Source organism: Bufo bufo, chromosome 10 (genome assembly GCF_905171765.1).
Source record: "Bufo bufo chromosome 10, aBufBuf1.1, whole genome shotgun sequence".
In the NCBI taxonomy this organism is placed as follows: domain Eukaryota; kingdom Metazoa; phylum Chordata; class Amphibia; order Anura; family Bufonidae; genus Bufo; species Bufo bufo.
Window position 1 is genome coordinate 35,092,334 of NC_053398.1, and position 106,418 is coordinate 35,198,751.

General features: G+C 47.3%; 2 protein-coding genes and 1 long non-coding RNA gene across 6 annotated transcripts; 1 reads left to right on the plus strand and 2 right to left on the minus strand.

Annotated features, from left to right (window-relative positions):
* Positions 1-18,239: 18,239 nt before the first annotated feature.
* DDB1 (damage specific DNA binding protein 1) lies at positions 18,240-76,087 on the minus strand. The gene is made up of 26 exons (XM_040410580.1): positions 75,878-76,087; positions 65,155-65,303; positions 64,509-64,625; positions 60,979-61,315; positions 54,073-54,170; positions 52,581-52,739; positions 51,948-52,031; positions 44,354-44,470; positions 44,169-44,271; positions 41,802-41,877; positions 41,605-41,713; positions 40,174-40,352; positions 39,723-39,886; positions 39,524-39,631; positions 39,241-39,448; positions 36,625-36,720; positions 36,403-36,514; positions 34,900-35,023; positions 34,380-34,544; positions 32,296-32,390; positions 30,876-31,046; positions 28,268-28,377; positions 27,456-27,625; positions 27,280-27,382; positions 18,966-19,089; positions 18,240-18,881 (listed from the first exon to the last, which is right to left on the minus strand). Exons 1-26 carry the CDS (start codon positions 75,936-75,938, stop codon positions 18,798-18,800), a joined length of 3,423 nt encoding a protein of 1,140 aa, XP_040266514.1. The 5' UTR covers positions 75,939-76,087; the 3' UTR covers positions 18,240-18,797.
* A 300-nt stretch (positions 76,088-76,387) lies between these two features.
* On the plus strand, positions 76,388-104,834 carry TKFC (triokinase and FMN cyclase). Of its 4 annotated transcripts, none has more exons than XM_040410582.1 (19): positions 76,388-76,537; positions 80,542-80,705; positions 82,819-82,857; positions 82,942-83,131; positions 85,655-85,765; positions 88,055-88,236; positions 96,316-96,394; positions 96,793-96,882; positions 97,014-97,048; positions 98,159-98,243; positions 99,550-99,639; positions 99,711-99,827; positions 99,930-100,046; positions 100,929-101,066; positions 101,276-101,382; positions 102,311-102,414; positions 104,150-104,183; positions 104,260-104,349; positions 104,435-104,834. In XM_040410582.1, exons 3-19 carry the CDS (start codon positions 82,852-82,854, stop codon positions 104,591-104,593), a joined length of 1,734 nt encoding a protein of 577 aa, XP_040266516.1. In that variant the 5' UTR covers positions 76,388-76,537; positions 80,542-80,705; positions 82,819-82,851; the 3' UTR covers positions 104,594-104,834. The 4 variants fall into 4 exon arrangements, with proteins under 4 accessions (XP_040266516.1, XP_040266517.1, XP_040266515.1 ...); XM_040410583.1 differs by lacking the exon at positions 76,388-76,537 and adding an exon at positions 76,599-76,617 and having other exon boundaries at positions 80,558-80,705; XM_040410581.1 differs by lacking the exon at positions 76,388-76,537 and having other exon boundaries at positions 80,447-80,705.
* On the minus strand, positions 85,222-85,737 carry LOC120981096. The gene is made up of 2 exons (XR_005774622.1): positions 85,623-85,737; positions 85,222-85,290 (listed from the first exon to the last, which is right to left on the minus strand). It is a non-coding gene; the product is annotated as an uncharacterized LOC120981096 (long non-coding RNA).
* Positions 104,835-106,418: the final 1,584 nt, after the last annotated feature.

Consider the following 106,418-nt stretch of genomic DNA (forward strand, 5'->3'; position numbering starts at 1 on the left):
TAAGTCTTGGGTAACCCCTTTAATGGGTGTATTCGCACATCAGTGGTTTTCCATGGCCATGGGTCTGTGGTGACATCACAGAAGCATGCCATATTTTTTGCCTGTGATTACCGATCCCTCACGCACATTATGTTCTATAGGTCTGTGAAAGCTACGGACACAACACTGATGTTCACGGACCATTGGTAGTAGATTCTCTGGAAACAAATTTTCAGCCTAGCAGTAAATGTGGAATACGCAGGACACATGGACCAAACATGGATCCTTCACGGATAAACCTCTGACCGTCTTGCAGATATTGCTGCACGATCTGAGCTTATGTTGCAGAAGGTCCACCACACTCCCACCACCTTTCTTTGACTGTTGGTATGATGTTCCTCTTGGTGGAATGCGTTGTCATCTTAACACCAGATGTCACAAGCCACATGTCTTCCAAACAGTTCCACCTTTGACTCATCATTACACAGTATATTATCACAAAAGTCTTTGGGGTCATCTAGATATATTTTTTGGGCTAGCACAAGAACCACCTTTGTGTCTTTAGTCAGCAGTAGTTAGTTCTTTACATGTTTGGGTTCTTTTGTGGAGGTGCTCTTGTTGAAATTTTGGTAGGCCGGCCACTCCTGAGAAGGTTCACCACTGTCCAAAGTTTTCTGCATTTGTGGATGATGGCTCTCACATTGATTTGATGGGAGTCCCAGAGCCTTTCCAGTAGGGTTCAATTATTTTGCTTTGCACCTGAACTTGAATCCTGCTAGGGCAGGAGCACATGTGGCGGTTGTGAAGCAGCTGAGCCGGCTGTAATGAAACTAAACCAATACCAACCAACTCATTTAGGTCCTAATTAGTTTAATTAGAGCCTGCTGCAACTCCGACAGCCACACAGTACTCAACCTCAGGGTGGCCGAGTCGTAGCCGCGTCATCTAAGATACCTGCACGATTGCGGGTGAATGCACATAAAATCCACACAAATTTCTGTGCAGATTTATGTGTGGGTTATCTGCAACAAAATACTAAATTTCCAACAGCGGTTTTGGGCATAGATCTCACCCTTTTGCCTCTTTCAGACGAGTGAGTACCACGCATCGGACTCGCAGTGTGAGTATGTGGCAGCAACCGTCCTGACCTCCCAGCACTGACTGGGTTGAATAGCATTATATTGATTTATGATGCTATATAACCCTTAAAGTTCTGGAATGTATTGGATAACACTGACAAAATGGATCATAAATCAATATAATGCTATGTGATCCCGTCAGTGCTGAGAGGTCAGGACAGGTACTGCCGCATACCCTCGCTCGTCTGAAAGGGGCCTTTATTGGAAAAGGGGGAAATCCGCAGCTACAATTGCAAACACAATTGACATGCTGCAGATTTGGAAATCCGCACTACAAGTCAATTTCTACACGGAAAACACATGTATTTCACACAGTGTACAGGTGGCCTCAGAAGGTGCTGTTTTTGAGGCTTTCTAGCCTGTTTCATAGGTTCTATTTAAAGGAGCTGCCCAGTTTTTAGTAAGGACATTTTTTATGCGGTCAGTGTTTGATCAATGATTTCCATCAGTGATTGTGAGCCAAAACCAGTAGTGGAGCCTCCACAGACATAAGGTTTAAGGGTCCACTCACACATAAGTGTGTGTTTTGCGGATCCACAAAACACAGACCGCGGCAATGTGCGTTCCGCATTTTGCAGACCGCACATTGCCGGCACTAAGAGAATATGCCTATTCTTGTCCGCTATTGCGGACAAGAATAGGACATGTTCTATTTTTTTCAGGATCAGAATTGCGGACCCGGAAGTGCGGGTCTGCAATTCCGGATCGGGGACGCAATTCCGTTCCCCAAATGTATGGGTCCGCAATTCCGTTCCCCAAAATGCGGAATGGAATTGCGGATGTGTGAATGGACCCTAAGGGAAATATTCACACCTGCTTTTGGATCGCAATCACTGAAAATCATTGAATAAACACTGTGTGAAAGGGGCCTAAGGGCACAATGACACTTGTCGCAGGCAGGGGCATCACAATGTACCGGTGATCCCATAGAAATTAATAGGGTTGAAGAACGAGTCACACATGTGCCGCGTCAGTGAATCCCCAAAAAATCCAGCCATGTAGACATACCCTTAAGGCCCAATGTCTGGAGGACCAAAGGTCCAAAGTCAGTCCGAGGGACAAGGCAGGCAGCCCAAGGTTAGTATGGAGATCAGGCAGTGAAGGGTCAAATCCAGAGACAGGCAGAAGTCAGCAGACAGGACAGTGAAGAATACTGTATCACGCCTTTGCAGGAAACTGGACAAATAAAACTTATTTCCATTCCATCCACCATGACGGCCACAATGAGATGACCCTTGACTTCTGTAGGGGCAGGAATACACAGAGTTTAAATTGCCCCCACCCCTCCTCCCCCTCAGTGTTTTTCCTGCCCCTACGGGGTTAGCACACAGAGAGGGTCCTCGCAGTGAGGAGGTGAAGATTAGCAAAAGAAGTTCTATAGAAGTTACCTTCATCCCCTGCTGCCTTCCCGCGGCATGGGCTAAGGCTGGGCAGCAGTGGGCAATGTGAGGACATTGATGAGGATACCTCTAGACGAGTACTCGAGGAAGAACTTTCCACAGCGGGTGAAATTGTAGAGGATGATAAAAAATACTTTTTTTCCCTCAGATGAAATGGAAGATTTAGGCTCCATTAAACGTGTTTTGCGGATCCGCAAAACACGGAAAGCAGCAATGTGCGTTCCGCATTTTGCGGACCGCACATTGCCGGTACTAATAGAATATGCCTGTTCTTGTCCACAATTACGGACAAGAATAGGACATGTTCTATTTTTTGGCGAAACGGAAGTGTGGACCCGGAAGTGCTGCCCCATAGAAATGAATGGGTTGCGGACGTGTGAATGGAGCTTTACTGAAAGCATTTAGATCTACCATGGGCATAGAGGATACTCCCAAACCTCGTACGGTACAGGATGAGATGTTCGGGGGTTTACGTACTAAAAGAACCAAAGTATTCTCCATTAATGAGAATATCAAAGAGATGATATTGGATGAGTGGATTGCTCCTGAAAAAAGACTAGGGGTGTCCAAAGAATTCAGGAACAGACTACTATTTGATCAGGCTGAATGTAAAATCTTTGATGAGATACCTAAAATTGATATTCAAGTGGAAAAGGTAGTCAAAAAGACAGCCCTACCATTTGAAGATGTGTCACAACTTAACGATCCAATGGAGCGCAAAGCAGATTCTTTATTAAGGAAAGCTTGGGAGGCATCTATGTTTGGTGTAAAAACCAACATTGCGGCTACATCCGTGGCGAGAGCTATGTACTTCTGGTTGTCAGAGTTAGAGGATCACCTAAAGAACAAAACTCCCAGAGAAGATATCATAAATTCCATACCGTTATTAAAATCAGCAGCGGCCTTTTTGTCAGATGCCTTTGGCAGAATCGGTACGTTTTGCCGCGAGAGATGCAGCCCATTCCAATGCAGCTAGAAGAGCTTTAAGGATGAAGGCATGGTCGGGGGATAAAACCTCCAAATCTAAACTATGCTCTATCGTCTTCTCGGGGGAGTTTGGTTTTAGCCCAGTGTTAGATAAAATACTGGAGAAAGAGGCTGATAAAAAGAAAGGGTTTCCGGAGATAAAAGAAACCAAAAAGAGGCCCTTTCATCAATTTGCTTTACAATCCAGGTCTTACAGAGGTAAGGGTAAAACGGGTGGCTGGAGCTACCCAAAAGGTGGAAGGGGTAAAGGATTCATTCTTAATCCCCCAAAATAAACAGAACAATAGACAATGACACCAAAGTGGGAGGCAGGTTGAAGTGTTTTCTAAACCAGTGGAATCGAGTTACGTCAAATCCATGGGCATTAAACATCATAGCCCAGGGATACAGAATAGAATTCTCTTCAACATCTCCAGAAAAATTCTCAGTTACCACCCAAAACAGAAGTATAAGGGAAAAAAATTTGGCAGGGTACTCAGGACTTACTCAGATCAGGAGTAGTCATAGAGGTGCCAGACTCCGAAAAGGTGAAGGAGTTCTACTCAGGCCTCTTTCTAGTCAAAAAGCCCGACAACACATTCCGCACAATAATAAATCTAAAGCCTTTAAACATATCTATAGTATACAGAAGATTCAAGATGGAGTCAATCGCATCTACGATTCCGCTGATTCCAAAGGGTGCCTTTATGACGTCAGTGGATCTACAGGACGCCTACTATCACATACCGATTCATCAGGCCTTCCAGAGATATCTAAGGTTTTCAATAAGAGATCCTGGTGGACTTCTCCATCACTTCCAGTACGTAGCCCTCCCTTTTGGTATCTTATCGGCTCCCAGAACATTTACCAAGCTAGTGGTGGAAATGATCGCTTTTCTGCGCAGGAAGGGAACCAATATCATCCCTTACCTAGACGATTTCCTAATAATTGGCAATTCAAAAGAAGAAACCTCCAGGACTACAGAAGAAGTTATAAGTACCCTTTCAGGTTTAGGATGGGTGATAAATCGTAAAAAATCTATTCTCACCCCATCTACAAAAATAAGGTTCCTGGGCGTAGAGTTAGATTCTGTATCCCAAACAACCTATCTACCCCAGGACAAAGTAAGAACTCTCAGAAACAAGATAAGTTGCTTTCAAAAATCTCACAGGGGTTCCATTCGGGGGGCAATGAGCCTGTTTGGGAACTTAACCGCATGCATAAACTCAGTTCCATGGAGTCAGGCCCATACAAGAATCATGCAGTCATGGATCTTGAAAAAATGGGACAGGAGGCACACATCCCTAGACAGGATGATACAGGTACCGTCAACAGTCAAAATAGATCTAGACTGGTGGAAGGAAGAGGAAAATCTGCTCCAGGGTATAGAATGGCTCAGAATCCCAGAAGCTCAGGTCATAACAGATGCCAGCAATTCAGGCTGGGGTGCAAAAGGTAGGCAACCCGTTTTTCCAGGGAGACTGTCCAAACAGCATAAGAGAAAGATCCTCAAATTTCAGAGAACTGAATGCAGTCCTTATGACGCTCACAGAAGCAGTAGACCTATTAAAAAACAGGCATCTGAAAGTCCTCTCTGACAATATCACTACAGTGGCGTACCTGAAACACCAGGGGGGCATGAGGTCCGATTCGCTGGGGGAAGTAGCAAAAACAATATTTTCCTGGGCAGAAACAAACGTTCTCTCCTTAACAGCAGTCCATCTAGAAGGGTCAGAGAACCTAGAGGTGGACTTCCTAAGCCGAAGGTAAATAGATCCAGGAGAATGGACATTAAACCGCGACATATTTCACGAGATCACTGCCAGGTGGGGACTACAAGAGACAGACCTGTTTGCCTCCGACACTTCTGTTCAATAAATCCAAGAGCTAGACCATGGGCAATAGATGCTTTATCAATAAGATGGGAGTGGGACCTAATCTATGCGTTTCCACCCTTTCCGCTGATTCCTCTCTTACTACAGAAATAAACAACAATAATCTTAGTAGCTCGCCACTGACCAAAGAGAAGCTGGTTCTCAATCCTGAGACAGTGGGCATTAGAGGAACCTTGGAAAATACCCTTCAGGGAAAACATGCTCTATCAGGGCCCAATACACCACCCAAACCCCCAGATCTACAATTTGGCGGTCTGGACCCTGAGAGTGAATCACTCAGAAGACAAGGCCTTTCAGACAGAGCAATCCTTACCCTTAAGGCTAGCAGGAAGAGAATCACATCAGCTATTTATCTTAAAGTCTGGAAAAGATTTTGCAGTTGGCTAGGGGAGGATCATCCGAACACTTCTTCTCCGCCGATTAATAAGATACTAGACTTTCTGCAAAATGGGCTAGAATTGAGCAGAACACAGATGGATAAGGAGATTTATTAGAGCGGCCTCTAGGTTAAGACCAACCTTAAAATCTAGGATTCCTCAGTGGGACCTTAATACAGTATTAGAGGGGCTAACTAGCCCCCCCTTTTCTCCCTTATCTGAGATCTCTATTAAACATCTGTCCTTCAAGGCTTTTCTGATAGCCATCACTTCTGCTAGACGTCTAAGTGAGATCCAGGCCCTCTCCTGTAGAGAACCATATCTTAGAGTTTTTGAGGATCGAATTGTGCTAAGACTAGATCCTGGTTTTCTCCCCAAGGTGGTTTCAAATTTTCATCGTGAACAAGAGATAGTATTACCATCTGTCACCAGCTACCCAGGAAAGGAGATAGAAGAGAAGATGCAACTCCTGGATGTTAGAAACACCATACTACTGTATCTAGATGCAGCAAAAAATTTCAGGAAAGATGACAACCTCCTAATCCAGTTTGGTGGCCGAAATAAGGGGAATTTTTTTTTTACAAAGCTTCGATAGCTAGGTGGATCAGATCTACTATAGAATGTTGCTACTCTCTTCAGAACAAACCTTGTCCGGGAGGTATAAAAGCCCATTCTACCAGGGCTGCTGCCTCTTCTTGGCCAGAAAGAGCTGGGGTGTCACTAGACCAAATCTGCAGAGCGGCTACCTGGTTAAGTCTCAACACCTTCGTAAAACATTATCGCCTTAAATCTTTCCGCCTCCACAGATTTAGCTTTTGGCCAAAAGATTCTGCAGGCGGCTTCCCACCTTATTTAAAATATTTGTTAGTTGTCATTGTGGCCGTCATGGTGGATGGAATGGAAAACCGTAATTAATCTTACCGGTAATTCCGTTTCCTTGAATCCACCATGACGGCCCATATATTCCCTTCCCCATAAAAAAAAAAAAAATATATATATATATATATACACTGCTCAAAAAAATAAAGGGAACACTTAAACAACACAATGTAACTCCAAGTCAATCACACTTCTGTGAAATCAAACGGTCCACTTAGGAAGCAACACTGAGTGACAATCAATTTCACATGCTGTTGTGCAAATGGGATCGAGAACAGGTGGAAATTATAGGCAATTAGAAAGACACCCCCAATAAAGGAGTGGTTCTGCAGGTGGTGACCACAGACCACTTCTCAGTTCCTATGCTTCCTGGCTGATGTTTTGGTCACTTTTGAATGCTGGCAGTGCTTTCACTCTAGTGGTAGCATGAGACGGAGTCTACAACCCACACAAGTGGCTCAGGTAGTGCAGCTTATCCAGGATGGCACATCGATGCGAGCTGTGGCAAGAAGGTTTGCTGTGTATGTCAGCGTAGTGTCCAGAGCATGGAGGCGCTACCAGGAGACAGGCCAGTACATCAGGAGACGTGGAGAAGGCCGTAGTGCAAGGAGGAACAGGAGGAGCACTGCCAGAGCCCTGCAAAATGACCTCCAGCAGGCCACAAATGTGCATGTGTCTGCTCAAACGGTCAGAAACAGACTCCATGAGGGTGATATGAGGGCCAGACATCCACAGGTGGGGGTTGTGCTTACAGCCCAACACCGTGCAGGACGTTTGGCATTTGCCAGAGAACACCAAGATTGGCAAATTTGCCACTGGCGCCCTGTGCTCTTCACAGATGAAAGCAGGTTCACACTGAGCACATGTGACAGACGTGACAGAGTCTGGAGACGCCGTGGAGAACGTTCTGCTGCCTGCAACATCCTCCAGCATGACCGGTTTGGCATTGGGTCAGTAATGGTGTGGGGTGGCATTTCTTTGGAGGGCCGCACAGCCCTCCATGTGCTCGCCAGAGGTAGCCTGACTGCCATTAGGTACCGAGATGAGATCCTCAGACCCCTTGTGAGACCATATGCTGGTGCGGTTGGCCCTGGGTTCCTCCTAATGCAAGACAATGCTAGACCTCATGTGGCTGGAGTGTGTCAGCAGTTCCTGCAAGACGAAGGCATTCATGCTATGGACTGGCCCGCCCGTTCCCCAGACCTGAATCCAGATGAGCACATCTGGGACATCATGTCTCGCTCTATCCACCAACGTCACGTTGCACCACAGACTGTCCAGGAGTTGGCAGATGCTTTAGTCCAGGTCTGGGAAGAGATCCCTCAGGAGACCGTCCGCCACCTCATCAGGAGCATGCACAGGCGTTGTAGGGAGGTCATACAGGCACGTGGAGGCCACACACACTACTGAGCCTCATTTTGACTTGTTTTAAGGACATTACATCAAAGTTGGATCAGCCTGTAGTGTGTTTTTCCACTTTAATTTTGAGTGTGACTCCAAATCCAGACCTCCATGGGTTGAAAAATTTGATTTCCATTTTTTTATTTTTGTGTGATTTTGTTGTCAGCACATTCAACTATGTAAAGAACAAAGTATTTCAGAAGAATATTTAATTAATTCAGATCTAGGATGTGTTATTTTTGTGTTCCTTTTATTTTTCTGAGCAATGTATATATATATATATATATATATATATATATATTTATATATACACACACACACATGTATAGATTAGCAGTTTTTATATATATATATGGAAAAATTCTTTATATATATATATATTTATATTATCCAATCTAGGTCTCTTTTTGGGTATGAAGTAATTAATATTCAAAGGGGACACACCCAATATTGCTCACCTACTGGGTAATTTGTAAAAGCACTGAGGGGGAGGGCAATTTGAACTCTCTCTGTGTATTCCTGCCCCAACAGAGGTAAAGGGTCATCTCTCATTGTGGCCGTCATGGTATATTCAAGGAAACTGAATTACCGGTAAGACTAATTACGGTTTTCTCAGGTACCCGCTCACAGGGGAAGGTGCATTAAATACCCGGGGCCAGACAAGGTGCGTTGGCATTTTAAGACGCAGAGAAAGTGCGTGCACGTGCCCTATGCACAGAGGCAGGCCTCAACTTGCATGGAGTGGACGGTATGGCGCTTCCTGGAGGCCGTGCCTGCCGGAAAGAAGAAGAGGGATGCCAGACTGCCGGGAAACCAGAGCAGGGGGACAGATGAGTGTTTCGGCAGGAGGAAGATGGCAGCGGATACAGACAAGCGAGTTGTCTTTGGGGGGCATGATTTCCTGGCCTGAATGCCCTGTGAAAAATGAGCATTGTTATAGCCCTTGGCAGTTACCTCCACCCTGAGGTGCACCTAGCCTTTCTGCTGTCTGAGGCAAAAACTGAAACAGCACCCCCCCCAATGCCAATTTCTTAACCTAAACCCTTTGCCACAATGAAAGCGCTCATTGCCCATGGCCCTTCTGCTGCCCAGTCTTGCCCCTTCCTGGTGCTGCCTGAGGCAATCGCATCACCTGGCCTCATTGGTGGTGCACCCCTACCTCAGGTGTGATGATGTTCTCACTGCCTGGCCCTGTCAATCAAAGTAGAGGGTGCAGCAGTTGCAGAAAGAGCTGAGCCTCAAGGTGTAATGGTAACGCCCCCGTTGCTCCTTGAGGATAATTTGCATATAATAAAACACCGTTTTTCTCAGCAATGCGTGCACATATGAACATGGGACCAACACAGATGCCTTCAGCTGCCAAGCGCACATGTAACAGGTCAGCCAGTGTCTGTTCACGGTTTAGCTCCATTCAAATTGAAAAACCACGGCTGCTTCTGCTGCAAAACAAGAGGCGGATTTTGCTTTTGTAAAATGGTGAAATCCACTGACATTGCAAAGGGTAAAATCAGCAGCAGAAATCTGCAACATAAATTGACATGTAGCGGGTTTGAACATGTGGCTGTACCCTAATAGAGATAAAAGTGCCTCGTTGTTTCTGATAAGTCTTGCTCGCTGTAAATCATGTCACCTTTTTCCATATTTATATTTGTTGGAAAACGTGGCGCATGGGCATTATGTCAGAGTTATCCAATACATTCCAGAACTGTAAGGGTTACATAGCATCATAAATCAATATCATGCTATGCGAGCCCGGCAGTGCTGGGAGGTCAGGACGGGAGCTGCCGCATACTCAGGCCAGCGAGTCTGGAGCGTATAACTCACTCGTGTGAAATGGGCCAAAATTTGGAAAATAATTTGGAATGTATTTACGTATTCAGCCGATTCTGAGACTGGCACATTGTATTTTAACGTCAGTCTCAAGTTTTACCTTTATTTATAAAAATCCCAAATTTACTGAAAATTTGGAACAATTCCATTTTCTAAATCTGAATTGCTCTGCTTCTAAGACAGATAGTGTTATCTCATAAAATAGTTAATTAACCCTTTCAGTACCGGGCCACTTTTCACCTTAAATCCCAGGCTGATTTTTGCAAATCTGACATGTCAGTTTATTTGGTAATAACTTTGGAACACTTTTACTTATCCAAGCCACTCTGAGATTGTTTTGTCGTGACACATTGTACTTCATGACAGCTGTAAATTTAAATCGATATATTTCACCTTTATTTATAAAATAATCCAAAATTTACCCAAAATTTTGAACAATTCACAATTTTTAAATTTGAATGTCTCTACTTTTAAGACAGATAGTAATACCTCATAAAATGGTTATCAATCAACATTCCCCATATGTCTGCTTTATGTTGGCATAATTTTGTAAATGTCATTTTATTTTGTTAGGATGTTAGATGTTTTCCAGTATTGAGTTCCGTCACAGGAGCTCAATACCGGAAAAAAACTGATCAGTTTAATCCTAATGCATTCTGAATGGAGCGCATTCCGTTCAGTATGCATCAGTTCAGTCCCTGTTAAGTTTTTTGGACTGAGAAAATACCGCAGCATGAAGTGTATAAGTGCCGGATCTGGCATTAAAGGGAACCTGTCATGTGGATATTTGATTATAATCTAACTAATTATATACAATCATTAACTACTAAAAAGTACCTTAGATGTATTCACTTACTGGTGTGACAGATGGTTATCTCATAATATACACACAAAGATGCCACATGCCGCATGCTAATGAGCTGATTTGAGTCCAGCGTGATGTCAGTGAGTCCAGCGTTTTTTTAAAATTCAGAGCTATAGCCACTCCCCTGCCCACCTGCTGCTGATTCATATGGAAAATAACTGTCAATCAGCAGCAGGTAGGCGGGGAGAGTCAGGAGCTCATGAATATTCATGACTCATCATTATGAGCTGGAGCTTTTCAATACCAGATGTTGGCAGATTGACTGGGTCAATTAAAGAAAGTGACCCAGCATTTTGCTAAGAGAATCAGTCACTTATTTATGTTGCCCTTAGTTAGGACACCATAAAACTGGTGACAAGTTCCCTTTAAGCGTTTCGGCAAAACGGATCCGGCTGCATGCGCAGACCTTTAAAAATGCAAAAAATAATTATACCGGATCCGTTTTTTCAGATGACACCAGAAAGACGGATCCGGTATTTCAATGCATTTGTCAGACGGACCCGCATCCGGATCAGTCTGACAAATGCCATCAGTTTGCCTGTCGGAATCCTCTGCCGCAAGTGTGAAAGTACCCTTAGAAGTTTCGAAGCCAATTTTCAACAAAATGTCCAAAACCATTTTTTTAAGCACCAATTCAGTTATAAAGTGATTTTGAGGGGGCTTACGTAATGGAAACTACCCATAAATTACCCTATTTTAGAAACTACACCTCTCAAATTATTCAAAACTGATGTTACAAACTTGAGGTGTTCCACAAGAATTAAAGGAAAATGGAGGTGAAATTTCAAAAGTTCACTTTTTTGGTAGATTTTTTGTGTTAATCATTTTTTTCTTGCAACACAGCAAGGGTTAACAGCAAAATAAACCTCAGTATATATTACTCTGATTCTGCAGTTTACAGAAATACCCCATATGTGGTGTAAAACTGCTCTATGGGCACGTGGGAGTGATCATAAGGAAAGGAGCGCCATATGGATTTTGGAGGCAGATTTCGCTAGAATGGTTTTTAGGCACCATTTTTGTAATTGAAGAGACCCTGACGTAGCCCTACAGTGGAAAGCCTCAAAAAGTGACCCCCTTTTGGAAACTACACCCCTTAAATAATATATTAAGGGAGGTACTGAGCACTTTGACCCCCTAAGTGTTTTACAGAATTTGGAAACACTTGGCTGTAAAAATGAAAAGTTTCCTTTCTTCCAATAAAATTTTGCTTTAGCCCCAAATTTTTTATTTTCACGAGGGGTAACAGGAGAAAAAGCACCCCATAATTTGTTACCCATTTTCTCCTGAATATGGCAACACTCCATATGTGGTGTTAAACTGCTGTTGGGGCACATGGCAGGACTCAGAACAAAAGGAGCGCCATATGGCTTTTGCAGAGCAGATTTTGATGGATAGGTTTATGGGTGTCATTGGTTTTTATTTTTTGAATGATTGTCTTATGCGGGGGCTCATTTTTTGCAGGATGAGATGACTGGTACCATTTTGGGGTACATAAGACTTTTTGATCACTTGGTATTACACATTTTGTGAAGCAAGGAGACCAGAAAGTGGCTTTTTTGACAGTTTTTTTTATTTTTTTAACAGCGTTCACCTGACGGGGTGGATCATGTGATATTTTTATAGAGTCGGTCGATACGGACGCGGCGATACCTAATATGTCTACTTTTCTTTTTTTTCCCTATTTTCTACTATTTTTTATTTATTTTATTTTGGGAATAGGACGCTTTTTTTTTTTTACTTGAAACTTTTAATTTTTTCTTGTAAAACTTTATTTGTGTAACTTCTTTCTTCACTTTCTTTTTATGTCCCAATCTGGGACTTCAACTTTTGGGTGTCTGATCCCCTTTACAATACTTCTATTGTAATGCATTGGCTGTAAGTGTATTACTCACTGTAATACACTTACAGCTTTCTGCCTGTGAGATCCAGGGGGCTGGATCTGGCAGGCTGTCTGACAGGCTGTCACGGAAGGCAGCCACGATGCCTAAGGAAGGCATCGGGCTGCCTTCCCTGCCATCTGGTCCCCGTCACAGCAGCCTGGGGACCCGATGGACACCTGGCAGGATACCGCACGTGCTGCGATAAACGTTGACCGCGGCAGTGCAAGGGTTAATGCGCCGGCATCAGTGTTTTCACCGATTCATACAGCAGGGGTCCGGCTATCAGTGACTGCTGGACCCCTGCAGCTGATTAAGCGGGTGCAGCTCCTGCGCACGCCCAATAAGAGCGTCGTAGCTGTATGGCGCTGGGATTTCTGTCCCAGTTTCCAGCGCCATACATGTACGGCGCTGGTATCCTACGGGTTAACATTCACCATATGCCTACTTTATGTTGGCGGAAAAAAAAAGGGAAACAATGCAGCAGCACTCTGCAAATCAGACAAAGTACAACAATGCTTACAAAAATTATGGTGCTAATACTACGCTTATTTATAAAAGCGAGATGCTTGGACAATGCATTTTGTACAAAATCATCTAAGTCCGTCTGCCAAACGTCAAGGCGATCTCTGTTACACGGGTGACAGAGATCGCCTTGACGTTTGGCATACGGGCTTAGATGATTTTGTACAAAATGCATTGACCAAGCATCTCGCTTTTCTAAATAAGCGTAGTATTAGCACCATAATTTTTGTAAGCATTGTTGTACTTTGTCTGATTTGCAGAGTGCTGCCGCATTGTCTCTTTTTTTTCCTCTAGGACTTTGCCATGGCGGCGTGCACCTGCGCACTGGGAGGTGCTGACTGACCCCCCCTTTTTTTGCTACTTTATGTTGGCATCATTTTGTAAATATCCCTTTATTTTTTAGGACATCAGAAAGCTTAGAATTTCAAAAGCATTTTTTAAAATTTACAGGAAAATGCGCAATTCTGGCTTTTTAAAGGACCAATTCAGTTATGAAGTCACTTTGTGGGGGCTTACATAATAGAAACCAACCATAAATGACCCAGTTTTAGAAACTACACCTCAAATTACTCAAAACTGTTTTTAGAAACTTTGTTAACCCTTGAAGTGTTCCATAGGAATTAAAGCAAAATTGAGGTGAAATTTTATATATTTTTTTTGCAGCTTTTCCATTTTAATCATTTCTTCCTGTAACACAGCAAAACAAACCTCAATATTTATTAGCCTAATTCTGCAGTTTACAGAAACAACCCATGTGTGTTCATAAACTGCTGTATGGGCACATGGCAGGGCGCAGAAGGGAAGGAGCGCAATATGGTTTTTAGAGAGCAGATTTTACCGAAATGGTTTTTGGGTGCCGTGCCACATTTAAAGCCTATTTTGGACACTATACAAGGATTTTTTCAAAGGAGTATAGTGAGGACTTTGATACAACAGCCATTTCATAGAATATAGAAACACTTCACTGTGAAAATTGAAACATTTATTTTCCAATAAAATATTGCTTTATCACTAACCTTTTCATTTTCACAAGGGGTAACAGGAGAAAAAGCACCCCGCAATTTGTTACTCATTTTCTCCTGTATACAGTAACACCCCGTATGTTCTGGTAAACTGCTGTACGGTCACACCGCAGGACTTGGAACAAGTGCCATTTGGCTTTTGGAAGACATTTTGCTGGAATGTTTTTTTGGGGCGCCATGTCACATTTGAAGACAGAGGTCATGATTAAGAACCATCTGGTTCGAAACATGTAGACCGCATTGGGGCTTGTATTTTGAAGGTTCCGTTACCGCTTACATTTTGGATTGTGGAATAAACACCGTCAAGCAAAGATACGAGGTGCTGGATTTTCTTTTACTTCACATTTCAAGACACCCTGAGGTACCCTTACAGTATAAACCCTCAAAAAGTGACCTTATTTGGGAAACTACACTCCCAGGGAATTTTTCAAGGGTCGTAATGAGCATTTTGACCCCACAAGTGTTGGGTCATCTGTTTTTAGAAACACCCTATATGTGGACCTAATCTTTTGCCTCAGGAGTAAAAGAGCACCATGCACATTTTTAGGCCCAATGTGGTGATTAACACTGCTTGTGCTGACAACTGTAGACCCCTTAGAAGTGACCCTATTTTGGAAACTATACCCCTCATGGTTTTAAGGGGCTGAGTGAGCATTTTGACACCCCATGTATTTTGCAGAAATCAATGCAGACTGTGCAAAGTAAAAAATTTCCAATCTGTTGTTCCCAGCTAGTGCCATCTGAGACACATCACGCCCTTTAAACTGTTAGGCAGGTTCTGCTGGGTATTGAAATGACAGAAATGTGAGTGTAAGGGTACAGAAGGGAAGGACCACCTTTTGGCTTTGACAGCATGGATTTTGATAATTTATGGATTTTCTATGTGTGGGGGCTTATTTTTTGTGGGATCAGTTGCCATTGGTTCTACTTTTGGTAGAGTCAACCTTGTGATCACTTTTTATTTTGCTTTTTGGGAAGCAGGGTGAAAAAAAAAAAAAAAAATAGTCAGCAATTCTGCCATTCCTATTTGGGTTACTGTGCACCGTGCGGGAAAAAATTATGTTACCTTTATTCTGCCTGTCAGTACAATTACAGAGATACTAATTTTATGTATTTTTATCTTAAACTATTGCTACTTTTACACAAAGCATTTTTGGAAGAAAATGCTCCATTTTCTGAGAGCCATATGTTTTTTTATTTTTGGACGACGGTCTAGCATGAGGGCTCTTTTTTACAGGATGAGTTGGATTTTTATTGGTACAATTTTGGGGTACATATGACTTTTTGATCACTTGATATTATGATTGTTGTGAGGCAAGATGATCAAAAATGACTGTTCTGACACTATTACTTTCTTTTCTAGCATTCATCTGAGGGGATAGATCACGTGCTATTTTTTATAGAGCGGGTCATTAAAGGGGTTGTTTCACTTTAGCAAGTGGCATTTATCATGTAGAGAAAGTTAATACAAGGCACTTACTTAATGTATTGTGATTGTCCATATTGCCTCCTTTGCTGGCTTCATTCATTTTATCATACACTTCTCATTTCCATGGATACGACCACCCTGAAATCCAGCAGTGGTGGTCATGCTTTCATACTATAGGAAAAAGTGATGTCTTGATAGAGCACCTCATGATTGTATTGCGGGGAGCCGATGGGATGAGAGGGAGAGCCCTCTTCCTCTGTAAACCCCTTAGGCCGAGTTCACACGAACGTGTGTGACCCGTGCCTGTGCTGAGGCCCGCTATTTGCACGGTCGCCGGCCGTAGGTCAGCCGCATCGGATCGCGGACCCATTCACTTTAATGGGTCCGCGATCCGCCCGTTCCGCTAAAAGATAGGACATGTTCTATCTTTTTGCGGAACGGAAATACGGGAAGTAACCCCACGGAAGCACTCCGTAGTGCTTCCGAGGGGTCCCGTCCCGTGCGGCCGTTCCGCGATTCCGGATTTGCAGACCCATTGAAGTGAATGGGTCCGCATCCGTGATGCGGAATGCACACGGAACTGTGGCCGTGTATTGCGGCCCGCGATTTCGTTCGTGTGAACTTAGCCTTAGATGGTGCAGTCAGCATTAACCACGGCATCTAGGGGCTTAATCCATCACCATCAGAATTTTCTGCGATGACGGCACATACAGCAGGGCCCCTGCCACTGATCAAGCGAGCACAGCTTCTGTCCAGAATTTCCTGCCAGCCGTGCCGTATATGTATGGCAAAGGTTCAGAAGGGATTAAATAATATATTTAATCCGGAAAACTGATTTAACAGATTTTTTTTCACTAAAAAATGGGAACAGATCCTAGTACAACGAAGAGGAACATCTCTCTAGAAAATGTTTGAGAAGCTTCCATTGTTTTGCATTAGTACTTTTTCCCGCTTTTGAGCAAAAAAAAAGGCGAGTGGATTTTCCTAATATGAAAACCACCCCTTAATGACCAGGCCTGAAAAAGCGTCTTAACCAGCTAAATTCTTTTTTTTTTTTTTTTTTTCTGCCTTTCAACAGCCATAACTTTCCTTTTCCATTGATGTGGCTGTATGAGGCCTTGTTTTATACAGGAGAAATTGTATGAATGTGTAAGTCATATTATTTTTTTTTTTTTTTGTGTTTTTCTTATTTTCAGGACCCAGCAGCCGACCTTAAAGAGGTATACCCATCTGAAACACTGATGGCATATCCCTAGGATCTGCCGTCAATACCAAAAAGGTGTGGGTCCCACATGTGGGACCTCTGAAGTGAACAGATAGCACACTGCACAGTCACCCTCCGCTCACTGCTGCCAGCCGAGCATGCTTACTCAGCTGTTTTCAGAACTCCCATAGGATAAATGGAGAGCATGCTGCACATGTGCGCCCCTTTACTTCACTGTTCTCTAGATAGGAGTGGGTCCCAGATGTGGGATCTGCACATATCTGACCATTGATGGCATATCCTTGGGATTGTAATAAGACTATTGTCTCAGAGCTTTTTTTACTTACACCAGGTATAGTGGTCTAGAAAGCTTCCAGCGCAAACAGACATTCTTTAGGCTGTTATTTACCCGAAGACTGCCCTTTTAGCCTTCGTCAGGTTGGCATGTGCCAGCATGCATTTCTTTTAACTGTATACTATAGTGATCCACTGCGAGAAAAAAATAATAATAAGTATATACCCTTGGTTTCTACGGACCACGTACGCCACAAATAGTATACAGTGCAGAAATTAGAGAATCACACATGACTAACCAATGCAATTTTCTTCTGTGGGCAACTTTACCTAGGCCCATCAGGAAGAAAATAGAGATATCATATTACCACACCTATTACTATCATGAGGATCGCACTGAAGAGAACATCTTCCCCTCACAGCAGCAGTAAACTGACACTGGGATATTACTAGGGATGAGCGAATCAACTTCTGATGAAACGTCTGAAGTCGATTTGCATAAAACCTTGCTCTAATAATGTACGGAGCAGGCGCTCCGTACGGTATTAGAATGTATCGTCTCCGATGAGCCGAAGTCAAGACTTCGCGCAATAACTTCAGAAATTAATTTGTACTGTAAAAAAACATTTCCCGAACTCGGGTTCAGTTCCACTCGGGGGAGTGGTTTAGTAGAAAGTAGGTGGAGCTTTTCAGCAAGGGGTCAGGCCTAAGATGCACAATTTTGCATAAATCTGTTGCAGGTCTCGACAGCCGGTCTAAGATTACTGCATCCAAAGGATTAGTGAATCTGGGCCTCATTCTTTTTCCTTATACCAGTGTTTCCCAACTAGTGTGCCTCCAGCTGTTGCAAAACTACAACTCCCAGCATGCCCGCACAACCAAAGGCTGTCCGGGCATGCTGGGAGTTGTAGTTTTGCAACAGCTGGAGGCACACTGGTTGGGAAACACTGCCTTATACACTCGATAAAAGCAATAAGGAATCCAATTTTTTTTTAGAACCAATCCCAAATTGTGTGCCCCACTGATCAGCACACATACAGTCATAAGAACAAGCAGTGACAGACATGCAAAATATTCTTTAAAGAAACAGATAAAACACATACACCTATTCAGATACTCTTACACAGTCTCAAGTAAAACACACCGAGGGAAAGTTCATTTCCAGTCTGATTTATTTCCTAAAATTTTGGAAAATAACCTCCCCCTTTTACTCTTTTTGTAAAGAGAAGACTGGAAGGGAGGGACACTGCACCATTAGGCAAAAACTAGCACGTGAAACACCCCACAGTTGCTGCAGATGACGTCACATGCCCCATTTCCTGCACAGGTTATGATGTCACTGCTCAACCTTGCTATGCAGAAAGTCCATAGGGATGACCCTACTTTTCACGACGTAATATATATGAAAAAATACATACAATATAGAATAACAGCAATATGAATGGAGCAAAGGAGCTGGGCAGGGAGCAACCTGTACAACCACTCTTTTTTTTCCCTACTGATGGCAGGAGGCTTTCATTGCACTGACCACCTCTGGAAGCAAAGTTGTAGGTGCCACTAGGGCAGCAAAGCGAGGTATCCCCTCCCTAGACACTGGCTGGATGCATACAAGCTTATCTTGCAGTCATTCAGGCCCATGGGAGGCTGCTCCCACAATGCTCGGAGGATACTGGGGAAGCCTAAGGGGTATACATGATCGAGAAGGACATTAATCAGTGAATCCTTGTTAGCTCTTCCACAATCTTTATCAGGTCATCAACTGTGGTCTCTCTCTTCATCCCGCTGCCGTCGTCAATCTGCAAAATAACGGCTTGTGTTTAGGAGATACCGAAACCCGAGATCTGCATGAGAACACTAGAGTAGAACGGACTTGTCCTCACCTGTAGATTTGCTACCACCTCCTGCATCTTTGACCGACTGATGTCCAAAAAGCTCTCAATAAGGTCTCCATCTATGAACCCGGTTGCAGCTTCAGTCTTTCTCTCTGTATGGAATGACCTCCAAGTAACAAGGTATGTTAAGAAAAGGTATTGCAAATGTAAAAATGAATCCAATGGTCACCTTGGACCCCTCACAAGTTCAGTACAATATTTATAAGGATTATCCATCAGTGTTACTATTAAAAAAGGTTTACTCTCCCCATGTCGGTGGTAAGGATGCACGCACATGTACGTCAAAAGTACACGTCAGGAGGATTTTCCCAACATATAGTGTATTTTTTACTTTATAAGACGAATGGCAGTGTGTCTTATAAAGCGAATACGAATGAGCACTTCCATTATGGAAGTGCTCATATTATGCAGGAGGCACAGAGATTGGAGAGTGTAGGGCTGCTCGCTCTGGCTGTACTCGCTGCTCCCTGGTCTTCCGATCCCTGCGCTGAACTGTGTCCCGACTGCGTGTACAGTCGTGGCCAAAAGTTTTGAGAATTACATAAATATTGGAAATTGGAAAAGTTGCTGCTTAAGTTTTTAGAATAGCAATTTGCATATACTCCAGAATGTTATGAAGAGTGATTAGATGAATTGCATAGTCCTTCTTTGCCATGAAAATTAACTTAATCCCAAAAAAAACTTTCCACTACATTTCATTGCTGTCATTAAAGGACCAGCTGAGATCATTTCAGTAATCGTCTTGTTAACTCAGGTGAGAATGTTGACGAGCACAAGGCTGGAGATCATTATGTCAGGCTGATTGGGTTAAAATGGCAGACTTGACATGTTAAAAGGAGGGTGATGCTTGAAATCATTGTTCTTCCATTGTTAACCATGGTGACCTGCAAAAAAACGCGTGCAGCCATCATTGCGTTGCATAAAAATGGCTTCACAGGCAAGGATATTGTGGCTACTAAGATTGCACCTCAATCAACAATTTATAGGATCATCAAGAACTTCAAGGAAAGAGGTTCAATTCTTGTTAAGAAGGCTTCAGGGCGTCCAAGAAAGTACAGCAAGCGCCAGGATCGTCTCCTAAAGAGGATTCAGCTGCGGGATCGGAGTGCCACCAGTGCAGAGCTTGCTCAGGAATGGCAGCAGGCAAGTGTGAGCGCATCTGCACGCACAGTGAGGCGAAGACTTTTGGAAGATGGCCTGGTGTCAAGAAGGGCAGCAAAGAAGCCACTTCTCTCCAAAAAAAACATCAGGGACAGATTGATCTTCTGCAGAAAGTTTGGTGAATGGACTGCTGAGGACTGGGGCAAAGTCATATTCTCCGATGAAGCCTCTTTCCGATTGTTTGGGGCATCTGGAAAAAGCCTTGTCCAGAGAAGAAAAGGTGAGCGCTACCATCAGTCCTGTGTCATGCCAACAGTAAAGCATCCTGAAACCATTCATGTGTGGGGTTGCTTCTCATCCAAGGGAGTGGGCTCACTCACAATTTTGCCCAAAAACACAGCCATGAATAAAGAATGGTACCAAAACACCCTCCAACAGCAACTTCTTCCAACAATCCAACAACAGTTTGGGGAAGAACAATGCATTTTCCAGCACGATGGAGCACCGTGCCATAAGGCAAAAGTGATAACTAAGTGGCTCGGGGACCAAAACGTTGACATTTTGGGTCCATGGCCTGGAAACTCCCCAGATCTTAATCCCATTGAGAACTTGTGGTCAATCCTCAAGAGGCGGGTGGACAAACAAAACCCACTAATTCTGACAAACTCCAAGAAGTGATTATGAAAGAATGGGTTGCTATCAGTCAGGAATTGGCCCAGAAGTTGATTGAGAGCATGCCCAGTCGAATTGCAGAGGTCCTGAAAAAGAAGGGCCAACACTGCAAATACTGACTCTTTGCATAAATGTCATGTAATTGTCGATAAAAGCCTTTGAAACGTATGAAGTGCGTGTAATTATATTTCACTACATCACAGAAACAACTGAAACAAAGATCTAAAAAATGGATTTTTTGTACTCACCGTAAAATCCTTTTCTCGTAGTAGGCATTGGGGGACACAGCACCATGGGTATATGCCCAGCTGCCACTAGGAGGCTGACACTAGAAACAAAAAAGTGTTGGCTCCGCCCAGGTGGGCTATACCCCTCTGCAAGAGCCGAGATACACCAGTCGGTACAAAAGCAGTAGGAACGCCATACACCTGAACAAACAGAAAACTGAACGCCAACAAGTCTTCAACTGGGGAAACCCAACGACCACAAATCGCCGGGACCACAACAAGAAGAAACTCAGTAAGAAAATGGGAGGGATCTGTGTCCCCCAATGCCTACTACGAGAAAAGGATTTTACGGTGAGTACAAAAAATCCATTTTTCTCGTGCATGGCATTGGGGGACACAGCACCATGGGACGTCCCAAAGCAGTCCCTGAGGGAGGGAAGAAGAACGCCATGTCGCCAATCTAAAGCACAGCTGCTTGCAGAACCTTGCGCCCCAGGCTAGCGTCAGCGGAAGCCAGAGAATGAATGTGATAAAACTTAGAGAAAGTGTGAACTGACGCCCAGGTGGCGGCCCGGCAGACCTGGGAAGCAGATGCCTGATGACGCACCGCCCAGGAAGCCCCAACTGCCCTAGTCGAATGAGCGGTCAACCTGGAAGGGGGAGCACGGCCCTTTGCGATATAGGCCTCCTTGACAGCCGACCGAACCCAGCGAGAGATGGTAGCCTTGGAGGCAGGCAAACCCCTACGAGGACCCGCCGGGACCACGAAAAGGGAATCCGAACGACGGAAAGGTTCCGTGAGGCGAAGGTACAGGCGAAGGGCCCGAACAACGTCAAGGCAATGGAGGGATTTCTCCCTAGGGTGAGAAGGATTAGGGCAGAAAGAGGGAAGGACGATCTCTTCATTGATATGAAACGAGGAGACCACCTTTGGAAGAAAAGAGGGAACGGGACGCAACACCACCTTGTCCTGATGGAAAACCAGGAAAGGCGAACGGCAAGAAAGCGCCGCCAGTTCGGAAACCCGGCGGATGGAGGTGACTGCCACTAAGAAGGCCACCTTGAACGAGACAAACGACAGAGAGATCTCTGCCAAAGGCTCGAAGGGAGAAGACTGAAGGGCGCCAAGGACGAGATTCAGGTCCCACGGCTCCACTGGAAAACGAAAGGGGGGGGCTCGGCGAGCGACACCCTGTAGGAAAGTCCTAACCTGAGCCCGCGAGGCCACAGGACGTTGGAAAAGGACTGAGAGGGCCGAAATCTGTCCTCTGAGAGAAGCTAGGCGAAGACCCTTCTCAAAACCGGCCTGAAGGAAGGCCAGAACGTTAGGGACGGAGAAATGAAGAGGGCGGAAGCGCCCAGACTCGCACCAGGCAAAATACGCTCTCCAGGTCCGGTAGTAAATACGGGCTGACTGGGGTTTGCGAGCGTGAAGCATCGTCTGAATGACAGAATCCGAGAGGCCACGGGACTTCAAGACCGCGGTCTCAACGGCCACGCCGTCAAACGAAGCTGAAGTAAATTCGGGTGGTACAGAGGACCCTGAGAAAGGAGATCGTGGCGCAGAGGAAGTCGCCACGGAGCGTCGGCGAGCAGAAACACTAGATCTGCGTACCACGCCCTGCGGGGCCAATCCGGAGCCACCAGGATTGCCGAAACCCGGGCTGCCTTGAGACGCTTGAGCACTCGGGGCAGGAGGGGAATGGGGGGGAACAGGTACAGAAGGTTGAACTGAGACCAAGGCAGAACTAGGGCGTCTACCGCGAAAGCCTGAGGGTCTCTGGACCGCGCGACATAGCGCGGAATCCTGTGGTTGAGACGTGACGCGAAAAGATCCACGTCCGGAGTTCCCCATCGGTGACAAAGTTGGAGGAACACCTCTGGGTGAAGAGACCATTCGCCCGGGTCGACTAGCTGACGACTGAGGAAGTCTGCCGCCCAATTGTCGACCCCGGGAATGTGCACCGCGGAAAGGACGGGAACGTGGAGTTCCGCCCAGCGCAGGATATGGGAGGCTTCCTGCAAGGCCATCACGCTCCTGGTGCCCCCTTGGTGGTTCAGATAAGCCACGGCGGTGGAATTGTCTGTTTGAACCCGGACCGGGAGACCGCGAAGACGTGGGGTCCAGTGAGACAGTGCCAGGAAAATTGCCCTGAGCTCGAGTACATTTATCTGCAGGGAGGACTCCTGAGCAGACCAAAGACCCTGGACTGTGAGAGAGTCGAGGACAGCTCCCCAACCCAAGAGGCTGGCGTCCGTCGTGACCACCCGCCAACTGGGGGGAAGAAAGGAACGGCCCAGGGACACCGTCCGAGGAAGAAGCCACCAGGAGAGGTCCTGGCGAAGCTGGAGAGGGAGACGAACCAGGCGATCGAGACCTGCCTGGGACTTGTCCCACCTGGATAGAAGAAACAACTGAAGGTCCCGGGAGTGGAATTGGGAATAGGGAATGGCTTCGAAGGAAGCCACCATCCTCCCCAGGACGCGCATACACGTCCTGATAGTCAGGGTGGACGGGCCGCGGAGAAGCGTCACCCCCGCCTGAAGGGAGGCAATCTTTTCTGGGGGGAGAAACACCCGCCCGAGGCGAGTGTCGAAAATCATGCCCAGGAAGGGCATCCTCTGGCATGGGACGAGGGAGGACTTGGAGTGGTTGACGAGCCACCCGAACTGGGAAAGAGCTGAGAGGGTGATGTGCAGGCTGGACAGGTTGTCCTCCAACGACGGGGCCCGAATCAGAAGATCGTCTAGGTAAGGTATCAAGGCGACCCCCCTGGCACGAAGAAGGGCCATGAGAGGCGCCAACACCTTGGTGAAGACCCTCGGAGCAGAGGCCAGGCCGAAGGGCAGGGCTACGAATTGGAAATGAAGAGAACCTACCGCGAAGCGAAGGAACCTTTGGTGGGAGAGGGCAATGGGGACGTGGAGATAGGCGTCCTGAATGTCTATGGACGACAGGAACTCGTCCGACTCCAAGGAGGCGATCACCGACCGGAGGGATTCCATACGAAAGTGACGGACCCGGACAAAGCGGTTCAGCGCCTTCAGGTCCAGGATAGGACGGAGCGAACCGTCCTTTTTGGGAACCGTGAACAGATTCGAATAGAACCCCCGAAAGCGTTCTGACTCTGGAACCGGAACGATGACCCCTAGAGAGCGAAGGGAACGAATGGCCTGAAAAAAATCTTCTGCCCCGGAGGGGGACCTGGGGGGCGACGTCAGGAAGAACCGTCCCGGCGGAAGATCGGAAAATTCGATCCTGTATCCGGAGGAGACTACCTCCAGAACCCAAGCGTCTTCTACACTTGCTTGCCAGACGTCCTGAAAGGCGAGCAGACGCCCTCCCACCTTGACGGAGTCATGCGGAAGGAGGTTTAGTGGACTGGGGGCGAGCAGGTTTGGGCTTGGCATGCCAGGAGGGCTTGGTCTTAAAGGAAGGCCTGGAGGCCTTCTTGTCAGATCGGGCAGGGGGGGCCCGAAAGGACCGAAAGGACTGCGCCCGAGAGGACGACCCAGGAAAGCGACGGCGGCGAGGCTGATTCTGGGGAAGAAGAGAGCTCTTACCGCCAGTGGCCTCCGAGATGAGCTCCTCCAAACGCTTCCCAAAGAGCTTCCCGCCGAGAAAGGGAAGGGAAATCAGAGCCTTCTTGGAGGCGGCATCTGCCGCCCAAGAACGAAGCCAGATGGTGCGGCGGATGGCCACAGAGTTAGCGGCCGCACTGCCGGATCGGCGGGCCGATTCCATAGAGGCATCGCAAAGAAATTTGGACGCCTGATAAATTTGAGAGGCAAGCACTGCCAGTTCCCCTTGATCAGAGTCTGGGGGTAAAGCGCGAACAAGCTGTTTTGCCCAGATAGCGCAGGCCTTAGCCACCCAGGAGGCGGCAAACGCAGGACGGATGGCAGCACCCGCTGCGATGAAAACAGACTTGGCCAAAGAGTCGACCCGTTTGTCAGCGGGATCCGACAAGGAAGCCGCGTCAGCCAGGGGAAGGGTAGTAGCCTTCGCCAGGCGAGCAACCTGAGGGTCTACCTGAGGAGGAACCGTCCAAGTATTGACAGATTCCTCAGAAAAAGGATAGGGGACGTCAGAGGCCTTGGTAAGATGAAGGCGCCGATCAGGATGACGCCACTCTTTAGCCAGAAGTGCGTCCAGATCCTCGTGATTCGGGAAGACCACAGTGGAACGCCTAGTCCGGCGGAAGGACACCGACTCCAGGGAGGAGGAGGAGGGTACGTCCTGCACATGGAGCGCGTCACGGACGGCTTTGATGAGGTCCTGAATGGCCGCAGACATCGCCGAGCACCGCTCTGATTCAGAATCAGAAACGGAGGAGTCCCCAGGAACGGCGGAAGCGGCTGAAGAAGAAATTTCGCCCGACTCAGACCTAACCGGGGAGTGATCCGGGGTAGCTGAGGAAGAATGGGACCCAGCCGAGGCTGTGCGAGGTCGCTTGCCGGACCTCGTACCAGAGCGGGAACGGACATCCCCGGCGGGGGGGGTCCCTGCCCGAGGCGGCCGCAATCTGAGCGGGCAGACGGTCCAAGGACTGCGCTAGGGATTGGGAGAGGCTGGCAAGGTTACCTATGGCCTGGGACAGGGTAGCAGCCCATTCCGGAAGGACCGACAAAGAGGGGGCCGCAGGGGCGGACTGGGTGGGCCTGGGGGGAAGGCACTGCACGCAGAGAGAGGAAGACTGACCGCATGGGAACTTCCTATTACATACGGAACAGGCGTAATGAGTGGAAATAGCGGCAGGGGGAGAGGGGGCCCGACCAGAAGAAGACATGAGGGCGATGGAGGAGCCTGCAAAGCAAAAAAGAGTCAGCCAGAGGCTGCCTACCAGACCCAAGGTGCTGTGTCCCACAGAAGCACGTCCAGAGAGCCGAGGCGCAGGAGAAGCAAGATGCGACAGCTGCAGGCAGGACAGGAACCGGTAGTCAAGAAAGACACGCCCCCCCCAGCAGCCCGCGCTGGTGCTGGATTGGTTGGAAAAAACGCGGCTCCCAGGGCACCGCCCACAAAGGGGAGGGAGGAGAAAAAAGCCCGGGAAGGCAGAAGGCGGAGACGAAGCTCCGCCCCACGTGACCTGCGGCCTAGGCTGGAGAAAAGCCGGGGCCTCGAGTAGAAAAATGCTGCCGGAAACGGACGCCCGCGATCGCGGTAACGCCCGGAGGCAGCAGCAGAAGCGGGGACGCAGCACAGATTCTCTGGGAGTGCGGGGGCCCCGAAGGCCAGGAGTTAGCCGGAAGAAACCCGCAGGTACGGGAAGGAGCCGAAAGAATCGGCCGTCTTAAAGGGCCAGGCCCTAGAAACGAGGGTGCCCCAAGGAAGTTTTCCCCCGCAAAAAGAATGCCCAGGCAAGCGTGCAGTGCCCCCAAGAGCCATCAGCCTCCCTAAACTAAAAAGGGGGCCAGGACAAGAGGTGGTTGTGGTGGGTGGAGGGGGTGGGGGTGGGGTACCGCCATACTCACCTTCCGACGTTTTCAGGCGCAGCAATAGCCACCCCCTCGGCGGACTCAACACGGGAGCCGTGGGTCCGCCGGAATTCCGCTGCGGAAGCAGATAGTGGGGACTGGGTGGCTGCCGGGTACCTGAGTACGCGCCCGCAGGGGGGCAACTAAAGTGGAACACGATGGAGCCACCCCTGCGTCCTGAAGAAACCTGTACAAAAAAGGAGAAAAAAATAGAATAAAATAAAAAATAAAATTAGCAGGATGACCTGCAAAACAGGTCATGTCTGCCTCCTACGGACACTAGAACTAGACTGGTGTATCTCGGCTCTTGCAGAGGGGTATAGCCCACCTGGGCGGAGCCAACACTTTTTTGTTTCTAGTGTCAGCCTCCTAGTGGCAGCTGGGCATATACCCATGGTGCTGTGTCCCCCAATGCCATGCACGAGAAAGCAGTTTAGCAGCAAACTTTGTGAAAACTAATATTTGTGTCATTCTCAAAACTTTTGGCCACGACTGTAGCGTCAAGACATAGTGCACGTAGACGTGTACTATGAAGACGACCAATCTGAATCAGACCTCCAATCTGAATCAGATCTGATGTCTCATACAGATTGGGGGGAGGGGTCTGATCTGAGGTTTAATAAAAATTGAGAATCTGATCAGAGGTCTGATACAGACTGGGGATCTGATCTGAGATTTGTTGGAAAATATCTTTTTCTGGTCTTCCTCTTCTAAAACATAAGTGTGTCTTATACTCAGGTGCGTCTTATATAGCGCAAAATACTAAAATGTACTGGAGGCACAGCCATCTGGGTGACGATCAGTCACCATAACAGAAAGGATATAAAGAGTGCTCAATCTTGCCAACGCTCTTGATAACTTTGTTGAGTCTGTTCTGAACATCAAGTAGGAGATTGTACCAGCTCTCAGACACGGATGTCACCAGACCTGAGATACAAGGAGGTCAGCCTCAGTGGATGATGACGACAACTGTGAAATTAGCATCGACTTCTATACCTACCAATCATCCCATTAACTGTGCCAAAGAGCACCGAGCCTTGTGTAGGAGGAGAGGTCTCCCCAAGGTTCTGCATGACCAGCGAGCCATGGCAGAAAACATTAACAAACTCCCCTAAGTGGAAGAGTCCTACTTCTTGTAAGTGTTGTCTTTCCTCATCTGTAGTGGCGGCGCTGGGAATGAAAACACAGAAATTATTTTTGCAAGAATCTGATTATTATGTACATCTAAGGGTACTTTCACACTAGCATTATTCTTTTCCAGTATTGAGTTCCGTCCTACGGGCTCAATACCGGAAAAGAACTGATCAGTTTTATCCCCATGCATTCTGAATGGAGCGCAATCCGTTCAGGATGCATCAGGATGTCTTCAGTTCAATCTTTTTGACTTTTCAGGACGGAGATAGCACTGCAGCATGCTACGGTTTTATCTCCGGCCAAAAACCCGGAACACTTGCTGGAATGCCGGATCTGGCATTTTTTCCCATTGAAATGCATTAATGCCGAGTGTATCGGAAAAACCGATACGGCATTGTGGTCTGCGCATGTTCAGACCGCAAAAAAAAAAAAATGCCGGATCCGTTTTTTTCCGGATGACACGGTAGAGACGGATCCGGCATTTCAATGCATTTGTCATACAGATCAGGATCCTGACCAGTCTGACAAATGCCATCAGTTTGCATACGTTTTGACGGATCCGGCAGGCAGTTCTGGCGATGGAATCCTCTGCCGCAAGTGTGAAAGTGCCCTAATCCAGAGGTGAAGTCCATAGATTTTTCTCATAGTAACAACAGGCAGGACACCATATCTTTTTACCTGTCTTTTTGGCATACAAATAAGTTAAATGCATTTTCTGCTCCTAAGAAGTTATCATCGTCCAGTATCTCCACTGCGCTCATCCAGTTAGGGTTAAAATCCCGGGCAATCTGTATGAATCAAAGAACAAAGATGTAATACCAATGTACACAACATATGGATAGATGCAGGTTAGGTTGGGCGCATGAAAGGTTCTACATTTCTTAATCAAACCCAGTTCTTACATACATCAGACTACTTACCAGTATGCCCATCTTATTACATGAGGACACAGTGCTAGGATATGCTGTTCCTTTATGACTGGTGAGGTCTGACCGCTGTCCTGAGGATAAGAGGGCGCAGTGTTGGTGTCACACAGTGTCCCCAATCTAAGTTCTCCAGGCATAGAATTCCTCCTGGCCATCCGGCTGTTCAGGGGACTGCACTCGGCCACATCGCTTCCAATGGACCCGTGCAGCAGTACACTGTGGTCCCCTTGTTCTCAGGATCAGTGGGGTTTCAGAGATCAGACTTCTACCAATCAAAAGGTGATGGCATATCCTAGAGATGTGCCACTACTTTATAAGATGGGAAACCCATTTAAGCAATACATTTTACATAAAAGATCAACACATAAAAACAGAGTGTGTTCCCTGCCAGACCTGTGGAGGAAAGGATATCTACTGGCTCATGTGCTGCTTGAGGTACATGCCACCACTGCAGCCAGTCACTGGCTGCAGAGACACATGTGACCCCAGTTCATTTGGGAAACTGACAAGTAGGGTACCAGAGAACTGAGGACTCCAGCCCAGTGCCAGGGAGTGGGTAGGAATCCTTTACTGTACAGGTGGGGAATGGGAAGGGGGTGGATGGTGACTGGGAGACATTGATTATGACCCCCTACGCCCGAAAATTTTAGGCTTTTGAATGCCACTGCGCCTAATTTTAGAGTAAAAATCTGGAGTAGATTTCCATCTAGACACAGACTGCCGGAGGATGCACCTAATTTATGATGAAGCCTGCACCTCGTCATAAAGCCCATCCTCTGGTAGTGAAGGAGATATAAAAAAAAGGCGTAAAAAACAGGTCTTTGATAAATGATCCTCATTTTGTAGATTTACAAAGCTAAATGCTTTGTGCCAAAAAGCTGGCGCACTCATTTATTATGTTCTAGACAGTGTCAGTATCTCGTCTGACAAGCGGGTGTGGCATAGCAAAAAAGATGCGCCAACAAGCAAAATATGAGCAAGACAACCAATAGGTGATGTAAAGTTAGATAAAGGTGTCTAACAATGGACTAAATTTATCATCCGACATGAGCCACTTTGAGAAGTGTGCTGCATCCCTAGACTGGCTAGTCTTAAGTTTACAGTGTCTAAATATTAGACAGGATTAATAAATCTGCCCCATAAAATACCATCCTCACTGGCACCTATGAGACTGCGGATAAGTAATGAAAGAGCACAGGCCGAGAGTGCCGACTAAAGGGGCACAGCAGCTGCAAGTATTGGGGCGGTAACATGAACTCCACCAAGCACGTGGAACACTTTTATATAAGAACTAGCTGAAGGATCCGTATATTTAATCTATTTCATTTAATGTTTGTGTGTCTCATTACAAGATATCAACACTATCCAGTATAACAGTGGCACCTACAGCACCCTACCCCCAAAACAGTGACCTCCACCCCCCACAGTGCCCTGTCCCTTAAAATTGGGGATCTACAGCACCCCGCCCCCAAAACAGTGACCTTCACAGCCCCCCACTCCTTAACACTGACCCCCCTGCCCCCCCCCCCCCCACAGTGCCCCGTCCCTTAAAATTGGACCTCCACAGCAGCCCACCCCCTTAACTTTGACCTTTACAGCAGCCTTCCCCTTTAACGGTGACTTTCACAGCATACCACCCCCTTGACAGTAACCTCCACAGGGGCGTGTCCTTTTGAACAGCTCGCTGTAAGACAGCAGCACTGTACTGTCTGAGTGTGAGCTGCAGGGAGAAAGTCACCATCCCTCCCATTGATAGAAGTTGATTTTTACCTTCATTTTTTCAATCTCAGTCGGCTAAAGAGTGAGTGGGGGCGTGGCCTAACCAGATCGGGGGCGTGGCTTAGTGGGGTTTTAAGTCTTTTGAGGGTGGACACATTGTGGCAGGGGGCGTGTCTGGGCTCCTTCCTGCAAGAGTGACGCCCCTCTGGGCACCTTACTGGCTCATTTGCATACCAAATAAACTGGATTTTCAAAGGATAAAAAACATATATTGCTGGAACAAAGGCACATCTGGAAATAAGGTACTAAGTGCTATTAGGCCATGGCTTTACTTCAATAGCGATTATCCTGGTGACAGATTTCCTTTAAAGCTCCCCTACAGCAGTGAAGATAAATGGCTGGGTTGTTATGGAAACCAGGAGTAAAACTGTATGTGGAGGCTGGAGGACCTGCAAGCTTCTATTGGCTGATAAGGGTCATGTGACCAAGCTTTTATTGGGTAATGCATTTTTTTGGGAATCTCTCAGGAACAGTACGTCCTAGAGAGCCGAGGCCTGATCTAAAACCTTACCGACTTACCGCTTTATACATTAGATGAATGATTTACTGGACGTGTGATTCACGGTTCCCAGATCTCTTACCTCCTCAAAGTTTCCCTCCATTGGTTTGTAAGCCAGCAGCAGCACTGAACGCATCAAGTCTCCCACCAGGATAAAATCCCCCTTGGTTTTCAAATATAAAGCCATGATATTGTTGTAATGGTTGCATTCAGTGCGCAGCTCCTTCTCTGTTGTCCATTCATAAAGACGGACCTATGTAAAAAGAAAAGTCACTGTTTCATGTATACGAACAATAGTACATGATATTAAAGGGAACCCATCAACTTTAGTGAGGGACAGCATAAAATTGTGACAGACACACTGATTTGAGGTGTTAATATTAAAGAGGCACTTCCACAAAAATCTTTATTGTCTGACCTGCTAGAAGGGTACATGGTGTAAACTGTAGTGAAGGTAATCTTCTTGCCAGAGACTGTATATGTGAGTTATCCTCTCCCTTCTGATCCTCAGCTGCGTCATGTGACCAACACTCTGATCTCCAACTGACACAAGACAGGAAGTCTGTTACTTCTCTATTCATTCCTTTGTGACTGACATTCAGGCTCCTATAGGAATACATAGGCTTCCTGTCCACATATAAGATGCTGTGTTATTTGGAAAGTCAGAGTGCTGGTCACATGACACAGCTGAGGATCAGAAGGGAGGTTATAACTCACAAATACAGTGACTGGTAAGATTACCTTCCCTACAGTTTACATGATGTACCTTTCTAACAGGTCAGAGAATTAAAAATTTTTTCATGGGAGTGCTTCTTTAAGTGGTTGCCAAGAACCTGCTCTATAATAATCCCACTCCGGTCCTAAAAAAGAGGGACGGCTGCCAGAGAACAGTGACGGCTAGGCCCCATGTACCCGGCCTTAGTGCCGCCGGGACCGCAAGATAGAACATGTCCTATCATTTGTGGAGCAGAGGCACGGACCTGGAAGCCCTCCAAAACACACGGAAGCCCTTCCATGAGATTCCAAGTCTGTGCCTTAGCTCTACAAAACATAGGACATGACCTATCTTTTGCCGTATCTTGTGGATTGCAGACCCATTGAAGGAAATGGGTCCGCACCGCCATGTGAAGTTCAAACAGCCAGTGCCCGCGATTTGCGGTCTGTAACATGGGCATGGCAACACTACGGCCGTGTGAATGGGCCCTTATTAACTAGCTCCTGCTCTCCTCACCCACCTGCTGAAGATTGGTAGTTATCTCTTCTACTAGAAAACCACTAATCAGCAGGTGGACGGGGAGAGCAGGAGCTCATGAATAATGGTGACTCTTCTCAGGTGGCTTTGACTCTTCTCTGCTATGGGCTGCGCTGACTATACAGAAAGTTCTCAGCAACCACTTAATATCAGCTCATGGGTGACAGACCTCGGAAATAAGTGCATCTGTCCTCAGTGATGACAGTCTCCCTTTACATTTGGGATACCCATGTACTCATCTAAATCTTACCGTGCTGTTGATACTGGCCAGTAGCTTTCCATTGAATTCAACCATAGAGTACACAGCTCCCTTTACCTCTTTCTCTGCAACAGTTTGCAACTTCCCTGTAGAGACAAGCAGTTGTATTAGTTTAGGGCTGCAAATTCCCAAAATAGCTTTCGCTATCCTTTCCAGAGCCATTATTTCATTTTTGGAGCCTATAATACAATATGACTCACTTGCACACTAGCAATTTGGCAAAACTGACCCATTTTACTGCAGTTAGCAGTTTCAAATGTGCCATCATGCGGCCATAACATTAAGTGGACCTGCCACTTCTCTTGACTGGTTCACCTGTTTGCCTGTTTTAATGGGCTTGTCAAAGGGTCCATACAGAGTCTGGCACTGATTTGACAGTGTCAGGGCTAGTTCACACGAACGTGTGTGACCCGTGGCCGTATTGCGGCACGCAAATCGCGGGCCGCAATACACGGCCACAGTTCCGTGTGCATTCCGCATCACGGATGCGGACCCATTCACTTCAATGGGTCCACAAATCCGGAATCGCGGAACGGCAGCACGGGACGGGACACCTCGGAAGCACTATGGAGTGCTTCCGTGGGGTTACGTCCCGTACTTCCGTTCCGCAAAGTGTGCATTGCAGCGGGCCGCAGCACAGGCACAGGTCACACACGTTCGTGTGAACTCGGCCTCAGGGTGTGGAAGGACCCCCCCCCCCCACCTGGTAACACCCAGGTCAATTTATTTAGAAAATTTCTAGGAGGAATAGCAAAGGAACAACACAACACACAAGCCCATTTTATAAAGTGCTGAGTCCAGCTTCAAAAACTCCAGGAGACTGTCCGTCTTCAGCACAAGAAGTTGCAGCTAGCCATACAGTTAAATGAGACATTGGCAGACCAAGTAATAGGTGGCCGGGCCGAATTCACCAGAGTGGGGGCTGCTCTTTATCAGCCCTCTAATGTGGCTAAGGGCTCATGCACACGAGCGTATTTTATTTCCGAGTCCGTTCAGTTTTTTTTTCGGACCGTATGCGGAACCATTGCTTTCAATTGGTGCGCAAAAAAAAAATAAAAAATAAGTTACTCCATGTGCATTTCGTTTCCGTATGTCCTTTCCGCAAAAAAACATGTCCTATTACTGTCCGCATTACGGACAAGGATAGGACTGTTCTATTAGGGGCCAGCTGTTCCGTTCCGCAAAATACGGAATGCACACGGTCATGTGTATTTTTTTGCGGATCCGTGTTTTGCGGACCGCAAAATATATACGGTCATGTGCATGGGCCCTAAGGCCTCTTTCACAAGACCGTGTTTTTTTTCCGTTTGCGGGCCGTTTTTTTCCGCTTCGTATACGGAACCATTCATTTCAATGGCTCCGTATACATTCCATTTCAGTATTTCCGTTCCATTGAAAGATAGAACATGTCCTATTATTGCCCGCAAATCACGTTCTGTGGCTCCATTCAAGTCAATGGCTCCGCAAAAAAAAAAAAAAAAAAAACGGAACACATACGGAATGTACTCCGTATGCATTCCGTTCCGTTGAAAGATAGAACATGTCCTATTATTGCCCACAAATCACATTCCGTGGCTCCATTCAAGTAAAAAAATAAAAATACGGAACACATACGGAATGTTCTCCGTATGTCTTTCGTATCCGTTCCGTTTTTGGAGAACCAGCCATTAAAAAAAATCTTATGCTCAGCCCAATTTTTTCTATGTAATTACTGTATACTGTATATGCCATACGGAAAAACGGACCGAAAAAAAAAAAAATGGAACAACGAATCCGTGAAAAACGGACCGCAAAATACTAGAAAAAAGCCATACGGTCGTGTGAAAGATGCCTAATAAAGAGGGATCCCAGGTGGGAACCCCTCTCCCCCGTGGTCTAATATAGCACATGGAAAATAGTTGTCTTGCCCCATTAAAGATCCAATGAGAACAGGACACACCAAGGAACAAGTAAACGACTCCATTAGAGGACTGCAAATCATATAATTCTTTAAAAAAAAAAATAATAATTCAATCGAAAAGCTCTTAAATCAATCATTCGCCCATTCACATACAGAAGCATTTGCCTTTTCTCACCATCAGAATACTGGAAAACCACTATCCTTCCTTGCTTTGGTTCGGCCTCATCTGGGTACACCATGGCAGTTCCAACTATGAAATAAGTGCTTGGATCCTTTCCCAGCTTACACGACACTAAGCTGAGGGTGTACTCGTTCTGCAAGAACTGGTGAGTGTGCAGGACTAAAAAGAAAAATGAACAAAACAAGAATAAGCCTCTTTGACAAACAACTGGGTCAGGCTTTCCTTAAAGGGATATTCCCATCTCCGAACCAGCTGCTCCTCCTGCCTGAATGCAGCAGTCAGAGGCGGTTGGGAGAGCACAAACAGCCAAGTGGACTGTGCTATGCCGTTTCCGTTACTCCCATTCAATTGTATAGAATAGCACAGCCTGCTCGGCTATTTCTGCTGTCCTGACCTCTCTGGCCGCCGCACCCAGGTCTGTTCTAGATATAGGTGCGGGTCCTAGAGGTGGCCCCCCATCTATCAGATATTTATGGCATGTGCCCTTTTCCTTTAAATTGGTTTCATTCACTACCTTCAAATGTGTGTTGATCTATGATGAGAAGGTTATGGACCTCTATTTCTTCTCCAAATGAGGTTTCATGGGGCGATGTGCTTCCTGAAAACAGCTTACTACTGCTCACACTTGAAGAGAGGGCCTGAAAGAACGGAAGACATGATGGAAGGCGGCACTGGAAATCCAATGGCAGACTTTTCATGTGGAAACATTATACTCTACACCTCTTAAAGGGGTTGTGCCACAAAAAATATTCTACATTTTTCAAACCAGCACCAGGATCCGAATACTTTTGTAATTGCATGCAATTAAAAATGTAGTGTAGCCACTGAGTTATTCAATAAAATTAATCTGTACAGCGCCACCTGCTGTTAATTTGTTTCTTATTTCTTTGTCCAGCTCACTGAGATGGTCGCACATGCTCAGTTTCATCCTTCAACTGCTTCCTGAGCTGTGATAGGGAGAGCTGAGACACGCCCCTGAGCTGTGATAGGGAGAGCTGAGACACGCCCCCTGATGTGCAGTAGAAAAGACACTCCCTTGAGCTGTCAGCTTGATATAAATCTAGCAGAGCAATGAATGGAGAGATCTCTGGATCCATATGATGTACAGGGCTGGTTCTAGCTTTGTTAGAAAGGTATTGACATGCACTGTATGATGTCTGATTTTTTACATTAGTCATGGGATAACCTCTAATATTCTCAGGAGTTTGCCAGTGTAATTAGTCAGTAGGTAGTCTTTCAGACCCCCTAATGACCCAACAATGCAAGAAATGAACTTGCTACATGGCACCTGATAAAGTTTGGGCAGAGGTGAACACAGGGCATCTCCACTCACTTTTGGAAATCAGCACTATCACCTCTGTCAGAAATACCAGATTTGCCAGGGAAAATATAAGATATACAATATAAGATATAAGAAAAGATATACAATAATTCAATACACTTTCTGCATCAATTCTTCACATTATTAAGATCTCTAGTTGCTGGTATTCAGTAGGAACCCTCATTACTTTCAGAAGATAAAAACCTGTACTGATTATGTGATGGACACAGCACAGCTCATCTCTGAATGACTAAGGGTACGTTCACATCTGCTGAATCACAGACCTTCGCATCTGGGATAACCAGATAGTGCTACTCATTTCCAGACCCCATAGACTATAATGGGATACAGTCGCTTTTTGGCGAAATGCCGGCTTTCGGACGGACAAAAAAAAATTGCATACAATGTGTTTTGTCCAGGCAAAGGCCAGCAATTATGCCAGAAAGTGGATGCATCCTTGCCAGACTCCATTATTGTCTAAGGGGTCCAGCGGTGCACAGCCGGATACAGGATGCCACAGATGTGAACGTACCCTAACTGAATAATATCTGAATAACAGCAAGCAGAGATCTTGAAAACAAATTGATAAGAAAAGGTATTGTAGAACTTTCCATCATGCATCCTGCAATACACCCCGGTATCTAATCCTCCCTGTGAAAACAATCTTCTCCGGCCATTAGATACAATAACACTGACCTGGGTACTGGCACTAGGTCGGAGCGGAGAGCTGCTTCCACTAGCATCTTGCACCTCGGTTCGGCTGGAGAGCACTCCGAAGCCCTGAGATACCTCCTGATAGCAAATCTTCCTGTAATAAACAAGACAATGAAAATCCAGGAGTATGAATATGTATACCATTTATCAGTCACAATGAGAAATGAATAAGTCAAGTCAACTGCTTCCTAACTGCAAACCCACCTGGGAGACTCAAACAGTGGGACCGTCCGGATATGAAGCTTTTGTATTTCATCAATCGTTCCAATGGTAAGGGTGCTGTTATTTGCTAGAGCCAAACTGTAAATGAGAGAAGTGGTTAAAGGGGTTATTCCATGAATCATTTATATTCCAAAAGTCCTGAAAGGTTGGCTCTGGACAGAATCAATCTCCTTCCCCCCCTGGCAGCTTCTTACTTCCCCTGCAGAATGAGTCTTCTCTGCTACACTGCCATGCTGCCGCAGAGGCTCTGCTCTTTCCCTGACAAGCCATTTATATCTGCTGTGAACAGAGTTTCACTATGCAGTGACCAGGCTGAGGGACAGTGGCTGAGCGTGTGTGACCAGCAGCACAAAGAAGATGTAGAGGTAAATATGCTATACACTCTGAACATCAGGTGGCGACATACTATGTAAGTAAATGTCAAACTGTTCATTGGATCATTTTTAAACACCATGGAAATGGAAAAATTGTATTTTTGTACTTTCCGCAAAAATATAGGAGACCGTCAGGATCCCAAGGACAAGAGCCTGGGAAAAAAGCCCAAGAAAGAACAAGGGGAAACACCCGGTTCCTCCCGAGGTGGGATAGGGAGCAAGGCAGATGTCCTGCACAAGAACCAAGAGTTGAACAAGTGCAAACTAAAGAGCCTGAGGAAGGATCTGGAAAAAAAACAGGGCTCCTCCTAAAGAAACAGAAGAGTAGCACAGCAATGCCTGTTGGGAACAACCTAGCGCTCTGCATATGGAAGGATGCTCCAGGAGAAGAATCCATAAGAGGACAGACCCAACAAGAAAATTAGACTATGAAGGTACCTGGCAGGAGAAAAATGCGTGAAAAAAGGACAGAGCAGTCCTTAACCAAGGAGAAAACTTCCTGGAAACAAACTAAAAGACCCTGTGGGCCGCCCCTCGGCAATGGAACCTGGCCTGGAAGTAAAGGAACCTGACCAGAAAGAGGACCCGGCAAGGAAAAAACTAACTTGTCTCAGACCAAAAACAGAGACTAGAATCGAGTATCTGAAAAACTAACAAAATATTGCTATAAATGTAAGACCAGAGATATCCCTGGCCACATGAAGTCTCAGGGAAAAGAGAACCAGTCGCAGGCCCTGGTAATACAAGCGGAGACACACGTCTGAGAGATATTGGAGTAGAAGGGAGAGGACTTCAAACAGCCTAAGGAGGAACAGTTCTCAAAACGAGAGAAAGTTGCATCCCAAAAGTGACCAATACGATCCAAATTGCAAACTGTAGCATTAAACTCCCAGATGATACCCGGTACTTGACCTGGGCAGACGGGAAGAGTCCATGGGGACACGGGAGGGAGAAAAAAAAAAAAAGACGGGCCCAAAGAAACAGCTGTCATACAGAGCATGTGCGGTCAGAGATGCCACGAGTAGCTTCCCCAGAGGGAACCAGCCAGCTAGATGGTCTAAGAATCATTGGGGCAGGGACTCCAAGCAGGATTACCCAGTCAGAGGCTCAAGTAGGACAATAATAGCCAGATTATCAAGGGAAAATTGAAATGTATCCATCCTCCAATAATCGCCATTCATCCATATATCAGAAGAGGATGCAGAATTCGTTAGGGGAAGCTGGGAGATACTACACTGACAGTAGAAACCAGCTACCAGCAGAGCACAATGAAACCCCCAAGGAAGGGGGAAGAAACTGATAGGTGCAGAAAACAGCAAGGCCCAAGGGGACGGCACCACTGTCATGTAGCACCACTAATCCGCGAATCTAAGGGCGTACAAAGAACGTCCGGACTAGGGCGTTTCATTTTGTAATGAAAAAAAAATAAAATGTAAAATTTTTGCAGACTTTGCTTACACCCGAGCCTCAGTGATGTGAAGACGCGGCCTAGGCGAGAAAGAAGACGGGGCCTCGATTAATGAGGTGACCGGAAAAAGTGCGTCGTCAGCGGACTGGAACCACGGGAAACCGGGGGGCCTCCGGAACGAAAAAAAAAAACAGGTGAGGGGGCTCCTGAGGAGCGCCTGCAGGGGGTGCAACTAAAGTGGTAATCCTTGATGGAGCCCCATCCTGCAGCAGGCAGAGACCTGCAGAAGAAGGGAAAAAAGAATAGAAATAAAAAGGAAAAGCAGCATGACCTGCAAACAGAGCAGGTCATGTCTGCCTCCTACAGACACTAGACTAAAATTGATTAACCTAGTGGCTGTAGAGAGGGTACAGCCCACCTGGGCGGAGTCAACCTTTTGATATCTAGTGTCGCCTCCTAGTGGTAGCTGGGCCTATACACATGGTGCTGTGTCCCCCAATGACATTAACGAGAAATATGCTTTTTATGATCTACTGAAAAAATACAACATTTCATGATGCAGCAAGCCCCTTTATCATACCAACAGGAACAATATAAGGAATAAAAAAAGTGTTCCTATACTACAGACCAGGGGTAGGCAACCTCCAGCACTGCATCTGTTGCAAAACTACAACTCCCACCATGCATACTTGTTCTGCTCTTCTCAGAACTCCCATAGAAATGAACGGAGCATGCTGGGAACTGTAGTTTCACAAGAGCTGGAGTGGCGAAGATCGCTGACCCCTGCTATAGACCGAACTAAAAGGCATGACTTGCCTATCAGGATAACCTTCAGAGTTCAGGGGGCACATATAGTTGACCTCCTTCAGGTTAACGTTGGAGAAGACCAGCTTATGGTTGCTGCTGTAGATGACTGTGGGCCGGTCCGAACAAGCAAATACATTCGTGGTGGACAGAGAGCGGAAAGTCCTCAGAACAGTGGGCTGTGTCCCCAGGGTCACCTTCTTTCTGTCACTTAGAAGACCTAAGAAGCGCGAGAGAGCAAGTCAATGTATGCCCACAAGCGTAGAACCACCTGTATTACATAGCTATCACTTACCTGTTTCTGTGTTGAGGCTAAAATAGAAGAGAGCGCCATCCCCCAGTGCACACAGCAGGTAGTGACTGTTCTCGAATGACGTCATAAGGATGGACCTTGGGATAATCTCTGAAGAAGTAAATTAAAAATGAAATATTATCTACAAAGTATACTACAAATCTATGATCATCGCTCTGTAGAAAGTTCCATTTTGACTTACCTCCACCTAGCATCTCTTTATGTAATAACTGAAATCCTGGTAAACTAAGGATTCGAGCCGAGATATCTGTCCACAGGCCAATTGCACAAAGTGTGGACATTGCATCACCGCCACCCAATGGAGTGACATCTAGACAGGCGACTTCATGCTCCATTTCAGTACAACTGTTGGGAAAGGAGAAGAATCTTATGTAATGATCTGCACTATTAGGATATAAAAGGGTCGTCTCATTATGACAATGTGTGTCCACATGAATGTCGTGCTTGAGACCCTCCTTTATGAGCCATGGCAAACTATGGAAGACCATGTATTAAATACAATACTGCTTCTTCCTTGTAATCGCCGTTGAAGCATCCCTGGTGAGCCACCTTCATTATATAAAAGTTTTTAGTTTTTTTTATAATGAGACAAACCCTTTAAGAGAACTAGAGCACATATTAAACGGCCTTACCTGATCTGTTTTAGCTCACCAGGCTGGATTTCCAGGTAGTAGAGGACTCTGCCCACTGCAAGCAGCACTTGGCGGCTGTTGCATGAACACACGCTGACTTTACGACCTTGTGGCTCCTTCCATTCGCTAACCAGACTTTGTGGGTCCTGTGACACCAGTCGCACAGAGGCTGACGTGATCTGGAAAACAGAAGAAGTCCATCATAATACCCCTTCATGGCTGGATACACACAGGCAGTTATTGGAAGCAAAGCTAGAACTGAATGCAGCAGGACGGAGCAGTATACATTTCTTCTTTTATGCTTCCTATTCCTTCTGAATCCAATTCTTGCTTCAGCTAAAAAAAAAAAAGCATCAAAAATGGACCAAAAACCTCATGAGTGCATTGTTTCCACAAAACAATGGGCAAATTAACCGTATGGTTATGTGAATACCAAACTTGTGATCCGTATCATTGGGGTTCACAGCTCATGGTTCCTGTGCTCCCCCCCCCCCCCCCCAGGCACATTTAGATTTTAGTTCTCAATATAAATTATTTAAACTTATAATGAGACTTACACCTAGGTGTACCTAAACCTTCAAATACACTATTCTTAGGGTCCATTCACACGTCCGTAATTTGGGTCCGCATTCGTTCCACAATTTGCGGACCCATTCACTTTCAATGGGGCTGGAACGGATGCAAATCCACATTTCCTGGATCCGCATCCGCATTTTCGGGATCCGCATCCGTTTTTTCGGGATCCGCTATTTCGTTCCTGAAAAAAATAGAACATGTCCTATTCTTGTCCGCAATTGCGGACCAGAAAAGGCATTTTCTATTACAGTGTCTGTGATGTGCGGTCCGCAAATTGCGGATCGCACATTGCAGGTGTCCGTGATTTGCGGATCCACAAAATACTTACGGACGTGTGAATGGACCCTAAATGTGAGGGCAATGATTTTTTTGTAATATACTTTAATTTTCTTTTTAACTTTTCCTAGCAAAATAGGCACCAGTTGCATTTTGCAATCCATACTCCCATACACCACTGTTTACTGGAGTACAGACTGCAAAGTGCAATAGGCACTTCAACTTCAGGTGCCTATTTCACTTGGAAAAGTAAAGTAAAAAAAAAAAAAAAGATAAGTATATTACAAAAATAATTTCCATCACATAAAGCGTATTTGAAGGTCTAGGTACTCACCAGCATATCTGGAAAGATTGCCCTGAGGTCGTATCAAGGCCTCTTGTGACTGCATAGGGGAGGGTTTCTGGGACCCATTATGCAATTAAAGGGGAAGACGCTTTGGATTACGCTGTAGTCGTTATAGAAAAAGCCGAGAGGCACAAAACATCAGGCATTTGTCTATGAATCTACAAAAATAAATCACTGAAGGGGGTGAGGGCTGCAAGTTCTTCTTTACGTCTGGACATGTGCCATTCTTTTACCTGAATGAGCTGCTTATGTGCCACATTCCCACAGAAAAAGGTTTGCTGGTCGTCAACAAAGCCTGCGAGGTCAGTTTCCTCCACTTCTTCTCCTGACAAAGTCAAGACCCTGCAAGACAAACAGACGTCATTATGGCGAAGTAACATCTGCGATCTGTTACGAGTTACATAACCAGCCACTTCAGTTAATCACGAACCTGGTCTGTCCCACAAAAGACAAAACCAATGTGTCATCCGTCTCACGATTGGCAGCAACCCGGAGTGGCCACAAACCTGATACAGAGCAGAAAGACCATTATTCAACAGGGAGAAGGCCATAATATCATTAAGGACCAGCATCCAAGTAGACATGAAAGGATTCTTTTTTTATTTTTAGTACTGTCTCCACACTGCCAATCCCTGTATACACAGCCCTTTAAACCAGGCATCCTCAAACTGCGGCCCTCCAGCTGTGGCAAAACTACAACTCCCAGCTTGCCCAAACAGCCTACAGGTATCAGCCTACAGCAGGGCATTGTGGGAGTTGTAGTTTTACAACAGCTGGAGGGCTGCAGTTTGAGGGTGCCTGGTTTAAAGGGAATCTGTCACCTAGTTTTACCCTATAGAGCTGCGGACATGCAGGGATAGATCGTCGCTAGCATGTCCGCAATATACCTGTCCCATAGCTCTGTGTGGTTTTATTTCGTATAAAAAATGGATTTTATAGATATGTAAATTAGCCAAGTAAGGTGCCCAAGGCGTGGTTACTTACGGTTAAGGAGACCAGACACGCCCCCTGTGAAGGAGCCCAGCACCGCCTGCATCCAGTGCCGCAATCTTGCGATGCGCGAGCTAGCGCCTGTACAGTGCCGGCAAAGTGTTTGTTCCCTTTGCTGGCATCAGCCTCAGTGAACGAACTGCGCATGCGCTAGATTGCGTCTCGCGAGATTACGGCACTGTAACTTTGTGAGCAAGGAGGAGATTCCTGGATGCAGGCGGTGCTGGGCTCCTTAACCGTAAGTAACCACGCCTTGGGCACCTTACTTGGCTAATTTACATATCTATAAAATCCTTTTTTATGTGAAATAAAACCACACACAGCCCTGTGGGACAGGTATATTGCGGACATGCTAGCGGAGATCTATCCCTGCATGTCCGCAGCTCTATAGGGTAAAACTAGGTGACAGATTCCCTTTAAGTAATCCTTAAAGGGGCTGTCCCACTATTGATATTCACCACCTTACTCCATGGCGATACATTTCTGATAGCACGGAGCCCCACAGATCACTACAATGGTGGTCCCGAGCCTCCGTTCCTCCTTACTACACATCCACAACGTGAAAGACTCTGAATGGAGCAGCAGTTGAAAAAGCGCCCATCTGCTCTATTCAGTATCCATGAGACTGACGGCTGAGCACGGTGTTCCTTGGTTGCACAGACTTTAAAAGGGAGCGGCAGAACAAATGTTTGATCAAAGATCCATTCAAATTCCTCCACATTGTGGCCCTGCAGTAATGAGGAATGCAGGCTGGGGTCACAGTGATCAGACATGTATCACCTATCCTGTCTGCTGTGGGGAGAAAAAGTCTCATTGTACTTTATGATTTCAGCTACAAGTTAAAGGGAACCTGTCTCGGTGAACATGGTGTCTGAGCTGCAGGCAGCATGTTATAGAGCAGGAGGAGCTGAGCAGATTGAAATTCAGTTTTGTGGGAAAAGATTCACTTGAACTTGCAAATTATTCATGTAAAGTCCTGCTCATTCTGGGCTTTAAAGTCTAGGAGGCGGAGCTAATAGTGATTGACATCTCTCTATGTAAACGCAGTCATAGAGGGAAGGCTGTCAATCACTGATAAGACCACCTCCCTGATGTCAAAGCCCAGAATGAGCAGGAATTAAACTTAATAAATGACAAGTTATAATTAATCGTTTCCCCAAGCTCCTCCTCCTCTATAAGCTCCGCTCCTCCTGCTCTATAAGCTCCGCTCCTCCCCCTCTATAAGCTCCGCTCCTCCCCCTCTATAAGCTCCGCTCCTCCCCCTCTATAAGCTCCGCTCCTCCTGCTCTATAACAGGATGCTTGTAGCTTACATTGCATTTTCACAGTGACAGGTTTCACACTTTCACACAACCCATTCATTTCAATGAGGCCGCAAAAGATGCGGACAGCACACCATGTGCTGTCCGCATCAGTAGTTCCCGTTCTGCCGCCCCGCAAAAAAGATCGAGCATGTCCTACTCTTGTCTGCAACCACGGACAAGAATAGGCATTTCTATCACAGGGCCGGCCATGTGTGGTCCGCAAAATGCAGAACGCACATGGCCGGTGTTCGTGTTTTGCGAATCCGCAATTTGCGGACGTGTGAATGGACCCTAAGGCAGTGATTTTCAACCTGCAGCTCTCCAGCTGTTGCAGAACTACAACTCCCATCATGCCTGTTAGCCTCAGGCTGTCAGAGCATGACTGGAGCTGTAGTTTTGCAACAGCTGGAGAGCCACACTTTGGGGAACAGCGAGTTAAGAGACGAGCGACACGGATTGCTTTCAATAGAAACCAGTAGACCTATGACCGAGTATCAGCATTACCTTTGATCCCTGGTAAGTCAATGCTGGCGTGTTCATGGATACCGATGCCGTTCCTGATAATTCGTAGTGAACCTTCCTTAAAGGCTCCAGAGCAGGTAACAAGCTGCATACACAGAGAAAAATATGACAAAAAATCCACAGGAATGACAGCAAATACATGAGAAGTGAATGCACATTAATCTCACCTGTCCCTGGCCCTGTCTCTCGAGGTCTACAACACACATGTCCACGATGGGACCCAAGTTAGTGAAAGTTTCCATTGCCACGACATAGGAGCCCTGTTCGTTGCTGTCCGCAGTAAGCTATGGAGAAGGAGACACAAAAAGATTAAGTATCAGGTATTCTTAGTGGTACGGATATACTGTATAACATACAGACATATATAGGTGAATAAGCAGACATAAACCCATATACCATATACAGTTTACACAGACATAAAAAGCCAAACCATAGAGGTGTTACCGCTGGAACGACGGTTCTAACATAGGGGGTTTGGGGGCAGCCAATAGCAGGCGGCAATGGGAACGAGCCTCCCTAGCATCGCGGGTGACGCTAGGGAGGGTCGTTCCCGTTGCGGCCTGCTATTGGCCAACACCCCCAATACCAGATGTTTGTAACAAGCGGTGGTACGTAGCCCCTTATATGAGGTTTAGGAGTATCAGCACATCCCTAACCTTAGGCCACATGATTCCTGCTGAAAACCAGCATAACATAGGTGCATATTAGGAAGTCGCACCTCACTGTAGTGCTGTTTCATTGTGCCATCGTTTTTTAGGCCTACATTTGCACAAGTTAAACCAGGGTGGAAAAAAATCTATGATTTAAAAAAAATAATAATAATAAAATCAGATTTTTGATTTAAATCAGATTTTTTTTTATATAAAATGCTTTTTGAGGAAAATATATTACCATCCAAAGGTTGTTCCATCATGAAATAAAGATTTGTTTTTTTAATTATGTAGAATAAGGCTGTATATGTTTAATTTTTTTGGTAAATAAATTCCATTAATCCATTCTCAATGTCATGCTCTTCCAGAGGTTTTTGTAAGATTATTGGGCAGTTTCTCTGCCTACAAGATATTATCACAGATGCTTGGTTTACTTTTGCAGTTCTCAAAACTGAATTTGACTCAGCAGAGATCACATGCCTCTTCTTCACAGCAATAATGTTATAACATGAACAGAGTAGAGAAAAAGACCTAAATCCTAACTTCTACAAACCTATGAATGCAGAATCAACCTAATATGAAAAGTCGTTATTCTAACAATCTTCATCTACTTGCATATTATAAGTTATACCAGCAAGAATTAGTCTTTAAGCAGAAAACTATGATTTAAATCAAGCCTTACTGACTAGTGATTTAAATCAAATCCACCCTGCGTTAAACCATTACATGCTTGAGCAAATGCATAAGCGGATCTGGTAATCTCCTCTCATTACAAAGGAGGTTGAAATTCCAATGATTTAGCATTTTGGCCATTTTGTGTGTTGCCAGATGACGTTACAGCTTGTCTTTAAAAACCAGCTCAGGGCGGAACAATTGACTGTGGCAGGAACCACTTAGACCATTCCAGGAGCAGGATTCATCATTTTATGACAAACTTTCCTAGACATAAACAGAAAACAAAGGCTGCAAACTTCTAGGTGCTTTGGCGGGTGATCGGCCAACCAAGAAGTGATTTCTCATCCACCAGAAACACGGTTTGGATTTGGCAACTTTCATCTGTGAGAAGTTCACACAACCAGAGCCGTTCATCTTCGTACGCACAGCTCTGACGAGAAGAAAACTGTCCAGCAGCTGCCAAAGAGCTTAGCATGTTAAAACTTGGGCTGCAGAAATGCTTCCATTAAGGGATTTTCTAGACTTAACTTAAACTGGTCGCCTCAAGAGAGTCCAAGTGCTTCAGACTGCCAAAACGAGTCCTGAAGGCTTTCCACGTAAGTTTCCTGCCTTTACAAGCAAAGCTGGCACCTTCAATTTATCACTAGTCATTCATTCCAGCTCTGCCCAAAACAGAACTGGTGTGCAACGAGGCCACCTTGTGGCATAACTAAGATACTGCATGCCAATATTACTTTGCTGTTTTTTTTTTGCGTTTTTCCTGCAATTGCCTCTAGCGGAAAAGAGTGCAGCAGTATATTGACTCCATGTGTCAAGGGCAGGCATGACGTGGCCAAACTAAAGCTATACCACCAACACACATCTCATTCACAAGTATCACATTACAGTGGCCAAAATGAAACAAAAATGCTGAATATGAACATATCCCAGGAAAAATTAGTCAGTGTTTGAAAAGAACAGCATTTTATACAGTGCATGGCTCTACACGCCCCACAACAAGGTGCAAACCTTTTACTAAGAGGTTTCACATATGCACCAACTGAGTCTCTAGTTCTCCAGCAGATGCCAGGGATGCAGGTTTCTGAAGGAGTAAAGTCTGCACGGGTTTCCACACTTTGGGGCAATTACCTATTATTATTATTTATTATTAAAGCGCCATTCATTCCATAGCGCTGTACATATGAGAAGGGGTCACATACATAATACAGACAATTGCACTAAGCATGAACAAGACGAGTTACAGACTGGTACAGAAGGAGAGAGGGCCCTGCCCGTGAGGGCTTACAATCTACATGGTATCTGAGAAGGACACAGTAGGTGCGGGTGAAGTTGGTGATGGCGGTATGGAGGCAGCAGGGTCACTGGTTGTAGGCTTGTCTGAAGAGGTGGGTTTTCAGGTTTCTGTTGAAGGATTCCACTGTAGGTGAGAGTCTGATATGTTGGGGTAGAGAGTTCCAGAGTGTGGGGGCTGCACGGGAGAAATCTTGGAGGCGATTGTGGGAAGAGGTGATAAGAGGAGAGGAGAGAAGGAGGTCTTGTGAGGATCGGAGAGTGCGTGTGGGGGTGTATCGGGAAAGTAGCTCAGAGATGTAGGGAGGGGACAGGTTATACCTAGGTATTAAAGGGTTACTATACAGGGTCACTGTATATGCACAGTAACTGTGCATGCAGCAACCTTCTCAGTCTCCTTGCATCAGGACTCTATACCCCCGCTGCTCCAATAAAACGGACAGTTTAAAAAGCATACAGCAGGGGTAGGATGTGATGCGCGGTGAACTAGTACAGTATAAGGCCTCATGTACATGGCCACTGGGCGGCTGCGGCCGCATTGCAGCCTGCAAACGGTGGGGCGGCAATCCACGGCCACCGGCCATGTGCACCATGGATCACGAATGCATACAAGTTCACTTGAATGGGTCTGCAATTTCGGAGATGCGGAACGGAGTCACGGAACAGCGGAAGCACTACGGAGTGCTTCCGTGGTGTTTCTTTCCGTTGTTCCGCATCGCAAATAAATAGGACATGTCATATTTTTTCACAGTGCAGACAGACCACGGACCCATAGAATGCACAGAACGGCCGTGTGCATGAGGCCTAAATCACATATTCCCCACTGTCCTTCTAAGGGTAAATGCACACAATCAGGATCACGTGCGGATTTGAGTGCGGAAAATCGGACCTGTAGGTCATGTATATTGTATTCCATGAGAATGTGAAATTCTCATGCACAAGATGCAGATTTTTTTCTGTGTGGATTTTGACCTACGGTGCAGATTTTAAAATCCGCAGCATGTACATTTATTTTATTTTTCCTGACCGGATTTTCTCCATTCACTTCAATGAGGAGAGTAAAATCCGCACCTAATTCGCATGTAAATCCGCACCAATTGATGTGGATTGACCGCGCGGATTTTCCGCACATAAATCCTGAACATGTGCATTTACCCTAAGGCCCCTTGCAGACGAGCGTGTCCGGATTAGGTCCGGATGCGTTCCGGCAAACCCGCACGAGTAGGTATGCAATTGCAGTCAGTTTTGACTGCGATTGCGTTCCGTTGTTTAGTTTTTATCGTGCGGGTGCAATGCGTTTTGCACGCGTGTGATAAAAAAACTAAATGTGGTACCCAGACCCGAACTTCTTCACTGAAGTTCAGGTTTGGGTTCGGTGTGCTGTAGATGTTATTATTTTCCCTTATAACATGGAGACGTACCGGCGAGAGAACATCACCGACCGAGGGAGTGTATGTATGCCGCCACAGGGAAAATCCAATGAGAGTGCATCATACCACCTATGGAAAGTGGTCATGCACATGGCTGGCAGTGAATCCAGTGAGAGTGCCAAATGCCGTCCACGGAAGGGAGTCATGCCTATGGGCGTCAGCGAAATCAGAGAGTGCAGCATTCCGCCTATGGAAGGGGGTCACGCACATGATCGGCAACGAATCCAGTGAGAGTGCAGCGTTCCACCAATGGAAAGGGATCGTGCACATGGCCAGCACCGTATCTGGTGAGAGTGCAGTATTCCGCCTAAGAAAAAAAGGGGTCATGCACAGATCGCAACGAATCTAGTGAGAGTGTAGCGTTCCGCCTATGGAAGGAGGTCGTGCACATGGCCAGCACCGTATCCGGTGAAACTGCAGTAGTCCGCCAATGAAAGGGGGATCATGCACAAGGCCAAACCGTAGCCAGGGAGAGTACAGTATCCCGCCCAGAAGGGGGGTCCCGCACATGGCAGTATCATAACTGAAGAGGGTGACGAATGCTGCCTACAGAAAGGGCCGCATGCACTTGACCAGCGCCGTATCGTGAGAGAGGGCTAGGAGGGTAAAATGACCCTGGCAGCGCCGCAGCCGGGGAGTGCGACATGCCGCCTAGGGAAGGGGGGCATGTACTGACATGAGGCTGTAGCGTCCTGCGCAGCCCACCTACAGGAGCACTGGGGGGTTCCATACAGGCCCATCTGAAGCCGGCCTGTACCCAAAGGGTTAAACAGGGATCCGGCCAGGAGGGCGGCGCTGCGATCTCCTGGGGGCAGCCATACAGGCCCATCTGAAGCCGGCCTGTACCGCGGCGCTGCGATCCCCTGGGGGCACCCATACAGGCCATCTGAAGCCGGCCTGTACCCAAAGGGTTAACAGGGATCCGGCCTGGAGGGCGGCGCTGCGATCCCCTGGGGGCGGGGGAACCTCCCGGCGGGAAGAATTCCCGCCTGGAGAAGTTCCAGCCCCCTCCAACAGAGGCCGGAATTTTGCGGCCTAGTAATTGTAGGCCGTGAAGCCGGGGCCTAAATTATTAGCGGCGCCCGGCTGACCGGGGCCGCACAGTATTCAAGTACCGGCCGGGGAACGAAGCGGCGCATGCACATGCCGGCCGCGGGTGCCCACCCCGCGGGCCGGAAGAGCCGGGGACCCGGATAGAGCGCCGGGATCGCGGCCGTAAAGCCTGCGGTGCCCGGCCGACCGGAATGTTCCGACGGTCGGCCTGGGGCTGTTGAAGCATAGCGCTCATATTGCAGGCCGCGGGTGCCCACCCCGCTGCCCAGAAGCGAGGACCCTGCGCTCGGCAGCCATTTTACCCATGGAGCGGGCCCTGGCTTATAACAGCGCACCATGTGGCCAACAGCCACAACCACCTTGCCCTTGGGCCGGTGCCCGTGAGGGCAGAGGAGGGTCAGGAGCAGCAAGGCTCTGGCCCTGAAGCAGTAGCCGGTAAGAGGGAGGGGGACCCTGAGACCGGGTGCCTGTGAGGGTGGGACGCCTGCATAACCCCTCCGTCAGGGGCAGCTAGTTGCGGACCACTGCAGCTCCCCAGGCATTCTTCTTGTAGGGAGAAGGGTGCCAATGACCTATGGAGGCCAGGAGAGAGGGAGCAGAATGTCGCCCTGCGGCAGCCCAGGGGCCAGCCTAGGTCTAGCAGGGACAGAAGGGTCCATAGGCCCAGTATAGGGTCAGGCACGCAGGTGACCGGGGGGGACGGGGACGTTGGGCTGGAGCAGCCAATCTCTCACCATAGACGTCTTCACCCTCGGTCCGTTCCAGCAGGGTCGCCCCTTCAGCTACTGGCACCGTAGTGGCAGGACGCTGGAAGGGGGACTTGGCGTGCGGGCGACCCTTGCGCTGGCGGGATGTAGGGGAGCTGGGCTGCCCTGATCCACCTTGCCTTCTGTGGGGGAGGCAGCCGTGCGGGTGACTGGCACTGGCGCAGCTCAACCCCGGGAGAAACAGAGAGGTCTAGTGCGTCTCTGTTGTCCCTGATGATCTGGAACAAAAAGAAAAGAAAAAAGTAAAAATCTAAAATTTAAACAAGGAGAAACCAGCCCTGCAGAGCAGGGAGTGTCTTGCCTCCTTGGACACTAAGCAAAAACTGGCTGCCTTTCTCTCCAGGCTGAGGGTATAGCTGTGGAGGAGGGGCTTAACAGTCTTCACTTAGTGTCACGCCTCCTAGGGAGATGAGCTATACCCAAGGTCTTCTGTGTCCCCCAAGGAAACTGGGCGAGAAATAAAAATAAAATTAACTCACCTCCTCCAATTGATCAAGTAGCTGCCGGTCTCCTGTTCTTTCTTCTTTAGGAACTGTCAAAGGACCTGTGGTGACGTCACTGAGCTCATCACATGGTCCATCACCGCGGTGATGGACCATGTGATGTGACGTCACCACAGGTCCTTTAGCCGGCAGCTCATGATTAAAGTAGTAAGAAGAGATTGGTTAATTTTTTAACCCTCAATTGACCTTCTACTAAGCATTCTGTATTAAAGAATGCTATTATTTTCCCTTATAACCATGTTATAAGGGAAAATAATATAGTGAATAGACTGTCATCTTAGCAACCATACGTGAAAATCGCACCGCATCCGCACTTGCTTGCGGATGCTTGCGATTTTCACGCAGCCCCATTCACTTCTATGGGGCCTGCGTTCCGTGATAAACGCACAATATAGAGCATGCTGCGATTTTCACGCAACGCACAAGTGATGCGTGAAAATCACTGCTCATGTGCCCAGACCCATAGAAATGAATGGGTCCGGATTCAGTGCGGGTGCAATGCGCTCACCTCACGCACTGCACCCGGGCGGAAATCTCGCCCGTGTGAAAGGGGCCTAACAGTCTCATCCTCAGGACTGGCACCCTGCATGTGCTTGCACAGTGAACAGTACAAATGTACGTTTGCGTGCTTGGGGCTGAGCTGCGCCTAGGCCACACCGCCAATAAACGTAAAGTCACATGACCTAGGCTAAGCTGTGAAAAAACTGGGGTGCTACTGTGGGCGCCGTGCCTTCTCAAACAGCTGAACGGTGGGAGTGTTGGACCCCCAATGATCATAGGTCATCATTTGTAAAATGTCAGAAAACCCTTTTAAACCCCTCAGCAGTTGGGGTCACTGAAAAACATGAACACACAATAGATGGGGCTACAGTGAATAATATTATACGGCATGTTCTAGGTCCGTGATGGCTAACCTCCGGCACTCCAGCTGTGGTAAAACTACAACTCACAAGATGCACACTTGCTTGGCTGTTCTCAGAACTCCAAAGAAATGAATAGGGCATGCTGGGAGTCGTAGTTTCACCAAAGCTGGAGTGCCGGAGGTTAGCGGTCACTGCTCTAGGTTAACTTCACACGGGCGAATGTAGTCTAGGAAACTTGGTCAGTGTGACTGCAGCGTTATCCAGACCAACCATGGCTCTTCTGAGCCCACCCTACTGAATCAAAGTGACCTATGATGCTGTGAGCTTCATGATTCTACTGTCCCATACTCAACTCCAGGACATTAGACTCGCGGTCAGGATGGAACTTGCAGCATCTCATAGATCACTGTAGTGAGCTCGGCTCAAACAAGTTGTGGTCGGTCCGGGAAATGAGGTTGTCACACGGACTGTTTTTTCCTGGACCATACGAATGTGACACGAGCCTTGCTGTGTTCAAACCATCGGCTTACCTTCACCAGTTGGGAGTCTCCAAGTCGAGAGCCTACAAACACTACTCCATTATCCAGGTAAGTGAGACATTCTGCAATGGATGTCTACAATAGACAAAAACAAACTTAATTAGGGAATATTCCATGACAGCTTATGAGACAGCATCTGCCCCGAGGTGGTGAAGGACAGACCACAGATTACCAACTGATACAGGTCTATATAAAAAAGATACCGGTCCCCATACTGAACAGCGTTCAGTATATTTGCAAATCAAAGGATTTGGAATACCCTTTCAATCAGAAAATGGCAAAACCATATTGGCAATGATGGTTAAAGGGATGTGCAGTGAACAGATATTGATTACCTATCCTCAGATCGGCAGGAGGGTCCAACTCCAGGCACCTCCACTGATCAGCTGTTTGAAGACGTATCAGCAACTGCTCATCCCAAGTGAAAGGGACAAGCAGTTGTAATAACAATGCGCTGCCTCGCGAGATGGCACACAGGTAATCTAGAAGCGGCACCGCTTCCTCTTCAAACAGCTGATTGGGGGGGAGGTTCCAGGAGCAGGACCTCCGCAGATCTGATATTGACTGCCTGTCAATAGGTCATACATTTCTGTCCACTGCACAACCCCTTTAAACCGTTCTTACCTCCCCCAACAGCTCCACCCGGAGGTCCTTCAGAGTGACACTTCCATCCATCTGCTCTTCCTTTTCCAGCAGCAACATAAATAAGCGACCTTCCATGTCTCCGAGAAGATACCGGGAGCCATTGACATCTACCCGATTGTGACACACAATCGTACTTTGCTGGAGAAAAAAAAAAAAAAAAAGAAATATAACTAACCTATTCCAATAATATCACTTAAAAATAATTAAAGGGGTTTTCCGAGGTTTTGATACTGATGACTGATCCTCTGGATAGGTCATCAGTATCTGATCAGTGGGATTCAGACGCCTGGGACCCCCGCCGATCAGCCGTTCGAGAAGGCACCGGAGCTCCTGTGAGCACCGCACTGTGGCCTCCTCCCTGCTTACCAAGCACAGCGCAGTGCATTGTATAGCGGCTGTGCTTGATATCACAGCTCAGCTCATTCACTTCAATGGAGCTGAGCACGATACCAGGCACAGCCGCTATACAACGTGCGTGGTAAGCTGCAAGAAGACTGCGGCGCTCACTGTGAGCACTGGTGCCATCTCAAACAGCTGATCAGCGGGGGTCCCAAGTATCAGACACCCACCGATCCGATACTGATGACCTATCCTCACATCAGTATCAAAATCTCAGAAAAAACCCTGTCTCCTCTCCTGACATGTCTATTTTAGTAAATGATTGCATTCCCCATAATATAACAGCTCTGGGGAATGTTTCCTCTCACCTCTGCTTTGTACTGTTCCTCTATTAAAAAAAAAAAATAATCATGAATTAATTGCCACAAGGGTGCTACTGGCTGGGACGGGCATGTCCCTACCCCTATCCTGTCCAATCAGTGCGGACATTACCAGATTGTGTAGGGACAAACCCCTTGCATAAGAAATGCTAATGCCTGGTTGTCAATTTATTCAAAATTATTCAGGAGGAATAACAGAGGAATGGCACAACTAAGACTTATCCTCTGGATAGATCATCAGTTTCTGATCAGCCGGGGTCTGACACCCGGGACCCCCGCCGATCAGCTGTTTGAGAAGGCAGCAGCGCCGCGGCCTTCCCTTCTCACCGTTTACCGCAGGTCCAGTGACATCACGACTTGTATCAACTGGCCTGGGCAGGGCTAAGCTCCATTCAAGTGAACAGGGCTTAGCCGCGCCCAGGCCAGTGATACTAGTCGTGACATCACTTGGCCAGCAGTAAACAGTAAGAAGGCCGCGGCGCTGCTGGAGCGCCGCTGCCTTCTCAAACAGCTGATCGGCGGGGGTCCCGGGTGTCGGACCCCCACCGATCAGATGCTGATGATTTATCCAGAGGATAGATCATCAGTTAAAACAAACTGCAGAACTCCTTCAAGAAAAAAAGATGCTCCAGAATTGTTATATCATGGAGAATACAAGCATCTACTGCAACAGACAAGTCGGGAAAGGAGTAAAGTACTCAAGAGATCGAAACGTGGAGTGCGCACAACTCAGGAGTCTACAGACAACTCACCTTAATAATTGGAGGGGCTATCGCCAAGTATTTTTCACCATTGTGGTAAGTTATAGATTCTTGACCTATTATAATGGCTCCTCCAAACGGCTCTGGAACTGAGAAACAGACATAGCAAATCAGGAAAACAGATGAGGATGGCATAAGGATATACGCGCTTTATCTATTCTCCATTTTGGTCCCCTTCCTGGGAGCCTCCTAGAGGAGCTGAACACATTTCCTGGACTGCTCCTGCATTTTAAAAGTAAAGCCGCGTCCCCTGCTTCGGGGTGAAGGTGCAGGCACTCTCCAAGTATGGAAACTGCTAAGCATGCCAGATATGTAGTAAGTGTTATAGTCTGTAAATGGAACCCTACACCTGGACCGCAGCCACTGAACCAGCAGGATGCCGTTATACAGCTGAGGTTTATGGTTCCAAACCTGATAATATAAAAACCATCCGTCCCCGCAAAGTATACCAAGGTCACTGACCCCACTGCATCGGAGCATGCACCATATGAGTCCTGGACTAATTTATAATGATTTATAATGCTATGTGTCTCTGCATGGCCTTTTTTCCACAGATTCATAGTGACTAGGGATGAGCGAACCCGAACTGTATAGTTCGGGCTCGTACCGAATTTTGGGGTGTCCGTGACACGGACCCGAACATTTTCGTAAAAGTCCGTGTTCGGGTTCGGTATTCGGCGCTTTCTTGGCGCTTTTTGAAAGGCTGCAAAGCAGCCAATCAACAATCGTCATACTACTTGGCCCAAGAGGCCATCACAGCCTTGCCTACTATTGGCATGGCTGTGATTGGCCAGTGCAGCATGTGACCCAGCCTCTATATAAGCTTGGGTCACGTAGCGCCGCACGTCACTCTGCTATGATCAGTGTAGGGAGAGGTTGCAGCTGCGACGTTAGGGCGAGATTAGGCAGATTAACTCCTCCAAAAGACTTCATTCTGTGATCGATCTGCAGCTCTGGATCATTGAAGTGCTATTATTGACTTGCTCACTTTTTTGAGGCTGCCCAGAGCGTTTTTAGATCACTTTTTTTCTGGGGTGATCGGCGGCCATTTTGTGACTTGTGGTGCGCCAGCACAAGCTATCACCAAGTGTATTTAACCATCGATAGTGTGGTTATTTTGTGCTATATACTACATCAGCTGCAGGCTGAGCCTGTGTCACCCAAGTGCATTTAACCATCAACAGTGTGGTTATTTTTTGGCCATATATTACATCAGGGGCAAGTTGAGCCTGTCACCCAGCGCTTAAAAAACAGACCTGACATTTCTATTCAACCAAATCTGCACTGTTTAATCTGGTCAAGTTATTTGTAGTGACCGTAAAAGCCCTATTTTTTTTCTGGGTTGAAAAACTATTCCCAAATTTGCCATTCTCAAAATAACTAGTTTCTGGTATTTGAGGCCTACTTGAAATCTATCCCAAAAAGGATATCTTACATTGAAGGTACTGATAGTGTCATTCAGAAAAACCTAAGACACACGCTACCGTGCAGATAGAAGTCTGATTCTGTGATTAAACCTTAACCTGTCACACAGCGCAAAAAAAAACAGGCCTCACATTTCTATTCAAGCAAATCTGTACTGTTTAATCTGGTCAAGTTATTGATAGCGACCGTAAAAGCCCTATTTTTTTTCTGGGTTGAAAAACTATTCCCAAATTTGCCATTCTCAAAATTGTGGTGAACGGTAACAATGAGGAAAACATCTAATAAGGGAGGCGGACGCGGACGTGGACATGGTCGTGGTGGTGTTAGTGGACCCTCTGGTGCTGGGAGAGGACGTGGCCGTTCTGCCACAGCCAGACGTCCTAGTGTACCAACTACCTCAGGTCCCAGTAGCCGACAGAATTTACAGCCATATTTGGTGGGGCCCAATGCTGTTCTAAGGATGGTAAGGCCTGAGCAGGTACAGGCATTAGTCAATAGGGTGGCCGACAGTGGATCCAGCACGTTCACATTATCTCCCACCCAGTCTTCTGCAGAAAGCGCACAGATGGTGCATGAAAACCAAGCCCATCAGTCTGTCGCATCACCCCCATGCATATCAGGGAAACTGTCTGAGCCTCAAGTTATGCAGCAGTCTCTTATGCTGTTTGAAGACTCTGCTGCCAGGGTTTCCCAAGGGCATCCACCTAGCTCTTCACCAGGGGTGGAAGAGATAGAATGCACTAACGCACAACCACTTATGTTTCCTGATGATGAGGACATGGGAATACCACCTCAGCACGTCTCTGATGATGACGAAACACAGGTGCCAACTGCTGCGTCTTTCTGCAGTGTGCAGACTGAACAGGAGGTCAGGGGTCAAGACTGGGTGGAAGACGATGCAGGGGACTATGAGGTCCTAGACCCCACATGGAATGAAGGTCGTGCCACTGACTTTCAGAGTTCGGAGGAAGAGGCAGTGGTGAGACCGAGCCAACAGCGTAGCAAAAGAGGGAGCAGTGGGCAAAATCAGAACACCCGCCGCCAAGAGACTCCGCCTGCTACTGACCGCCGCCATCTGGGACCGAGCACCCCAAAGGCAGCTTCAAGGAGTTCCCTGGCATGGTACTTCTGCAAACAATGTGCTGATGACAAGACCCGAGTGGTTTGCACGCTGTGCCATCAGAGCCTGAAGCGAGGCATTAACGTTCTGAACCTTAGCACAACCTGCATGCAAAGCATGAACTGCAGTGGAGTAAACACCTTAAAAACAAGGAAGTCGCTCAGGCTCCCCCTGCTACCTCTTCTGCTGCTGCCGCCGCCTCGGCCTCTTCCTCCGCCTCTGGAGGAACGTTGGCACCTGCCGCCCAGCAAACATGGGATGTACCACCAACACCACCACCTGCGTCACCAAGCATCTCCACCATGTCACACGGCAGCGTTCAGCTCTCCATCTCACAAACATTTGAGAGAAAGCGTAAATTCCCACCTAGCCACCCTCGATCCCTGGCCCTGAATGCCAGCATTTCTAAACTACTGGCCTATGAAATGCTGTCATTTAGGCTGGTGGACACAGACAGCTTCAAACAGCTCATGTCGCTTGCTGTCCCACAGTATGTTGTTCCCAGCCGGCACTACTTCTCCAAGAGAGCCGTGCCTTAACTGCACAAACAAGTGTCCGATAAAATCAAGTGTGCACTGCGCAACGCCATCTGTGGCAAGGTCCACCTAACCACAGATACGTGGACCAGTAAGCACGGCCAGGGACGCTATATCTCCCTAACTGCACACTGGGTAAATGTAGTGGCGGCTGGGCCCCAGGCGGAGAGCAGTTTGGCGCACGTCCTTCCGCCGCCAAGGATCGCAGGGCAACATTCTTTGCCTCCTGTCTCCTCCTCCTCCTCAGCTTCCTCCTCCTCTTCTTCCACCTGCTCATCCAGTCAGCCACACACCTTCACCACCAACTTCAGCACGGCCCGGGGTAAACGTCAGCAGGCAGTTCTGAAACTCATATGTTTGGGGGACAGGCCCCACACCGCACAGGAGTTGTGGGGGGGTATAGAACAACAGACCGACGAGTGGTTGCTGCCAGTGAGCCTCAAGCCCGGCCTGGTGGTGTGCGATAATGGGCGAAATCTCGTTGCAGCTCTGGGACTAGCCGGTTTGACGCACATCCCTTGCCTGGCGCATGTGCTGAATTTGGTGGTGCAGAAGTTCATTCGCAACTACCCCGACATGTCAGAGCTGCTGCATAAAGTGCGGGCCGTCTGTTCGCGCTTCCGGCGTTCACACCCTGCCGCTGCTCGCCTGTCTGCGCTACAGCGTAACTTCGGCCTTCCCGCTCACCGCCTCATATGCGACGTACCCACCAGGTGGAACTCCACCTTGCATATGCTGGACAGACTGTGCGAGCAGCAGCAGGCCATAGTGGAGTTTCAGCTGCAGCACGCACGGGTCAGTCGCACTGCGGATCAGACCCACTTCACCACCAATGACTGGGCCTCCATGCGAGACCTGTGTGCCCTGTTGCGCTGTTTCGAGTACTCCACCAACATGGCCAGTGGCGATGACGCAGTTATCAGCGTTACAATACCACTTCTATGTCTCCTTGAGAAAACACTTAGGGCGATGATGGAAGAGGTGGTGGCCCAGGAGGAAGAGGGGTCATTTTTAGCACTTTCAGGCCAGTCTCTTCGAAGTGACTCAGAGGGAGGTTTTTTTCAACACTAGAGGCCAGGTACAAATGTGGCCAGACAGGGCCCACTACTGGAGGACGAGGATGAGGAGGAGGTGGAGGAGGATGAGGATGAAGCATGTTCACAGCGGGGTGGCACCCAAAGCAGCTCGGGCCCATCACTGGTGCGTGGCTGGGGGGAAACACAGGACGATGACGATACGCCTCCCACAGAGGACAGCTTGTCCTTACCTCTGGGCAGCCTGGCACACATGAGCGACTACATGCTGCAGTGCCTGCGCAACGACAGCAGAGTTGCCCACATTTTAACGTGTGCAGACTACTGGGTTGCCACCCTGCTGGATCCCCGGTACAAAGACAATGTGCCCACCTTACTTCCTACACTGGAGCGTGATAGGAAGATGCGCGAGTACAAGCGCACGTTGGTAGACGCGCTACTGAGAGCATTCCCAAATGTCACAGGGGAACCAGTGGAAGCCCAAGGCGAAGGCAGAGGAGGAGCAAGAGGTCGCCAATGCAGCTGTGTCACGCCCAGCTCCTCTGAGGGCAGGGTTAGCATGGCAGAGATGTGGAAAAGTTTTGTCAACACGCCACAGCTAAGTGCACCACCACCTGATACGGAACGTGTTAGCAGGAGGCAACATTTCACTAACACGGTGGAACAGTACCTGTGCACACCCCTCCACGTACTGACTGATGGTTCGGCCCCATTCAACTTCTGGGTCTCCAAATTGTCCACGTGGCCAGAGCTAGCCTTTTATGCCTTGGAGGTGCTGGCCTGCCCGGCGGCCAGCGTTTTGTCTGAACGTGTATTTAGCACGGCAGGGGGCGTCATTACAGACAAACGCAGCCGCCTGTCTACAGCCAATGTGGACAAGCTGACGTTCATAAAAATGAACCAGGCATGGATCCCACAGGACCTGTCCATCCCTTGTGCAGATTAGATATTAACTACCTCCCCTTAACAATATATTATTCTACTCCAGGGCACTTCCTCATTCAATCCTATTTTTATTTTCATTTTACCATTATATTGCGGGGCAACCCAAAGTTGAATGAACCTCTCCTCTGTCTGGGTGCCGGGGCCTAAATGTGTGACAGTGGCCTGTTCCAGTGGTGGGTGACGTGAAGCCTGATTCTCTGCTATGACATGAATACAGATTCTGCGCTGACATAAGGCCAGATTCTCTGTTACGGGACCGCTCTCCTCTGTCTGGGTGCCGGGGCCTAAATGTGTGACAGTGGCCTGTTCCAGTGGTGGGTGACGTGAAGCCTGATTCTCTGCTATGACATGAAGACTGATTCTGCGCTGACATAAGGCCAGATTCTCTGTTACGGGACCTCTCTCCTCTGCCTGGGTGCCTGGGCCTAAATGTGTGACAGTGGCCTGTTCCAGTGGTGGGTGACGTGAAGCCTGATTCTCTGCTATGACATGAAGACTGATTCTGCGCTGACATGAAGCCAGATTCTCTGCTATGGCATGAAGAGACTGATTCTCTGCTGACATGAAGCCAGATTCTTTGCTATGGCATGAAGAGACTGATTCTCTGCTATGGGACCTCTGTCCAATTGATATTGGTTAATTTTTATTTTTTTTATTTTTATTTTAATTCATTTCCCTATCCACATTTGTTTGCAGGGGATTTACCTACACGTAGCTGCCTTTTGCAGCCCTCGAGCTCTTTCCTGGGCTGTTTTACAGCCTTTTTAGTGCCCAAAAGTTCGGGTCCCCATTGACTTCAATGGGGTTCGGGACGAAGTTCGGATCGGGTTCGGATCCCGAACCCGAACATTTCCGGGAAGTTCGGCCGAACTTCTCGAACCCGAACATCCAGGTGTTCGCTCAACTCTAATAGTGACATAAAGCTGTCAGTATGATTCTGTAGAAATAAGGTCAAGCAGAGACACATAGCATTATAAATCATGATAATGCCGTGCGCTCCTGCAAGTCCAGAGCGGAGGATCACACACACACGGAGCGTTATTCCCGCAATGGACTTACTCGTGTGAAACAGCCTTAAATAGAGATCTATCAGGGTGAATAGGACAAGGGTTCTAGCCCCTAAGGGGGCTAAAAGGTAGTAAAAAAAATTAAAAAATTAAAAATGCACAGAATATCGGTATAAATTATCATCCTGAAAGTTCACAGATTATCTGTATCGGCTCTAAAAAAATCCATATCGGTCAATCCCTACTATTGAGGATGTTCACAAGAAGAGATGTCTACGCCGGGCACGCATCGTTCTTAGGGACTCCTCTCATCCTGCCAATAAACTCTTCCACCTCTTTCCTTCCAGAAGGAGCTACAGGACCCTTCAGACTAAAACCAGCAGGTTCAGGAACAGTTTGTTCCCCACAGCTGTCACCCTACTGAACTAAGTCCCCCGCTGAACCTGCTCATCCATACTCACTTAAAGGGTTTCTGTCACCAGAATTAACCCTATTAAGCTAGCTGACATTAGAGCTGTGCTAATGTCAGCTAAACCTAACTAGCCTATTCCTACTTTTATCTCTGCCCCTGCCAGAAATCTAACTTTTATAATATGCTATTTAGCCTCTAGGAGCAGGGGGGGGGGGGGGGGGGGGGGTCCGTTGTTCCTGCTCCTAGAGGCTCCGTTCTCCCACCTTTGTTGCCTCCCTCCAAGTCCTGATTGACAGGGCCAGGCAGCGCTCGCATCTGTCTGCCAGCCCTGTGCTCTGGTGAAATGTCACGCCGTCCAGCATTCGGCGCAGGCGCGGTAAGGGAAAGACGCTCGCAGGCTGCAGATTTCTAGTGGTACCTGCTATCACCATAGACGCCTCCGCCTCCACATTTTCCTGCTTCCATGGACCTTTGCTAAACTCCTTTTCCCTGAGGGAGACCTCATACGTTTTTACATGACGGCCCTGAGGATCTTGGTACACGAAGCAGATAGTAGGAGCTTGGCAGCTGTACAGGAACTTGACATCAATGACATGCAGCTCCTCTAATCGGATGTTGAAGGCCTTTAACTCCTTATTGTCTCTCTCGAGGGGGATTACTTTGAATAGACCATCATACAGACGTAACCCAATCATGCGGCAGTCTGGGTCAATAATCCCAATGATTCCTGTTTCAGAAGGTCGGCCGATGCGATCCTGGTGAAGCGAGAGGGAAAACATTAGAAATAAAGACAGGAAAAAGGTCTCAAAATACAAGATAAAATCAATGGGGTTTTCCAGAGTCAATTTTTTTTGGAGCCAGTGGGTTCATAATGTGGGTTCCCAGAAATAGGTTCTCTGGGAATTATACACGACAACCTATGACCAGGATAGGTCATTAATATCATATCAGAGGGGCCCGATTCCTAGCAACCCCACAGATCAGCTGTTTGCAGGAGGTCGTGCGCCGGAACACCACAACTCAATCCATTGTGTAGGGTTATCTACCTATCCTATGGTGAATGAGCCACTAGTCACTCCCCTGTATACATACCATACAGGGCCCTGTCAGGATTAAGGCTCATGCACACAAACATATATTATTTCTGTGTCCGTTCCGTTTTTTTTTTTTTTTGCAGCCCGTATTGAAACATTTATTTCAACGAGGCCGCAAAAAAATGGAAATGACGCCGTGTGCATTCCGTATCTGAATGTCCACATGGCCGATCCGCAAAATAGAATGTTGTCCGCATTACAGACAAGGATAGGACTGTTCTATTAGGGGCCAGCTCTTCCGTTCCGCAAAATTCGGAATGCCCATGGCCGGTATCCGTGTTTTAGCAGATCCGAAATTTGCAGACCTCAAAACACCCAACGGTCGTGTGCATGAGCCCTCAGCAGCTGGGAGCATACATGCCCAGTACCCACTGTACACCACAGTGTTAGCGCTTTAACTTTTTACCACATGTGCCCACTGCTGATGATCAATGGCCTTAGTGCATTGCTCCAGACTAAAAAAAAATACCTAGTAGCCATTGGCTCCTGAACTGAAAAATTTAGGAGCCAAATAAAATTTTTAATCACCAAATCGAAACCGAATCAAAATTTTGGTATCAGATCGGCGTAGGGTTGTTTTAATAACAAAATTTTGATTCGCTTTGGTCACCATAAAAAAGTATTGCGATACTCAATACCACGCAAAAAAAAAAAAAAGACACCAAAAAAAGCCGTGTGCATTTTGCATTTTATGAAACGTTCGACCCATAATAGAACAGTCCTATCCTATTTTTTGGGGTGACAAGGTGACTAAAAAAATGGCGAATCGCATGGTTTTTATTTATTTATTTCTGTTACGGCGCTCGCCGCATAGGAGATATTTTTTTACTAATTTAATAGTTTGGACTTTTTGGACGCAGTGCTATGTAATGTGTTTATTTATTGTTTATATATTTTATATGTAAAATTGGGAAAGGGGGGGGATTTAAACTTAGGGTTCTTTCACACTAGCGTTTTGCTTTTCCGGCATAGAGTTCCGCCAAAAGGGCTCAATGCCGGTAAAGAACTGATCAGTTTTATCCCCATGCATTCTGAATGGAGAGTAATCCGTTCAGGATGCATCAGGATGTCTTCAGTTCAGTCGTTTTGATCGATCAGACAAAAGATAAAACCGCAGCATGCTACGGTTTTATCTCCGGCGAAAAAAACTGAAGACTTGCCTGAATGCCAGATCTGGCAATTTTCCCCATAGGAATATATTAGTGCCAGATCCGGCATTCAAAATACTGAAATGCCGGATCCGTCCTTCCGGTCTGCGCAGACCGGTAAAAATGTGTAAAAAGATACAAGACGGATCCGTCTGTCCGCATGACGTGCGGAGAGATGGATTCGTTCTTGCAATGCATTTGTGAGATGGATCCGCATCCAGATGCGTCTCACAAATGCTTTCAGTCACATCCAGATCGGCGGATCCGGCGGGCAGTTCTGACGACAGAACTGCCCGCCAGATCACACTGCCGCAAGTGTGAAAGTAGCCTTAGTGTTTGTGTGTTTTTTTTTTTACTTACTATTAGCCCCCTTAGGGGCTGGAACCCATGTCCTATTCACCCCTAGGCCCCTTTCACACGGGCAAGATTTCTGCGCGGGTGCAATGCATGAGGTGAACGCATTGCACCCGCACTGAATCCGGACCCATTCATTTCTATGGGGCTGTGCACATGAGCGGTGATTTTCACGCATCACTTGCGCGTTGTGTGAAAATCGCAGCATGCTCTATGTTGTGTGTTTTTCACGCAACACAGGCTCCATAGAAGTTAATGGGGCTGCGTGAAAATCGCAAGCAAGTGCGGATGCGGTGCGATTTTCACGCATGGTTGCTAGGATGAAAGTCTATTCACTGTGTTATTTTCCCTTATAACATGGTTATAAGGGAAAATAATAGCATTCTTTAATACAGAATGCTTAGGAGAAGGTCAATTAAGGGTTAAAAAAAATAAAATAATGAACTCACCTCCTCCAATTGATCACATAGCTATCATCTCCTGTGCCCCGCCGCTGTATTCAACTGCAGAGCTGCGGTGGCGGGTCTAGTCATGCTGCGGTTTGCTTTCCGTCCTGGGATGTGGAGCAACACTCATTCGTCATGATCCACAATGCAAGTCAATGGGGACAGATCAGTTTATTTCTGACAATAGAAAACTGATCCGTCCACCATTGACTTTCAATTGAGATCATGACGAATCCGTCTTGGCTATGTTAAAGATAATACAACCGGATCTGTTCATAACAGATGCAGATGGTTCTACTATCAGTAACGGAAGCGTTTTTACTGAACCTTGCCAGATCCAGTAAAAACGCTAGTGGAAAAGCAGCCTAGGTCACATTTTTATCAGTTAGATAAGAACGGAGCTATAATGAGTGTTTATAAGGGAAGAGATAAGGAGCCGTCAGCTGAGCTGTCTGATGGAATAGAGTGAAAATTCAGATCCCGCTACTAGATAAACTCAAGGCTGCACAAAGACAGGGGTTCAAACTTTAAGAAAAAACAATTGTAAAAATGATTTTTAGCTCAAAATGAGTACAATGCAATAATAAAAAAAATCCCCCGCCCCCCCAAGGTGTACATAGCCTTTAAGCCATTATCATATCAGTAAGATAAAATTTGAGCTATAATGAGTGTTGTGAGCTGTCAGGAATCAGAGATCAGGCTTCACATGCGCCAGATGGAACACAGTATAAACAGACAGCTTGATACTAGAAAATCTCAACACTGTACAGAGAAAGAGGCTGAACATTTTTTTTTAATAAAGACCCATTGAAAAAATTATTGTTAGCTCAAAATGAGTATAATAATACAAAAGCCTCCAAAGGTGTCCATAGCCTTTAAAAAGAGGGTTTGTTTTGTCACCAGTACCTGTACATTGCCATGTGCGCGGGTGATGATATCAATGCTGTCACCAGTCTGCTTATATTCCAGGATGCAGGCGTTGTATTTAGCGGTCAGTACAAAGAGCAGGTCTTTATTCTCACCCTAGAATAACAAACAAGCAATTTATCAGTAAAATTAAAAACTTACTATTTCATGAATCACATTGCCTGCATTACATTGATCATCAGTAAAGGCGTCACAGATTTAAACCACAAAACCCATACTTTTTAGGCTATCTGCACACATTGCGGATTACGCCTGTTTTTTTTTTTTGTGTGGATTCTTGTGACGAAAAACAGCAGCATGATACATTAGCATTTTTGGTGTGAATTTCACACTTTTCAAGGGAATGGTGAGATCTGCAGCAAATCCGCACAAAAAAAAAAGCAAAATAATGCATGCGGTTTTTGGTGCCGAAAAAAACTGAAATTCACAAGGAAATTCCTGTATGCATGTATTTTTCTGCGTGTTTACCAGGTAGCCTTACAGAGAAGCCATCACTAAGACACGCTGCTCCCTTTAGATTTGAGCAATATCTTATAAAAGCTCAACTAGTGGCTACTGCTCCAGCACATGGTCCCAAACATGACATTCATCCATTGCCACAGCCATGACAAATCAGTGCAGTCACCTTGGGTCTAAAGAGCTCCATTACTGCGATCTTGCCATACATCCCAACCTCCTTTACAGGGCGCAGCCCCTCCGGTGTCACCACATAGATCTCCAGACGTGTATTCTTGGCTATCAGAAGATTCAAGTCATCCTCGGATGTGAAGTGTCCTGTTAGAAAGTGAAAATTCAATATAGACATTAATCAGTTTTAATGATAAAAACAAAAAACATTTTTTCAAAAAGTACCTACCAATCCCGTTTTGACAATTCCTATGGCCCCTGGCGGTAAATGCTGTCTGTTCCTCCCTACACAGAGGAAATGACCACTCAGCCAATCACTGGCAAAGGACTCTCACCCCTGCAGCCAGTGATTGCCTGAGCAGTCTTTTCCTGTGTGTCCAGGAAGAAAACACCGGTGGGCAGAAAGATTGGAGAGTATGGAATTTTATTTTTTTTAACACTCTTTTGAGCCTGTATCAGATGGTCAACCCGTTTAAAACTAGACCAGGCAGAAGATTGTACGGCAAGGTATTATAGTGGTCCTTCCCTTTTAATGTAGTTGATTAGTGATGCCTGATACCTGACCGCTAAAGTATGAAGTACTGACCTTTAGGTGGGGCAAGGAGATTAGAAAACACTTCGCTATTTAACAACGAGTTCAGCTCCAAGACATCATCAGCGTAAAATACACTACTCACAAAAAGGTAGGAATATTTGGCTTGTGGCTGAACTTTCAGGTGGACTTAGGCTACTTTCACACTTGCGGCAGAGAGATCCGGCAAGCAGTTCCGTCGCCGGAACTGCCTGCCGGATCAGGCAAAATGTATGCTAACTGATGGCATTAGTAAGACTGATCAGGATCCTGATCAGTCTTAAAAATGCCTGATCAGTCGAAAAAATGCATTGAAATGCCGGATCCGTCTTTCCGGTGTCATCCGGCAAAAACGGATCCGGCATTTATTTTTTCACCTTTTTTTCAGTCTGCGCATGCGCATACCGGAAGGACGGATCCGGCATTCCGGTATTCTGAATGCCGGATCCGGCACTAATACATTCCTATGGGAAAAAATGCCTGATCCGGCATTCAGGCAAGTCTTCAGTTTTTTTAGCCGGAGATAAAACCGTAGCATGCTACGGTTTTCTCTTTTGCCTGATCAGTCAAAACGACTGAACTGAAGACATCCTGATGCAAACTGAACGGATTACTCTCCATTCAGAATGCATGGGGACATACCTGATCAGTTCTTTTCCGGTATAGAGCCCCTGTGACGGAACTCTATGCCGGAAAAGAACAACGCAAGTGTGAAAGTAGCCTTAACGCTAAACCTTTAAATGCACATTTCTGACTGTTCAGTGTTTCAGTACTTTTTGCACAAATTGCTGTTCTCTAACAAGGAGCTTAACAGCAAAATTCACAACAGGTGTTTAATCCATGAATCGCCCAATAAATTTCCTGGTCCAATAAGGTATTTAAACAGTCCTCCTCATCATGCTGTTCACAATTTGACATCACGAGACTAAGGCGACACCTAAGAATTAGGGATCGACCGATATTATCGGCCGATATTCAGGATTTTGAAAGTTATCGGTATCGACATCTATTTTGCCGATATGCCGATAACTAATCGGGAACAAAGATCGCGCTGCTTTTAGCACGATCCATGTTTCCTCAGCAGCACAGGGGAGAAGGAAGCAGTGTCTCCCTCCCCTGTGCAGCAGCCACCAATGAGAGGAGAGAGGAGAAGAGGAGGGGCTGTGGCCACTGCGCCACCAATGATGTTAACTAACTCATTCATTCAAAATTGCATGCTTCTACTTAAATGCCCGAACTTCTTGTTATAATATCACTGTAGCATGAACTTTTTACATTTTCCATATGGACAATTGACATGTTAGACAACAGTCGATAGGGCTCAAAACGTTTGGTGCAATTTAGGCTACTTTCACACTGGCGCTTCTAGGGGCCGCTTGTGAGATCTGTTTCAGGGCTCTCACAAGCAGCCCAAAACGGATCAGTTTAGCCCCAATGCATTCTGAATGGATAAGGATCCGTTCAGAATGCATCAGTTTGGCTGTGTTTGGTCTCTGTTCCACTTTTGATGCGGACACTAAGGGCCAGATTTATCATTACTCTGACAGCTCACTCCACTTTAACATATGGCTAAAGTCAGTTTTAGCCAAGTCAGATTTATGATCGGCCCTTTAAGACTGTAATAAATGTGGTTTGACGGTAGCAGTTTATCCGTCAGTAAGCAGCTTTACAAAAGTCGTACATCTTTACGAAAAAGTCGCACGTTTTTATGAAAAAGTCGCATGTTCTATTAAAAAGTCTCATAAGATAAGCATGGTCCGCACTGGAGTGAAATTGCGACTTTTTAGCGACTTTTTAAATAGTCCCAATAGTAAATCTGTCTAGAGATTCATTTACATAAGAAAACACGCCCACTTTCAGAAAACTGGCGAGCATAGTGCAGAGCAGAAAAAAGTCGCAAATTTGTGCACAGTTTTAACGTTTGGGACTTTGTTTGGGACTTTTTCACTCCATTATTCTGACCTGAGCTAATGATAAATCTGGCCCTAAGGCTACATATGCACATGACAGTTGTGTGTTTTGCTGTCCGCATCTTTTGTGGCCCCATTGAAGTAAATGGGTCCGCATCCGAGCCGCCAAAACTGCGGCTCGGATGCGGACCAAAACAACGGCCGTGTGCATGAGGCCTAAAACGAGGCCTGCAGCGTTTTGGTGTCCGCCTGACGATGCAGAGCCAAACGGATCCGTCCTGACTTACAATGTAAGTCAATGAGGACGGATCTGTTTTCACTGACACAATATGGTGCAATTGAAAACGGATCCGTCCCCCATTGACTTTTAATGTAAGTCAAGACGGATCCATTTTGACTTAGACTTTCTTTTGAATGAATAATGCAAACAGATCCGTTATGAACAGATACAAGCGTTTGCATTATCGGTGCGGATCCGTCTGTGCAGATACAAGACGGATCCGCCCCGAACGCAGGTGTGAAAGTAGCCTTGAGCCACGACCCCTTTTCTAAAAATGTTCTGCCTAGAACACACAATGACGCTGCGGTCAGCGTTCAGCTTAGTAAATCTCCCCCACCGCATTTTGGTTTGTGGCATTTTTTTAAATATGCCTCAAAAAACATTAAGCAAACAGCACAAAAAGGTATAATAATGTGCACACAAACAAGTGTATTATTCTGGAGGACAGGTGTAACGACCAGGGCAGGAGACAAGACAGTGGAATGCAACAAACAGAAAAAGAGATTCGGCATCTAACTAGGAATCTCATACTTTCTGAAATTTAGTGGGACAGCCTCCATTGATGAATATAATTTGTCAGCAGTTTTAACCAAATTAAAGTGGCTTTCCGGGATTTTGATACTGATGACCTATCCTCTGATCGGTGGGGATCCGACACCCAGGACCACCAGCGCTCCTGTGAACGCCACAGCCTTCTCCGTGCTTACCGAGCACAGCCCCATTGACTTTGCTGGCTCCATTCTAAAGATAGGTGAGGGTCCCACCTATCAAACATTGGGGGCAAATCCTAGTGATATACCCCAAATGTCTGAGGTGAGACAACCTCTTTAAATTATTGTAGGATCAGAGTGGCAGAGACCAATGAGACATTTTACTTTATTTAAAAAAAAAACTTGGAGGGTCCCTTTAACTCAGAAGGAAAAACCGGACATGCCCAAATTCAGCTCCAGAAGTCTGCACCTGGCAGAGATGGCCTCTGTAGTGGGAATTCTGCCCATTTTGTACAGATGGGAAGAGGCGAGTTACGTCTGATAAATAACGTATAACCGGATCATCTATAAATTGACGGCGGGTGAGACATTAAGAAGGGAACAAGTAATGGAATCAGAGCCCTCCTTGAACTGGCATTGGAGTAGATCTCACTTTGGCTGATAGGCGTCCTGTATAAAGAATGGAGAGAAGTCCTCTGGGACCAAAGAACAGAGAACAAAGAAATATTGAAAGGCATTCCACAGGACGTTATTTTCATAAAAGTCAACTAAATGTTTAATTCCCCCCCCCCCCCCCCCCCCCCCCAAAGTTCACCAGAACTGAGAGTCAGACAACCTCCATAGTCCAGAGGAGAGAGAAGAGATATGTAATAGAGGTACGGTTCTGAGACCGCCATGTCTGCATCCCCTATGGGTTTCTGTACCTTAAACAACTTGAGCTTCGGGCATGAGGAACCCTCTATAAACATAGATTGGTGGCATTTTTGGGGTCAGAGGCATATTTTGCATTGTATGTACAAAAAGGTAAAAAAAAAAAAAAGTTACAACGGTTCGGATAAGTTCACACAGTGTATTTTCATGTGCATTTTGATCTGAAATATGCCCTTACAGTTGCAAGAAAAAGTATGTGAACCCTTTGGAATGATATGGATTTCTGCACAAATTGGTCACAACAATAGACAATCACAGTCTGCTTAAACTAATAACACACAAAGAATTAACTGTTACCATGTTTTTATTGAAAACACCATGTAAACATTCACAGTGCAGGTGGAAAAAGTATGTGAACCCCTAGACTAATGACATCTCCAAGAGCTAATTGGAGTGAGGTGTCAGCCAACTGGAGGCCAATCAATGAGATGAGATTGGAGGTGCTGGTTACAGCTGCCCTGTCCTATAAAAACACACACCAGTTCTGGGTTTGCTTTTCACAAGAAGCATTGCCTGATGTGAATGATGCCTCGCACAAAAGAGCTCTCAGAAGACCTACGATTAAGAATTGTTGACTTGCATAAAGCTGGAAAGGGTTATAAATGCATCTTGCAGTTCATCAGTCCACGGTAAGACAAATTGTCTATAAATGGAAAAAGTTCAGCACTGCTGCTACTCTCCCTAGGAGTGTCTGTCCTGTAAAGATGACTGCAAGAGCACAGCGCAGACTGCTCAATGAGGTGAAGAAGAATCCTAGAGTGTCAGCTAAAGACTTACAAAAGTCTCTGGCATACGCTAACATCCCCGATAGCGAATCTACGATATGTAAAACACTAAAGAATGGATTTCATGGGAGGATACCACAGAGGAAGCCACTGCTGTGCAAAAAACCATTGCTGCACGTTTACAGTTTGCACAAGAGCACCTGGATGTTCCACAGCAGTACTGGCAAAATATTCTGTGGGCAGATGAAACCAAAGTTGAGTTGTTTGGAAGAAACACACAGCACTATGTGTGGAGAAAAAGAGGCACAACACACCAACATCAAAACCTCATCCCAACTGTGAAGTATGGTGGTGGGGGCATCATGGTTTGGGGCTGCTTTGCTGCGTCAGGGCCTGGACGGATTGCTATCATCGAAGGAAAAATGAATTCCCAAGTTTATCAAGACATTTTGCAGGAGAACTTAAGGCCATCTGTCCACCAGCTGAAGCTCAACAGAAGATGGGTGTTGCAACAGGACAACGACCCAAAGCATAGAAGTAAATCAACAGAATGGCTTAAACTAGGGTTGTCCCGATACCGATACTAGTATCGGTATCGGGACCGATTCCGAGTTTTCTCGGCGGTACTCAGCCGCCGATACCCCGCCCCGATACATAAATAGAATACTATGGGCGTAACTATGGGCGGGGCCCCGCCGCTCACCGAAGTATTTATAAACGTGAATCCTTATCCTGTTGTTAAGTTGAACTAACGCTGCCCTCTCCCATGTTCCCATGTCCCCCCTGTATCCCCACAGCACTTACTTAAGCTTCCATAGCAGGCAGAGCAGACGGCAGCAGTAACGTCACTCACTGACGTAGAGCGCCTGCTCCGCCCCCTTTATGAGTGAAGCAGGCGGAGCAGACGCGCGACGTCAGTGAGTGACGTTACTGGTGCCGTCCGCTCTGCCTGCTATGGAAGCTTAAGTAAGTGCTGTGGAGATACAGGGGAATACAGGGGAACATGAGAGAGGGCAGCGTTAGTTCAACTTAACAACAGGATAAGGATTCACGTTTATAAATACTTCGGTGAGCGGCGGGGCCCGGTGTATTGGGGGACACTGTTATGAGGGGGATCTGTGGATGACATATAGCAGTGTCAGCCACAGATCCTCCCCATAACAGTTCCATCCACAGATCCCCTATAACAGCACCATCCACAGATCCCCCACCAAATAACAATGCCATCCTCAGATCCCCCCACCCCATAACAATGCCATCCACAGATATCCCACCCCATAGCAGTACCATCCACAGATCCCCCATAACAGTGCCATCCACAGATCCCCCATAACAGTGCCATCCACAGATCCCCCATAACAGTGCCATCCACAGATCCCCCATAACAGTGCCATCCACAGATCCCCCATAACAGTGCCATCCACAGATCCCCCATAACAGTGCCATCCACAGATCCCCCATAACAGTGCCATCCACAGATCCCCCATAACAGTGCCATCCACAGATCCCCCATAACAGTGCCATCCACAGATCCCCCACATGACAGTGCGTCATCCACAGATCCACAGATCCCCCAAAACGGTCACATGACATTTAAAAAAAGTATCGGTATTCGGTATCGGTGACTACTTGAAAAAAAGTATCGGTACTTGTACTCGGTCCTAAAAAAGTGGTATCGGGACAACCCTAGCTTAAACAGAAGAAAATACGCCTTCTGGAGTGGCCCAGTCAGAGTCCTGACCTCCACCCGATTGAGATGCTGTGGCATGACCTCAAGAAAGTGATTCACACCAGACATCCCAAGAATATTGCTTTACTGAAACAGTTCTGTAAAGAGGAATGGTCAAGAATTACTCCTGACCGTTGTGCACGTCTGATCTGCAACTACAGGAAACGTTTGGTTGAAGTTATTGCTGCCAAAGGAGGTTCAACCAGTTATTAAATCCAGGGGTTCACATACTTTTTCCACCTGCACTGTGAATGTTTACATGGTGTGTTCAATAAAAACATTTCATTCTTTGTGTGTTATTAGTTTAAGCAGACTGTGATTGTCTATTGTTGTGACTTAGATGAAGATCAGATCACATTTTATGACCAATTTGTGCAGAAATCCATATCATTCCAAAGGGTTCACATACTTTTTCTTGCAACTGTATCACAAGCCAAAATATGCCCACAAACCTATTTCAATGGGAAATACATGCACCACGTAAAATAAAAAGTAACATATAATGAAAATGGGCTGGTATGTGCATGGATCACTGTTCCTGATTTCTCTCAACATCGGTGTCGTATTTTTCAGTCTATAATCAAGCTGATGAAGTTCTGAGAGCAGTGTGACTCCCCCGGCCTAACTGCATTCAGTGACCCCTGTCCTGTGTTTCATCCCAGTGCGAGACTCACGGGGAGAGTGTCTGTAACATCCGGTCTCCCACTCTCCTTCCCATCCCAGCTCGGACATCATAGATCCAAGTAGGACAAGCAGCCTCATTAGTACAGTGAATACTAATAAAGCTGCATTGGATAGGAGATGGGGGGGGCCCTCTCTTCCAGCACACAAACTTTTACTAAAGAAATTATTTTACAGGTCTTCATCAGGATTTGATCCCCAGACCTTATGGCAGACAGAAGTGTTAGGCCCCTTTCACACGGGCGAGTATTCCGCGCGGGTGCAATGCGTGATGTTAACGCATTGCACCCGCACTGAATCCCAACCCATTCATTTCTATGGGGCTGTGCACATGAGCTGTGATTTTCACACATCACTTGTGCGTTGCGTGAAAATCGCAGCAAGCTCTATATTCTGCATGTTTCACGCAACGCAGGCCCCATAGAAGTGAATGGGACCGCGTGAAAATCGCAAGCAAGTGCGGATGCGGTGCGATTTTCACGCATGGTTGCTAGGTAACGATCGGGCTGGGGACCCGATCTGTATTATTTTCCCTTATAACATAGTTATAAGGGAAAATAGCATTCTGAATACAGAATGGAAAGTAAAATAGTGATGGAGGAATTAAAAATAAAAAAAATTAACTCACCGAGTCTACTTGATCGCATAGTTGCGGATCTCTGTCTTCTTCTGTAATGTTGAGCTGCCGGCTAAGGACCTGTGGTGACGTTACATCACATGGTCCAATCACATGGTCCCTCATCATGGTGATGAACCATGTGATTGGGCCATGTGATGAGCACAGTGACGTCACCACAGGTCTTTTGCCAGGTCCTGAAGATAGAACAGAGACCGGCAGCTATGGAGCAGGTAAGTTAACTTTATTTTTTATTTTTTAACCCCTCCATCCCTAATTTACTTTCCATTCTGTATTCCGAATGCTATTATTTTCCCTTATAACCATGTTATAAAGGGAAAATAATAAAATCTACACAAACCTGAACTTCAGTGATGAAGTCCAGGTTTGGGTCTGGGTACCAAACATGGTGATTTTTCTCACGCGTGTGCAAAATGCAATAAAAGGCTTTGCACTCGCGTGAAAAAATCGCGCATTTTACCGCAACGCACCCGCATCTTATCGGGCCCTCACATGCCACGCTCGTGTGAAAGAGGCCTTACCATTACACTACAGACCTTCTCTGTTGGAAGTCATAACACCAAATAAATAATATATTACTGCAATGAAGGGAAAACTATTTGCGCCATTTAGCTATTAGCCATAAATGTTGCTTACCATACTGTACAGCTTTTATGATTATAGGGATACCAAGTACTCTTTTGGGCAAGGTCTCTCCCCCTCTGAACCAGTCTGTTAATAGTTTCAGGTTTATCATATTATTATTATGTACAGTATGTGTAACCTGACTCGATGTACAGATCTATGGAATTAATGCTGCTTTCAAATGAATAATAATATTGCATACTGAGTATATTACAAAAACTTATGGTTTTTGCTTTGTTAATTTTTAGTAACAATAACTTTGTAAAAATTTTCTACACTCGCATTTGGTGCGGATCAGTCATGGATCTGCACAAACGCATCCGTTCAGAAAATACAACCGCCTGCATCTCTTCAGAACGGATCCATTTGTATTATCTTTAACATAGCCAAGACGTATTGTGTCAGTGAAAACGGATCCGTCCCCATTGACTTACATTGTGTGTCAGGACGGATCCGTTTGGCTCAGTTTCGTTTGACGGACAGCAAGACTGCAGACAGCGTTTTGGTGTCCGGCTCCCGAGCGAAATGGAGACTGAACAGAGGCAAACTGATGCATTTTCCATTCAGAATGCATTAGGGCAAAACTGATCCGTTTTGGACCGCTTGTGAGAGCCCTGAACGGAAGACTAATTTACAGGTCTAAGTGGGATTTGAACCCCAGACTTTCTGTACATTAGGCTCCATTCACACGTCCGTAGTTTATTGCGAATCCCGGCCAGCACCCCCATAGAACTGCCTATTCTTGTCCGCAATTGCGGACAAGAATAGAACTTGTTCTATTTTTTTGGGAGACGCAGTCGCACTGTGTGCTGTCTGCATCTCTTCCGGCCCCATAGAGAATGAATGGGTCCGGATTCGTTCCGCAACGTTGCGGAACAGATCCAGACCCAGTCTACGAACGTGTAAATGGACCCTTAAATGGATGCTTTACTATAGAAAACTGCTGTAAAGATGGGATTTTTTTTTTTGTAAAGATCACGAAACAGTATTTGGTATCCCTGTAATCATAATAACTATGTGAACATATTTATGGTGACTGGTTAACAGCGTAATAAAAAATGGAGGGGGGGGCCCCACACGGTTTGCCTGCATGGAGCCCTGAAATTCATGCTGGATCCAAACCTGCTGGGAACGGATACAGTAGATGGATGTGGTAAGCCTACCCCTTCAAGACACTGTCAAGGAGGATAACGCTGGTCACACACTTGCAATAGTTGTCAGCTGTGCATGTGTGTTCAATGGCGAGGGGAACAGACCACTGTCAGACTCCTCTGGCAGCAGCTGATCTTCCCTGAGAACATATAGGATCAGGCTTGCTGAGATGGTGTCACCTCTCTATTGAAGGATGCCTTCACACGCTGCAGATTTTGTTGCAACTGAAAATTTGCCACGTGAAGGCATCCTTAAAGGGGCAGAAAGAAACTGGACAACACAGGAGATCCGCATGCACCGAAGAGACAGTGACTGATTGCAGAGGCCAAGTGATGTCCTCGTGACGTCATTGCTGCAGCCGGGAGAACAGGAGTGGTGGCGAGGATCTGGTGGGTAGAAATGATCCTCTGTTTATTGCAGGCGGATCCCCTGGTTGTGTGGAGAGTTAAGGCTACTTTCACACTTGCGGCAGAGTGATCCGGCAAGCAGTTCCGTCGGCGAAACGTATGCCAACTGATGGCATTTGTAAGACTGATCAGTCTTGGATTACTCCGCTGCAGCCATGATTATGTCAATTTAACAGGTCACCTCTGCAGAGAATCACTGGCTGCTACAGTGATGTCATCGGGGTTGACACATCACTGTTCAGCAACTCGCAGCCATCATCATATGTCAAGATGACATCATCGCAGCAGTAACACAAACCCAGATGGAGACACTGGTAGAGAAATCATAGGGGGTTATGTGCAACACACGTCACTACTCCTCATGTCAAAAACACTCAAAATCCCAAATACTAAATATAAAAATAACACAAGTCTATGGGTTCAGGTAGCAACGTAGATAAAGAATGGAGAGGAAATAATGAGCACGGGTCCTACACAGCGTGAGCCCTAAGGGGTTAAATGAGCTCAGGATGCTGCCTGCACGATTAGCCAGAGCTGCTGCCCTCCATGGCACGGCCGGGCCACACGCATCCTCGGGCACTGACCTGTCACACAGGCATTCACCGCAGTGGGCTTCTGCGCAGTCACCACGTAGTTGTACGACATGTTGTCACCGGGCTGAGCTCCTGTCGCTGCAACTCAGGTAGCGACAGGCGCGAAAACAGGCAGCAACAGGCCGTCTATCACCGGAACCGGAAACTATAGACACTAGACTAGAGCGGCCTCTGCGCCATAGAGAGGAGGCTCAGGCTATTCGAGTAGAGCGTCTCCCTTCTGCACCACAGAGAAGCGGCTGTCTGACTAGAGCGACACCCTTCTACACCATAGAGAAGACGCTATGACTAGAGCGTCTCTCTTCCACACCATAGAGAAGTGGCTGTCCGACTAGAGCGTCTCTCTTCTACACCATAGAGAAGTGGCTGTCCGACTAGAGCGTCTCCCTTCACTGTAGAAAAGTGGTTAAGAGCGTCTGCCTAAAATGAAATAATAATATAAAACATAAAAAAAAAACTAAACAAACGCAAAGCCAGAAACCGGGGAAGCGGGACTGGTAATATGGCTGGCGGGCGGTTTTATACAGAGGGCCTCTCTGTTTACCAGCTTCTACCATAGAGCTTGGAAGGAGTGATAGCGCGCCGCTGTGGCATTATAGAGCGTAGACATGTGAGGGGCAGAGCGACCCCCTGAGCAGCTACCGCAGGAATGTAAGCGCCTGGCAGAAGCAGGCAAGGCACCGCTCCTTTTGCGTTTGGGAACTCCAAACTATTTAGGGAAACCTTCAATTGTATCCTTGTACTAAATGTACTGGATTTGGTGGTCAGGACTCTGCAAATGCCGGGTGACCACCTCTGTTGGTTATGTGGGTTGTCACCCAGCTTTCCAAGGAACAGATATCTCTGAAGGCAATAAGTTGGAGAATGACATGCAAGTGGAAGGATGACCGCACGTAGAATAATGGCAAGGTGGCCACAGCCATCGATAGTTTCTGCTCTTAAAGGGTTTTCCCATAATAATATTTATCACCAGTCTAGGGGGGCAGGTGATACATACTGTATGGTCTCCCTAATGATTTTGAGAATGGAGATCCCTGGGCATTTCTATGGGACTAGCCGAATACGGTTCATCTCTGTTTCATAGAAGTAAATGGTGGTCTTCACAGAACACTCGGGAGCCCCTTTCTCAGGATTACAGGGGGTGTCCCAGTGATCAAACATTTATCACCTATCATGGAGCTAGAAAACAATATTCTGAGTAGACCACTTTAAAGGGTTTTTTAATATTGATGACCTGTCCTCAGGATAGGTTATCAGTATCAGATGGGTGGGGGTCCGACACCCGGCACCACCACCGATCAGCTGGATGAAGAGAAGGCTGGGCTCCGCGTGCGCTTGCCATACACATAGCAGGCATGAAGAGAGACAGGAGACGGCGTGTTCCTTCTCATACAGCTGATCGGCGGGGGTGTCGGACCCCCGCCAATCTGATATTGATCACCTATCCTGAGGATGGGTCATCAATATTAAAAACCTGGAAAACCCCTTTACCTTAATAGAGAATTTTTGTTAATAGAAGGGGGAGGGGCAGCACTGCTCAAGATCCTCATCTCTCAGCTGGAGTGCAAAGTGCTTAGAGCTTTTTTCTCAGTAAGAGTTGATGCACACAATCGTATTTTTGGTCCACATCCGATCCACATTTTTTCCGTGTCAGATTCGGACCTATTCACTTCAATGGGGCCGCAACCAGGGGCGTAACTAGAGTTCTATGGTCCCCAGGGCAAACTTTGAATTGGGTCCCCCCTTGCGAGCCTCCGAAACCAGCCTCTGCCCCTAACCATACCCTCCCTCCCCCCCTCTGTATGAAGCCATACATAAAAAAAAAAATACTCTAGTCACTAGAGTATTTATTTTTGAATGTATGGCACACACTGGCTTCACATGAGGGATGGGGGGGAGATGAATGATGATCAGTGGGGCAGTGTGTCTGAATTCAGAAAGGGGGTCCTGCGCCGGCCATATGAGGGCAGCAAATAATGAGGGGGCAAAATGAAATACTCTGTGGGCAAAAAATTTAAAATATATAGAGGGAATGGGGGCAAAATGAAATATAGTGAGACTCTCACTATATTTCATGTTGCCCCCGCCCACTCCTATTTGATTTTTGCCCACAGAGTATTTAATTTTCATTTGCCCCCGGGCTCCTCATTATTTGCTGCCCTATTATGGCCGGTCCGGGCCCTTCTGAATTCAGACACACTGCCGCACGGCACCACTGATCATCATTCATGTCCCCCCTCCGTATGAAGCCGGACGCAGTTGTATTGCCATTTTTTACATTAAAAAAAAAAATACCTACTCGTTTGTTCCGCTCTCCTCACTTGAGGGCTGAGGCGGCCGGCGGGCTTGTTATTCCTGGCTGCTGTGATCCCGCGAGACCCGCCGCGGAGGTCACGGGTCTCGCGCTGACAAGTAAGCGCAGCGCAGCCACACAAAATATAGGGAGGGCCCGCCGCACTTAATAAAAAACCACTTGCGGGGCCCGCTTTACTCCACCGCTGCGACCCCTATAGCTACACCACTGGCCGCAACAGATTCAGACAGCACACCCGTATCTCTGTCCGGCGCCCCCGAAAAAAATAAACATGTCCTGTCCTTGTCCGTTTTACAGACCAGGATAGGACTGTTCTATTAGGGCCGGCCATTCCGTTCTGCAAAATGAGGAATGCACACAGCCGGTATCCATGTTTTGCGGATCCGAAAACAGCCAACGGTCATGTGCGTGAGACCTAATTTTAAGCACAATCTAAAAGTAGAGGAAAAACAAAAAGGTGTAAATCTTTCCCTCATACGTTTGCTGAAAGATTCTGCGGATCGTGCTGTCTAATCACAATCTGCTGCTGGCAAATAACTAGACAGCATGGGGACGAGTGACGGCATAACGATTGCTTCTCCCCATGCTGTGGAGAAGTTTGTTGCATATAATGGCAGAGGCCTCCTCTGCTAGCGAGCAGGCGATTGCTGGGAAGGAACGCTTCCTTCCCAACAATCGCCTGCAGAATCGGGCTGTGTAATACAGGCTTTTAGGGCTCATGCCTGTATGGCGGTCTGCAATATATGGGCACCAGCCGTATGCGCTCCATATCACAGATGCAGACCCATTCACTTGAATGGGTCCGAAATCCGCAAGATACAGAGCGGAAACGCTATGAAGCGCTTCTGTGGAATTTCGGTCCATGTATCCGCACCTGCACTGCAAAAAATTGGTCCGCATCTCCGCACTGCAAGTGAATTGGTCCACATCCGCAAATGGGTCCGTGATCCTTCTGCACCGCAAAAAAATAGAACGTGTTCTAATTTTTTTGCACGTGCGGAGGTACGGAGAGAAACCCCACGGAAGTGCTCCGTAGTGCTTCCGCGGGGTTCCGTTCCCCCTGTTTCACGCCACACCTTCCGGATTGCGGACCCATTCAAGTGAATGGGTCCGCATCCGTGATGCATTGAGCACACCGCTGGCGTCCGCATATTGCGGACCTGCTGTTTGCGGGCTGCAATACGGGCGCGGCCGCGTGCATGAGCCCTAATAGCAATGAGCTAGCCTTTGGATAGGTTATCAGGATCAGATCACAGGGGTATGACTCCTGGCACACCACCCAATCAACGATTTGCAGAAGCTGGCGCACATCAGAACTGCACAGCTCCATACACCGAGTAGTGGCGGTGCCTGGTTACTGCGGCACTTCTTCCTGTTCACGTGAATATGATTTTTCTAAGAAAGGTATTCAGGCCTCTAAGGTCCTTCAGGGTAGGTGTGATGCAAAAACAAATTAGACACCTCAGCAATGAAATCGCAACACCGAGAAGGAAAAGTCGTGGAGTTCTGGAAGTCAGAGGATGGATAGACATGTTACTGATATGCAAATGATAAAAAATGGAGCTAAACCTCTCAATTTATTCAGTATCGAGTGTGAAGTCACTTGCAGAAATACACGCACTTACTTACCTTATTAATGGTTTTCTGAGGTATGTTCTGCCACACTGAATGCCCATGGGCACGCAAATCATCAAGATCTGCTGCTGGCAGCTCCCTTTACAATTGCCGACCGATGATATCCCAGATGTGCTTACATAGAAATGATGTTGGCTTTTATTTTGCCTTGTTTGCATGCAGGTTGTGGATGATCTTTGTAAGGATCGGTTTACACGACGACAGATAGGGCACAACTACACTGCAACAGTTGTCGCGCGACATTTTATTGCACCAATGTAGCGCGACAATTTTTATAATGGTAGTCTAAGGTGTCGCACTGCGATCTCGAATGGATTTTTTCCGACTGTCGCAGTCGCAGTGCGACACCATAGACTACCATTATAAAAACTGTCGTGCGACAAAATGTCGTTGTGTAGACCGAGCCTTAAACTTCGCCTTTAACTGCTGTATAATCACTTTCCATCAACTAATAGCGGTGTGTTGTAATATCAATCAGGAATACATGACGTGGATTAATGATTTACTCCAAGTAGCACAGAGATCGAGGGCAGAAGGAGAAGTGCCGCAGTCCCGTCGTTTTTCTTCGTTCTTTACATGCAGGTCGTTTTTCTTCGTTCTTTACATGCAGCTGGAGTCGCATTATAGCCGTTATGCACGTGATATCATGCTACATGTTTTCTAATACGTGTTTCCTGCTTATAATAAAGACCTGTTTGTTTTTAAGCTTAAAAACTACCCAGAATACAGCGGGAGATTTGCAGAACTCTTGGCATCCACATTGTCACATGACCATCCGTTTATACTCTGACCCAAGTGTAAAGTCCTACCCGTAGGTTTGCTTTATAGATGTCCCTTGTGCTGGGTGCTAGCACATAATATCAGTCTTCTGTAAGTCTTCTCTTTTATTGCTGTCATTGTCTGCATCTGTATTGTCAATCATTGCTCCTCTCACTATATATCGTTTGCTGAGATTCTTCAGATACTGTTCATCCTGCACTGATCTTCTCCAGTCACTGTGCATCCTGCACTGATCTTCTCCAGTCACTGTGCATCCTGCACTGATCTTCTCCAGTCACTGTGCATCCTGCACTGATCTTCTCCAGTCACTGTGCATCCTGCACTGATCTTCTCCAGTCACTGTTCATCCTGCACTGATCTTCTCCAGTCACTGTTCATCCTGCACTGATCTTCTCCAGTCACTGTTCATCCTGCACTGATCTTCTCCAGTCACTGTGCATCCTGCACTGATCTTCTCCAGTCACTGTTCATCCTGCACTGATCTTCTCCAGTCACTGTTCATCCTGCACTGATCTTCTCCAGTCACTGTGCATCATGCACTGATCTTCTCCAGTCACTGTTCATCCTGCACTGATCTTCTCCAGTCACTGTGCATCCTGCACTGATCTTCTCCAGTCACTGTGCATCCTGCGCTGATCTTCTCCAGTCACTCTGCATCCTGCACTGATCTTCTCCAGTCACTCTGCATCCTGCACTGATCTTTTCCAGTCACTCTGCATCCTGCACTGATCTTCTCCAGTCACTGTTCATCCTGCACTGATCTTCTCCAGTCACTCTGCATCCTGCACTGATCTTCTCCAGTCACTCTGCATCCTGCACTGATCTTCTCCAGTCACTCTGAATCCTGCACTGATCTTCTCCAGTCACTCTGCATCCTGCACTGATTTTCTCCAGTCACTGTTCATCCTGCACTGATCTTCTCCAGTCACTGTTCATCCTGCACTGATCTTCTCCAGTCACTGTTCATCCTACACTGATCTTCTCCAGTCACTGTGCATCCTGCACTGATCTTCTCCAGTCACTCTGCATCCTGCACTGATCTTCTCTAGTCACTCTGCATCCTGCACTGATCTTCTCCAGTCACTGTGCATCCTGCACTGATCTTCTCTAGTCACTCTGCATCCTGCACTGATCTTCTCCAGTCACTCTGAATCCTGCACTGATCTTCTCCAGTCACTGTTCATCATGCACTGATCTTCTCCAGTCACTCTGCATCCTGCACTGATCTTCTCCAGTCACTGTTCATCCTGCACTGATCTTCTCCAGTCACTCTGCATCCTGCACTGATCTTCTCCAGTCACTGTTCATCCTGCACTGATCTTCTCCAGTCACTGTTCATCCTGCACTGATCTTCTCCAGTCACTGTTCATCCTGCACTGATCTTCTCCAGTCACTCTGCATCCTGCGCTGATCTTCTCCAGTCACTGTTCATCCTGCACTGATCTTCTCCAGTCACTCTGCATCCTGCACTGATCTTCTCCAGTCACTCTGCATCCTGCACTGATCTTCTCCAGTCACTCTGCATCCTGCACTGATCTTCTCCAGTCACTGTTCATCCTGCACTGATCTTCTCCAGTCACTCTGCATCCTGCACTGATCTTCTCCAGTCACTCTGCATCCTGCGCTGATCTTCTCCAGTCACTTTGCATCGTGCACTGATCTTCTCCAGTCACTGTTCATCCTGCACTGATCTTCTCCAGTCACTCTGCATCCTGCGCTGATCTTCTCCAGTCACTCTGCATCCTGCGCTGATCTTCTCCAGTCACTCTGCATCCTGCACTGATCTTCTCCAGTCACTCTGCATCCTGCACTGATCTTCTCCAGTCACTCTGCATCCTGCACTGATCTTCTCCAGTCACTGTTCATCCTGCACTGATCTTCTCCAGTCACTGTTCATCATGCACTGATCTTCTCCAGTCACTGTTCATCCTGCACTGATCTTCTCCAGTCACTGTGCATCCTGCGCTGATCTTCTCCAGTCACTCTGAATCCTGCACTGATCTTCTCCAGTCACTCTGCATCCTGCACTGATCTTCTCCAGTCACTGTTCATCCTGCACTGATCTTCTCCAGTCACTTTGCATCATGCACTGATCTTCTCCAGTCACTGTTCATCCTGCACTGATCTTCTCCAGTCACTGTGCCTCCTATGCACCTTCACCTTTATATAGTATGCCATCATCTTGTTGCTCTTTCCTACACAGGATCCATTGCTGCTGTCCCGATGCGACTACAACATGGAGGTCTGTGTCCTCTCTTGCCCACATCTATCCGTTCCTGTCCTCTATAGACTCGCAGCCTCATGACGTCCCGCTCTTGTTTAATAGGTTGGGAAGAAGCTCCTTAACTCTGTCCCTGGATGTGTAGATGACGCTCTTCACGGCCTGGTGTCCTGCTCTCCGGGGCTGCGTGTACTCCAGGGACACCGAGTCGTATTGCGTTCCGATCTTGATCAGGTGAAGGGACGTGTAGCGCTGTTGTCTGGCGGGGGCTCAGGACATGAACCAGCACACGCAGGTAACTGCTCTGCCCTGTTCCCTGCTTCACTATGTATACACTTCTCACTTCTTTGGGGTTGTTCTACTATAGCATCTTAGGTGATGAGTGTGATCACTGGGGCTCTCACCACCACACGATCATGAAGACAGGGGTCCTGTGACCCTCAGTTGAATAGAGCGGTGGTCATGCATGTGCACTTCTACACCATATGGGACAGACAGAGATAGCGTTTGGCTGTTTGTGTCAGTGTGAGCAAAGGTTCTCTAGGAATGTACTGAATCTTCTATAGACTGCAGTGTTACCGGGCCCCTCACGTTGAATATACCTACCTGGCTCCCTGCGCCGCTCCTCGTCCCCGCACCGCTTCTGCTGATTATCCCTGTGCGCTTATGAAAACATCCGGTGTCGGGGGGGAGCCTCCCTAGCATCGTGGGTGACGCTAGGAAGGCTTGTCTCCGTCCCCGTCCGCCATTGGCTGCTGCTCCCCAACCGCGCACGGGGAGAAGCAGCTCCGGCGGTGCGGGGACCAGGAGCGGTGCTGGGAGCCAGGTAAGTATATTCAGTGTGGGGGCCCGGCATATGGGGGCCATTATTTTGGACTTTAGGAGCAATTTTTATTTTTTTATTTCAAAACCCATAACTTTTTTATTTTTCTGTCGATATAGCGTGGTTTTTTTTGTAGGACGAGTTGAATTTTTTTTAATGGCACTATCATTTTTGGGGGGTGAAAGCGATAAAATACAGAGCCATTGTTTTTTGATTTTGTTATAAGTGTTATAATAACTTTATCCCGTGGTTCAGTACAGTTATATCAATATCAAATTTAGATAGTTTATTGAAACACGTTTTCCTACTTTTGTGCAATAAAACATGAACTTTTTTTTGGCCGCTGCATTCAAAGACTCAGAACATTGTCTCGTTGACAAAGCTGTGGGATTTTTTAACATCTTTTTTTTTTTTTCTCGGATTAAGTTGTAGTTTTCATTGGTCCCGTTTTGGAGTACATACAACTTTTGGATTGCTTTTTATTACATATTTTGGGAGGTGGAATGATTAAAAAAATTGCAATTTTGGCATCTTTATACATTTTTTACACGGTCATCATACAGGATAAAAAAATGTTGATTTATTGTATGGGTCATATGTGGCAATACCAATTATGTCTAGTTATTTTTTAAGGGAATAGATGTGCTTGCAAGAAGGAAATTGCATTTTTTCCTCCCACTTTTTTTTTTTACTTGTAATGTAGTGTTTTTTTTCTGCATGATCAGTCATGTAATGCATTTTGTGTTATGTCAGTTACTGTAGAAACTGACAGGGCTGAATAGGCATACATGATAGGCATAGGGGCCTTTGATCGTCCCCTGGCTGCCATACCAACCCTGTGGCACTCTGCTATTGCTTTTTAGGGTGGGAGATGCAGTGAGAAAGGGAGCCCCCCTTCCTCTCTCTGCCACAGTCAGCATTAACTGCCGCATCTAAGGGGTTAAACTGCCAGGATTGGAATTAGCTCCAATTCCGGCAGCGCGAGTAGGGTGCCATGTGTATAAATCAGCTGCCAGATTGCAGCCAGAGTCGTCTGAAAGCTGCATAATGTCCTGTGAGAACAAAGGATTGGGGAAGTTGAAACCCCCTGACATAGTGGAGACGACCCCCCCCCCCATACACATTAGAAAGTCTGCTGGTTCTGCCAAAATCAACGGATCTGGCAGACTTTCCTTATTAGCGTGACATCAGCCAAACCAACTGACAGTGGCAGGTTCTGCCGACAATCTAATGTGTATGGAGAGCTCCTGACTCTACACCAACAGATGATGTCAGGGGAGAGCAGGATCGGGAGAAATGAATATTTTTGCCCGACCATGAAGTTCTCCCAGGAGATAAGCCACCACCAGAGGTAGCAGTCAGCTTCCTCCTCTCTTCCCATAGAATACACGACACATGTGTCCAGCTTTACACTCCCCTTATCTCCGCTGTCTAGACATTTAGGAGTGTTACCATTTCCTGCCGTTTCCAGTTTGTCAAAAATAGCCCAAGAAGTGGTGCCAGTAGGTACCCATAAGCGTCAGAAAGGCAATGGTGGGGATCGGTGTGGTGAGTAATGCTGATTTTTTTTAACCTGTTCTGCCTCTTATCTGAAATGTATGTTTTATCGCACTGGTCAATCCTTTTATTACCTAGGTCAGTGATGGTGAACCTTTTAGAGACCGAGTGCCCAAAACTGCAACTAAATACCCACTTATTTATTGCAAAGTGCCGACATGGCAATTTAACCTAAATACCAATATAATATATCTTTCATGTCCTTTATCATTTATCTATAATAGATTAATAGCCTACATTTAATGCGCTGCCTGTGCTGTTTATAGTGTGTCCTGGGGATGATGAATGGCAGGAAAAGTCTAAAGCATATTGCTATGCCATAGACTTTTTCCAGGGCGTGGGTGCCCATATAGAGGGCTCTGAGTGCCGCCTCTGGCACCCGTGCCATAGGTTCGCCATCACTGACCTAGGTGATCCCTTCTCTCTTTCTATCCATAGGATATGTTGGTCAGGGCATGCTTACTGGGGTCATTGCCGGTCCTGTCTTCACATCACCTCCAGTTGGAAGCATTGTGGCAGCCATCAGGACAGTGGCCCAGGCAGGAGCAGGTACAGTTTTCATCTCCAGTAATTCTATATTCAGTATAACCCTCATCTTCTCACCCTCACTCCCAAGCTACCATAGTTGCTAAAATGGCTTGACACATTCTGGATTATTACAATGGTCAATATATGCTAATTATTGCTGCCATTTTGAATAAATTAAAGGGTCTCGTCAAGACAAGCCCTGGTTGGTTGATCCACTGACTACCACAGGTCTGGCTTCTTTAAAGGGGTTGTCCCATCTCAGCTAATGGAGGCATATCGCTAGGATATGCCCCCATTGTCTGATAGGTGCGGCTCCCACCGCTAAGACCCGCACCTATATCGAGAACAGGGCACCGCAAGTGAAGGAGGGCGCACTGTGCCCTCCGTTCATTTCTATGGGGCCGCTATTTCCGTCAGCCCCATAGAAATAAATGGGAGCCTGGGCTGCGCATGCGCGGTACGTTCCCATTCACTTCTATGGGAGCAGCGCTTGGTGGTGGACGGACCCCAGGAAATCTGGGGTACTCCAGCCACAGCTCTCCCCGCTCCGTTCTCGTTATAGGTGCGGCCAGCAGTGGGACCCGCACCTATCAGACAATGGGGGCATATCCTAGCGATATACCCCCATTGTCTGAGATGGGAATACCCCTTTAACCCACACAGATGAACTTTATAAATAAGGGGAAGCAACAACTGGCCAGACATTCCCCCTGCCACGGTTGCTGCAATGCCACTAGAGCGGGTGCCTCCCTTAGATAGTGGATCAATGTACGTAGAAAGGTAGTACCAAAGCAGGGAACTCGCTTAATGGCATCCACGTAGGACATATGGACAGGGTTTGTCCTTAATAGATCCGAAGTCACTTCGCTCAAAATTTCGGTTTAATGCTGTACGGAGAACCGTCTCCATACAGCATTAAAATGTATGGCCTCCGAGGCAAAGTCCGTTATTCCCGAAGTCTTGCGAGATTTTGGTTAATAACTTCAGCATTTGATTTTTAAACTGGAAAGCCATTTTAAAACTTGGATCCGAACTCTGCTTAAGTTCCGAGGTACCAGTTAGAATCGAAGCCAAGTTCAGATCCAAGTTTTAAAATGGTTTTCCAGTTTAAAAATCAAATACCGAAGTTATTGACCAAAGTCTCCCAAGACTTCGGGAATAACGGACTTTGCCTCGTCGGAGGCCATACATTTTAATGCTGTACGAAGATGGAACTCCGTACAGCATTAAACCAAAGTTTTGAGCGAAGTGACTTCGGATCTAGGATCTAAAGCTCACTTCACTCATCACTAGATGATACAATTCCTTAAAGGGATAGTTCAGGATTTTCATATTGATGGCCTATGCTCAGGATGGGCATCAATATCCAATTGGCGGGGGTCCGACACCCTGCACCCTAGCCAGTCAGCTCTGGAACTACACCGTTCAGTCCATTGTGTAGTGAACAGAGCTGGTTACTCCAACTCTGCTCCCAACTCCTCTGTCCACTATACAATGGACTGAGCTGTGTATTTTTGGCCCTGAAACTTTGGAAGAGCTGATTGACAGGAGTGCAGGGTGTCCGACCCTCGTTCAAAAGATATTGATGGCCTAACCTGAGGATAGGCTATCAATATTAAAATCCTGGTATAAAATCCTGGTATACGCCTTTAAGGGTATTTCCATACAGAGTGGATTTTCTGTGGATTTTGCACCACCGATGTATGTGCAGCAAATCCTCAGTGTTTTTACAGTACCAACAATTAGGGCTCTTGCACACGACCGTATGCCCTCCGAGACATACGGTCCGTGAGCGGGCCATATGTCCCGGAGCGGCATACATTGTACGCACGGGAGTGCACAGCATCATAGGTTACTATGATGCTGTGCGCATCGGGCCGCCCGCCAGACTATTGTCCCGCACTCATATGATATTATGAGTGCGGAACAATAGCCCCGCGGGCGGCCCGATGCGCTCAGCATCATAGTAACCTATGATGCTGTGCGCTCCCGTGCGCACGATGTATGCCGCTCCGGGACATATGGCCAGCTCACGGACCGTATGTCTCGGAGGGCATACGGTCGTGTGCATGACCCCCTAGGATGTACTTTTAAGAACTACTCCACACACTGCAAAATGCGGAAATTGGCCTGCGATTGGATTTTAAATCTGTGGCATGTCAATTTATGCTGATGATTTCCACCGTGGATTTCACCCTTTACAATGCATAGGGTAAAACCCACAGCAAAATCCACACAAAAATCAACAACAAAATTTCCAGCCTATTCCAAAAACTGAACCTTTAACGTCTTCCCTTTCTTGCATCGCAGCTGGAGTTCTGTTACTGGTGAAGAATTATACAGGTGACCGTCTGAATTTTGGTTTAGCTCTGGAGCGTGCACGGAGGGATGGGGTTGATGCAGAAATGGTAGTAATTGCAGATGATTGCGCCTTCGTCTCACCTCGCAAGGCTGGACGCCGAGGGCTGTGTGGAATCATACTGATCCATAAGGTGAAGTACACATTCTTCCTAATATGTGGGAAAAATTTTATATAAGCTTTCAAGATCCTAAGAGTCAGGTTTAGGCCTCTTGCACACGACCGTATGGCTTTTTTAGTATTTTGCGGTCTGCAAAAAATACGGATGACGTCCGCGTGCATTCCGTATTTTGCGGAACGGAACAGCTGGCCCCTGATAGAACAGTTCTATCCTTGTCCATTATGCGGACAATAATAGGACATTTTCTTTGAACGGAAATACGGAAACGGAAGGCATACAGTGTACCTTCCGTTTTTTTTGCGGATCCATTGGAATGAATGGTTTCGTATACGCAAAAGATGGAACGTAAACGGGGGGGGGGGGAGTTTGTGTGCAAGAGGCCTTATACAGTATCTGCAGTGTAAAATGTCTTTATATTAAAGGGGTTTCCATCTGATAAGAATTATTTCGAAAATAATCAGAATGCTGTGAATTTTTTTTTTTAACAAATCATCACCTCACCAATTTCTCGCCTCTCCCGTTCCCCTGCATAACAGTCCCCCACCATTCTCTACCTCATGGTGCCGGGAAATGTTGGATCATTCCTTCGCTTGCTGATAAAAGTAACCACTGAGGGCTGAGCGGTCACCGATGGTCAGTGGGACTGGGCGACCATCTAATGTGTTTGGCAGCCTCTACCCGGACGGCAGATATCTAGGGAGTGAAGGATCAGGCTGTTGTATGTCAGCATGCACAATCCTTTTGTTCTCAGGGAAGATAAGCCGCTGTCAGAGCTTACTCCACTCTCAGCTGAGTGTTCATGTGTACGGCTATCCTTTGTGTGTGTGTGTGATGGGCTCATAAGTTCTTACCCCTGATTCTTATTCTAGTTCCCCAGAACTTTACATATGTTTCGAGACTCCTCATAATTAGGGTATACACATTCACACAACAGCAATTAAAAAACTAAAAATTGTCCGTTTTTCATGGCCATTTTGCATCAGTGTGTGCATCCACTTTCTGGCCACTTAACCATTTCTAACGGCCATTTTGCATCTGTTTTAAATGGCCGCTAAAAACGAAAGAATTTCATTTTTATTTTATTTTTTTACACCCCAACTCCTGCAGTGCCCTCAATATACATAATGCCCCATAGTGCTCCCTGGACATCAAATGGCCCAATAATGCTCCCCATAGTGCCCCCGAGTATAAATAGTGCCCCCCAATATAATGTACCCAGTAGTACCACCAGTAAAAAATAATGATCCCCATAGTGCCCCCCACCCCCGTAGTGTCAACAGATCCCTTTTAAAATAAAAATACCTCATCCACTTTCACACAAGGGAACACTTGCTCCACACGGGAGGCACTAGGACCTGATGCTCCCAGTGTCGTGACGTCACATGATGTGAACCCCTGAAAAGTACTTTTCTCGCCCATATTCCTTGGGGGACACAGGAAACCATGGGTATAGCTCTGCTCCCTAGGAGGCGTGACACTAAGCGAAAGCTGTAAGCCCCTCCTCCATCAGCTATACCCTTCAGCCTGGAGAAGAGACTGCCAGTTTTTGCTTAGTGTCCAAGGAGGCAAGACACCCCCTGCTTATGCAGGGTTGTTTTCCTATGATTTTTATTTTTACGTTATTTGTTGTTTTTAATTCGGTTTTTTTCTACCTACAGGGACAACAGAGGCGCATTAGACCCCTCTGTTTCTCCCGGGGTTGAGTTGCGCCAGTGCCGGTAATTCCGCACTGCCGCCTCCCCCACAGAAGACAAGGTGGACCAGGGCAGCCTCGCTCCCCTGCGTCCCGCCAGCTCAGGGTCGCCCGCACGCCAAGTCCCTCCCCCGGCTTCCTGCCACTGCGGTGCCAGTGGCTGAAGGGGCGACCCTGCTGGATGGATTGAGGGCGAAGACAGCGTATTGTGAGAGTGGCTGCTCCAGCCTCCCCTTCCTCCCTCCCACCGCTGCTACCAACATGGCCACTGTTACATGGCCACTGCTACACAATCCCGGACAACCCCCCGACCACCCCCCCCCCCCCCCCCCGCATATCGGGACGTTACCGGGCTTAGTTGGAGGGCAGTTTATCTGGGCAAGTCCTAGAACGCTGCCTTACAGGGGACGGCTGCAGACAAGCAAGCCGTCTGCTACATCTAGGCGCGGTGGGAGCCGTTTTCCTGGCATGAACGGCGCCATTTCATGGCCGGCACTTCAACATCCTTGGGGGTTAAAATCATTTTGCCGCGCGCGCGCGGCTCTGCTTCGGCTTCAGCGCGGCAGAGGGGGGGCGGAGCTTCCTTACACATTCAGCTCCGTGCTGCTGCGCTCCGCTACTTCCGGGTTCATCTCTCTGCCGTGCGATCCTGAAGCCATTCAGCTCCGTGCTGCTGCCTCTCCTCCACAGCCTCCTCAGTCTGTTCCCCTTACAGCTGCCACTTGTATCATCCGGGTCTGGTAGGACTGTTTAACCCCCTCCGTGCCACAGTACTGTTGCTTGGTTCTCACTTTAAGTGCAACATCTTTCCACCATGTCAGACCCTTCTGCAGCCGCCAAGCCATGGTACCATGCCTGTACTGCTTGTAGGGAACCCTTTCCCCGGGGGCAGTCTGATCCGCACTGTACTGCATGCCGAGCTCCACCGCAGCCTCAGTCGCCCGCTGTGTCGCTCCCTGCTTCCTCTGACCCGCCTGACTGGGCTAGATCCCTGTCCCAGGCCGTGGAAAGCCTCACTCATGTCGTGGGCCGCCTAATAGACAGGCCACCTACCCCGCAGGACGCCACTCTGACTGTCGCGCCCTCCGGGTCCACTGCTTCTGCCGCTGCAGCGGGTTCACCCTCTCCTAGTGACCCCTCCCGAGCTAGGCACTCTCAGAAGCGTATTAGAGTAGAGCGAGCCTCCTCCTCTGAGGCCTCGCTCTCTCCGCCACGCGTGCGCACCCAGACGGGCCTCTCCTCTCCAAAGGATTCGCTCTCTGAAGGTGAATTGGCGGCTTCAGATTTGGAAATGGACTCGGCCCTGCCGTCCAAGCTAGCCTCAGCGATGGGTCAACTCATCTCTGATATTCGTGACACCTTTAAGGTGCAGGATGACCCCCCTAGCTCGGACGCAGCTAGCGTCTCCTTTATCAGACCCAGGCAGGCCTCAAAAGTCTTTCCAATCCACTCTGATTTCTCCTCCGTGGTGTCTAAGGCTTGGGCTCGCCCGGACGCCCGTTTTGTCAACCCAAAGAAGCTGGACATTTGCTATCCTTTTCCAGCCGATGTCGTGGCCACCTGGTCTTCCCCACCCAAGGTGGACCCCCCTGTGGCCCGGCTGTCAAAGAACACGGCCATCCCTGTTCCCGACGGGTCCTCTCTTCAGTCAGCGGAGGACCGTCGCATGGAGACCCTGTCCAAGGGCATTTTTGCTGCCTCCGGTTCTGCCCTCAGACCGGTTTTTGCCTCTGCTTGGGCAGGGAAAGCAATCTCTGCTTGGGGTGCGCAGCTGGAACAGGAGTTGGACTCAGACATCCCCATCCAGGACCTACGTTCCTTGGCCCAGCTTATTATTCGGGCCGGGAATTTTGTCTGTGAGGCCTCCCTTGATGCGGGAGCCCTTATTGCACGCTCCTCCGCCCTGGCAGTTGCCGTCAGGAGGGAGCTCTGGCTGAAGGTCTGGAAAGCGGACGCTGCCTCCAAACGTTCCTTGGCGGGGCTACCGTTTGCGGGTTCCCGCCTTTTCGGGGTCCGCTTAGACGAACTTATTTCAGAGGCCACGGGTGGTAAAAGCACCCATCTTCCTCAACCCCAAGCCAGGGGCGCCCCCCGCGGACGCCCTGGTGCGTCTCGTTTTCGGTCCTCCCGCAGGGCCTCTGGGGCTCCCACCACAGCTGCCGCTTCGGCTCCTCCCCAGGACAAGCGTAGGAAGCCGTTTTTTCGGGCGCAGCCCTCCTGGCGCAAGCCGCAGGCTGCCCGCACACCCGCAGCAAAACAGTCCTCTGCCTGAAGGCGCGCCCCCACCCACCCGGGTGGGGGGCCGGCTCCTCCTTTTCAAGGACGTCTGGATGGCTCACGTCTCCGACGCCTGGGCCCTCGAAATTGTGTCCTCCGGATACAAAATCGAATTTGCATCCTTCCCTCCGGATCGGTTCTTTCGCTCCCGCCCCACGCGAGACCCGAAAGGCGCGGCTGCGTTCTCCGCGGCCGTTCAAGCCTTACTGGACAGGGGGGTGATTACCCCCGTTCCTCTAGAGGAAAGATTCCAAGGGTTCTACTCGAACCTCTTTGTAGTTCCCAAGAAGGGAGGTTCGGTGCGGCCCATTTTGGACCTCAAAAAGCTCAACCGTTTTCTCCTCCTTCGACGGTTTCGGATGGAGTCCCTCCGCTCCGCGGTGGCTTCCCTGGAGCAGGGAGATTTTATGTCTTCCATCGATATACAGGATGCCTACCTCCATGTTCCGGTAGCCCAGTGTCACCATCGCTTCCTTCGATTCGCCGTGGGGGACCTCCACTTCCAATTTGTCGCCCTTCCCTTTGGGCTGGCAACAGCCCCCCGGGTGTTCACCAAGGTCCTGGCCCCGGTTTTAGCCTTACTCCGTTCCAGGGGTGTTTTTCTGCTACCGTACTTGGACGATATCCTCATCAAGGCTCCGTCCCTTTCTCAAGCGGTTGCCAGCGTGGATCTCACTCTAGAGACTCTGGCGAGGTTCGGTTGGGTCATCAACTTCCCCAAGTCCTCCCTTCCCCCCTCCAGACAACTCGTCTTCCTGGGAATGCTTTTAGACACGGGAGCGGCGGAGGTACGTCTTCCCTCGGAAAAACGTCTGATCCTCCGTGGGGCGGTTCGGGGTCTCCTTCTCCACCGTCGACCGTCCTTCCGCTTCTGCATGCGGGTATTGGGGCAGATGGTTGCCTGCTTCGAGGCGATCCCATTTGCGCAGTTTCACTCCCGCCCTCTCCAACGGGCGATCCTCTCCTCCTGGGACAAATCGCCGCAGTCTCTGGATCACCCCTTCCATCTTTCGCCTCCGGTGCGGTCATCTCTCCGCTGGTGGTTACAGTCCCCTCTTCTGGGCAGGTCTTTTCTGCCACTCAACTGGTTGGTGGTTACAACCGATGCCAGTCTCTCGGGCTGGGGAGGCGTGTTTCCTCCCCGATCCGTCTAGGGCATTTGGTCTCCATCGGAGTCCAAACTCTCGATCAATGTCCTGGAACTGAGAGCGGCCCTTCTGTCTCTACGACACTGGACTCATCTGCTGAAGGGTCATCCAGTTCGTGTACAATCAGACAACGCCACGGCCGTGGCGTACATAAACCACCAGGGGGGCACTCGCAGCGCTGCAGCGATGCGGGAGGTCACCAGCATTCTCCGTTGGGCGGAAGCCCACGTCCCGGCCCTATCTGCAATTTTTATTCCAGGGGTGGACAATTGGGCGGCGGACTTCCTCAGTCGCACCACCGTCGACCCCGGCGAGTGGTCTCTTCACCCGGAGGTATACGAGGCCATTTGCCTTCGTTGGGGCATACCGGACGTGGACCTCATGGCCTCAAAATTCAATCACAAGGTCCCCGCCTATCTGTCCAGGGCCAGGGATCCGGGAGCTTGCGGAGCCGACGCCCTCGTTCTTCCTTGGCGAGGCTTCGCGCGCCCATACATATTCCCTCCCATCCCTCTCCTGCCCAAGGTCCTTCGGAAGATCGCGGCGGAAGGCGTCTCGGTGATTCTGGTCGCTCCGGACTGGCCCCGCCGGTCTTGGTATGCCGACCTCATGCTGCTCCTGGCAGACGCGCCCTGGCCGCTGCCCGCCGCCCGCCAGGGAAGATCTTCTCTCTCAGGGACCGATCTTCCACCCGCGTTTAGGGTCCCTACGTTTGACGGCGTGGTTGTTGAGACCACCGTCCTGACACGTAGGGGTTTTTCTGCGGACGTCGTCCGCACCATGATCCGCGCCCGTAAGCCGTCCTCTTCTAGGATCTATTATAGGACCTGGAGGACTTTTTTGGGGTTCTGTGCCGATCTGGGGATTCCTCCGCTCCGCTTTTCTCTCCCCACCGTTTTGTCCTTCCTGCAGAGCGGACTGGCCCAAGGTCTAGGCCTTAGTTCTTTGAAGGGTCAGGTATCTGCGCTGTCCATTTTGTTTCAGCGCCCACTGGCCCCCCTTGGTCCTGTCAAGACCTTCCTTCAGGGCGTGGCTCACGCGGTTCCCCCGTATCGCCCTCCGGTACCGCCCTGGGACCTGAACCTGGTTCTCTCAGCGCTCCAGGCTTCTCCTTTCGAGCCTCTGCGGACGGTTTCCTTGCGACTTCTGTCCTGCAAGGTTATTTTCCTTGTAGCCATCACCTCTCTTCGGAGGGTGTCCGAATTGGCTGCACTCTCCTGTCTGGAACCTTTCCTAGTGTTCCACCAGGACAAGGTGGTTCTTCGTCCGGTCCCTTCCTTCCTTCCTAAGGTGGTCTCCGCCTTTCATCTGAACGAGGACATCGTTCTCCCCTCTTTGTGTCCTTCCCCTTCCCATCCGCGGGAGAGGAAGCTTCATCGCCTGGACGTTGTCAGGGCGCTCAAGATTTACCTGGAGGTAACCAGCTCTTTCAGGCATACTGACTCGCTCTTTGTGGTTCCGGAGGGGTCGCGCAGAGGGATGGCGGCATCCAAAGTTGCTATCGCCCGTTTTGTCAAGATGGCTGTTACTGAGGCTTATCTCGCCATGGGCAGGGTTCCTCCCCTTGGTGTTACCGCTCACTCCACTAGAGCGGTCGGGGCTTCCTGGGCTCAGAGAAATCGGGCTTCTTCGGAGCAGATTTGCAAGGCGGCCACTTGGTCCTCCTTGCACACCTTCACCAAGTTCTACAGGGTGCATACTCATGCGTCGGCTGACGCTGCTTTAGGCCGTCTGGTGTTGCAGGCGGCAGTTGATTGATGCCTCTGGTGTTGGTCTAGTTTGTTCTGGTCCCTCCCTTCTGGGACTGCTCTGGAACGTCCCATGGTTTCCTGTGTCCCCCAAGGAATATGGGCGAGAAAAGGAGACTTTTGTATTACTTACCAGTAAAGTCTCTTTCTCGCTCTTCCTTGGGGGACACAGCACCCACCCTTCATTGGGTTACAGTTGTGGTTCCGGCTTGGTTGCCCCCGTTGGGGCTCGACAGTTCTTTTTCCGGTTGGTGGTTATCTTTCACTACTTGGACACGCAACTGGCAGTCTCTTCTCCAGGCTGAAGGGTATAGCTGATGGAGGAGGGGCTTACAGCTTTCGCTTAGTGTCACGCCTCCTAGGGAGCAGAGCTATACCCATGGTTTCCTGTGTCCCCCAAGGAAGAGCGAGAAAGAGACTTTACTGGTAAGTAATACAAAAGTCTCCTTTTTTTTAAACTTAGAGTACGGGGGTTAGACAGGTGCAATCCAGTCTAAACGGGCATTAAAAAGGGCCCATTGATATCAATGGGGTCATTCTGGCCATGAAAGCGGCCAAAAATAGGACATTTCTTATTTCTTGACACTATTCACTAGCCATTAAAAAACAGTCAAGTGGATAGTCCCATAGATTTTTCGTGTCGTGTGAATGAGCCCTTCGTATTCATTCTTGAAAAAATAAGAGCAATAATTAGAGTTATCAACAGGTTTACTATCTGTTCCTCTAAATTCGACCCGTGCAACGGGGCGATGCAGCGGCGGCCGTGCAGGGATCCGGAGCGACACAGAGGGCGTATTCTTTCTGCTGCAGCTCTCTCCCTGTAACTGCCACAGCTTCTGGTAGCTGAAGATTTAAACTGAGCGCGTTCGACCAGCTCAGTGAGACGGATAAAAGAATAAGGAAAAGAGCAAACAGCAGGTGGCGCTGTACAGATACATTTTATTGAATAGCTCAGTGGCTATACGACATTTTTAATGACATGCAATTACAAAAGTATTCAGATCCAGGCGCTGGTTTGAAAAATGTAGAATATGCTTTGTGACACAACCCAACCTAAAATCCTACTTTGTTGATTCAGGGGAACGACAACAACATTTAAGTCAGGAGAATGTTAGAAAGTATCATTTTAGTAAAAAAACAAAAAAAACTGTCCCTCTAGTGTTCCTTAATTAGTAGTGTTCTATTTATTTTTATAGTTACATTCTTCTTATTTTACTCATTGTAGATCGCAGGAGCTCTAGCAGAGGAAGGAAAAAGTTTGCAAGAAATCGCTTCATTCGTGAAAAACTCTGCTGCGGGAATTGGTAGGAATAAAAGTTGCATTTTTTTTCTTACCAGGTTATTGCAAATATTAGGCAGTTGATTGAGACTTCATGTCAGTGCGTATCCTCTCCCTGACCTTCTACACAAGCTCTGCCATCTGTGTACCACTAGGTGGTTTAGCAGGTGTGACAGGGAGACCTTCTGCCGTTCCACCCTTTGCTCTTTCCTAAATGGTTACCCGCCGGCTGGAGGGACAGCGTCCATCTTTTATTGCATAACGCATGGGCAGAAGCTCTAGTCCTTCTGTGCGCTAATATAACAGAGGTCACTATGTTTCATCAACCCGACAACATGCAAAATAAGCATAGTAGCCCCAAAGTCATACGTTTTTGTGGGGTTGATACTTCTGATGTCCAGTCTCCTCCCTTGTCTTCTGTAGGTACACTGGGAGTCAGTCTCTCTCCGTGCAGCGTGCCAGGCTCTGGACCAACTTTTAAACTTGGCTCTGATGAGATAGAACTGGGACTAGGTAAGAAGACACTGAGCGCAGTGCTGTAAATGTCTATATGTGCTGTTTATAGGGGCATCTTAGTGTTTACTTTTCACTATTCCACCCTGAACTCTTTAAAAAGTTTATTTTTAATGATTTTTTTTGCTCAGGTATACATGGAGAAGCTGGGGTACAGAGATACAAGGTAATCTTTTTAACTGTCATGTTGTTTCGGTGAGGATGAAGGTGACAACTCTGGCTATGCTAATCTATCCAGGCGGCAATGTACATAGAAAAGGCCGAGTAGAAATTATCAAAATGGTCCCCTAGACGGGGTTGTTCAGGATAAGGACTCGTGCACACGACCAGGGTTTTGGTCCGCATCCGATCTGCATTTTTGGCGGATCAGATGCGGACCCATTCACTTCAATGAGGCCACAAAATATGCGGACAGCACACCGGTGTGCTGTCCGCATCTGTATGTCTGTTTCGCGACCCTCCAAAAAAATAGAACATGTCCTATTCTTGTCCGTTTTACTGACAAAGATAGGACTGTTGACTGTGAAGTGCTCTCTGCACTGAACGGCTTCACAGCTCCTCTGCTCGGAGTGACATCTGTAGTGGTCTCCTGGTTGGATGCTACAGTTGTCACACCCAGAGGAGGGGAGGTGAAGTTGCTCAGTGCAGACAGCACATTACAATGAAGCACTGCCTCCTGGACACTTGCAGGAGCAGAACCTCGCAGAATAAAAGTTAATATTCACACTACTCCTGATAATAAAATGCCACAAAGAGTATGTTTGTCCTGCTCTCTCTGTCCCATAACTAGCGTGTCAACAGTTTTGAATGATCAAAACTGCTGGCAGACCCCTTTTAAACCATAATTCAATGCTAGACTCAGAATCTGAGTTTTGCCAGGAGTCCAGGTGCTCTCACTCCACTGCGGCCTTTCCTCCCTTCCTTTATGGCCTTTCTTGTTCCTACCCAGGTGACATCCTGATGCTCCTGGGGAGAGGGGGGATGGGCATGTTGGATTCTCACTGGAGATAAACCACCACCACAGGTTTCTGGCAGTGACTTGTTCCCCCTCCCTAACGATAACTCATGCACACTGGGCTCGGCTGTGTATGGGAGGAATTGCCATCAGCCGCACCTTACGTTTACCACTTCTCCGCACCACGGGTTACCACTTCTCCGTCTCACATCAACCGCACCACGGGTTACCACTTCTCCGTCTCTGGTTTCCAAAGTGATATGATGTCTTCATTTTTGGTAGTATTTAGCTACATTATCCTCTGACTTTTTCCCGCAACAGATGATGTCTTGTGATGAGGTTGTGAAGCTCATGATTGATCATATGACCGATCCAGCCAGCAAGTCAAGGGTGGACATACATTCGGGTGAGCACAGCCAATATATCTGCAGGCCCCCCTCATCAGGTTTTCTAGGAAGTTGAACTCCTACCAATTACTCACTAAAAAAACATACAAAAATTGTTTTAATACAAGGAAATCTACAATGAGAAGGTTCTACATCTAAAATAACTTTTACATGATTTGGATAGTGCAGCAGCAAAAGGTAGAAAATCTTGCATTGATCCTGAGTTGCAGCCAGTATTCCTCTCTGTATTATCGTGTTGTGCTGCATTCACCTTTCTGCAGGATTCTGAGCTGAAACCATAAAGAGGACCCGTCCCCGCTCCTGAGATGCCTGTTTTAACAGCTTCATGCATTCCCCATGTGATAACTATTCTGGAGCATCTGTTCTTATGGCTCTATGTTGTGCCATTCCTTTATTATTTAGAAGTTATGAATGAATTGCTATTAGCCTTCAGTAAGGGTACAGAGGGGAGGTAACCAGTTCGGGGGGTGTACCTGCACAGACTCCCTCTATCCAATCAGTGCTGCCATTGTCAGACTGTGCAGGTACACACCTCCAACTGGTTACCTCCCCTCTGTACCCTTACTGCAGACTGCTAGCGATTCATTCATAACTTCTAGTAGAAATAATAAAGGAACGGCACAACATAGAGCCATAAGAATAGATGCTCCAGAATTGTTATTACATGGGGAATGCAAGTAGCTATTAAAACAGGCATGTCAGGAGTGGTGAAAGGTCCTCCTTAAGTCCCCTTTACATGGCCCGATGCAGCAAACGATTCATAGGAATCGTTCCTTGCTGGAAAGCTCCCGCTTGTCAGTGGAGGTGACTTCTGCTATTGCATGCAGCTGTCTCCTCCACGGATTGGGGAGGAGCGATCACTAATGCTATCGCTCGTCCTCATACAGGGTCATTGTTTGCCAGCAGAAGAGGGCTGTTGATGATTTAAGTGTCCCTATGAACGATCCTAACGTCTGATGAACGAGTGCACCTTTACACCAGCAGATTTTCCCTAATGAGCGTTCGTACGAATGCTCTTTAACTATAATGTGCCCGAACATCAGGCAGTGTAAAGGGCCCTTTAGTGACTGTTCTGTTCTGGAGGGTGTAGTCTTTACGCCAGGCACTATACAGGGATCTGAAGTAGTAAAAACTATGCAAAATCCCATGATTTTAGCCGTTGGAGGGATCCCATCAGTCAGACCGCACAATTAGTAATTCGAGGCATATGTTGGCGATTCTACTTTGTGATCGTTCTCCTCTGTGTGTTCCCAGTTTTAGTCATCTCTACGGATTTCTTTTCTCACAACTGTGTTGTTTCTTCAGGTGACCCCATTATATTAATTGTGAATAACCTGGGAGGTTTATCCTGTCTGGAGCTACAAATAGTGGCCGGCTCGGCTGTGCGTTTTCTAGGTTAGTAGAAGCATACATTTGCCCATTCCTGTAGTCCGTCCTCCACCTCACACTATCCTGTCGTGTTGTAGAGGGTCGTGGGCTACGCATAGAGCGTGCAATGACTGGATCCTTCATGACGGCTCTAGAGATGAGTGGCGTCTCCCTCACCCTAATGAAGACATCACCAGAAATTCTGCAGCTCTTTGGTAATTTTATATTTTTTATTTTTATTTTACTATTTTGTTTTACTGACTTCTTCACTCTGGAGGTCAAGTACTTGTGCATTTTATATGTTTGTGCTGTCACAGATAAGGACACATCAGCTCCTGCTTGGCCTCGTGTATCGCACGTTCCCGTGACGGGTCGGACCCGCACTTTCCCATGTGCTCCTGAAAGCCCACAGCCGAAGGAGGCTCACCCTGACGGTATGTCCGGTGAACATGCATCACCGGTGTATTCTTTATTCGTAGATCTCACATTGCGATTGTCTGTGAGCCGCATGCAGACTAAACGGACTAATCACAGTTCTGCGCAGGACATTTATTGTTTCCATGCTGTAGAGAAATCCTCTGTATTTGATTATCCTTGCCCAACAGTCTCACTTAACATCTCCATCATGTACTAGTAGCACCTATATAGACCATTTAAAGGCACAATCCCAATGATACTACACCTCTCCATATCCTGTATTAGGGCACACTGTATATATGTTCTGGTCGTTTCCACTATGTACAGCTGCTGCAACTACGCGACCACCAATTTATTTTGAATGGGCACAATGTAACAGTACATGTCACCAGCTGTGGGCGCTACAGGACAAAGGTGTGGGTGCTTGCAGTTTCCTTCATTTCCAGGGCTGCAGCACTAATGCCATGTCAATATTGCGTGACCGCAGCAGCCAGTCACTGGCCTAAGCAGAGTATCTCTGAGGCTAGTGATTAGCTGTAGCACTCTTGTGTGGCCGACTTGACAGCAGCACTGTACTCGCGAGGAAGACCAGAACGCTGGAGCAGCGGGCAATTTAACAAGTGAGTAATGATTATTTTTGTTATTTTATACGACCCCCCTGCCTGTGCAACACATTTTGCTAATCTTGGACAATTTTAGTTGGCACGTAGGCAGGCAGTATGCAAAACTGTAGAGGCTCCTCTGGTGGTGACGGCAGAGCAACCTACCGATGCTGTTCTGTGGACATAGGATGGCTGATGATATCTCTACACACCACTTACCTCTTTACTCATGTTTGATTACAAGCATTTTTATTGGTGAAGTTAGTGTGTTGTAACATAGACTCATCCTTGTGTTAGTCAAGAGCGTGCAGGTCTACAGCCGTGTACTCGGGTACGTGTGCAACTCGCTCCTATCCCTGGAGGAGGAGCTAAATGACTTGGACCGGGCAGCTGGGGACGGTGATTGTGGGAGCACGCATGCAAGGGCAGCCCATGGTGAGTTATGTCTTACACTGCAGGGATGCCCAACCTGCAGCCCTCCAGCTGTTGCAAAACTACAATTCCCAGCATGCCCAGACAGCCTACAGCAGGACATGGTGGGAGTTGTAGTTTCACAACAGCTGAAGGGCCGTAGGTTGAGCATCCCTGTCTTACAGCATTGTGATGCCTGCTGTACATCAGTTCTAAGTTTTGAATTTCTGCAGCCATCAAGGACTGGATAAGCAGTGGGCAGCTCCCCTCTCACCCATCGCGGTTTCTTGCCGCACTGTCACATGTACTGCTGGAGAAGATGGGGGGGACTTCAGGAGCGGTGAGAGAATATCATAACATTAATATGCAACTGTTTTAGTGTGCCTCCAAGTCTAAATGAAAAGTCATATACTGTGGTGCTTACTATAAGCTTTGGGGGTAATTCCGGTTACAAAACGTTATCCCCTACCCACAGAATAGGGGGTAACTATTAGATTAGTAGGGGTCCCACCCCTGGGATCCCCACCAATCATGAGAACGGGAGCCCCAGACGCCGAGGCGTTCCCCCTGAAATGGATGGAACGGCTGGTCAGAATTCGCTATGGGAACGCCGGAGATAGTACAGCGATCTGATATCTCAGTGCTCCCACAGAAATGAATAACGCAGTGGTGCGCATTCCAATCAGCTGCTCTGCCCAGGGGGAGCACCACAGAGTTTGGGGCCCCCATTCTTGTGATCGGTGGGGGTCCCAGCGGTTGGTCCGTCACCAATCTAATAGTTATCCCCTATCCTGTGCCTAGGGGATGCCTTTTTGTAACCAGAATACCTCTTTAGGGGTTAGTCCCATCTGGCCATTCACATTCATGGATTCGCCATAAATGTCCCAAAGTGCAGGTCCCCGTCTCACTGCTGCAGTGAATGGAGAGGTGGCCGGGCATGCATGCATTTCTATGGGAGTTCCAAAATAGCTGAGAAAGCAGTCAGGACCCCAGTTCTCGAGATGGGACCCGCAGCGGTCGGACATTTATGGCATTTAACTTTGGATGGATGTGAACCACAATCCTTGATGATGGCTTGGATCTATCATTAATGAGCCCCAGTCTGCAGCTCAGTGATGGCGCGGCTGGATCACATAACAACTGGGGTGCATGTGAATGTTTGCAAAAGTCCCGAGATTTTACTTGGGATATGATCAGATTTTCAAACGCATGTTTTTTTGTTTTTTTTTACCTTTTCTTACGTCACTCTGTTTTACTGTTCACTTTAGTTGTATAGTCTTTTCTTAATGGCTGCCGCTCAACCCCTGCAAAATAAGTCTGGACCCCAGGCGTGGGCAACAGCAATGGAGGCTGGGATACAGGCAATGAAGAGGTAAAGAGAAATAAAGGATATCCTCATTTTTGAGGCTGATATTGCGATCCACTTCCTATAATTATGAGACTGATCCACTAATAACACACCCAGCGCCATAGGAATTAAAGTTCTTCAGTGTTTCCCTGAGACTGTTACTTTTGGCAACATGTGATAAACACCAAAAATAAATGACTCACAAAAGTGAGTACCCGTGCAGAGCCAGCACGTATGGTAGAACGCCAAAAAAACATGTGGTTAAAGGGGTTCTCAGGGATTTGCATATTGATGACCTATCCTCAGGGCAGGTCATCAATATGAGATCAGCAGGGGTCCGACAACCCTGCCAATCAGCTGTCTGAGGAAGCTGCTGCCCTAACCGGAGCTCTGGTCAGCGCCACGGCCTCCTTACAACTTAACAAGCACAGCACCGTCCATTGTATAGTGGCTGTGCTTGGTATTGCAGCCCAGGCCCATTCATTTAAATGGGACTGACCTGCGCCTAGGCCGTGTGACTGATGTACGGTGATGTCACATGGCCTAGGAAGAGACCTAAGCACTCACAGAGCACCGTGGTCTTGTCATACAGGTGATCAGCGTGGCTCCCAGGAGTCAGACCCCACTGATTTGATATCGATAACCTATCCTGAGGATAGGCCATCGATATATACATCCTGAAAACCCCCTTTAGGGTACATTCACACAACCGTATATATGGGTCCGCATCTGTCCCTCAGTTTTGCTGAACGGATGCGGACCTATTCATTTAAATGGGGCCACAAAAGATGCAGACAGCACTCCGTGTGCTGTCTGCATCCATACTTCTATTCCACAGCTTCGCAAAAAAATAATAGTAATTTTTAATGGCACCAATTTAATTTACCGTATCTTCTTTTGGAAAATGAGGAAAAAATTATTTGTGGGGTGAAATTGAAAAAAAAAAAAAAAAACAGTACCTGATGTTTCTGATGACAGAAGCCCTTTTAAAGGCTCTGAATTCCTTAAATTGACTTTTGTTATCGTTGCATTTTACTCATTTTGGACTAAAAATATATATTTTTCAATTGGTCTTTCAAGAGTTTGTTTTACAGCCTTCACTTTCAGTGTCATCATTTCTTTCTGCTTTATAGTGTATCCATCAGCGAGCTAAATTCTTATTAAAGGGTTTGTCCTGCCATATATATCGATGAGCTATCATCAGGACAGGTCATCAATATCTCCGATCAGCTGTTTGAAGAGGAGCGCCGCTTTCTGGTTATTACACTATGAGTCGTCACCTGTGGAGCGGCGGCAAGTACTGGTTCCGTTCAAGTGAATGGAGCGGATACTTGTATTAAAGTGCACTTCCGAGACGACATGCAGTGTAATGAAGAGGAAGCAGTGCTTGCATGGAGGGCTGCCTCCTCTGATTGGCAGGAGTCCCAGGTTTCAGACCTCCGCCGATCAGATATTGATGACCTATCTTGACAATAGGTCATCAATATATGTGGCAGGACAACCCCTTTAAACTGGTATGAATATGGCTTACATGAATGTTTATGAGCTGTCAGGAGATCAGAGCAGCTCCCTGACGTATTCACTGTAAAGCAGATGTATTGAAAGTGAAGGCTGCAGAACAAAAACTGTTGAAAACGTTTTAATAAAGACCAATTAAAAAAAATATATATATATTTTAGCTAAAATGAGTAAAAATGCAATAAAAAATGCCCTGAGAGTTGTCCACAGCCTTTAATCTTAGCATATTTTGTCTCCTTAGATATGGCGGAGCAGAGCCTGGGGACAGGACAATGGTAAGTACCATTCATGTTATTATTGATCTCTGTCCCTTGAGTCATCGTCTGCCACTTACCTGCCATTTGTGTCTAGCTGGACTCCCTGTCTGCTGCCAACGTCGTGCTGCAATCTCTACACACCCCGAACTGCAACGCAATGGAGATTCTTGGCCGCGCTGCAAAGGTAAGCTTTCACCAAGTACCGGTATATACGTTTGTGAGGACGGAGTACATCGCCTGGTCATCTGATTCTGTGTCTTTTCTTGCAGAGCGCCTCCGATGCTGCAGAAGAGACCAAGCACATGACAGCTGGAGCTGGCCGGGCCAGTTACATAGGGTCCTCCACGCTCAGTCGTCCGGATCCAGGGGCCAAAGCTGCTGCGGCTATCCTGCAAGCAATATGGGACGGTTTGAACGACGGTTCTTAGAGTGTTATACTGATATCTTTCCCCTTAGAGGTTTTTAAGCTGAAGTATTCCCCTTGTGATGCACAAATCACAGTCTACAATCTCTTAGCTTATTCTGCCAGAAATTATTTGCTACCAGTATCCAGATCTCGCTGAACCAGCTTTGCGTTTTCATACCCAATAACCATGGCTTTTCCTCTGCAAATTTCCTTTCTTCTAGCAAAACAGTCCTAAAATAAAAAAAAGACTTGTGACAGTTGTTCCTAAAGGTGTCTTATCATTCTGCTTCATTGTCATGCTGCTCAGTGCATAGGGGTCTTATTTCAGTGCACTGATATATTGGGGGAGAAGGGACGGTCCTATGCTATTGCTTCCCACTTATACTTTATCACTATACTATACACAGCTCGCATTGATGTGCCATCCTGGATAAGCTGCACTACCTGAGCCACTTGTGTGGGTTGTAGACTCCGTCTCATGCTACCACTAGAGTGAAAGCACCGCCAGCATTCAAAAGTGACCAAAACATCAGCCAGGAAGCATAGGAACTGAGAAGTGGTCTGTGGTTACCACCTGCAGAACCACTCCTTTATTAGGGGTGTCTTGCTAATTGCCTATAATTTCCACCTGTTGTCTATCCCATTTGCACAACAGCATGTGAAATTGATTGTCACTCGGTGTTGCTTCCTAAGTGGACAGTTTGATTTCACAGAAGTGTGATTGACTTGGAGTTACATTGTGTTGTTTAAGTGTTCCCTTTATTTTTTTGAGCAGTGTATATTCCCAAATACCTTTCATTAGTTATAATGGCTCGTTTTCTCTAGGGAGCAATCACTAGGAGAAATAAAATGGCCGCCGTCCCATTAGTACACGCAGAACCTGTCCTAATCACACAGGAGGACAAGTTACTTCACAACACTGAGCTAAAGAGCTGCCTCATCCTCCTCTCTTATGATCCTGCATACAGCAGATAAGATCTTCAGCTGAATTTCTGTGGGAATGGAGATCATGAGGAGACATGAAGTACGGACAGAACAGACTGTGGTAATATGGGGCTGTAGTAATGGAGACCACCAGTGGCGGATTGGGAACTTAAGTGGCCCTGGAAAAAAAAAACTAAAAGTGTCCCCATGTTGTAGGCAGAAATACATTGATAGAAGACGAGGCAATATAAGTAGGCAGGGACAACAGAAGTAGACAGGGCCTGCAATACCATAGTGAAGCACAAAGTACCGCCCCAGCAGATTTAAATACCACCAGTGCAGCACAAAATAATGCCGCCCTCTCCACAGTATTCAACTGTATCACTGTCATGAGGATGGCAATACAGTTCAGGAGGGCAAACGTGACCGTTAAGGATCAGATCATTATGTACCTGGCCTGCGGCCATTAGGAGAGCTTGAGTGGCCCCCTGTAGGGTCTATGGCAAATCCGCCCCTGGAGACCACAAACAAGTGCCATTATTATCCACACCCCCACCTCCTCTCTGTACTTCATGTCTCCTCATGAACTCCATTCCTACAGAGATTCAGCTAAATATCTTATCAGCCGTATTCAGGATCATAATCTCTAACAATAGAAAAAGTTGCAGTGAACTGTCCTTACAGTAAATCAGTTGAAAGCAGCATTAAAATGCTGCTCAACAGGAAACTGCCACAAAAGTGGGCATAAAAAAGTGTGATTTAAATTAATTCAGTCCACTGATCTCGCACTGCCAACATACAGAGGGTGATCCCTTGCATCAGATACAGTGGAGGTCAGCCTGGCCCGAACAGGTTCTGGGCATGAAAACTGGTATAAAAGGACACTTTTCACTGATTTAAATAAGTAACTGGTATTTTTAAGG

Excerpts from the sequence above, each read along its gene's own strand:
- TKFC (XM_040410582.1), top strand. Across the intron at positions 85,766-88,054 it reads AGTGGCCCAGGCAGGAGCAG|CTGGAGTTCTGTTACTGGTG; the intron begins GTACAGTTTTCA and ends CTTGCATCGCAG. Across the intron at positions 99,640-99,710 it reads CTCGGCTGTGCGTTTTCTAG|AGGGTCGTGGGCTACGCATA; the intron begins GTTAGTAGAAGC and ends GTCGTGTTGTAG.
- DDB1 (XM_040410580.1), bottom strand. The coding sequence starts at position 75,938 with ATGTCGTACAACTACGTGGTGACTGCGCAGAAGCCCACTGCGGTGAAT. Across the intron at positions 41,878-44,168 it reads TGACTTACCAGGGATCAAAG|GTTTGTGGCCACTCCGGGTT; the intron begins GTAATGCTGATA and ends GCTCTGTATCAG. Across the intron at positions 18,882-18,965 it reads AGGTGGTAGCAAATCTACAG|ATTGACGACGGCAGCGGGAT; the intron begins GTGAGGACAAGT and ends GTTATTTTGCAG.